Raw genomic sequence first — 123540 nt, forward strand, 5'->3', positions numbered from 1 at the left:
CTTTTGATCCAAACTACTCTAATGAAATGAGATTTTGAATGTTTCTGTGAAGTTTCATTTTCCTAGGTCTTGTCCACATAAATTAACTATGTCCCTGCTTATAGCTCTCATAGAGAAGTTTCTATTTTTTAAGGTAGTAAATAAAGAAATTTTCCATTTGTAATATTAATCCATTTTATTATTTGATAAAAGCTTCTAAATTAGTCAGCAGAAATAATTTTGTTGTTTTTGATCTGAACTTGCCATTTTCATTGCATAGGTAAGTATTCAGATGTGTTAAATATTTAAAATTCATTATGTTTATGAGGTTAAAGTTAAGGAAACCTCTATAGTGTTTGCTGTTGTTCTAAGAAGTAAGATTTGAGAATGAAAATATTATCTTGAATGAACTTCATATATCACTCCATGTACTTGGAAATCTGATTGTTCTTATGATCCTTGTTACATTTGAAATTAGTAACACATGTTGAACTTTTTAAAGTCATGTAAGATATTCTCGGTTTCTATAAATAAAAATTTTAAATCAGATCACGGATCATCCTTCTTCTGATATACTTAATTGACTAACATACCTTTCCTTAAAACAGAACTTGAGGGGTGGCTAGGTGATGCAGTGGATAGAGCACAGGCCCTGGAGTCAGAAAGTCCTGAGTTCAAATGCCACCTCAGACACTTAATAATTGCCTAGCTGGGTGGTCTTGGGCAAGCCACTTAACCCCAATTTCCTTGGAAAAAACCTTAAAAAAATATTCTAATTGTTTAAAAAGGATTCAAAAAGCAAAGGTGGGTGTTTATGTGTATTTTAAGCAAGGCTAATAACTGAATATACTCTACCATAAACATTTTTGTTTTTATAAAAGCTGGCTTTAGATGCAATTTGGGATTATTGTATTTTTTTTTACATCCCAGGTTTTCTTTATTTTGTTCTTAAGCACAGTCTTTATATGCAACAATTGATAGAATGAGTTGTGAATTCTTCAGTGAGAATAGATTATTGCTGCCACTACAAGATTATAGTCACCCTATGTAATAGTCTTCTTGATTTTGATCTTTTAGAGCTAAATTTCTGTTTGATTGTAGAAACTTGCTATTAAAGACTCATTGAGACTGAAAATAGCCTTCTGAGTCTGAGTCTAGGTATTGAAATTTAGGTTGGTCTAATGCATATGAAGCTCATGGCATTCAGACTTGGATTGGGAAAGCAGCTGTGCAACACATTCTGAGGTTGGACTTTCCTAACTCGCTTTTCCAAACCATGACATTTGAAAAGTCTTACCTGGCAGATTTGAAGTCTGACCCAAACCTGGTCACCCACATAGCCTCTGCTTGGAAACTGACATCTAAATAAATAAGGGAAATTTTCCCTGTGTGTTTTTTTTAACAAGGTTCTGTAATCATGTCAGAGGAAATTTTTTTGCCATTTTTGCTTACAATTATCTAATTCTAGGCTAGTGTGTTGCCTTGGCGGGTTGTCGTTACATATTCCTATGAGATTTAAGATCTTTGAAGCATTTCAAATTGCAAAGGGCATATTTAAGTAAATATGATGAACATTTTGTGACATCTCAAATTGTTTTTTTTTAAGGTGTTTTTTTTTTTTTTGCAAGGCAGTGGGGTTAAGTGGCTTGCCCAAGGCCACACAGCTAGGTCATTATGAAGTGTCTGAGGCTGCATTTGAACTCAGGTACTCCTGACTCCAAAGCAAGTGCTCTATCCACTGCGCCACCTAGCCACCCCTCAAGTTCTGTTTTAAGGAAAGGTATGTTAGTCAATTAAGTATATCATAAGGAGGATGACCTGTGATCTGTTTTAAAATTTTTATTTATAGAAATCTATTTTAAACTAAGAGCTTTTGATTCTTTTTAAACATTTGGAAAAGGTTAAAACTATTTGATTTATAAATCACCTACTAGGTACACGCTATTCTAAAATGATTATCAAGTGTATATGTTACAAACTCAAGTTGATTTGGAAAAATCTTTAATGAATTCATTTTTGTATTAGAATCCTTATTCATAAACTATGGAAATATTTCTGTGAGTGGAAAAGTATTGTCCAAATGGGAGAAATAAATGAATCATGCCAAGTATAAAATTGGTCTACTTTTCAGCTTTTCTATTTCTAAGTTCTCTGTGTAGTAATTGGAACTGAAATTTCTATGATCTCAGAAGTTCAAAATTTCATTTTTTTAATAGAAAAATAAGATTTGATCTGATAAAATTAGTGTTGAGCTATTTCTTATAGCAAAAAGGAAGATATCCACAAGCAAACTGAATTGTATGTGGAATAGCTTGGAATTTGGAAATACAGAAGTATATCGGATATCTTCAGAAGAAAAATGGACCAGAACTTGTTTATCTTGTCCCTTTTGAACTTCTTATTTGTATGGGTTAGTTAATCAAAGGGAACTGCCCCCTTTTAATTTCTGTAACTTGCCCCTTTGACTCTAAATGCATCATCCTTTGTCCCTCAAAGATCTTATCTTGCCTGCCCATATAGTAGTAGCCCTAAGTTTCCAAGATATACTATTATTTCCCCCTTCAAGATGCCCCTCTTTTCTCCTTAGTTGATCTATAGATGATGCAATGACATCATCTTTGATCAAAATGGGGGGATGTCAAAGTATAATTTCTTTGAAATTATATTCCTGGTCAAAGGTTGATTTCTTAATTATGAGAAATGCATTGTGTCCTCCTTTAGACTTTAAAAGGAATACTTGTCCTGTTGTCTTTATATTTTAATCCAGGAAAGAATGTGTCTTCTCTAAGACAAGAAAGCATTGGATAAAGATGATACTCTTTGATGTGATTTTGTTCAACCTAATAGAATGGTCTTCAGGGAGGCTTAATGCTTTATCTATTGTTTATGTATATAAATATCCTGCTCCCATATGCCCTCCCCTTGATCCTGTATAAATATGCTGTCTTCCTCTATCGCCCAAGATAGTTCTAGTGTGTGTCTGGACATTGACTCCAGAGTCAGGTCGAATAGAGACATACACACAAAGTCGTGATACAACTCTACTGGTTTATTCTTGGATGCTCTGACTTTTATAACAAAAACTTATGTCAAGAATGACAGGTTAAAAAAGACCCAGCTACACAATTTCCTGGGTAAATTTATATTATTTATCCTTAGAAATCTGCAAACTTCCTCATCAGAAAAGCCTCCTAAAAGTAACTCTGGACACCCCAGAATGTCTCAGGTCAGAATTCACTGGAGAGCCAACAAATCCTATTTAATGAGCAAGAATACAAACATCTCTCTGGTGGCAAAGGTCACCAAAAATATCCGTAAATCACTCTCAGGAGCCGGCCCTCGACATTCCTCGACTCCAGTGGTCATTTTGGATAGATGGTCTCCCCCCTATCGATTTAGGATTCATCTTCAACAGATGGCTCCATCTAAGGGTTTACAGTAGATCCTAAAGAATAAAACTCCATGTCTAACCTCTGTTTTCTGTCATTTTATTTTAACCCCGTATTTTTAAGGTTTACACCAGTCTTAACTCTCTTCCTGAATCACTGAAGTCCAGAGGCAGGACAAAAGCAAGTGAATGCTTGACAGTGGTCCAGGATGCAGGGGGTGACCTTGTCTTCCATGTCTTCACAGCACCTGCTTCAGCTGCCCCAATGGCCATTGATTTAAATTCTTCTCATTGACCCATTCTACTAGAAGTCTCCCTTTCCTTGGGGTAGACACCCCCTTAACTCACCACCAGGTTTGAGAGTAGTTGACCCTCAATCTGGTTTGCCTGGCCTTCTAAATGGTTTCCTGGGATGTGGCTCCTGCACATATTCCAGCTTCCTGGAGCCAGGTGAGAGTTGGATGGCAGATGGACACCAGAGGTGGATGGGCAGTCCACCTGCTAATCCTTCCTGAATTTACCTACTCATTCAGAAGAAAGGCAATAACATTAATGGGAATGAGGAAGAGCTCTCTTGGAAGGTAAAATTTAAGTTGACAGTTGAAGGAAGCCAGAAACCAGGAGCCAGAGAGGAGTTGGGCCAGAACCTCAGGCATGTGGGACAACTGGAGAAAATGTCAGACTATGGGGAAGGAAAGTCTCACTAAGAGACAGTAAAGGGGCCCGATGTCACTACACTGCAGAGTGAGGGAGTGGGGAGCTGGGAATGGCAACCTAAAATGTACGAAGTCAGAATGGTAGGAGGGGCCAGACTATGGAGGGTTGGTGAACCAGATAGAGAATGTTATATTTGATCTTGGAGGCAATAAGGTGCCCTTGCGATTGGCGGGGAGGGGAAGAAGAGTCAAGTCGGGGATTTAGGAAGAGCACAGCTGAGTCAGGGATGAACTGAAGAGGAGAGACTCAAAGCAGTGAGATGGAGTAGAATGCAGGAAAGGCCAGGGGAGGGGGCAATGCCAGAGGAAAGTGGAGAGCAGAGCCACCAGGGCCTGAGGAGGGACTGACTGGTCCTGCGGGTGATCCTGAGGACTGGAGGATGACATCCTGAGTGAGAGCCTGGGGCAGGCAGGATGGGGGTGATAGAAAAGGTAGGAAGGGACACTTGGAAGTGAGATGAAGATCATGAGTTCCACTTTGAATATTTGAGTGTGAATGTCGAGAGTATACATTGTCAAAAGCTTTTTAAAATATGTATTTCATTTATTTTTCCAATTATATACAAAGAGAGTTTTCCACCATCATTTTTTTGTAAGGTTTTGAGTTTCACATTTTTCTCCCTGCCTCCCTCCCCTTCATGGAAAGCAATCTGACATAGGTTATACATGTTAAACATATATTCATATTAATCAAGCAGTGAAAGAAAAATCAAATCAAAAAGGAAAAAAACCATGAGAGAAAAAAAATCCCGTAAGACATTTTAAAACTTTAAATTTTAATTTTAAAACTGCATTCGGAGGACGAGGATGGTATTTTCCATCACGAGTCCTTTAGAATTGTCTGTGATTGTTGTCCTGCTGAGATGAGCAAGGCCATCATAGTGAATCATCACCCAATGTCAAAAATGCTTTATTAAGCATCATTATGTGACAATCAGTGTGCTCAGGGGATCCTGGGGAGCCACAAAGAAACAAGGCAGGTGCTCCCTAGGAGTAGGGCAGACAGCCCAGGAAAGACAGCTGAGCTGCAGGGCAGAGGGCAAAGCCCAAAGGTCCTTGGGTTACTCATGGAATTAAGATGAATGTACCAGAGGATGGAAGGGTGGGGAGTCAGGCAGATGGGGTGAGGCCTGATGCTCAAAGAAACAGACTTGTAGGGTTCCATCCCACACCAATCCTGTGAGCAGCCCAGGCAAGAGAGGCCGGTGGATGGGGTACCCCAGGGGTAGTGGCTCTCCTGGCCATCTGGTCATCCCTAGTTGGATGCTGGAGACCAATGCCCTCTACCTGCTCTACCGCACCCCATAAGATTCCTGGAAACTTCCATTTCCTTCTGGCACACTTCCTTTCCAGAAGCAGCTACCTAGGTAGCTTTCCAGCCCCCAGGAAGACCTGAGTTCAAATATAACCCAATACATTTTAGCATGGGATTCTGGGCAAAACACGGAACTTCTGCCTGCCTCAATTTCCTCCACTGTAAAATGGAGATCATGCTGGTGCCTACCTGGCATGGCGACTGGCACACAGTAAGGCTCGATGTGCTTATTCCCACTTCTTTGCCTCCACTTCTCTATCAATGTCTGTTCCTGCATTACTCATCAATTATGGAGCTACCTCCTCCTCCCCTCCCCCCTTCATCCTGAAGCCGCTCCCCGCTTCCCCCTTCACCCCCCAAGAATATTGAGGGCCAGAGAAGGAAAGCAGCTTCTTAGACTCCACCTCATTTTCTTTGCTCAGGCCCCGACCCCTCGGCAACCCAGGTGCTCTGACACCCAGCTCCAGTGAAGAGCCCTTAACTTTGATTGCTGCAGTTGACTCTTCCCACCTCCTGGCCTCCTCTTTGTCCCCATAATTGGCACTTCCCTGGCCTTTCTCCCCAACGCCACGGTCCCATCTCTGAATCCCAGGCAGAGTTATGTGCTAATTGGCCTGGAGGCTGCAGAAGGGAAGTGCTCCCCCCGCCTAACTCTATATAACACCCCCACCCACCCCAGTCAGCCCCAGCCTTGGGTCCGGAGGCCAATTCTCCAGAAGACAGGAAGGTATGGGTAGGAGTGTTGGACCCCTGGCTGCTTCCCTCTCTCCTGCCCTAGCTCGCCCCGTTCCTAGGTTTTGACCTCCCTCTCCATCTCTCTCCTCCCTCCCCTTGTCCAGTCCCTTTCTCTTTCCCCCGGGTCTCTTTTTTCATTCCTGTCATCCCCTTCTCTCTCCCCATCTCCGTTTTCCCTCTACCCTCTTCCCTCACCCCCTTCTCCCTCCCCATTCCCTTCTTTCCCCCAGTCTCCTTTCTACTCCTCCCACCCCCTTTTCTCCCAGTGCCACTAACTCATCCCTTTCTCTCAGTCCCATTTTTGCTCTCCCTTTTCTCCCCCATCCCATTCTCCCCCCCATCCCATTCTCCCCCAATCCCATTCTCCCCCCATCCCATTCTCCCCCCATCCCATTCTCCCCCCATCCCATTCTCCCCCCATCCCTTTCTCCCCCATCCCATTCTCCCCCCCCAGCCCATTCTCTCCCCCCATCCCATTCTCCCCCCATCCCTTTCTCCCCCCATCCCATTCTCCCCCCATCCCATTCTCCCCCCATCCCATTCCCCCCCAGCCCCACCTTTCCGCTCCCTCCTTACACCCCCTCCTCTTCTCTCTGCCCTGCCCCATGTGCACTCCTCCCACCCCCCTACTCCATCTGCATCCTTTTCTCGCAGGCCCACTTTATTTACCTCCCCCCCCTTCTCTCTTCTCCCTCCGTGTCACACCACCAGGGACCATCGAACGCCCCCCCCCCCCCTTCCCACTACCTGGCTTCTGGAGGGAAAAGCTAAAGCCTCGGACAGGGAGCCCTGGGAGAGGTCCCTGGAGGCCGAGTCCTCGGCCTACCCCCAGGGGCCTGCGGCTGGGTGGCCACGGTCTGTTTCCCCCATCCCTCTTTCCTCCCTCCCTCCACTAGTTCCTGAGAGCAGGGTGATGCACCCCGGGATCCCAGCCACCACAGGGCTCCCTGAGCCTGCCCCCCAGGAGCTGTGTGCCTTCGTGAGTGGGGTGGCTGCCCGAATCCTGAGGACCCTGCAGCCCCGGAAAACGCGGCCCCCCCGGAGGAAACCCAACCATCGGAGGTTCCTCTACAATCAGTTGTGCAGGTGAGAAAGAGAAGCAACACAGAAAAATCAGACAAATAGGAATGGGGGGGGCTGACAGTGAAACATGGGGACAGAAATAAAGAGAACAAATGGAGAGACTGAGGCAGAGAGAGAGAGAGAGAGAGAGACCGGGGGAGAAACGTAGAGAGCAGTATGGGAGCAGAAAAACTGGCAGTGGGGAGCAACGAGGGGCGAGATGGAGGGGGCAGGGAGGTCAGAGGCCACTCAGAGCACACTCCCCCCACCCCCATCTGCGCAGGAGCTTTGCGGACATCGAGGAAGCCACCCACCACTTGGCCCTGACCATCCTGTCCCAGGAGGGCCCAGGCCCCCAGCCCAAGGCCCAGTGCCCACGGCCTCCCTCACCCTTCCTTGGGGTGGCCCAGGCCCTGGCTGCCCCAGAGAGTCCTGGCCCTGGGTTGGCCCTGAGTCCTAGCGCCCTCCAAAACCCGACCCAGGAGCTTTTGGAGATCATCCCTTTGAGCCCCAGGCCCCCAACCCCTGGCCCTTCCCTTCTGCCTCAAGTCACTGAAGAGCCCTCCCTGCATTCCCAGGTACTCCCAGAACCGTCTGAACTTCCCCTACGGACCCCTGAGATCTCTGCCTTTCCTCTGACCCCTGCTTCTTCCCTCTTTGTCCAGGCTCCCCAGCTCCCCCCGATGACCTTTGGCCCCAGGCCCCCCCCCAACAACACTGTAGAGATCCCGTACCAGGCCCCAGGGCAATGCCTTCCCTACCCACCCATGCCCCGGGCCTGCTTGTCCCCCCGTGCCCTGGGGGGCATGGAAGGGCCCTGGCCTGCGGAGGACCCTGAAGCCGGGTTTGTGCTGGGCCACTGAGAGACCCAGCCCAGGCCTGAGAGACGCCGGGGCTGCTGACCTTCTGACCACAGGCCTGCTCTGGCCGTGTGTCTCTGACCTTGTCTCTGACCCTCTCTGCCCCTCTCTGCCCCTGTCTCTGCCCTTCTCTGCCCTTCTCTGCCCATCTACCCTTCTCCGCCCCTCTCTGCCCCTGTCTCTGCCCCTCTCTGCCCTTCTCTGCCCCTGTCTCTGCCCCTGTCTCTGCCCTTCTCTGCCCCTCTCTGCCCTTCTCTGCCCATCTACCCTTCTCCACCCTTCTCTGCCCCTGACTCTGCCCCTGTCTGCCCCTGTCTCTGCCCTTCTCTGCCCCTGTCTCTGCCCCTCTCTGCCCTTCTCTGCCCCTGTCTCTGCCCCTGTCTGCCCTTCTCTGCCCCTGTCTCTGCCCCTGTCTGCCCTTCTCTGCCCCTGACTCTGCCCCTGTCTCTGCCCCTCTCTGCCCTTCTCTGCCCCTGTCTCTGCCCCTGTCTCTGCCCCTCTCTGCCCTTCTCTGCCCCTGTCTCTGCCCTTCTCTGCCCCTGTCTCTGCCCCTGTCTCTGCCCCTCTCTGCCCTTCTCTGCCCCTCTCTGCCCTTCTCTGCCCCTGTCTCTGCCCCTGTCTCTGCCCCTCTCTGCCCTTCTCTGCCCCTCTCTGCCCTTCTCTGCCCCTGTCTGCCCCTGTCTCTGCCCCTGTCTCTCACATTGTCTCTCTGTCTCCCCAATAGTCTGTAATAATCGCCCCCCCCGCGCATGCCCAGCAGGCCCCTAGCCCGCAGCCCGGGATTCAGCAGGTGCTTAATAAATGCTCGCTGTGGAAACCGAGTGGCTCTTTCCTCCAGGCGCCTCTCTCCGCCCCCGCCCCCCTCCCCGCGCATGCCCAGAGAGGCTCCAGGCGCTACGGAAGATGATTCCCCTAGGAGACGAGTGACGTCACCACCGTTTGGGCCTCCTCATTGGTCCACAGGGCAGCGGCCCGGCTGGAAGCGGGTCCCGTCCCGAGCCCTGGCTTCGGCCTAACAGTAACCCCTGGTGACCTCCGGGAGACTCCTCCCCCCCGAAGCGCTTGGGCACTTTGGAAGCCCCCCCCGGTGTCCCCGGGGGCTCCCTGTGCCCCCGTAATTGCCGCGCCCACTCTGACACGGTGCGGTCCTCTTCGGGGGCCAAGGACAGCAGGCCTTGCCGTCCTAGGGCCGGGGCGGAGGTCAGAGGGCAGCCCCCCCCCGCCTCTCTTCTTCTCCCAACTTTTCTCCTTGACCCCGCCTCTCTCGGGAGTTCAGGTTTCTGAGTGGAGGAGCGGGGCCGGCAGCGAGCCAATGGGAGCGCAGGGGCGGGACCCCAGCGGGGCCTCCGGCCCGGATTGGCTCCCCGGACCCCGCCCACACCCCGATTGGCCGCCGGGGGCAGAGGCGGGTCGTCTCGGGTTTCTGAGGCTACGGCCAAGGTCGCCGAGGCAGTGAGTAGCGGGGCGCGGGAGGGGGCGCGGGCGGCGGGGGACCCCGGGCGGGGGGCGGGGGCGGGGTCCCCGGCTCCCCGGCTCCCGCCTCCGGCCCGCGGAGTCCCGAGCGGTCCGGGCCGTGTCTCCCTCCGCAGCGATGGCGGCCGCCCCGCGGGCCCTGGGCCGCGTGCTCCCCGGCTCCTCCAGCCTCTTCCTTTGCGACATGCAGGAGAAATTCCGAAGCAGCATCTCCTTCTTCCCCCAGATCGTGGCCGTGGCGGCCCGCATGCTCCAGGTGCGGGTGCCGCCCAAGGGGGGAGGGGAGGACCTCCCGGTGTGGTCTGCCCCGGACCGGCCTCCAGCTGTTATGCACACCCATTCCTGGTCCCCCCCCCGTTCAAGCACACCTAAGCCCCTGGATGCTTTGTCCCCCTCCGGAACACCTTGAACACCTGCTCACACCCGACACCCCAGGCGGCTTGTGCCCAGCTGATGCCCCGTCCAGCTCTCTTATTTATGCCTGGCCCCCCATGGCCAGGTGTCTAATTCACCCTGACCCTCCCTGCCGTCCTGTGGCCGCTTCACCCCCCGTCAGCCGCACTTGGCCTGCCCTCCTCTTAGGTGGCCCGGGTGCTGGACATCCCAGTGGTGCTGACGGAACAGAACCCCAAGCGCCTGGGTCCCACAGTCCCGGAGCTGGGGGCCCAGGGCATCCCCGCGGTGCCCAAGACCTGCTTCAGCATGGTGGTGCCAGAAGTGGAGAATATGATGAGGGCCAGGCCTGGCCTGAAGTCGGTGCTACTGTGCGGCATTGAGGCCCAAGCCTGCATTATGGTAGGGCTCCCCACCCCCCCATGAGCCCCCGGGGCCTTAACCTGCACGCACCCCTGACCTCTGACCCACCTCCCCAGAGCACAGCCCTGGACCTTCTGGAGAGAGGCCTGGACGTACACGTGGTGGCCGATGCCTGCTCTTCCCGCAGGTCAGTGGACAGACTGGGGGGGGAACCTTGGGGGACACCTGTAGCACTGAATGAATGAGGGAGTGGACTGTACCATGCTAAAGCACCGGGACCCTTGGGGGAAGGGTGGATCCATCCATAGAGGTTTGGGGGAGCCCACTCACAGACACCCCTCCATTTGGGCTGAACCATGCGGCAGTGAGCCCCCCCTGTAAGTAAACGACTTTGTTCGCAGAGGACCCGGTTCCCCTCCTGGGGGGGGCTGTCTCCCCCACCTTTTCGACATCCCAGGAGTCTAGAGCACCCAGCCTGGCCGCCCCCCCTTCCTCCCCGAACCCAAAGGGGCTCACCGCCCCCAGGCCACCCACTTCTCGGCGCCTGGGGCCACCCGATCCCGCACGGTGGGAAGCCCCAAGCAGGCTCCCCCCCCCCCAACAGACACCCCCTCTTCCAGTCAGGTGGACCGCTTACTGGCTCTGTCCAGGATGCGCCAGAGCGGGGTCTTCCTCACCACCAGCGAGTGCCTCATCCTGCAGCTGCTGGCCGATTTCGCCCACCCACGTTTCAAGGAGGTAGTGGCCCCTCCCCCCGGCCCCCCTCCGCTCCCCCCTTCTCTTGGGCGCCCCAACCGCAGCGCTCCCCTTCTCCCCCGTCTCCCTCAGGTGCAGAAGGTCATCAAGGATCCGGCCCCGGACAGTGGACTCCTGGCGCTGTTCCAGGCCCAGAACCCCATCCTCAGCTGAACCCCCGAACCCCCTGACACTCACGCAGACCCGTCGCTCAGCCACTCCCATAGACACGCACGCAAGCCCGGGACCCCTCCTCACGCCGCCTGGCCCCCCTCTCCTGGGGGCGAAGGGCTCAGTCCGGGGAGAGGGGAGGCCCCCCCCCCAGACGGAGCCCCCTCCCTCTCCCTCCGGGCCCATGGGCCGACCACCTCCCGCTATGCAAATGACCCCCCCAGGAGGGAGAGGATTGGCTGAGCCCGGAGGGGGCGGGCCGGGGGCGGCGGCCCTCGGAGCCGGCTTCGGGGAATAAAGCTCGGCTCTCCTGTGGACGAAACCATTCTTGATTGCGGGGGGGGCGCGCGGGGGAGGAAGGGGCCATCGGGAACTGGCGGGGGGGTCCTCAGAGACTTCGAGATGCTCAGAGACGAGAGACGCGTGGCGGCCGTCCCGAGCCACTCGGAGCCAGGGAGGGGCAGGCGGGGGGCCGGCTGGGGCAGGAGGGGGCGCGGAGCCTAAGCGGGCTGCCTCGAGATCCGTAAAGCCAGGTGAGCTGCGGGGGGGGCACAGCGCGTCAGCTCCGTTGTCGGGGCGCCCCCTCCCCACACAGCAGGCGTCCTTCCTCCGCAGTCACCGGCCCCTCCGAAATTCGGGGTGCGGAGCCCCCTCTTTCAGGGCTTCTCCATCCTCGGGAGCGCGGGGTCCCCGATGGCCGCGCGGGGCTGCAGGTGGGGGGATCCCCAGCCCGCGGCATCCCGCCCCCTGGGCCTCGGCCTCCCCAGGGGACCCCCGGCAAGCCTCGGCTCCCCGGCCGCCCCCTCCCCTCCCGCCAGGACCCCGGCCTCCTCCGGCTCCTACCTCTACCGGAGCCCGCTGCCCTCCCCGAGGCCAAGCTCCCGTCGCCATGGCAACAGGAGCCTGCTCTGCGCCGGGAACATCCCGCTCCTGCCGCAGCCGCGGTCCTCCCCCCACACCCCCCCGCCGCCGCCTTGAGCCCCCGAAGGGAAGGAGAGGGAAGGGGCGCTTGGAGACCCTTGCCCGAAGTCGCCCCCCGCCCAGGCAGAGACCCCCGAGGCGGGGCGGGGAGCGTGAGAGGGGACAGGCAGAGGCTTAGATTGAAACAAAGAAAGGCGTCACCCCGAAAGAAGGGGCCGGGGCCGGGCCGAGCCCCCCAGGCCCAGGGGATCTCCCCGACCTGCGGGGCTCAGACAGCATCGGCTGTGGCTGCTGTCTCGGGGTCTCCCCCCAGTCCACAAGCCCCCTCCTTTCCTCGACCCGCCTCAGCCCCCAGCTCCCCTTCTCCAGCCTCTGACATCCCCGCAGCCCAAATCCTCCCCCGGAGCCCCTGGAATCCGCACAAAGGAAGAGACTCGCACACACACACACTCAAGTGCCCCGGCTCCCACCTACCCACCCACACACAGACACACACAGGGTCCCCCCCACCCGCCGAAGCTACAGACACAGGACCAAGCACACGCCGACAGCAGCACCACAGCCTGGAAGACTCCGGTCCATTGCTCTCTCTCTCTCTCTCTCTCTCTCTCTCTCTCTCTCTCTCTCTCTCTCACACACACACACACACACACACACACACACACACACACACACACACACACACACACACCAGGTTGAAGCTGTGAGCATTTGACAAAGCTGGGTAAGGAGAAAGGAGGTGGGGGGAGTGGAGCCCCAAACATCATGATCCCCTCTCTGGATCTGTGTCCTGGTGCCCAGCTGGGAGGTGGGTGGCTGGGGGCGCTGAATCTCCTGCTTTGGAAGAGAGAGAGAGAGAGAGAGCTATAGAGAGCTATAGAGAGCTGGAGACTCCCAAGATTAGAGATTGACTGGACATTGAAACCGAGGAAGGTCCAGGGATTGAGACAGAGATAGGAGACGGGGATGGGGGAGAGGTCCAAGAGGCTTCCAGGAAAAGCTATGTGGGTGACAGAGCGGCTTGTGTCTGACTTTGCCCCTCCCTCCTTCCCTTTCTCTTCCTCTGCTTCCATTGCCTTTTCTCTCTCTCCGTCCCCATCTTTGTTTTCTGCCTATCTCTGTCTCCTGATATCTCCATCTCTGCACGTTGCCTTCTTTGTCTCTCCACCTCCCTCTCCTCTCACCAGCTTCCAGTTTGGACTGGGTCTCTCCAGGGGGCAGGGAAGGCTGGGAGGGGGGAGGGGAGGCCAGTGATGGGCCATGGGGGGGCAGATATGGCCCTACCATTCTCTATATCTTCCCCACCCCCAATTCCAAAAGCACCAGAGGTTAAGGGGGGAGTAGGAGGGAGAAAGGTATTGTCTGGTAGACAGGGTGCCCTTTGTGGGGAAGGGGAATTTTGTGAGTGCGTGTCTGTCGATGCTCCATGACACTCCATTTCTGGGAGAGGGCAGAGGTCCATGGCCATGACCGCAGCTGTGCTCACACTTGCTATTTGGGCATATCTGTAACTGCAGTGTCTGGGGGCTGGGAAGGATGGCATCCTGCCCGTGGGAATGGATTGTGCACCTGTGTATGCGGGTGTGTCTGTCACTGCATGTGAGGTTGTGTGTGTGTGTGTGTGTGTGTGTGTGTGTGTGTGTGTGTGTGTGTGTGTGTGTGTGGTGAAAACTGAGTTCCTGTTTGTGGATGGGAAATGCTAGGTCCACAAGTTGTGTCTAGCCTGCAGCTGGGGCCTCTACGCCATTAGGAGGGGAGCTGCAGATCCCCAGTCATGGAGGAGGGGTGTTGGGCTCAAGTTGCTATCTGTGGGCCCCCAGGTTGGGTCTCTATCATGTGGCAGCCTCTGTTGTGTGTTGCCAGGGAAGTGGGGTTGATACCTCAGTGGGTGGCTACCATGGGAACAGTGGAGTTAGACTGGGGAAGAACATTCTGAGTCCAGTGTCCAGGGGGAGGCCCCAGCTCCTCTGGGGTCCCCCCCCCAAAAAAATTCCTCCTTCCAGAGGGGGCTCAGCCACAGACTCAGCCATCTCTCTCACTTTCTAAGCCTTTGCTTGGGTTTTCTTTAGGTTTTTGCAAGGCAAATGGGGTTAAGTAGCTTGCCCAAGGCCACACAGCTAGGTCATCATTGTCGGAGATCAGATTTGAACCCAGGTCCTCCAGACTCCAGGGCCAGTGCTTTATCCACTGCGCCACCTAGCCGCCCCTTTCTAAGCCTTTGTCTCTCTTTCCTTTCTCCCGCACTTTCTCTGCTATCTCTCCCCCACAGTGTGCATTCCTCTATCTCTGTCTCAGTCTCTGAGGAGAGCTTGAGTGGAGCATTTGGCAGAGGAGACCGAGTCCTGGTCCTTCCTCCCTGCCTGGCCTCCTCAGCCTCTCTGGGGCCTGCCCAGGTCCCCTGGCTGTCTAGCTCCCCGCTGCCTGGTCGGCTGCCCGTCTGGCCAGGCGGACATGGCTCTCCCTGCTTCGATGGTCCCCTTCCCAGACAAGTGGCTCTCCTTAGGAAGTCCTCCATCCTTCTCTCCTCTTCCCGTGTGCCCTCCCTCCCTCCCCTGCCAGGCCCCTCCCTGTCTGGTCCTCTCTGTCCATTCCTGTCTATGCCTCATCTCTCTCCTCTTCTCTCCCACAGTGCCAAGACTTCCTGCAGCCATGCCTCCCTCCCTGTTCCTGTGCCCCCTCTTCCTGGCCTCTGCCCTGGGCCCAGCCCTGGCCTTGGCCCACCTATCCAACAGCAGCAGCATGGCAGCCACAGGCCCCCTCCCAGCCCTGCTGGCCCACCTGCGTCGGCTGACCGGGGCCGTGACGGGGAGCGGCGGAGGGAGCGGTGGTGGGCTGACCAACGGGACCTCGGGGGGCGGGAGTGGAGGGCAGGCCGCTCGGGCCCCCCTGCCCGCAGAGCTGTGCCACGGCTACTACGACGTCATGGGCCAATACGACGCCACCTTCAACTGTAGCACCGGCTCCTTCCGCTTCTGCTGTGGCACATGTTACTACCGCTTCTGCTGTGAACATCGCCATATGCGCCTGGCCCAGGCCTCCTGCTCCAACTATGATACCCCAGTCTGGGCCTACACACCCCAGCCCTCTGATGCTGGGGGGCCCGGGGCAGGCGGGAATGGAGGAGGGCCAGGACCGGGACAGCCCGGATGGCTCGATGGGAGCCGGGCGGGGGCTGGAGCCGGTGGGGCCGGGGGCAGGGGTGGCGAGGGCCCCGGCGGCAGCACAGCCTATGTGGTGTGTGGGGTCATCAGCTTCGCCCTGGCTGTGGGTGTGGGCGCCAAGGTGGCCTTCAGCAAAGCCTCCCGGGCGCCCCGGGCCCACCGAGAGATCAACGTGCCCAGGTATCCCAGATGGGACTGTGGCTGGGGCTGGGCTTGGGGGGGGGATGCTGAGGGTGCAGAGGAGGGGCCCCAGGATGGAGGGATCCCAGCTAGAGGGACTTCCATGTGATGCCCAGTCCTCAAGGCATAGCATGCAGGATAGCTGAGAGGGGGGGAAAGAGAGATCTGGGGTGGGGTTCTGCTGAAGTTGGCAGCCTTAGACCTGGCCCAAGGAAGGGGCTCTAGGGGAACAGATTGGCCGGGGAGTGGCAGGGGGATGCGTGTGTAAGGACCTAGGGCCTCTGGGGATCTGTTGGGGGGGGGTTACAGTAGGGACCCAAGTCACTCCTTGAGATGAGCTCCAGGATTGGGGGGTGTCCACGTGGATTTGTCTGGTCCCTGAAGACCAAGTAGCTGGGGAGGCTACGACCCTTTGGAGGGCTCTGCCCCAGCTCTAGCCATTGCTCAATCCTGGGTCCTTGGGGAAAACCCCAGGAGACCAGGGGTAAAAAAGACAAGGTCAGGATGACACAGGGTAAGGAGGAACCTGTGGCTGAGCCATGTGGGTCAGACTGAGAGGGAAACCGAGGCCCCCATGGGGAAGAGAAGAGGGATCTCAGCCTTGAGGAGGCAAAAGCCGATCTAAGTGAGTATTTGGGGTCTCAGGGCCGACTCCTCTCCATCCCCTGCATCCAGGGCCCTGGTGGACATTCTGAGGCACCAAGCAGGGCCAACTACCCGTCCTGACAGGGCCAGGAGCAGTTCCTTGACCCCAGGTCTGGGAGGGCCTGACAGCATCCCACCCCGACCCCCCAAAAACCTCTATAATCCTGTCAAGACATCCAACCACGGTGAGTCTTGGACATCCACAGGAGTTGGACCCCCTCCACCCCTCTGTCTCCTTCCACCATCCTTTCTCATCTCCCTCTGTCTCCTCCCGCCATTTTTCCCTGTCTCCCTTCTGGGCGCCTGACTCTGCCTCTTCTCTCCATCACATACCCCAACCTCTCTCTGAGGCCTCCCCCCCCCCCCAGTGCTGATCCTCCTTTCCGCCTCCTCACTCATTTCTGAGGCCCTTCCCCTTCCTTTCTTCTGCCTCCCTTTCTCCTCTCCTCCCCCTCCTTCCCTGCCGTCCCCTCCTCCTTTTCTCGATTTCCCCCCAGACCCATTCTACCTTGTGGCAGACCCAACACCCACCTAGGGACCTCATGGGACTCCAAAGCCCTGACTCTATCTAGCCGGGCTCGTTATAACTTCTTTTCTGTAAAGTGGGCCAGCTGTTATCTCTGCCTTCCTGGGGTGGGGGGGGGGTTGGCTGTGGAAAGTGCCATCAGCCCAGGGGATGAGGGGGGCCCTTGGTGCTTTGGGGTGCTCTCCAAAGAGTGAGAGAGATCATTCAGAGCTTAAGGCTTCTTCGCCTTCTCCTCCCTCCTCACAGATACCCTTCATCACAATTACATCCATCTCAACGTCAACAGTCCCAAACATCACGCTGCTACCCTTGGTATGGATGGGTGCCGGAGCGGGGGAGGGAGTGGGGGGAGGCTCCCCAGCCGGTGCTGGCTCCAACCTGCCTCCTTCTGCTGTCTCTCCCTTTCATGCCAGACTGGCGGGCCCAGCCTCCCCCCAGCCCAGCCCTCCACTACTCTACCCTCTCCTGCTCCCGATCCTTCCACAACCTCTCCCACCTGCCTCCATCCTACGAGGCCGCAGTCAAGTCAGAGTTGAGCCGATACTCTTCCCTCAAGAGACTTGGTGAGGCCAGCCAGGGACTGGGGCCGGGAATAATTGGGTGGCGGTGGGGGAGGCTGACTCCAGGATCAAGTGGGTGGGTGGGTGGAGGCAGCTAGCTGTCTGGGAGGACCCTCGCCTACGGCCTTCTTGGCTGGGGAGCACAGAAAATTGGGCATGATTTTGACGATCTCCAAGGTGGCCGATGCTCCGCCCCATGACTGACGGTTTCCCTTCAGGTCTCCAAGGCCATGAGGTTCAATGGCCTTGCCCCCCTCAACCCAGTTTTCCTGCCTAATCTTGAGCTCCCCCCTTTGTGTCTTCTGGGTGTCTAGCTGAGAAGGACTTGGACGAAGCCTACATGAAGAGGAGACACATGGCGGAGCTGCCCCGCGGGACACTGCCCCTTCATGCCATGCGCCGGCCAGGCACAGGGGGTGGGGGGTACGGCGGGCCGGGAGAAGGCTGGGGCAGTCCAGAGGAGCAGGTGCCCATGGCCAACCCCCGGCGCGTCATGTCTCAGGAGCACCTGCTGGCGGACAGTGGCCGGGGCTCCCATTACGAGTTCACCCTGCCCCGGGCCCGCCTGGTCTCCCAGGAGCGCCTTCTGCTCTCCTCTCCTGAGGCCCTCCAGAGTCAGGAGCGGCTCCTCTCCCCACCCCGGAGCCCCGCGCCACCCCCAGACCCACCTCGAGGGGGACTGGCGGCCTCCCACACCAACCTGCTCCTGGGGCCCGGTCCCCCAACCCCCCTGCATGGCCTGCCCCCTCCCCTTCACACTCACCATGCCCACCACACCCACCACCTGCGCCATGGCCTATCCCCCACAGCCTGGGGGGGCATGGGGCCTGAGTCAGGGGGTGCTGGGGGCACACTTGCCCGACGCCCACCCTTCCAACATCAGGGAGGCCTGGAGACCCTCCAGTTCATCCCCGGCCACCACCATCCACAGCACCTACGTACAGCCAGCAAGAATGAGGTGACAGTCTGAGAGTCCAAAGCCTTCCCCTTCCGGAGGCTCCCACCCTCACAAGGCTCTGGTCAGGCCACCTGGTCGATGGGGAGCCTCAAGGGCATCATTTCTGGGGCTCTTCCCCTGGCTGAACCGTCATCTCCCGAGCCCCCCACCCACCCCCTTCTGGGTTATGCTCTCCAGAGGCCCCATCTCTCTTGCGGCATCACCTCCAGAGGCTCTGGTCCTTCCAATGACATCACCTCCAGATGATGCCTCGTCCTGTGACATCACCTCCCGATGCTACCTGCCCCTTCCTACAACATTGTCTCCAGAGACTCTTCCTTCCCATGACATCCTCCCTGGTGGATCGACTCCTTAGGACATCACTGCCAAAGTCTTCACTCCTTTCCTCTGACATCACCTCCAAATGTTCCCTCTTCCTGTGACATCATCACTAGTGGATTCACCCCTTCCTGTGACCTCATCTCTGTAGCCTCTGTCCCTTCCCGTGACATCATGCCCAGAGATTTCTGTGTATCCTGAGGTGCTAGAGGCTTTAACCTGCTGCTAGGCCACCTTCTCCATAGGCGCCACACCTTCCTTCAGCTTCATCCCCAGTGGGTGCCCTTCTTCCTATGATGTCATCTTCAAAATCTCCACTCCCTCCTGCAACAAAACTTCCAAAGAGTCTTCCCGTTTTTAAGACATCAGCTCCAGAGGCTCTTTCCCTTTCTGTGCCATCATTCCTAGAGACATCACCCCTTCTTGTCACTTGTCATTCACATGACATCATCCACCACAGGCTCCATCTTTTCCCGGGACATTCTATCTGGTGGTCCCCCCGCCCTTTTTGTAAAATGTCCAGTGAGGGCCAGGGCCCATGCCAGGATACCATCCCTCTGGAAGGATCTCTGCATCCCTTTCCTTTTCCCATGATGTCATCTTTCACCTCTCTTTGGGCAGAGGCTCCTCAGCTCTCTTTCTGGGATATCAGTCCTGAAGACCCCCCTCCCCCTGGGTGATCTCCTTCCCTGAGAGAGCGAAGACTCCAGTTCTCATCAGATGGAGGCACTGGTGGAGCCTGGCCAGGAGATAGCCCTCTGGCCTCCAAGGTCATGCCTTCCCTCCTTGACTATCCAATGAAGCCAAGTCCTCTACAGGACCATCACCTCCCTTGACCTCCTGCAAAGGAACCAGGAAAGAATGGCAGCGGGAATGCCCCCCAACAGACACCATCTTGTCCAGCCCTTACTTTGACCTCATAACCCACAAGTGATCTTGCGACCTTTGCGTGAAGGCCTCCAGTGAGGGGCAGCCCATTGCATTTGGGGTCAGCTCTCATCATCTGAGTCCAAGTTTCCTTCATCACTCCGAGGTTTGACCTCTGAGAAAACAGAAGAAATCTTATTCATTCTCACATGACAACCCTTGAAATACTTGAAGACAACTCTCATATGCCCCACCCCCCCAGATCTCCAAGCTAAACATACCCTGCTCCTTCAACTGCTCCTCCCTGGACGGGACCCCAGGCCCTTCCGTCAGATCCTGGCTGCCCTCCTGTGGATACTCTGGCTGATCAATGTCCTTCTTAAACTGTGGTCCAGTGTTCTGGCCTCACTCTGACCAGGGCGGTGCAGGGGAACTCTTGCCTCCCTGGGTCCTGGTGACCCCCGTCTGCCCCTGTTGTTTGAAGTGTTCCCTTCCCAGGCTGATCCTAGCCTGAAGGATCGATCTTCATCGAGCCTTGGAGTTTGCCTTGAGCTTCTGGGTCCCAGAGGTGGCCTAATGGAACCAAGGACATCATTTCTTTCTCTACTTTGGGGCCCCCCAATGTTGTAATGTTGTCACGGTTTTTCCCTCTGGAAATGTCCCTCATGACATCACTGCACCTGGAGGTTAGCCACATGATGACATCACTGCTTCCTTCCAGTGAGTCTCCAATGACGATGTCACTGCCTCCTGTGAATGAGACTCCATGAATGATGTCACCCCTGCTGTCTAGACAGCTGTCTCGATGATGTCATCACCTCATTCTAGGATATTCTGCTGTGTTGATGCCATTATCTCCTTCCAGGGCAGCCCCCAAAGATGTCATGGCTGCCGCATCATAATAGATGATACTGCTTTCCAGCCTGGCCAATAGGCAGGTAGAGGTGGCTTATCTGCCCAAAGCAGTCTCTTTCTCTTGGATTGTCCTTCAATGACATAATTCTCCCGCCTAGGGGCTCCTGCCCACTTATTTGCCATTCCTAGTCAGGGGTTCCCGCCCACTGCCAATGAAGTCACCGGGCCTCCCCTCAGAGACTTCATCCCTGGAGGCCTTGGGAATGGGCCCCTTCTTCATGATATCACTGCCTCTTTGTCCTCACTGCCGTGACCTCTGACCCCTCTGACTGCCTTGACCTCAGACAATCCCATCACAGACTTGGGGTTGTCTCTGGGGATGAGGGGTGGGCAGAGTGAAGCCTGGAGGAGGACGGCAGGGGATGGGGTGAGACCATTCCTAAGGTATCTCCCATTTCTTCTCTCCCGGGGAGTCTTTCTGGTGTTTGGGGGGGTTCCCCCCATTCCCAATGCACAACTCATCCTTCCCCTTTGTACATAGCCATGATTTGGGGGTGACTATACCCCAACACTAAAGGGCTAAAAAAAACCCTCCCCCAGCCTCCAGGGCAAGGAGGGGGGCTCTTCTCCCCAGTCTATTCCCAATCCTTCCCCCCAAATGCCTGCACTTCTGCCCTCAATTTCTGCTGACCTTGATGGTGAAACCAGGCCCTTGACAGGGCAGGGAAAGGAGATGAATGGGACTCCCCAAATGCCTTATGGCAGCACTCCTTTTTCCAAGGGCCCTCTGGCCCCACCCCAGTCTTCTGCTGAGACCCCTACTCCCTCCTTTTACCAGGGCCTTCCTAGCCTTTCTCCAGATCTCCCTCCAGCTTCCAGAAGAGGCCTGGGGATCTCTCTACCATTTTGTCTCCAATCCCGATTTTGGTCCCTCCCCATGTTTCCTCTTCAAGGACCCAGGTGTGATATCACCCTGTCTTCCTGGGCTGCCCATGCCCCCTAGACAAATATATAAGCCATAATGGGTAAAGGGCCAGGGCCAGGGTGGGAGGATTTGGAGAAGGGGTAGACGTTGAGGAGCAGAGCAAAACCCAGGACATCCAGTCTCTCCTACTCCCTGCAATTGCTTTTAACCTTTTCTTTTTTGGAATTGCCGGGGAGCTCTGTGGGAGAGGACCCTCCATCCCTCCCATCTCCCCCTCTCTGCTCTCTGCTTGCGTGAAGCCAGAGGCATTGTATCTTTGGGGGTTTTTTGAATAAACATGTTTTCCTGCTTCCTGTTTTAGGAGGCTCTGTTTTTATTTAGGCAGTGGGAAAATTTGCCAGTCCCTTCTCCCATTGACCAAGTCGCTTTTCCTATGCTCCGTCTCATCTGCTCCATCTGGAAAGTGAGCAGCTTGGACCAGATGATCTCCAAGAGACTTTAGAAATTCTCTCATCCTAAAGCACCCTCAATCTTAGCGAATCCTAAAGTGACCAGTCCTGCTTGTGGTGGAGCATGGGAGATGTCCAGCTCACTAGAGGTCTCATGTCCCTTCCACAGATGATTAACTAGGGTGTGCTGGCACATTTTTAGCTCATGCTTCAAGATGACCAGAGAAGTCTCTAGACACACTGAATCCTAAGTTTGCCAGTTCTTCCAGAGCCCTTGCCCATTTCAATGAGTTACAGATCACCAGGAGCTCCCCGCGACCTGCCCATCATGTTTGTTTGTAGTATGTCCAAGGTTGCCATTACTGATCCCCAGAACACACTCTTGCTGATTTTCATCTTTGTTTATGAACAACCAGGGAGCCTCCTGAGAGTGTTTCCATATTCACCAGCTCACTGGGGCTTACCCCCTCATGTGTTTATAGAGCACGCACTCAATTCATTGAAGCAGCTGTATAGGGTTTGCCAACTACTAGCTAGAGAAATGCAGGGACAGAGGAAGAGTTGGGAGCCCTAGCCCATTTCAGTATCCTCTAATTATGGGTAGAACCCAAGATCCTAACATGAGCCCCCAACTCTTTTTGACTTCATATATAGCATTATCAGGAGCAATTTTACTAGGTGGCACAGTGGATAGAGCACCAGCCCTGGAGTCAGGAGGACCTGAGTTCAAATATGACAACAGATACTTAATAATTGCCTAGGTCTGTGACCTTGGGCAAGTCACTTAACCCCATTGCCATATATATATATATATATATATATATATATATATATATATATATGTATATGTATATATCACTACCCCAGGAAATCTGAGATCATCATTGTGCAAAAGAATTTATATCTCTCAGAGCAGGTAGGTGGTGTAGTGGACAGAGCGCTGGGCCTGCAGTCAGGACAAAACATCTTCCTGAGTTCAAATCTGGCTTTAGTCACCTCCTAGCTATGTGATCTTGGGCAAGCCACTTAATCCAAAAGCCTCAGTTTCTTCATCTGTAAAATGAGCTGGAGAAGGAAATGGCAAACCACTCTGGTATCTTTACCAAGGATACCCCAAATGGGTTCATGAAGAGTCAGACAACTGAATAATGACCACAATAATCTTAATTTCTGGTCCTTTCCTCTGTCTTGGGTGCCAGCTCTGTATCCCCATCTCCACATGCCACTGAACATGTTTCCTGCCCTCAGGGAATTCACAGTTTGGGAGGTGGGATGAGAAATAAACACAGATATTATCATGCATGGGAGTGTGAAGAGGAAAGGCAACTAATGACAACTCAGATAATAGTGTGTTGACAAACACTGAACAAATGGCCAAGCCAAGTGGATTTGTTTGCAGAAACAGTGGGTTAAGAAATAGGAAATTATCTTTATCAAAGTAAATTATATTAGGAAGGAAGAACTCTACCACATTTCCCTTGTTATAAAAATCTCATCCCTACTGAATCCCTGGAAGGACAAGATCAGGTGGCCAGAATTAAGACAATAGACGTTCATTTTCTTCCATAAATTGAGACAACAAATACCCTCTCTGGACTACAGAATATCCTGTAAGAATGCAATTTGAGCATCATTCTGGACAAAACTGATGTCCAAAATGCCCAAGACATAACACTGACCCATCAGAACTTAAGGGCAATGTTGTTGCCATACTGAATATTCATGCCAAATTGTGATTATAGGGTGGGTCTCCTGGTTATGAAAAGGTCTTTGACTCTGTAATCCTTGACCTCTAGATGATGAGCCCCCATTAGTGGGGTCAGCTTTCAGTAGTTAGAATAATAGTAGCTAGCATTTATTTAATATTTTAAGGGGCCTAAGAGTTTTAAACATATCGTCTCATTGGTTCTTCATGATTCTGTAATGTAGGTCCTAGAATTTCCATTTTATCAATGAGGAAACTGAAGCTTTGAGAGATTAAATGACCTACCCAATATAGCACATCTAGTAAGTCTCTGAGGCAGGATGATGATGATGATGATGATGATGAACATAGGTATAGCTCTATTGCGTATCACATTATGTTGTACTCAAAGAGCGAGACGGAGACCAGAATTTGGTAAGGTTGGAGATCTTTATTCCCAGGGACTGTCTGGGGATTGAATACCCAAATCAGACCATACCTAAGTGTTCAAGGAATAGGGTTTTTATAGTGTTTTGGGTGGGGGGAGTATACCGAGAGCAAGCAAAATACAGAGAAGCAAAGACAGCAGTTAGATATATTATCTTGACATATACATATGTAAACATAGGGTTCCATATAGATGGGATGAGAAAGGGTCAGGATCTTTGTGTAATGTTTGAACATGTTTTCTGAGATGGAGTCAGGAATTTACTATCTTATGGTTCCAGCCACATCTGGGGAAGGGGGAAGCAGTCCTGGACTTTAATAGATACAGTAAGATAATTAGGCTAACAAGGGTGCTTTGTAAATCTTTAGACAATTTTATGATATATCCATGACCCCTTGGGTCCTATCAGACTATTTTCAGACCCAAAGGCGCCTAGCCAAAGTTATATTTTTAAGGAATTTCTCAGGGCCCAGAAGGACATCAGGGACCCCTTTTATACAGGAATTTCACAAACATTGCTATTGTACTTAATTGTTAAAGTGTTTTATCAATATTTCATTTGCTCCTCACAACAATCCTGTTAGTATCCCCATTATTTAGATGAGAGAACAGAGGCAAATAGAAGTTAAGTGACTTGTTCAGGTTACACAGCAAATAAGTATCTGAGTCTAGACTGGAACTCAAGTCTTCCTGGAGCTAATTTGCAACCTATTATACTACCTAGCTGCCTTCAAAGTCATAAACAATTCGCTCAAAGATATTTACTAAAATGGCAGAGAAACATCCTCTATAAACCTGAAGTACACTCTCCCACAAATGCAACAAACATTCTTGGGGACAGTGGACACAGATTAGCCCATGACCAGGGTCATGTGGAGGGTTCAGCTATGACCAAGGCCATGCCAGGAAGAAGGCAACATCGATTAAATACTTGCAAGGGTCCAGGTACTGTGATAATTTCTGTGCTGGGATTACAGATAAAAAAGCCAGGAGAAAGGCAATCCCTGACCTCAAGGAGCCAATGACACACAGAAGGCAGCCCTAGTGGGTGGAGCTGGGAGGGGAATGAAAGCTCCAAAAATGGAAGCCTTCTTCACCACTAGTCCTAAACCAGGACTATTCCAGGGTCAGAAGGCCACAAGGATGTTTGGATGGCCTACCAGGAGGAGGCCCTAGGGTGACACTAGAACACAAGCATAGTAGGGAAGTCCAGAGAAGAACTGGGAGCAAGGACCTCTGGAAATGAGCCAGAACTCACAAAGGGGTGGCTGTCTCCAGTATTATTTGATCTCCAAGCAGGAAAGACCTCACTGGAGACAACAATCAGAGGTCAGTGTTAGCCCCTAATGGAGAAGACCTGAGGTGTCCCACATCCAAAGGCTTACTTGCATGAGGTCAGCCAGAAAAAAAGGGAAGCAGTGCTCTTTGGCTAGTTTTCACCCCTTCAGTTCATGCACACAGATCCAGATGAGCAACTTTATCCCCAGAATTAGCAGACCAGGTCCAATCACAAAATGTCTATATAATGTATGCAACTCCAGTACCACGGTCATGAAAATGGGGCTCATTGGCTAATAATGATTACTGATAGAATGCTTTAAAGTTTGCAAATCTCCCAGGAGAAACTCACAATAAATGTGTTTGGTGGGTAATGAAGCTACTGTAACTCTGTTTTACAGAGGAAGTGACTTGGACTCAGAGTATGTTCACTGTGACAACCATAGCTGGAAAGTGCCAGAGTAAAGATAGGAAGCCAAATCTTACTGGCTCTCCCCTTTATACTTTATCTACTGCTAGTGAGCTGCGCCGTCTGGCCCCTGAGCTGGGCCTGGAAGGAAATGGGTGACTTCCACAGAGAGAACCGACAGATGGGAAGAATTCATTGAGAGAGCGGAGGATGATGGAAGCAAAGTCAAAGAGAAAGGGAAACTATTAGGAGAATTGGGAATCCTCCATTCAGGATGGTAGGCAGATTGCATAAAAGGAAGGGACAGGGGACACAGAGAGGATGTATGGCCTGGGCTAGACCGCGCAGTGTTGACGGGGCTGAAGAGCAGACTTTGGCCCCTGGGCAGGGGCCCAAGGATCTTGCTCATCTCTGCCATACTTCTCAGAGAACGTCTGGGATCTGGAAATGGCAAAAGCCAAAGGCAATTGTAGAGTATCTAAAATCCTGGAGTCCCTGACTGCTGGAGGAGGAGGAGGAGAAGGAGGAAGAGGAGGAGGGAACCACATCAAGTGGGGATGAGTAGGAGCCAGAGTTGAAAAACCACAAGGAAGAGAACCATGATATAGAGGAATAAGCCCAGTCCTGGTGAAAGTACTTTAAGTCTGTAGGATGATATGAGGAAGTCACTGGGGGACGATGGGGATCTTCAGAGACTGAAGGAGATATCATGTCCTTGGATGTGAGCCCTTTGTATTTTATAGTTTAGATTAAAAAAGAAATTGACCTATATTTAATAATTTTTTAAAAATAAATATTATGCCCAAAGGGCTACAAAACTGTGCATCCCCTTTGACCCAGCAATGTCATTACTAGGTTTGTATCCCAAAGAGATTTTTGTTTTGTTTTTTAAAAGCAATGGGGTTAAATGACTTGCCCAGGATCACACACCTCGGCAATTAAGTATCTGAAGTCAAATTTGAACTCAGGTCCTCCTGACTCTATCCACTGCACCACCTAGCTGCCCCCCTCCCAAAGAGATTTAAAAAGAATGGGAAAGGATCTATATGTACAAAAATATTTCATTGCAGCTCTTTTGGGGGTAAAAAAATAATTGGAAATAGAGAAGATGCCCATCAATTGGGGCATGGCTGAACTAGTTGTGTATGTAATTATGATGGAATACTATTGTGCCAAAAGAAATGAACATTTTTAGAAAATCCTGGAAAAACTTAGATGACCTAATGCTGGGTGAAGTGAGTAGAACCAGGAAAACACTGTACACAGTAACAGCAACGATGCAACAAAGTAACGCAACAATGAGCAACTGTGGATGACGTCGCTATTCTCCGCAACATAATGATCCAAGACAATTCTAAAGGGCCACCTCCAGAGAGATAACTGATGGAGTCTAAATGCATTTTGAAGCCTACTTTTTAAAACTATTTTTCCTTGGATTGTTGTTGGGTTTGGTTTGTTTTTTCTTGGTGGGGGGTTGGGTCTATGTCTTCTTTCACAACATGACTCATATGGAAATATGTTCTGCATGACTGCACTTGTATAACCTCTATCAAATTGCTTGCCTTCTCATGGGGGGGGGGGAAAGGAGGGAGGCATCAAAATGTTTTTTGAAACACATGAAGCTGAAAAAAATATTTTGGAAAAATGCTGTTTATTTGGTTATTATTTTACCTAAAAATGTCTTTCCCCTTCCTCTTCCTAGGGGAATACTCCTTAGAACAAAGGATTTTTAAAACTAGATCTACATTGGTGTCTTCAGTTTTCATATCAGCTGAATCATTCCCCCCCCACATCTCCCAGAGTATCATCCCATAGAACAAAGAATTTTTAAATTAAGAAAAAAAGGGGAAAAAAAGAGAGGGGAAATTGTAAAAACTCAGTGAATACATCAAAAATGTCTGCAAAGGAGTAATGGCAAGTGTCTTTCCCTGTCTCTTCTTCAGGGCCAAGCATGTTTTTCATAATTTTAAAACATTCCTTTTTTTTCTTGTAAATAATATTTTTTCTCATTATACATGTTTTTAAAAATTCTTTATTATTTTTATTCATTTTTAGTTTTTTTGCAGGGCAATGGGGTTAAGTGGCTTGCCCAAGGCCACACAGCTAGGTAATCTAGGTAATTAAGTGTCTGAGGCTGGATTCCAACTCAGGTCCTCCTGAATCTAGGGCGGGTGCTCTATCCACTGCACCACCTAACCACCCCTTTAAGCATTCTCTTAAATAAAATTTTGAGTACCAAATTTTTCTCCCCTCCTCTTTGCTCTTCCTCCAAGACAGCAAGCGATATACGTGCACAATAATATATTTGTCATGTCATGAAAGAATTATCAGAACAAGAGAAAAACCATGAGAAAGAAAAAACTAAAAACAAAAAAAAAGTAAAAATCATATGCTTAGGTCTGCATTCAGACTCTGGATATGATGACATTTTCCTTCAAGGGTCTTTTAGAATTGTCCTTGATCACTGTATTGCTGAGAAAAGCTAAGTCTCTCATAGTTGATCAAGACACAATATTGGGGGCGGCTGGGTCGCAGTGGAGTCAGGAGTACCTGAGTTCAAATCTGGCCTCAGACACTTAATAATTACCTAGCTGTGTGGCCTTGGGCAAGTCACTTAACCCCATTTGCCTTGCAAAAACCTAAAATAAAATAAAATAAAAAAACACAATATTACTATTACTATATATACTGTTCTCCTAGTTCTACTTACTTCATTGAGCATCAGTTCATGTAAGTCTTTCCAGGTTTTTCTGAAATCAGCCTGCTCATCATTTTTTGTAGCACAAAAGTATCCCATCCTAACCATATACTACAACTCCTTCAAGCCATTCCCCAATTGCCTGAGACAACCACCCATTCACAGATTAAGACTAGGTAAGAAATGAGGCTATGAAAGGCCTCATTTAACCTAGTCAAAAAAACAAAAACAATCAATCTGAGAGAGGAAGATTCTCAGAGTTTCTGGCCAAAACAGAAACAATTGCTGTTTACCCTCACTCTGAACCATCTGAGTCCAAACAATGGTACCACAAAAAGGGATGCTAGAAATATTTCTGTACATATGGGTTTTTCCCCTTTTTTTTAATGATTTCTTCAGGATACATACCTAATAGTGACATTGCTGGATCACAAGGTATGTACAGTTCTATAGTCCTTTAGACAATTCCAAATTGCTCTCCAGAACGACATTCCTTCTTAATGGTTTTTATGGCTGTTCTTTCCATTGATATGGTTGTATTCCTTGCATATCTTTTTTTTTTTTGCTCAATTCCATTCATTTTACATTAGGTCATCTTTTTGATATTTGGTAGATTGCTATACTGAATGCTTGAATGGGAGCTGAGGGCCCTTTAATCTTTTCTGTAGCACCCTAATGCCCCTAGGTGGCACCAGAGTGCTGACAGTGCCAGGCTGGGAGTTCTGACTTCAAATCCAGTCTCAGATCCTAGCTATGTGACCCTGGGCAAGTCACTTCACCTTGTTTGCCTCAGTTTCCTCAAATGTAAGATAAGGGTAATGACTACCTATCTCAAAGTGTTGTGTGGATTAAATGAACTATTTTTAAGGAGTTTAGCACAGTGCCTAACTCAGAGTAGGCACAATATAAATGCTTATTTCCTTTCCTTTCCATTAAAAGATGTATAAGAGGGGAGGCTAGGTGGTGCAGTGGAGTTAGGAGTACCTGGGTTCAAATCCGGTCTCAGACACTTAATAATGACCCAGCTGTATGGCCTTGGGCAAGCCACTTAATCCAGGTTGCCTTGCAAAAACCTAAAAAAAAAAAAAAAAGATGCATAAGAAGAATGACAATTAGGAAGCTTTTAAGATGGTTGGAAAGGGATGACAAAGGGGAGCCAAGGACAAAGCACTGGAAAGAAGGGGGAAAGACAAAACATATGTGTCTATATGTATGAATAAATACATATATATATTACATGAGTCTCAACATAAAGGAAAAACTTCCTAAGAGTTTAAGCTATTGGGGCATCTAGGTGGCATAGTAGATAGAGCACTGTGGAGTCAGGAGTACCTGGGTTCAAATCCGACCTCAGACATTTAATAATTACCTAGCCATGTGGCCTTGGGCAAGCCACTTAACCCCACTGCCTTGCAAAAACTTAAAAAAAGAGTTTAAATTGTCCATGATGTGAAAAAGTTGATGCATAAATCGGTGGAGTCCCTTCTTCCTGGAGATCTTAAAGTGAAGGATGGAGGGTTTGGGAATTCTGCTCAGGTACTCGGAGATCCTGTTCAACATGTTGAGGTTCAAGGCTTTTGGCTAGACCTTGGTGGTACCTGATTGGATGGAAGAATTTGGGGGGTAGGGGTGCAAGAGAGAGAACAGACAGACACTCTGGTCCCCTAGAGATGATGGTAATTCCAATAATAGTAATAATTCATATACACAAGGGTGTGGAAAGAAAACACTAAAAATTTAAAGTGCTATTAAAATGTACATTATCCGGCAGTTGAAGGTCAAATGAAAAGCTTTCCCCTTGAACGATTTGCTTTGAGGTGAGGGGGGAAGAAAGTTGATGGGATGGTCCATGGTCAGCAACTCCCCCATTTGTAGTATCCCAAGGAAAGTGATGAGGAGCGACCCCCAACAGGTCCATTGTGGCTCCACTGATCCCCAGCCTGTGGGATTTTGAGTTTTGAGGAAGGTTTTGAGGAGGCCTGTGAATACCAGACTCAGACCGTCTGGGCCAAAAGGGGCCTCAACCCTTAGCAGGATTGTTTGGCAGAGTAGGACCCTGAGGTCCAGCTACTGGAGGGGGGCGGAGGGGCGTGTATGGGGAGAGGAACCCCGCTTGGGAGTCGGAGCTGGGCAGTTTCTGTGAAGCTCAGCCGCTGGGGAGAAAGACAGGAGCCGGCGGCGCTTCCCGCTAGTTCTCCCAGCCCCTTTACCCTCTGTCCGTGACAGGATCTTGGGTGGGGTGAGGCGCCCTACGGGACACCGAGTTAGTGCCCCTGCCGCTGCCGGGGTCTCCAGCTCATCACTTCTTATGCCCGAAGGAACATCCCGGCCTGGGTTCAATTCACCCCCTCATCAGGGCGGGTTTCTCGCCTCCCCAGGGATTTGAAAATCTCTGTCCAGCTGTGGGCCGGGGGGGGGGGGGGGGCAGGGATGAGTGCACGGGTGGGAGACCGTGCCAGGAGTGCCAGGCGGTGGTTAGTCCAATGCCACCTGGTGGGCACAGCGCCACCGGTCCTGGCTGCTGAGGGAGGAGCCCAAGGGCCTGGGGGATGGCGCCCGGGGGACACGGAGGCCTCCTGTTGCATTGCCTCCGGCGCGCCGTGGCCCCAGCACCCGGGCCCGCAGGTGCCCCCCGTCCCGCAGGGTGCCATCGGGGGCCCCCTCGCTCCGCACGGCCCTCGGTACACAGCAGGTGCCTAATGCGTGTGTGTGGCCTCGGGCCCTGCAGCCCTGGGTGCACAAGGGGTAAACTGAGGCCCGGGCGACCTCTGACCCGCAGTGCATTTCGCCCCCCCCCCCAGCCCGGACCCAAGATGGCGGCTCCGTGCCGCGGGGGCCCCCAGCCCGCCAAGGGCCCGGGGCCCGGGGCCCGGGGCAGCGCCGCCCGCCCGGATAGGCTCCGCCTCTGGGGGGGCTCTCCCGCTGCCCATTGGCCCGGCTGCCCGTCCTTCAGAGGTTTCAAAACGCCGCCCCGCCCCTCGCCGCGACCGTTACTCGCGTAAACAACCCCTCCCTCGCGCGCGCACGCCCCCGCGTTCCCGAGCGCGCGCCCGCGAAGCGCCGCCCCTCCCCCCCCCGCCTCCCGCGGGGGCCGCGTGACGGGCCGGGTTCAAACCGCCCAATCGCCGGCGCCGGCTCCCCGCTCCCCTCTCCGGCGCCCCGGCCCCCGCCCGCCTCGGCGTGGGGCCGGCTCCGCTCGGCGCGCGCGCCGCCCGCCGCGCCCCCATTGGCCTCGGCCCTCCCGGGGCCCGCCTCCTCGGCCCCCCGGGCGCCGGCTCCCATTGGCCGGCCCCGGCGCCGGGCCCGGCGGCCGCGTCCCCAACGGGCGTCGGGCGCGCGGGCGCGCGGCCGCGGCGGGGGCGCGGCCGGGCGCGGGCCCGCACGCCGTGGAACGGCCGTGCCCACGTCGCCGGGGCGCGGGGGGCGTGTCCGCGCGCCTATAAAGCGGCGTCGCTGCGCGCGCGGCGGGCTCAGTGCGGCGGGGCGGCCGAGGGGGGCGGCCGGGTGGGCGCGGGCGCGGCGGCGGCGGACAGCGGGGCAGGAGCGGCCCCCGGGCCCGGGCCCAGGCGGCGGCGGAGCGGCCGGAGCCCGGAGCGCCGGGCGCGCGGGGGAGGCGGCCCCGGGGAGGGGCCTTGGGGGGCGCCGTCCCCGGGCCCCGGCGACATGGTGAGTTGGCCGCGGGGCGGGGGGCACACGGGCCGCCCCGGGGTCCGGGCGCAGGGGGCCGCGGACGGCCGCCCCCCCAGCCCTGTGCCTCCCGCCCCCCAGAACTCCAACGTGGAGAACCTGCCCCCCCACATCATCCGCCTGGTGTACAAGGAAGTGACGACGCTCACCTCCGACCCCCCCGACGGCATCAAGGTGTTCCCCAACGAGGAGGACCTCACGGACCTGCAGGTCACCATCGAAGGCCCAGGTCAGCCCCGCCCCCACCCCCGGCCCCCCCCCGCCGCGCCCGCGCTGACCCTGTCCCTCCTCTCCGGGCAGAGGGCACCCCCTACGCCGGCGGCCTGTTCCGGATGAAGCTGCTGCTGGGCAAGGACTTCCCGGCCGCGCCCCCCAAGGGCTTCTTCCTCACCAAGATCTTCCACCCCAACGTGGGGGCCAACGGGGAGATCTGTGTCAACGTGCTCAAGAGAGACTGGACGGCCGAGCTGGGCATCCGCCATGTGCTGCTGGTGAGTGGGGGCGGGGGCCGGCCCGGGGGGCCCCTCCCGTGCGCGGAGGACCCCCGCAATGACAGCTCCGGGGCGCGCCTGGGCCGCGGCCCTCCCGGGGTGCATGCCGGGATGCGTGGCCCGGGAGGGGGAGCGGGCGCCCCGGGCCGGCCTTGGGGCGGGGGGCCGGCGGCGCACCCCCACCCCGCCCCGTCCCACCCCCCTCCGGGCCCTCTCTCCCCCCCAGACTATCAAGTGCCTTCTGATCCACCCGAACCCCGAGTCGGCGCTGAACGAGGAGGCAGGCCGCTTGCTTCTGGAGGACTATGAGGAGTACGCGGCCCGGGCCCGGCTGCTGACTGAGATCCACGGCGGGGCGGGGGGCCCCGGGGCCGCGAGGGCGGCCCGAGGCGGGCCCGGGGGTACCGAGGCGGGCCCGGCAGAGGCGGGCGCCTCCTCCTCTTCCCCGCCGGGCCCTGGGGCCGAGGGCCCCATGGCCAAGAAGCATGCCGGGGAGCGGGATAAGAAGCAGGCCGCCAAGAAGAAGACGGACAAGAAGCGGGCGCTGCGCAGGCTGTAGGAGGGTCCCCCGCACCCCGAAAGGGCATGGGGAGGAGGGGACGGCTTTTGTATCTCACTAAGTTATTTAAATTATGGTGGGGAGGAGGGTCGGGGCAAGGGAGGGCTGGGATTTTTTCTAAAATAAAGTTGAAAAAGCAGCACCTGGAGGTTCACCTGATGGCTGAGGTCGGCCGGCCCTTAGTCTGTTGATTGCAATAAAATCAGTGGCTGGGTCCCTCACATCACAGCGGGCCGTGTTTGAAGTCCCTGTGACTTGGCTTCTGTTAAAGGCCGGTTGAACCCCAGGTGGAAGGGTCCCTTCACGCCAGCCGCTGACTCTGCAGCCGCCTGGCCATGGGGTTGGGGCCCGCCTTGTCCCCAGACACAGCTTCTGGTCCATCCCAGTTAGGACTTCTCCGACTCATTCTGGCCTCCGTCTTGACTGGGCGCTGCTGGGCTGGGGCGACCCCCCCCTTGGGCACCAGTTGCCTTTGGGCATTACTCCAGAGGATCAACAGAAATGGGGGGGGGGGCTGAAGTACATTGAGAGACTGAACAAGCAGTATGGTGGGACGATGGCAGCCCTGAAGAGGGAGGTAGGGGACTGTCATGGGCCTCCCTTGAGCTCCCTGAGGGGCACAGTGTGTGCATGAAGTGGCTAGAACCTTCACTGTGACAGCCTCGGGCTTCATGTCAATCTGTAGCCAAGGCCTTGAAGGGGAGGGGGAGGCAGGACCTCGAGCTGTCTTGAGAGCTGGCTAGAAGCAAGGTATGGGCAACCGGGTAGGCCGAGGCCCTGCCTACAGGTCTGCAGGTGCAAAGCCCCTCAGAGCTGAGCACCAGGTGCCAGGGTGGGTGGTGAGAGGGCAGATCTTCCACAGCCTTGATGTTTGGAGATGCTCATCTGTGAAGACATCTCCCTTGGTCTCCACCTCCAAGTGAAAGGGGAGCAGAGGGGCCCCTGGGGCTGGGATGGCCAGGTGGATCCCCTGCCTTCTGACCCTCCAGTGGGCTACCTGGCCAAGTAGATGGAGCAATCCGTAGGTCAGCTCTCCCAGATAGGGGAGAAGAAATTTGAGGACTTTTTCCTGGGATTCCCCCATAGCCCAAGTGCTAGTGGATGTCGCCCACCAAGATTCACACACAGGAGGCATTCAAAGCCCTTCATGCCCGCCCTCCCATCCACCAGGAGCCCTTCCCTGCATCCCCAAAGATGTCTTCTCTCCATCTACAATTCATTCTGCACCTATTTTGTTTATATGCTTTTTAGATGGAGAATCCCCAGCCCTCAGCAGTGCCTAGCGCCCAACAGGCCCCCTCCCCATAGCCGGGTTCTTCCCGCACCCCCAGGGCTTCACCCTCCTCCTGTCCGGGGTCAGGCGCTCCCCAAACAGCCATACTCGAAGGAGAAAGGTGGGGAGCTGGGACCTTCTGATGGCCCGCCCCCTTCCCCATCCCAACTACCAATCACTGGCTGGAGAGCTAGGGGCCCTCCACTAGCTTCCCCCTAGCAACAGGGGTCATTCTAGACCAATCCCCTAGCAACAGAATCCAGTCCATAGCAACCCAGACAAAAGGTACCTCTCCTTTTTCGGGCAGCAGAAGCTCCCTTCTGGGGGACCCCCTTGAACCCCACAACTATCATTTTACCGAACACTACACTCTGTGGATGGGAAACCAAAATGTGGGGGACAGATGGTTTTCCCAAGACCATAAGTGAAGCAGAACTGGAGACCCAACCCTCAAAGCTGGGCCTTGGCTCCTTCCCGCCCCCCCCCCAAGATTGTAGAGGGGGTGGACAGGTCCTTCTTTGGTTGGGTCCAAGAATAATCCCCGGATTGGCCAACCCCAGCACCAGAACAGGAGGGGGTGGGGCAGGATGGCTTAGCCTTAGCAACTGAGTCTCCTTAGCAACGGGAGACAGGTGTTCCCTAGCAACCAGCAGCAGAGCTCTCTCAACATTCCCCCATCCTTCCTGGAGCCCCAAGCTCAGGAAGACCGCAAGAGGATTACCTCCTAAACTGTGAGAGAAGTAGGGGTGGGGGTAGGGGGTTCTCTCCTAAAGCAGACCTTGTCACAGAACAGCTTCAAGGGAGCAGCTGTTCAAGCAGGGGTCTGACTGGAACCTCTCCCATCAGGTAACTTGTTCAGTCACTACATCAAGGGCCAGAAACCTCAGGTTCCAGGGAATCCTTCCCCAGGGCCCAGATTCCCAAGTGACAAAACCAAGGAGGTAGCATTTATTTGCCTAAGGTCACAGGAGGCCACCAACCCAGATAACCTGGGGCAGGGACACTCAAGCTCCCATTTTCTCACTTGTTTTCAAAAAGTAATCTAGATTTTAGTCACCCATCTAGAGAGTGAGACAGGATTTGATAATAACTCATTTTTGAGGGTCAAGAGCCTTCCCACCCATCTCACACCCTCATTTCAGAGATGGACCTGAACCCCATCCTCCATGACTAAGACCAAAGAAAACCCCTTTTCCCTGGCCCGAGAGGAGCCAGTGATTGGATGTTGGGACTCTGGACAAATTAAGGCCTGGATGGAAAGCCCTCCTTCCTGAAGTATGGACAATCATCCAAAAAAAGGGGGGGGAACCCTTCCCTTGGGGAGAAGAGGGAAAGCAAGAGGCAGCAGAGTGGTTAGGCAGTTTAACTTTATTAACCAAAGGCAGGCCTGGCACCTTAGGTGCTCTTGGGTGGGCGGGTTCGCTTCTTCTTCACCACCACAGGCTTCTGACTCCGCAGGATGGCACTGGCCCGTCGAAGAGCGGCCTAAGGAGGAAGGGGGAGGGCAGAGTTGGAGGGAGGTATCCAGATGAGACTGGGCCTTGCCACCCAGCTGATCTCAACTGCAGCACTGAGGCCCTGGCTACTGACTGTTCTCAACTTTGCCCCTTGGACCCATGCTCTCACCATGCGGAGATCTTTGCGGTATTTATTCTTGCGGATAATATGTCGGACACTGCTGAGGGTAGCCCGAGCATTTTTGTTGATTGTGGTCCTCACGTAGGAAGTGGCAGGCTTCCTCTGACCTGCAAGGGGGAAGAACGACACTCCGGGTTACCTTGATGAAGGGATGGGGGGGGGGGGTCAGACAGCCTGCTTCTATGGAATGGGTCTTACTGAGAGGGCCTCAGCACTGCCCCCCACCTCCCAGCCTCAAAAGAGGAGGCAGTTTGGTTCACATTGCAGTGGTGAAATCAGAGGCTGGGCTGGACGGAACCAGGTGCACCTGGACTGAGCCCAAGGTCAAAAACAAAGCTGCCCTTCCTCATCTGTCACCTTTGGTGTGTGGCTCACATTCATACAGATGGAAAATAAATTAGCCCTGGGTCTCAGAGGTAGGCACAAAGCTGGAGGCCCTGGCCAAGGAGGTGTGGAGCAAGTCAGACCCCGCAGGCACCTGGCTTAGAATCCCCCCTCCAACCCAGGACAGGACTCTGCTGTGGGGGAGAGCTGCAAGGGCCTCCCCGTGGCGCCCCCCATCCCCTCCCAGCACTCTCCTTTCCCAGGTCCCATTGCCTCCCCAAAGGGCCGTCCCCAGCACTAAGAGCTTCGACCAACTTGCTCAGCTGCCAGGCCCCTCCCGAGGCGGAGCCCGCGGGGCCTCCTGCACCAGGGGTCTTGGCCTCATTTTTGCGCCCCCAGACCCACCTGCCCTGCGCTTCAGCACCACCACGATGCCCTTGCCGTCGGCGGCCGGCTCGATGCCCACCGTCTTCCGGTGGATCAGCCCGTTGTAGCGGAACGAGTTCCGGGCCTTGAGGTTGTTGGGCTCCTGCGGGGGAAGGGAAGTTGGGGGTGAGGGGGCGTGGGGGCGCGGCCCGGCCCCCCCAGCGGCCCCCCGACTTACGGTGCTGTAGGTCTGCTTGTTGCGCTTGATGAGGAAGCTGGAGCAGTTCCGCAGGACCATCCACTGCAGGTGGGCGGACATGGCGGCGGCGGGGCTGGGGGGGACGCGGGGGTCAGAGTCGGGGCCCTGAGCTCGGGGAGAAACGGGGGTGAGAGTCGGGAACCCCGAGAGGCGGAAGGGTCAGAGTCGGGGCCGCGGCGGGGGGAGACTCGGGGGTCAGAGTCGGGGCCGCGGGGGGGGGATGGGGGGACGCGGGGGGCAGAGTCGGGGCCGCGGGGGGGGGGCAGAGTCGGAGCCGCGAGCGGGGGGGGCCAGAGTCGGGGCCCTGAGCTCGGGGAGAACCGGGGGTCAGAGTCGGGGCCCCTGCGCGGGGCTGCGGCGGGGCGCGGACACCGGGGGCCACGCGGGGACGGCGGCGCCCGCCATTACCTGCTCTCGCGGCGGCTCCCGGAGACGGAAAGGGAAGTGCAGGGGGCGGGGCGGAGCCTTTCATAGCCCTGCGCGTTTCCGCTTCCGCTCGGCCGCGGGCTCCGGCCCCGCCCCGCCCCGCCCCGCCCCGCCGCGCGGCGGGGACGAGCGCGGCCCCTAGGGGGCGCTGAGCCGCGGGAGCGCGGCCTCCCGGGCCTTCGCTTCCCCACTTGCAAAGTGAGGCCCGAAGGAGCCGGACTGGCGGCGGGCACCGCGCCGCCCCCGCGCGGCCCTCCCACGGCCTCTCCCCGCCCCGGGTGTCCGCGGGGCCGGGAGACGCCCAACAAATGCCCGCCGAGGGCTCTTTCCAAGCAGCCCGCACTTGTTGGGCGCCTGCTGTGTGCCAAGTGCCGGGCAGCCCCGGGACTGCCCACGCGGACAGCGGCCCCCACAGCCAGCGGAGCCTGGATAAGGGCCTCCCTGCCCGGCCCGTCCGCGCACTTATTCAGCCCGCAGCTCCGCGGCTCTGTGCCTCGGGGGAAGCAGGGCAGGGGGCCGGGCCGGGGCCGCGGGCCGGGGCCCCATCCGTGGGACGAGGGGGCAGACCCCGCGGTCTGGAGCCAGCCCCGTCCTGCGGCAGGTGGGTGCCCGCCCCGCGCCCAGGAGGCGCGCCACGCAGAGCCCTGGGCTTGGAGTCGGGGGGACTCACACACTTGGCACCGCACCCGCTAGCTGGGTGACCCTGGGCAAGTCACTGCACCCTGATGCCCTCGCACCCGGGCCATCTCCACTCAGCCTGATTCCTATCCGACCCAGACGGTCCTGGAGGAGAAAGAGAGGCTGGGGCTTGGCACAGCCCCCTCCCCCCAAAGCCACTCCACATGCTGGTCACGACATCACCTCCCCGAGGTCAGGAAGGGAGGACAGAGCCGAGGCTCTCCCAGGGCCTCTTGGGCCCTGACGTTCCTTGGCTTGAACCCTGCCCGGGCCCACGGCTTGGAGGCCAGGAGCACCAGGAGCCCAAGATGACCAGTGGGGGGGGCCTGGCCCACGCCTGTCCAGCCCCTCCAGGATGGGTGACCTCTGGAAAGGCACCGAACCTCTCGGGCCTCTGGCCTCCTCGTGGCCACCCTGGCTCCCAGAGTCCGGGACTCATCTGCTTCCCGTTTTATTAGGCCCCAGTATCTTCCTGGGCACAGTCCTTCCTCACATTCCCTCCCCCCCTCCCCCAGGCTCCCTACTTCTGCCAGCACCCTGTCCTTTGCCCTCCAGAAGCTGGGGGCCCCCTTCTCCCTCTCATCCTCGGCCTCCACCCAATCCTCAGGAAGACAAGAGGCCCGGGACTCCTGTCTCCCTCCTCCCCTAACCCCGCCCCTCGGGGCTCTCACCCCGGAACCTGTCTGACCAGTTTCCCGGGGCTCCCCCCCCAACAAGCCCTGGCCATGGCTGCCTCCTCCTCTTCCACCTCCCCAGGCCCGGGGCCCGAGGCAGCGGCTCCGGGCCCTGCGGCTCCCGCTAGCCGGCCGTCTCCAGCCTCCTCGGGCCTGGGCCGCTGCCGGGCGGCCCTGCTGCTGGCCGTGGGCCTGGACGTGGCCGGGATGGTGGCCTTGCTGACTGGAGTCTTTGCCCACCTCCAGGTCCAGGGCCGGGACTTCGGGGACCTGCTCATCTACTCGGGGGCCCTCATGGTCTTCCTCAGCCTGCTGGGCTGGATCTTCTGGTACACGGGCAACATCGAGATCTCCCGCCAGGAGCTGGAGAGGGACTATGGCCGCAGGCCGGGCACCCTGGCCCGGCTGGCCCACAAGCTGTCCAGGCGCTGGTCTGCCCAGCCCGGCCCGGGCGGAGGGGCCGGGGCCCGAGGGAGGGGCCGGGGCACCCCCAAGCACCAGGCCCAGACATCCCGCCGGGTGCGCCTACAGCTGACCCCACTGGAGGCCTCTGCAGCAGGAACGGGAATGGAGTGAGAGAGGCCCAGGTGAGATGGCCTGCACCCCCTTCTGCTGGCCTGCCACCTCTCTTCCAGCGACACCCCCTTTCTCCCACTCCTAGGCCCCCCTTTGCTTCTCCCCCAGCCCTGTTGTGGGCATTGTGGCCTGCTATGGGCAGTGTGACTCTGAGACCACCTCGTGTCCTTGGGCCCATTCTGTGACAAGAGAACGAAGAGGTTGAATTAATTACCCAGATGTCCCTTACCCTGCAACCCTGTCCTGCACTCACCTCCTCAGCAAAGGGCCCCAAGCCTCAGTGGAGCCTGAGGGCTGGGGTCCGTGGGCTCTACCAGCTCCAGCTAAACACATAACCCTTTCTCCATCCCTTCTCCCACCACCCTCTTCCACCTTCCTCTCCCCATGCCCTTTTAGGCTCCATCCTCTTCTCTCCTTCCTATCCTCCATCCTTTTCAGAATTATAGGGTTTTAGAATTGGAAGGTCATGTGCTCAGATGGGTCAAAAAAGATCCCTTACAACAATCCCCCCAATGAGGAACTGCCTCACCTTTGCTTGCATACCTCTGTTACTGGGAGCCTCACTACCCCCAAGGCAGTCCATGCCCTCTTGGGTAACACAGAAAGACTCCATTCAGTGGAGATCTTCCTCAGAAATTCTCTGCACTCCCCCCCAGCCATTACTCCTTCATTACTCCTTCTTCTTCCCTTTGGGGCCAAACAAGGCAAGCCTAATCCCTTTGCCTCACATCTGACCTTCAAAGACTCAAAGGCAGCTCTCAAGGTCTCCGTCTTCTCTTTACCAGGGTCAGCATCTCCTATTCTTTCATGGGATCCAGCCCTTCCCTAAATGGAGGAGGTCTGACAACCAAGAGTACAGCAGGCCTGCTCTCTCCTTACTCCTAGGCAATGTTACCCACTGTCTCCATAGTTGGTTGGTTGTTTTAATACTGCATCATATGGACTATATTGCACTTGCAGTCCACTAAGGCCCTCAGATCTCCACCTTATTCCTGGACAGTGTCACCCACTGTCTCTATGGTTGGTTGGTTAACACCTGTGTCACACCCATATTGCAGTTGCAGTCCACTAAGGCCCTCAGATCTCCACCATACTCCTAGACATGTCACCCACAGTCTCTATGGTTGGTTGTTTTAATACTGTATCACAAGTGGCCCATATTGCACTTGGAGTCCACTAAGGCCCTCAGATCTCATCCAAATAACTGTCTATACTAAAGAGAGAAATGAAATTTGTCTTGGAAGGTGTCAGTGACCCAACTTCAGGTATCGCAGCATAGGCTGAAAGACCGTTGGGTCGTTGTGAGGAGGATTTGGCTGTGAGTTGGAATATGTACAATATATATATATATATATATATATATATATATATATACACACACATATATATATGTATGTGTGTATATGTGTATATATATATATATATATATATATATATATATATATGTCTCCCCTTCAACCTGCACTGTTCCTAAGCATATCTTCTAGCCCCCTTTCTCCATCCTTCTATCCCCTTTTCTTTCACCCACCTCTCTTCTCTCCCCATTCTCATTCTGGATCTCCATTCTTTTCTTTCCCATCTCCCTTTTCCCCTCCAGGACCCAGAATAGAGAAGGTTTCTTGATTTATCTTAATATTTCTTGATCTATCCCCCTCTCCCCCATTTTCTCTTCCTCCATTCCATTTTTTCCCTCTCAATCACCACCTTCTTGGGAGGTTGGGGTGGGAGGGAAGGATACCAGAGGTGACATATGTGTACACATTCCTGTTCCTTGAGAGCTATGGGGCTATGACTGGTACACTCACAATGTTCTCTCTCCAGCAGGTGGCCCTACTCAAATCTGGATGGAATGGCAGAGACTGAAATGGCCCCAGTGCCAGAGAAGAACCCCCTTCCCCTCAGAGTCATGATTTCCTGTTCCTATCTCTTCCCGCCCTCTCCTCCCTCCTTCTCCATCAGCTGGTTCTGGATAAACTCTCCCATCTTGACCTGGACTCCCATGTCCTATGTTTGTACCTTTGGGCACCTTTAGGAACCCTGGGTGTGGGGGACCTCTCTCCAACTTTCAGCCCCAGGGTGACTTGGTCTTCCCTGAAACCCCAAAGACTGGGAGGTGGGGTTCCCCTAACCACTGGGCCTGGAGAGATGGAGGTACATCCAGGCCCCTTCTCTACATCTCCCTCATTCCTCTCCAGTTGGTAGACAGGAGCAGCATAGCCTATTATGGCCTGTTTTCCTTTCATCCCTTCCTCATACCCTTATTTGACTCCAAATCTTTTAAGGCCAGTCATGGCAGAGTGAAGAGATGATCAGATTTGTGTCACATGACCCAAGTCCAAATCGTGGCTCTACTATGCTGTATGTGACTAAAGACAGATCTATTTCTTTTCCTGGGTTCCCCATAGATGAAAAGAGGTCACTCCATGAGGCACCCTTGAGTGTCTTTGCATCTCCTGTCATTACTCATCAGTCTTCCTAGTGGGGTTGGTGGATGCTAGTTCAAGACCCAGAGATTCTGACATTGTGGATTGAAAATTGGAGAAAGATGATGCATGAGGAGGGTTACAAGGGACTTTGGTCCCAGATAGGATGCAAAATTCTCAAGCATGAAATTTTGAGGACAAAGAAGTGATTTCTATAAGGAAAGAAGTGCCACCTACAGAGAGATGTGGATGCTCCAGAAGCCCTTGGAAGAACAGAAAACTCTAAGAAGACATGCAAATAAGGGCATGTAACTGAAGACGGATGTCAAAAATGGGCCATGGCCCTATAAGAATGACATCAGAAGAGCAAAAGTGTCTAATGATCTGGGCTTGGAACACTACAGGCTATCTGTTCAATCGTGTCTGACTCCTCATGATTCTATTTGGGGTTTTCTGGGCAAAGATACTGGAGTGGTTCACCATTTCCCACTCCAGCCCATTTTACAGATGAGGAAATTGAGGCAAATGGGGTTAAGTGGCTTGCTCAGGGCCACACAGATAGTAAATAGATGAGGTTAGATTTGAACTCGGAAAGATGAGTCTTCCTGATTCCAGGCTCTAACCACTGTGTCACCTAGCTACTTATCCTAAAGGGGAAAAAGAAAACAAGAGACCCTGTTCAGTGTATCTAGGATGGGACTTGCCTGAGTGTATGGGTAAGAGAACGATGGACCCCTGTTTGGTTTTTTTCTTCTCTATTTTCATGAAGGAAAGCTTAAATAGTGTCAGAAGGGGGGGGAGATCCCTGAGCACTGTGGCTCAATTCCCCTCACCCAGATGAGTGACCTCTTTGGGTCATATTGCTTAGTGTCTGTCCATGATCAAAGAAGTTATCAGAGACCCAGAAAGGTGGCCCAAGTCTAGAGATGGGCAGATGCTCCCAGGTTCCCCCAAAAGAGAGGAATTCTTCAGATTCTAGGTCAGGGAGCTGAGATCTCCAGGTAAAAATTCAACTAAGTGGTGGGTTGTGAGTAACCAGCCAATTCTCAAGTCTTTCTGGTTCTGGTTCAGGTCCTTGGAAGCAGTTTGGGACTTTGGAAGCCATTCCTTGGGGGTTGGTGATGGTGATCTTCCTGTGCTACTGACCTGTCAAAAATACTGGGCCCATTTCCATGACTTGAAGAGACATTTGAGTAAGATGTCAGTTAAGTTTCATCCCCTGAAAAATGACTTGGACTCGATGATCTCCAAGGTCCTCTCCAACTCCAGATCTAGTGTTCATGGAAGGTAGTGAAATTAAATTAAATTAAATTCAAGAAGTATGTCCAAAGGAGAGCTCAAGTGAAAAGAACTTGGGAGAACATGGTGGTGTAGAGGATAAAGAGCTGTCCTTAGAGAAGACCCACCTGCTGGTGGCATGCACGGGGTTTGTGGTTCCTCTGAAACCTCTAAGTTAGAGAGCAGTCCCCCCATCTGCATCAGAGGAGGAAGTTTCCTCAGTCTCGATTTCTTTACACTAAGGAAACCACAAATCTAGTGAGGGTTGGGGCTGGAGAAGGGCAGAGAAGAAAGAAAAAGATTCAGGGTTTTAGTGGACAGCAAACACAGCAATAGAATGATATGGAAGCCATAGAAACTAGAGTAAGCTTAAGTCACATGGAGAGAGGGGCTTGGTGTCCAGACCTAGGGAGGTGAACGTCTTGTTTGTGTTTGGCCCTGGTTGGACCAGATCTGTACTATGTTCTTCCCAAGGAGTGATGACCAGAACCCCTGACTCAGTAGACTAGAGAAGGACCTGGAAATGTTTAACCCAGAGTAAAGGAGGCTAAGTTCAAGTATTTGAAGGAATAGGAATTCTCCCAATTCTCCCAAAAGGGAGAACCCAAGCAGTGGATGAAAGTCCCAGAAAAAAAGATTTCCACTTCTAAGAGTGGGGTTGCACCAGAGAAATTGAGTTCCATCGGGACAACGTGAGATCTTTTTCCCAAGGAGGTTCCAGGCAAGATCTAGATGTCCATATGGAGGGTAAGTTGTAAAAATTATTCTTGTTTAGATCAGGGATGGGTTGGACTAGACCCCTAGGAGGTCTCAGGGAGTCCTCAGCCAGTGCTCTTGGCATTCCCTCTCACCCATTTGCCCCAATCCTGGGGATGCCCAATTACTGAGGAGACCATTCCCCAGAACAGTGGGGTCTAGGGAGGGCCAAGGAGCATCTTCTACTGCCTCCATGTCCTTTCCTGCATCATTTCCAGTCTACAAGACCCTTCCATAGCTCTGGAGCTAACTGAGATCAAGGGAGGTCATCTCCTTCAAGTCCCATGCGATACCGACAAGCCTAGCCTCACAAGGTTCAGACCAAAAATGAAGGCAAGGGTGGCTTTGCCCAAGGCGATATTTTTTCAGGGGTAGGGTGCCTCTATTTTCCATCCTCCTCCTCTTCTTCATCCTCTTCCTCTGTTTCCTTGGGGACTCCCATGGCTATGGTGGCATCTCTGCCACACTGCTGAGGGCAACCTCCATCTTCTTTTAGAAGAGGAGAGTTCTCTTGATTCTTGAAGGAAAAGTAATTAGAGCTGAAAATGAATCTCCTGCAGATACTCTTGATATTTCTGAGGCTGCTTGGGATCTTCAAATTCTTGCCTAGGCCCCGATGTCGGACCCACCTGGATGAGATGATTGGATACTCAATCAATCAATCAGCTAGCCAGATGGATCCCATTGCTACTGTCCTTGCTAATTTACAAAATGAATTCATTACTATTCCCATTTCACAGAGGGAAGGATTGAGATCAGAAAGGGATCATAGGGTGGTAGTATCGCAGATGGAGAGCCAGAAGAGAATTCCAAGGCCATTGAGAAGGACAGAATCAGAGTCTGGCCAAAGTGAAGGCAGCCTTAGAGTCCATGCACCCCTCTTTTTATGAGGAGCAAAGCTGAGGTGCCCAGAGGAAAAGAAGGGGCTTGTCCAAAGTGAAGAAAGGAGTTGGAATTGTTCCCCAGGTCACCTGGCTGCAAACCCACTCCCTTTGCACTCAAGCCCCAAATCTGGCCCCTCACCAGAAGGCACAGATGAGAATGATGAGCACGACCAGGCCAAAACACGTTACACTTAAGGTCCAGAGGTGCCTTTTTCGCATGTTCTCTGGAAAAGACAAGGCAGGTGGAGAGAGGTGCCAGACCCAGCTGTCTGGGACCCCTCAACCACTTCTGCATCTGGGGACCCAACCACAGATGCCTAGGGGACCCAGCCCTGCTAAGTCTGGGGATGTCAGCCCCCCACCCCTGGTTCCTTTGGAAGATACCAGTCTGTTTACCTGAGGGTCTCAGGCCTCCAGATTCCCTTGGGGGTCGGAATGACTCAATTTCTTTAGCCTGGGAGACTCAGACCTCCAGGTCCCCCTGGGGGTTCTCAAGTCCCCTTGGCTACCAGTGAAGACCCAACTCATCTAGCCTGGGGAGGGATGGTCTCAAGTCTCAAGATTCTCCTCTCCTTTCCCTTGGCTTCCTAGCCACCTGCATACTTGAGGAGCTCCACACCTAACCCTTTTCTCCTCTCCACGTGGGGAACTCAGAAATCTAGGCTTCCCAGTATGAAAAGATTCAGACCCCCCATTGCCCAGACTACAGCAAGCCTGAGAACAAGTTCCCTTACCATCTGGTCTCTGGTGGTAACACAACCCTTCCTTATAACAGCATCGAAGTCGAAGGCAGAAGGTAGGGTCCTCTATGGCCGCCTGGCCCCCACATGCTTCCCTGAACCACACTTCTCCTTTGCAGCCTAGGAGAGAGGATGGGAACCAAATCCCTAGATCCCTCCTCCCATTGGGAGTCAGGGGTCCTGAGCCCCAGCACCCTCTGCATCAGGAATCATGGCCAGAGTCATTCTTGGGGGCCCTCCAGCCCACTGGGGACCCCCAACCCTCCCCCCCTCAAGGACCTGATAGATATACATTCCACACAGCCTGCTCTTCCCTCAGGATTCAACTCACTCCACGGGTAGAAAAAGCGTTGGATTCCATTCCCATCTGGAAGAAAAGAGGGGAACTTTTGGGGGGAGGCAGAGCTAGGAACCCCCAAGCCTCTAACCTCCCCTTCTCGCTCCCTGTCCTCACCAGTTCTGCCCAACTCCAGCAGCAGGAAGCTGAGGGTGAGGATGACAGCAGCCAACATGATGCCCCCAGAATCCCTCAGCTCAGACTCTACCTCCTCTGACCTCTGGGGGTCTCTGGGGATCCTTCCCTGTGGTAACCTCAGCAACTAGCCCTACCCCACCCCAGGTCCCAAGAGTCTAGAATCCTATTGATAGGGTGGGTCTCTCCATGGCTACCAGTGTCACTGGATAGGGGGAGGCTTTGGGGGCTCAGTCCCCCAACCTCACCTAATTAGAGGCTGTGCTTCATCCTAAGTTCCATGGCCTCCTGGGCTGTGCCCCAGCTCTGGAACATACTCCATCCTGGCCACCAGCTCTTGGAATGGCAAGCTTCTTCCAAATTCTGCCCCTCCCTGAAGCCTTTCCTCCCTGGGAGCCCCCAGTGGGGGGGGGGGAATGACCTTGTCTTTAGGAACAGAGGTTTGAGATTAGCACTGTCCAGATGAGGAGACTGAAGCTAAGAGAAGGGATTTGGCCAGGGCCTCAGAACCAATAGTATGTGGCAGAAGCTGGATTTGAACTTGGGCCTCTTGCCTTTGTCCCCTGATGCATCTCTCCTTAACCATAGGTCTCCAGCTTTCTGAGGGCAGTGACTGTTGAATTTTCCCCTTCCACCCCCACCCCCACAGTGGTGATTGAGAAGCACTCCTTACCCAAATGGAGTTTGGAGAATGACCCAGGTGTGGGGCAACCTCAATGGCAGCAGGGAGCCAGGAGCCTTTAGGGAAGAGGGCACTAGACATGTGGGATGCCTGGGTGGGTCTCTGAGACAGAGGGTTGAGGGATTAGAGACCCCGATTCCTTGAGGAAAGGGGATAAGGGTCCAGATTAGGTCCTTGAGGATGCTGGGATCCGCAAGAGAGAAGGAGACTCAGGAAATAAGAGTTAAGCATCCTTGAGGGAGGGGCAGGCTGGGGGCTCAGGATGCCTGGGTCCCTGAGAAAGGAAAGGATTTGGGGAATCAGAATGCCTGTGTCTTTGAGGGAGTGTGTGTGTGGGGGAGACTGGAACATCAGCATGGCTTGATCCCCAAATCTAGGAATTGGGACTCTTGGGTTCCAAGGGAGAAGAGGGTCGGGGGTTCCAGATCCTTGGGCATTTTGAGGGACTGGACACAGAGGGGAGGGCTGGGGACTCAGGATGCCTGGGTTCCTGAGAAAGGAAAGGACTTGGAAATCAGAATGCCTGGGTCTTTGAGGGAGTGGGGGGGGGGCTGGAACATCAGCATGGCTTGATCCCCAAATCTAGGAATTGGGACTCTTGGGTTCCCAAGGGAGAAGAGGGTCAGGGGTTCCAGATCCTTGGGCATTTTGAGGGACTGGATGCCTGGGCTTCCAGATTGCCCATCCCAGAAAAGATGAGGAATCCGGAAGACACCTGGGCTGGTTGAGTGTGAATGGGGAGGTGAGACTGTGGGGATAAACATGTGGGCTGAGGGGCCAGAATCTCCGTCAGAGATGACACAGGTCAGGTGGGAGGGGGCTGGGGGGGGTCATTGGTCAGGCTGGGAAGGAGCTAGGAGCTGGCCTCAGCCCTGGCCGCTGCGCTTCCTGTGTCAACATCCTAGCGGGCCAACTTCCCATTCCTCGCATTCTTTTCAGATCAATGAGGGGGTGGGGGGCTGGGGGCGGGCTCCCTGTGGGGCTGGGCCCTCCGTCACTGACCCACACCACTAATGACAGGCTGCAACTGCTCCTGCGGCTGCCGGCCCGTCACCCTCTCCTTGGGCCAGACGGCCCCCCGCAGCCTGGGCCGGGCAGACACCACCACACCATGGGGCCGCCTGTGAGCTGAGCTCACAGACCACCCCACCTAGGGAGCCCCCCAGACCACCCCGCCACCCGCCCGCCTTCCTGTCTCCCTGGGGCTCTGCCCCACTCCCTGGCTGCTCATTCGTTCCCTTTGTCCCTGACTGAGCTTTCTCCCTTCCCTTGAGCCCTTGATCTGGTCCATCCTTCCCATTTCCTGAAAATGGTACCCAGGCCATTCCCTCTCCAGCCCTAGGCTTCGGGTCAGGAGCTTTGGCTTCCACTTGGTGATCCTACAGGAGCCCCTCCACCCACCCTCAGGAAAGTGAAGTCTTTGAGTGGCATCTCAGTCCCCCCCCATCCCCCCCCCCCCCACCCCCCCGTCAAATGGTCCCATGGGATTCATTGATGTGTAAGCATTGTCCTGTCTCTGTCTGAGATCTCCCCTTACCCTTCCTCCAGGGAATGGTGCCAAGTCTCTGATCACTGATCCTCCCCCTCCCCAGACCTTGCCGGCTTCCCCTTTCCCAGTCTTATGAATACCAGTGCCATGTGGTCCCCAAGTGTTGGGGTTTAGGGTTCAGAAACCTAGGTCCCTCAACAACTGAGGATTCTGTTCTTCCCCTCCCCCTTGTTGGTGAATCCCCCTGCCCCTGGGCCTGAGTCACTTTGCCTACTGACCTGGGGTGGAGGTGGGGGGGATGATATCTATGTCAGAGCTGATGCAGCCTCTGGCCCCCCACACTGAGTCACCCACCGGAAACTACCCCCAAGGGTTGGAGACCAGGAGGCTGGTGGTCAGCACCGGGGGTTCTCCCCGTCTGCCTCGGTTTCCCTTTGTAGTTGGCAAGGTAGGGAGGACTTGATCACCTGACCTATGAGATCATGTCCCATGCTGGGGTTCCCTGATGTCATCTTCCTCAGGACCCCCCACAAGGGACATTGCCAGTCAATCCCTCCCCCTCCCCCATGCTCTCCACCAGATGACCCATCAGAGGTTAGGTAGGACTGGACAACGGGGGGGGGGGACACACAAACAACTCCATCCAGCCCCCTCCCCAGTTCTGGCAAACAGACTCCCTTTCTTTTTCCTTGACTCTCTGGGTTGGTCTCTCCATCACCCTTCCAGTGCTTCTGTCTCCCTGACTTCTTTTGGCCACCTGGTCTCTCTGGGTTGGACTCAGACTGTTTGCTGTCTTGGGTCCTCCAAGACAGTGCCATCTCTCTGGGACTTCAAATCCACCAGTCTCCCTTCAGCCACCTCTGAAGCCCTCATCTTTCCTTTCTTGGCTTCTCTTCATCAGTCTCAGGATTCCCAGGCTCTCTGTCTCTCTTCATTTCTCTCAGCCACTCCATCTATAGTTCCCAGTTTCTCTTTTTTGTCTCCATCTCACTGTCCCTGCCCTTTCTTGGAGGGATTGTCTTAGGCCCCCACTGACTAGGTGGTGTTTATCTCTTGGTCCCCATCTCATTTCTCATTTTCCATCTCTGAGGGGTTTCTCTTCTGTTATTTCTCTTCCATAGTGTCTCTGACTCTGTCTCTTGGTCTCTCTGTGTCTCTGTCTCCGTCTCCGTCTCTCTCTCTCTCTCTCTCTCTCTCTCTCTCTCTCTCTCTCTCTCTCTCTCCCTGTTTCTATTTCTGTTTCTGTCTCTCTCTGCCTTCGACTGTTTTGGTTCTACTGTTTGCCTCTCATTTAGTCTGTCCATCTCTGAACATCTCCAAGTATACCAAGGTCTTTCTATCTCCTCACTGTTTCCAGGCCTCTAAGTCTTCCCCATCCCTTCTCCAGCTCAGTGTCTTCACACCCCCGTGCGTCTCCTGGTCTCTGGTCCCGACCCTATGTCTCCACTTGGGCTGGCTCTACCTCCTCTCTGTCTCTGCCAGTCCTGGGCACCTGTGGATTCTGGCCTCAGTTTCCAAGTCTGCCTCTTCTTCTCTCTTCACTTCAGTCTCAGCCCTGCTATCTCTGTCTCACCTTTGCTGGCAATGACTCCTAGACTCTGTGTCTTTCTCAGTGTCTGTCTCTTTCCTTCCCATTCCCCTCCTGCCTCAGTCTTCTCGGGTCTGTTCTTTCCAATGTGTCTGGGCAGCTCCCTCCCTCCCATTTCCAGCTCCATATCATGTCTCAGTGTGTCTTTGCCTCTAGTCTCCTCACTGTCTCTGGCTTGGGGGTGGGAGGGAGGGAATGAGGATGAGCTCAGTGGGTCCCCTTTGGGCCCCCCATGTATCACAGCTCAGCCTCCCCCCTTCCCCCTCCTTCCCCTGCTCCTGCTCAGGCCGGGCCGGGGCTGGGGCTGGGGAGAGTGAGTCAGGATGTGTCAGGCTCCCCTCCCTCCCCCCCCTTCCCTCCCCTCCCGGGCGGGCGGTGGCTGGGCCCTGGCCCCTGCCCCAGCCCCTACCCGGCTCAGCCTGGTCCCAGCCCCCTATATAACCCCCCGGCCTCACTCACATACTCCTTTACTCCCCAACTCTCTCTCTTTCCCTCTCTCACACTCCTCTCTCTTTCTCTTTCTCTCACAAACACACACTCTCTCTCTCTCTCTCTCTCTCTCTCTCTCTCTCTCTCTCTCTCTCTCTCTCTCTCTCTCTCTCTCTCTCTCTCTCCCTCTCTCCCTCTCCCCCTCTCTCTGTCTCTGTCTCTCTCTGTCTGTCTGTCTCTCTCTCTCTCTCTCTCTCTCTCTCACACACACACACACACACACACACACACACACACAGAGGCAATCCAACCCAACACGCTGCCACATGTCTCCCCCCACCTCGATCTGGCCTGCCTGACCCCAGGGTCCCCTGATCCCAAAGTGAGGCTCACTGGGCTGACCTGGCCTGGGAGGGGTTAAGACCAAGATACCCCCTCCCCAGCCGTCCCTGGGGACGGAGCCCGGAGCCCAAGCCCAGCCTGAGTGTGGGGATATGGACAGTAAGTTCCCTCAAGTTCATAGGGAGTGGGGCAGGGGGGAGAGGGAGGGACCCTGGGCAGAGGGTGGGAAGCATCAAAGGGAGGGAGTCAGAGAGGGGTGGAGAGAGACAGGCTCAAGGGAACTGAATGAACGAGAGAAGAGTGAGACTAGAGGCAGGGAGACGACCACAGAAAGGTGAGAAAAGTAGAGAGGGAGAGAGAAACTGAGACCCAGAGAGACAGAGAGGAGCCTGGGGGACAGGGAGACAGCTAGAGAAAGGTCAAAGAAGTGGAAGGTTGGATGGGAGTCAGAGAGGGAGAGACAGAAACAGAGAGGAGGGACACCGAGGAACCTGGGGGACAGGGAGGCAGCTAGAGAAAGGTGAAAGAGTGGGAGCAGGCCAGGGAGAGAGACTGAGACACAGGAACCTGGGGGACAGGGAGGCAGCTAGAGAAAGGTGAAAGAAGTGGAAGGCTGGAAGGGAGCAGAGAGACAGGCAAGTGGGGGACAGAAGATGGAGAGAGGGAGTGAAAATGAGGTGAGGAGACCCCGAGAGAGAGCAGAGGCCAGAAGAGGCGGGCAAGGGGTCAGTGAGGGAGCAGAGTCAGAGAGGGACAAAGAGAGACTCAAGGAGGCCCAGCCAGAAGGACCCAAAGATAAAGCACAGACTCTGGGTGACAGGGAAAGGGGAGGAGATGGGAGGAGAAGGAGGCTGGGCTGTGGGGGAGCCTCTGATTGGCTGCATTGGGCAGGAGGAGGTGGGGGCTCCCCCGGGGCTGAGCCTAGGGCTAGGGAAGGGGATGGGGGGCAGCGGCCCAGGCTCTGTTTGGGTCCCAGCCTCTCCGGCGCTCTGTCTCCCGCAGCCTCTGGGGGACCCCGGCCCCTGGCTCCCCGGGTGTGTCCCAGTGGCTTCTCCCTCGGTGTGACCCTGGCCCCCCCCCAGCAGCTGGGCCTGGTGCCCCCGTGCCCTGTCCCTGGGGCGGGGGTCCGTCCCGCCGGGTCGGACGGTGCCCGCTGCCTCCGCTCTCCCTCCCTCCGCAGCCCTCTCTCTGTCCCCACGTCCCCGCCTCTGGGCACCTCTCCCAGCTCCGTCTGCTCACGGTCCTGCTCTCGGGGGGCGGGGGGTTGGGGAGGGGGCGGGGGGGGCCGGCGGGCCCCGGCAGACCTGGCCCCCGGCGGGCGCTCCCCGCTGCTCCGGGCTTCTGGGGGGGCAGGGGGCGTGGGTGTCTGCAGATGGGGGGGCGGGGGGCAGGTCGTGGCCTGCGCCTCCCCCCCCACTAGGGCCGGGATTCCGGCGTCCGGGGGCGGAGGGAGACGCCCGGCCCGTCTGCTCGCCCCGGGCCGCGTCTGCTCGGCTGGGCGGGGCCCCTGCCTTCCCGGGAGGAGGGGGGGCAGCCGGCTCCCCGGGCCGCCCCCTCGGGGCCCCAGCTCCCCGCTCCCCGCAGGCCCCGGCCCGGGCCCCGCTCTGCCTCCCCCCGTCTCTTCCCGCTCCCCCCAGGGCTGTGCCGCCTGGTCCTGGCCGTGCTGAGCCTGTGGCCCCCCCGCGCTGGGGCCTCGGCGCCCCCGCTGCCCCCCGGGCCGCCCCGCGCCGCCCCGCTCCCGGGCCCCGGGGAGTCCCGAGCCGAGCTGGACAGCGCCGTGCTCCTGACCCGGGGGCTGCTGCGAGACACCCGGCAGCTGGCCGCCCAGCTGGTGAGCCCCCCACCCACCCCCACCCCAGGAGGGAGAGATGGGGGGAGAGGGGAGACAGGGAGAGACGGAGAGACAGACAGAGGGACACGGAGACAGACAGAGAGACAGAGAGAGGCAGAGAGAGAGACAGAGACAAGAGACAGAGAGAGACAGAGAGAGAGACAGAGAGAAGAGACAGAGAGGAAGAGAGAGAGACAGAGACAGAGAGAGGCAGAGAGAGAGACAGAGAGAAGAGACAGAGAGAGACAGAGACAAGAGACAGAGAGAGAGACAGAGACAAGAGACAGAGAGAGAGACAGAGAGAGGCAGAGAGAGAGACAGAGACAAGAGACAGAGAGAGACAGAGACAGAGAGAGGCAGAGAGAGAGACAGAGACAAGAGACAGAGAGAGAGACAGAGAGAGGCAGAGAGAGAGACAGAGAGAGACAGAGACAGAGAGAGGAAGAGAGAGAGACAGAGACAGAGAGAGGCAGAGAGAGAGACAGAAGAGACAGAGAGAGACAGAGACAAGAGACAGAGAGAGACAGAGACAGAGAGAGGAAGAGAGAGAGACAGAGACAGAGAGAGGCAGAGAGAGAGACAGAGACAAGAGACAGAGAGAGACAGAGACAGAGAGAGGCAGAGAGAGAGACAGAGACAAGAGACAGAGAGAGACAGAGACAAGAGACAGAGAGAGAGACAGAGAGAGGCAGAGAGAGAGACAGAGAGAAGAGACAGAGAGAGGAAGAGAGAGAGACAGAGACAGAGAGAGGCAGAGAGAGAGACAGAGAGAAGAGACAGAGAGAGACAGAGACAAGAGACAGAGAGAGACAGAGACAAGAGACAGAGAGAGGCAGAGAGAGAGACAGAGACAAGAGACAGAGAGAGACAGAGACAAGAGACAGAGAGAGAGACAGAGAGAGGCAGAGAGAGAGAGAAGAGACAGAGAGAGACAGAGAGAGACGAGAGAGGAAGAGAGAAGAGACAGAGAGAGACAGAGACAAGAGACAGAGAGAGAGACAGAGAGAGGAAGAGAGAAGAAAGAGACAGAGACAGAGAGAGACAGACAGAGGGAGACAGAGACAGAGACAGAGAGAGAGAGAGGAAGAGAGAAGAGACAGAGACAGAGGGAGAGAGACAGAGACAGAGGGAGAGACAAGAGAGAGAGAGAGAAACAGAGACAGACAGGAAGAGAGGAGAGAGAGAGGCAGAGAGGGAGAGAGAAACAGAGACAGGGAAGCAGGGACAGAGGGACAGAGAGAGACAGAGACAGAGACAGAGAAACAGAGAGATACAGAAACAGAAACAGAGACAAAGAGATAGACATGGAGCGAGGAGAGAGAGTGAGGGGGAAACATAAAGAGACAAACAGACAGACACAGAGATAGACAAACAGAAACAGACAGACAAGGCAGAGAAAGAGACAGACAGTGAGAGGGAGAGAAGAGGGAGGAGAGAGAAAAAGAGGGAAGGAGGGAGGGAGCAAGGGGAAAGAGCAAGAGAAGAGAATCGGAAGGGAGAGAGGAGAGCAGATAGACACAGAGAAAGAGGGAGGGGGAGAGGAAGGGGGAGGGGGAGAGAGTGGTATCCCAGGGACAAGAGTTAGACAGAAACAGGTTGCCAGGGAAACACTCAAGGACAAGAGGCAGACCGAGGTGGAGAGAGAGAGAGAGAGAGAGAGAGAGAGAGAGAGAGAGAGACAAGAGACAGAGAGAGAAGAGGACGATGGGAAGCCAGTGAGCTACGCAGGTGGGTGAGGAACTGCTGAGGGTCCCGGCTGAAGACCCCAAGGTGGCTGGCTGGTGGCTGGTGGCTGGCAGAGGACAGAGACAAGCGAGGAGAGCTTCAAAAGCAGGGAGAGACAGAGAAGATGAGTGGGGGGGGGGAGTGGACAAAAAGATGGGGGTTGGGGGAAGAGCCGGGAGAATTCAGAGCCAGAGCCAGAGCCAGACTGAAACCAGGGGAGGGCAGAGAGATGGAGGAAAAGAAGAGATTCAAGATTCAATGGGGGGGGGGGGGGGGGGCAGGGGAGGAAGAGAGCCATCCGTTCCAAACCAGCGGGAGGCAGAGACTGACACTGAAAGGCAGGAGGCCGGGGGGTCCTGAATCCTGGATGAGGAGGGAGTGGGTCTGGAAGGATCCCCTCCTTATTTCCTTCCTCCCCCCCAGAAAGCCAAGTTCCCAGCAGAGGGAGATCACAGCTTGGATTCCTTGCCGACCCCTGGGATGAGCTTTGGGGCAATGGGTGCCCTTCAGGTGAGTGGGTTCAAATGGAGGGGAGGGTGGTTGGGGCCAGGGTAAGGGGGGCTGACGGTGTGTCCCCTCTGCCAGCTCCCCAGTGTGCTGACCCGCCTGCGAACCGACCTCCTCTGCTACCTCTGGCATGTACACTGGCTCCGCCGCGCGGGGGGCCCGGCCCTTCGGAGCCTGGACCCAGAACTGGGAGCTCTCCAAGTGAGGTTGGACCGGCTGCTCAAGAGACTGCAAGTCCTGGTAGGACCCAGGGAACTCCCAAGGCAGTCAGTCCCCTTGGTACCTAGAGGCAGAGACAGAGGCCCCAGGAACCTGGCTCAGGTTCAAAGAGCCCCCCAGTCCCGGCCCAAAGCCCCTGAAGCCACAGGACCTGAGACCATGCCCCTCCCCCGCCCCAGGGACCCTCATCTCAGGCCTGAGACCATTGGCCCTAGAACTGCTAGCAAGGACCCGAGATGGCTGACCCTGGAGACCCTCATTCCAGAGTCCACTGGCTCACCCTTAGTCCCAAGAATCTTCTCAGTCCCTGAGAAAATACCCCCTGGAGAGCATGAATCCCGGGATGCCCACCTTGAGCCCCCAAACCATGGACCTGTGGATCTCTGGACCCTGACTAAGGGACCAAAGAAAGTGACCTCAGGGTCTGAGACCCTCTGCTGGGAAGGTGGGAACCTCTAGGCCAGGATAGGAAGGCATAAACCTAGAACCCTGTTCCCCCTCCCCCACCTTTCTGGATCTTGAAACCATAGCCCCCGGGACTCTCATCCTTGAAAGTATCATTACCCCTACCCCAGGAGACTGAGAGTACATCCTGTCATTCCTCACCCAGAACCCAGGAAATGTGTCCTGAGGTTCCTTCCATCCCAGGGCCCCACCCCAAACCTATCCCTGGCTGCTGGCTCACTGACCCCTGTCCATTCTTCTTCACAGATGGCTCGTTTCTCTCTGCCCAAGCCTCCACCGGAGGCCCCAGCCCCACCTCTGGCCCCACCAGGGTCAACCTGGGGTGGGATCCAGGCAGCCCATGCTGTGCTGGGGGGGCTGCACCTCACCCTGGACTGGGCCGTGAGGGGTTTGCTGCTGCTGAAGGCTCGGCTCTGACCTCCCCCAAAGGACCAGAAGTTTGGGCCCTGAGGTGGAGGCCTGGGTCCTTGGCCTGCCTCCTTTCATACCCTTTTTAATTTATTTATTTATTGGGGGTTCAGAGAGTGGGATCCCAAGGAAGCCTGAGGCTAGTCAGCTAGGCCCATATGCACTGGGCCCCTCAGAGTAGCCCCACCTCCCCTTTCTGCCCCTTCCCACCCCAACTACAGTACCTTGGACAGCAACGTCTTCTATTTATAGCTATTTATTGGGGGGGGTGCTGGTCTGGATGCTGGAGCCCCTGAGTGGGCAGAGCTCCCATGTCTCCGTGGCTGAGAGAAGACAGCCTCCCCTCTCTGGTCTCCTGTTCCTTGCCCACCTCTAAGTTATTTAAATTATCATTTTAATGTGGGCCCATGATGGCACCTCCGACCAGCCCTGGCCCGAACTTTGGTACCTATTTATTGTAGTTATTTCTCTTTGTGTTTTGTACAAAAGAAATGTAAGAGATAAAAGTTGGATCAATAAAAATTGGCATCTTCTCTCCAGGTTGAGGAATTGGGTGGGATGCCATCCATCGGGGCCAAGGGTGCTTGGGGCGGGGGTCAACACAGTGGGAAGGGGGAGAAGACAAAGCAGATTGGGGAGGGGGTAGAACAGCAGATGCAAAGAGGGTGAAGCAGACATGGGGGCCCCTTTCTCTGACATCATTCTCCAGGCCTGGCCCAAATGCTCCTCAGGGACTAAGCCAAAAGGCCCTCAGGTCAATGGGCCTGGGTATGGCTTCAAGGACTCTGAGGGAGATGCTGGGTGGGCAGGAATGAGTTCTTACTCCAATGGTGGGTGGGAGAGGAGGGCTTGCCTGGGAAGGGTCCCACTGTTGGGCCATCTGCAGAGAATAGAGGCAAAATGTGAATCGATGTCTCCAAATCCAGGACCCTTGGCCTAATACTGGCAGTTGTTGGGGGGGGGGGGATGGAGAATTGGGAGCTGACCACCAGGGACAAGTACCAGAGTCCCCAAGAGGATGAGGAGGGAAGAGAGCCCAGGGGGGATTTGGCACTGAAGAGCCAAAGATTTGGAGGCTCTTCCCAGAGGCCTCCCCTGGAATGCTCACCCCAGAACCACTGATCTGCAGGGTTCAGCTCTAACTCTCTCACTTTGCAGGGCAAAGGTCCTCGAGGCTAGGTGACTTGCCCAGGGATACTTAGTTAAAATCTAAGGTCAGATCTGAACTCAGGGCTTCCTGACTCTGGGACTGGTGCCCTGTCCTCCATACCACCTAGCCGGCCCTAAGCCTCATTTTTGTTTTGTTTCGTTTCGTTTTGTTTTTTGCAAGGCAAATGGGGTTAAGGGACTTGCCCAGGGCCACACAACTAGGTAATTATTAAGTGTTATGGAAAGCTGGAGACAGCCTAAGGCTCACACTTCTTCTCCCTGGGGAGACTTTCTAGGATAGACAGGGCTGGGCCAAAGGCACCTCTGGGTGAGGAGCCACCTGCAGCCTGGGTCTTCGGAGACCATTTTTAGGGAATACCATCATCTCTTGGGAGACAAGGGACCTTGACCGGAGGCCAGGCTCTTTTGAGGCCTTCCCAGGATCACAATAACCAATCAAGTTTCAGCTACATTCTATCCCTCGCTCAAAAGCCTCAGAGGTTCCCCAGAGCCCTGGGGTTCAGCTTCTCAGGCAGCCTGCCAGCCCCCCGTGATCTGTGCCCATCCATCCTCTCCTGTTCCAGCCACAGCTAGAATGGACAATGGGGCTCAGCATGGCTCCCTCCCTTGTCTTCTTCAGTCCCCCTTTGTCCTTGCCTGGCACAGGGCCCCAGACGGGTGGGAAGGCAACTTTGACCCCAAGCTGTCCCGTGGCTGTTCACCTACCCCATCCTGAGTCAGTTCAGGAATTTCTCCTCTCAAGCCTACACACCCCCAGAACTTGGGTCTGCCCCTCCTAAACCTGGGATGCTCCCTCCTCCCGGCTGCCCCACCCTTAGCCGCCTCCTCTCCAGGTCAAGCATCCTTGACCCGCCCCCCCTTGGATGGGTCTCTCAGCTCCCTGCTTAGGGCTGGGGTTCCATAAAGTTCCTTGACCCTTCTGACCTGTGAGGTCACAATGGTGGACTCCCACTTCTCAGCTCTGGATCCAAGTTCCAGAGGGAACCTAAGCATGCTGACCAGATGACCGTCCCAAGATGCCCTGGCCAGCCTCCCCCCCCCCTCACAGGGAGTCTCCTGGTACTCTCCCAACAGATGCCCCAGTTCCAGGGGCCCTGATGCTCCTTAGAGATACCCAGACCCCCTGGCACCAATGATGCCCCCGGTCACCTCGGCAGGTGGGGCCAAGAGCTGGGGGCCAAGGGGGGCTCGAGACACCCCTGGAGCTGGCTAGGAGGGATGGGGGAGCCTGAACTCAACCCAGCTCCCACCTCTCCCCTGCTTCCTCTTGGATCTCAGCTCTTCGGCACAAAAGCCTCTTCCTGAATGATGTGGAGCAATCCTTTCAGCCATGGGTCCCACTGTTGGGCCCTCTCCAGAGAATGGTGATGGAGGGCGAGTACCTCCCCCTGGGGCCGCTGCTGCCCATGTTTGAGAGCGACTTTCTGCAGGTGCCCCCTGGGAGGGAGGGGCCTGACTCTTGACAGGGGATGGGGAGGGCTTTCCCTGGAGGGTGTTTCCCAGCCTCCCTGCCCCACCCTGTCCAGGTGACAAACCGAGGGGAGGTGATTTTTCTGCACAAGAAGGAGAACCCAGTGACGATGGGGGTGGCATCATCCATCCCTGGTCTCCTGCTGCCAGACTTCATCCTGCTTGCCCAGCCGGTGGGAGACAAGAGCCAGCAGCGACTTGAGCTCACCAGGTGACCCAACATGGCCCCCCACCTTGCCCCTCAGGCCCCTGCCCCCCAGGCCCCTGCCCCCCAGGTCCCTGCCCCTTAGGTCCCTGCCCTTCTAGACCCCTGCCCCTCAGGCCCCAGGTCACCTCCCCCTCTGACTCCAACTCCATCACCCTGTGGTCCCTGCAGGCTGCTGCCTCTGCGCCTGGTCCACCTGTTGGTCCACAATGTAGCCAGCTGGAGGCTGAAGCTCTGCTTGGCCTCTGGCCGCAGCTTTTACCTGCGGCTCCATGCAGATCCCAGGGAGGGTTGCCTCCTCTTCAACCGCTGGAGATACTTGGTCTACCTGCTGCAAGGGCCTGCACCAGCTTGGGCCCCTGAAGCCTCCCAGGCCCCTGAGACCCCTGAGGCCCCTGAGGTCTGCGAGGCCCCTGAGGCCCCAGAGGACTCTGAGGCTCCCAAGGGCCCCAAAGCCCCCAAAGACCCTGAGGAACAGATCCACTGTGAGCTCGAGCTCGAGGTGAGAAGTGGAGAGAAGCCTTGGACCCTAACCACTGGGAGCCCCAGTCAGCCTTCTCAGTCCTGCTCCCACCCCAGCCCAAGTCCCTGAATGGTGAGGGGGCTAGGGCCCTGAATCCTACCCCCACCCCACCCTGGAATCCATTAGAGAGGAGGAGGCTGGGGAATGGGGACTCCTTGAGGGAGGAGGGCCAGATGGTCTTTCCTCTGTGACCTTTGCTCTTCCTTTGCCCCCCCCCCCCCAGGACCAGAAGTTGTTCCAAGCTGGTAAGGGAATCCCTGAGATCTACTTTGCTCCCCCATTTTCCCCTATTGGCCATGCCACACTGGTCCCTGTCTCCAGCTCTTGTCCCTCCCTGGTTGTTTCCACCTGGGCCTCAGTGTCTTTCTCTATCTTGAGCTTCTGTGTTCCTGCCTCTCCCCAGATTCCACAACAATGAAGGCCAAGGTAGCAGGCCGGGGGAGGCTGGGTGGGACCTGGGACATAGCAGCGATGTATCTGTCCCGGACAGCTTGCCCTCCTCCCTCCAGCTGTCCAGAGCCATCAGTGACTCCAACGCCTTCATGACCCTTCAATTGGAGCGTGAAGAGGAGAAAAAGTGGGCCTGTACCCTAGGGTGCATCAGGGAAGAGGGAATGGTGGTGGGATGGGGTAGATCTGGGTTTCTGGTAGGGCTGGGGAGGGAGGCAATAGGTTGGGGGGAAAGTCACTGGATCCCTGTGTGGTGGGGACAAGAGCAGAGGTTCAGGACACCAGACTCCCATAGAACTGCTTCCATAGAATGGATTATAAATATCACAAGAAGAAGAAGACTCCTGGGATCTGCATGAAAGAGGAAGGTGAGGGGTTGGCCTCAATTCCCAACTCTGGGACGCTCCACCCAGGACTTTCAAGCATCCTGATCTGCCCCTGCTTCCCCTCCTCAGGGCAGTCCTCCATGATCATCTGGACCCTCTTCAGCACTGTCTCCAACACCCTGAACCGACTCAAGGTAATGGGGGCCCTTGGGCTCACAGTCAGGAGGCCAAGGTAATGGGGGGCCTTGACTCACAGTCAGTGTATTAGGTGGTCAATGTATTAGTGTCCTTGTGCTCACAGGTGGCCAGTCTTTAGGCCCCCAAGAACCTCAGCCCCTTCTCCCTCTGGTCTCCCCAGGCCTCCAAAGCCTCCACTCCAATGATGCTCAGATCAGATCTCTCCAGATTTGAGCCTTGTACAGTTCACCCCCAGATGTCATCCTCGTGGCTGGGGTCCAGCCATCCATCTGAGGAAAGCTTTAACTACACGGACTCCTCAAGCACACAGTTCTCCTCGAGCAGCCAGGTTTCCACGACTTGGGAGAGCGACCTGCCATCATCAAATTTAGCCCAGTTCAAAAGTCCAAGGATCTCTTCCAACGTTAGGGGGTCGACCTGCTCTCAGTCGACAGATATTCAGCACAAGGACAAAAGCAAGACCTCCATTTCTAAGTCGCTAGTGAGGGAATTTTCCAAGTATGTGGTGATCTCCCCGTCACTAGAGGTATTCAAAGGGAGACCCAGAAGAGGGGCTTGTTGAGGACCCTCTCAGCTCCAGTATGACTGGAACAGGTAGTGAGACCTTGAGACAAGGGAACCTTTAGTAATCTCCCCATCACTTTTGGATTGGGTGATCTCAAAGATTCTCTCTAGTTCTGAGATTCTATGAGTCTAGGTCATTTAGAAGAGGGGGGGCCCCCCAAAGAACAAGAAGCAAGGGGTATGCTTCCTAGAGGGACTCCGTCAATGGGATGCAATATGTATGGTCTTGTGGTTCCAGGTTTCCCTTAAAGCAGACCATGGACATCAGAAAGTCCAAGGATGCAACAGAGTTACCTCATTTATGGTTCTCACAGCAAGGGGATGAGTCCTTGCTGACCCCGAAACAGTCTAGTCCCCAGCCCTCATCCTACCCTCAAAAGTCTCTAGATTCCACCAAAATGTCCCACTTTTCCACCAAGGTCTCGTTCTACCCACTGCCTGAGGCCTCACCTGACCATTTCATTAAGGCTCCAGAGTCTTCCCTCAAAGCCCCAGAGCCATTTCCTTCCACCAAGACTCATGGGCCCTCCCCCTCTACCAAGATCCCAGAACCCCTCCCCTCCATGAAGCTCCCAAAGCCCTCCCTCTCCACCAACACTCCAGAGCTCTCTTCCTCCACCAAGACTGTTTTTTCCCCTTCCTTCATGACCCCTGAGTACTCCCCATCCACCAAGAGTCCTGAACCTTCCCCCTCCACCAAGACTCATAAGACTGCCCTTTCCACCAAGGCCACAAAGATCTCCCCCTCCACCAAGACCCCTAAGCCTTCCCCATCCAGTAAGGCTGCAGAGATCTACCCCTCCACCAAGATTTTTAAGCCTTCCTCTTCCACCAAGGCCCCAGAGATCTCTCCCTTCATCAAGACCTTTAAGCCTTCCCCTTCCACCAAGGCCCCAGAGATCTCCCCCTTTATCAAGACCTTTAAGCCTTTCCTTTCCACCAAGGCCCCAGAGATCTCCCCCACCACCAGGACCTTTAAGCCTTTCCCTTCTACCAAGAACCCAGAGCCACACCTGCACACCTCCATCAAGGCCATACCTGCACAACCTACTGAAATGTTACCCTACCAGTCCACCAAGTCTTCATCCAAATTCTCCAAGAGGAGTCCACTCCACTGGCTCTCCAAATTCTCCAAGAAGTCTCTACTCTCCAAGACCCCACACAAGCACTCCAGGAGGCCCTGACTTCACCCAAGTCTCAAGGTCACAGCTGACTCTTTTACCAAGGACTCAAAAGCACAAACCATTAAGGCCTCAGATGATTAAGCCATCAAGTCCTCTGACAGCTCACCCTCCAGGCATTCCCATCCATCCACTGCCATCTCATTCATACTGTATGCTCCAGACTCTGCCAGCTGCTCAAAGGAAGCCCCAAACTACCTGTCTACCAAGGCTTTGTCTGGTCAGTCCAACAAGTTCCATCTAACACAGCCTCTCCTGGAGTCTTGAACTAACCATTGTGCAGAACTTCATTCCATCAATCCAGAATGACTTCATCCTTTCCATTTCTAAAGGCTTCATGCCATCCTGGCCAGGTCTATGTGCCAGAGGAGACTCTTCCCCCTTTTGGTGACTTCTCTACCCATCAGCTCTAGGACTCACCAGTGGACATTCTGGAATTAGATTCTGACTTCCACGTAAGAAACCCCAAGTTCCAAGCCTTCCGACCCTTGCTTTCTCAAGGTCCCTAGTATCCCACCCCCAAATTTTCCCTGAGAGCTAGGCATGCCTCCCCTTCAAAATTCACTTGTCTCTAAGACAAATCATCCCTTCCCAAATTCCAACTGCCCTCAGAGAATAGGGTATCCTTGTTCCCAATGGCATCCTCTTTGAGGACTCAAAGCTCTCCTCTTTCTCTTAGTCTTTCCAGTCTACCTTAGCTCATGCCCAGCACTCACAACCTCCGACAAAAACTTCATGGTAGGATCCTGAGTTAAAATAATGAGTGTCATAACCATGAACCCAGGAGTCCACTTTCCAACCCCTTTACCCTTTCAGACTCAGACATTCAGTCTTTAAATCCCCTTTACTCCCTCCCAATATCCAGGCCAATATCCGTGTTTTCCTTGAAGGATCTAGGCAACCAGATCCCTTCACTTTCACCTTCCTCTCCATGTAGGTTCCTTGGAGTTGGGGTAGGGGTAGACCCCATCAGAAGAAGAGACCCAAAGATGCTCTTGGTCTGACATGTATTTGGGACTCATGAGGGGCTAATGGCCCCAGATTGACCTATTAAAAGTCTGAATAAGAGAAAACTGGATGCCCATGTGTGTCTCTCTTTCCCTCTGCTCTCACCCCAACATTACATATATATAAATATATATATATTCCCCTTCCTTCATGACCCCTGAGTACTCCCCATCCACCAAGAGGCCCTGAACCTTCCTGCTCCACCAAGACCATAAGACTGCCCTTTCCACCAAGGCCGCAGGGATCTCCCCCTTCCTCTATTGTGTGTGTGTGTGTGGGGGGGTGTATATAAAAAAGCTACATTTTCCATAAGCACAAAGGGCAGCTCCATCTTTGCCAGGTCTTGACTAGTCATGTAGAATAGCAGAAACAACTGTGAGAAATGCTTCTTTCTCATATTAATAACTAATTATTGAATCAGAGCCAAGGTTTACCCCCTTTCTACTTCCTCATCTAGAAAACCAGTAGCAGAAATCTTAGGTAGGGGTTAGGTTAAGATCTAATCAGATAATAAAAGAAATTTTTAGTTTAGGCTAATGAATGCTTTCCTGTTCATTGTTTTAACTCAGGCAGGTTTGTAGAACATGTGAATTTTCCCTTTTGTCTGGCAAGTGACATCAAACTTAATAAATCTTTTTGACCAAGATTTAGATGATCCAAATCAGGTATTTCAAGACCCTCATTGTAATATAATCAACCCTCCTTATATTAATTTTCTCATTAATTGCTAACTAATCAGAGTTGATTGTCAGCCTCAGGAACACCCCCTCTTGCAAGGGCATATAAATTATGAACCCACCATCTTGAGGGAGTCTTTGTTCTAAGAAAGAAGACCAAATGACCATCCTTTTATTAATGTGTTATTAATAATGTGATCAAATTATTCAGAAATTTCAAACTTTTTGAAACAGCACAGAACAGTGAACCTGTAGTCTTGGGTTTATGACTTCCATCTTAGTGATTTAGGCATAAAAGTATAATATTAAAAGCAAATTAGGGGAGCAGAAAAGTTTTTGCCTGTCCTAGTTATGGGTAAAGGAAGAATTTATGACCAAACAAGATATAGAGAGCATCACAGGATTTAAAATGGATAATTTTGATTAAATTTATGTTTTTTACACAAAACCAAAGCAACCAATATTAAAAGGAAAGCAGGAAACCAAAGAGAACAATTTACAACACTTCTCTGATCAAAGTCTCATTTCTCAAATAGAGAACTAAGTCAAATTTATAAGAATATGAGTCATTTCACAATTGATAAATGGTCGAAGGATATGAACAGGCAGCTTTCAGAAGAAAAAATCTAAAGTATCTATAGCTATATGAAAAATGCTCTACATTATTATTGATTTGAGAAAGGCAAATTAAAACAACTCTGTGGTACCATTCCAACCTATCAGAAATGTCAAATGTTGGAGGGGATGAGGGAAAAAATAGGTACCCTAGTGAAATGCTGGTGGAATATAAACTGGTCCAACCATTCTGGAAAATAATTTGGAACTCTGCCAAAGGGATATAAACCTCTACATACCTTCTGACTCAGTAATTCTACTAGGTCTATATACCTAAGAGATCAAAGAAAAAAGAAAAAGACCAATATATACAAAAATATTTATAGTAGCTCTTTTTGTGGTGATAAAGAATTGGAAATCAAGAGAATGAACCATCAATTAAGAAATAGTTGAACAAGTTGTGATAAGATTGGTTGGTTGGTTGGTTGGTTGGTTGTTGTCCTTCATGCTCAAAAGGGACCAAAATAATTTCACTGTCAGAGTCAAGGTACAGTAGATCCCATTGTGGCTAATCAGATCAATATAAGTCTGGAAGACTCTACAAGTCGGTCATAAACAGTCCATATGAACATTTGGAGCAGAGCTGTCTCTAAACTGGTGCAACTCAATTCTGCTTTGCTTATAGTGCAAAATGCCTTCTTTGATGTGGCATGCCATGCTGGATGGTCTTATGCCAATGTCTCCCATGTCTCACAATTCATGCCAAAGTTCTTCAGAGAGACCTTGAATCAATCCATGTGACTGCTCATCTTGTTTGAATTCCCCATAAAATAGTCTTTTAGGTAAATGTGTGTTTGGCATTCCAACAACATGGCCGACCCATTGCAGTTGCACTCTCTGCAGAAGAGTTTGAATGCTTGGCAGTTCGGCTTCAGAACCTGCTTCTGGCACCTTATCTCTCTCCGGGTGGTCTTCATAATCTTCTTTAGACAATTCTATCGAGGCTTCATAGGCATACAGCAACGAAGTCAGCACAATGACCCCGTAGACCTTCCATTGGGTAGGCAGTCTAATATCTCTTCTTTCCCACACTTTCCTTTGGAGCCTCCAAAATACTGAATCACCTTTATTAAAGCGTGCATCAACTTCATCATCTATATGTTCATCTCTGGAAAGTATACTGACAAGGTAATTAAACTTATCCACAGTAATCACAATTTTTCCATTTGCAATAACTAATGGTTCCACATATAGTGTGGTGTTGGCTGGTGGAGTACTGCTATTTTCTTTCTTTTTTTTTTTTTTTTTTTTTTTTAGGATTTTTTTTTTGCTAGGCAATGGGGTTAAGTGGCTTGTCCAAGGCCACACAGCTAGGCAATTACTAAATGTCTGAGGCTGGATTTGAACTCAGGTATTCCTGACTCCAGGGCCGGTGCTCTATGCACTGTGCTACCTTAGCTGCCCAAAACTTCTCTTTTCTTGATGTTACTTATCAGGCCAAAATTAGCACAAACAAGCAAGTTATATCTCAGCCTTAAAGGCTTAATTGAGTTCATGATTTTGAACCACCACCACAACAAGAATCATGCACCATCATTCCTTCCATTTTGGTTTTGGCTTGTAGCTTTTTCAAGTTAAATAATTTACCATCAATAATGGTAGCTGACCTCGATGACATGTTCATCCTCAATGAAGGCATCCAGAAACATTGCTGAAAATGTCATACTAAAAACATGGGACACAGCCTTGTTTCACTCCACTGGTGACTGGGAAATCCTGAGCACAGGATCCATTATCCAGAACCTGGGCAAGCATGAAATTGAGGTACAATACTGATTGAACTTCTCCAGACATCCAAATTTTGACATAGTTTTCCTCAAGTCCTCATGACTGATGACATCAAAGGCCTTGGTTAGATCCTTGAATGTTGGGCCATTCTGGTAGTCATTTTACTTTGGGGCCACCCCTTCAGGTGAATACAAATATTTAGCTTGGAGAGGTTAAGTCTAGGATCAGTCCAGCACTCTGCACCACACATTGCCTTTGTCACTCTCACATCCTCTTGGTCTCCTTTTCTTGTAATGACATAGTTTTTGATGCCAATGTTTGCTGCGAGGGTGCATCCAGGAAGTTCTATTGCATTCAGGTAAAATAGAAAACAAGGTTGGGTTGGGGCAGCTAGGTGGTGTAGTGGATAAAGCACCAGCCCTGGAGTCAGGAGTACCTGGGTTCAAATCTGGTCTCAGACACATAATAATTACCTAGCTGTGTGGCCTTGGGCAAGCCACTTAACCCGTTTGCCTTGCAAAAACCTAAAAAACAAAACAAAACAAACAACAAGAAAACAAGGTTGGTGATAAGGTCATGAGATGCACAAGTTTTCAGCTGACCATGTTGCTGTTATTTCCAACTCTACCTATTGTTCAACCCAACTCTAGCATTAAAGTGATCCAGAATTATAAGTTTATTCTCTGGTACATTAAGGATACCAGGGTCTCCAGGTCTTCATAAAATTGCACTGATGATGGCGCCATGGTGTTTTCTGCTAAGTGGCAATCACATTGTAATGACTCTGTTGCTTACTTCTTTTTGGGGGTACCCAAGCTTGTTGACTGGATTAGATGTGATTGAGAAACCCACTCCATCATCACAGCAATCCCTGTCACTGCGGCCACTTCAGAAAAACCATGTATCCAGCTTTGACTTCTGTAAGTCGGCCTTCCTTTACCAGTCTTGTTTCACTCAGTGCTGCTATTTGGATGTGATATCTGCTGAATTCTCTTGCAAGAAGAGCTGTTTGTCCTTCAGGTCTATTGGTTCTTGTGCTGTCTGTGATTGTGTGCACCTTTTTCTATACCCATGGTGAGTGGAGTGATGTTTGCAGAAGTTTTCATTCATTTTTGTATGCTTTGAGCACAGGGTGGATTCCCCATCTGTTCTGGTAATCAGGTCAAAGGTTAAGCAGACAATTTTTAGGGCACCTCTTCTAGTCCCTTCCTTATACCAGGAGGTGAGCAGTGCTGCTCAGACATCCAGGGGGCTGTAGAATCCCACTGATGCTTCCAGTGAGGAGATGACCCTGTGGCCTGGGCCAGCTATGTGCAGGGTTGTGACACTCATTTCCATTGTATCCATACCTACTGCTTCATCAGTTGTCTGTCACCACACTTTGAGATGGGTAAAAATGGTAAAATAGTGTGAGTGAGGTCTTGTTTCGTGCCTACATTGGATTTAAGTGGAGCAGAGTTGCACCAAGTCATCAGCTTCCTTCTCTCTTCCATAGATATCACAGTCCAGTGCTAAGGCAACAGTTGAGATGACCCGCAATAGTTTAGGATTCAGTGAATGTCCTTGGCATCTTTAATATCTAACCAGTCTCCACATGCTCCACAGCACTTGCTTCAGCTGCCTTCATGGCCTTTGGAATGAATTTTGCTCCTATTCCCATTCTACCAGAGGAAGTCTTCATGTGCTTGGGCTAGAAATCCCCCTAACTCACCAACCGGTTTGAGACTCCTCAGTTATCTTCAACCAGATGTAACCTGTCTGCCAGAACAGTTTATGGGGGATAGCCACTGCACAGGTTGCAGCTTCTTTTGGCCATAGGTGAGAATTGGTGGATCAAAAGTGAACCCCAAAAGTGGAAAGCAGATACCAGAGGTACTAGTTTTCTCTAAACCCCTTTATACCCCACAAGTTATGGTACATGGGGACAGCTAGGTGGCACAGTGGATAAAGCACCGGCTCTGGAGTCAGGAGTACCTGGGTTCAAATCCGGTCTCAGACATTTAATAATGACCTAGCTGTGTGGCCTTGGGCAAGCCACTTAACCCCCACTGCCTAGCAAAAACTTAAAAAAAAAGTTATGGTACATGATTGTCATGGAATACTATTGTTCCATAAGAAGTTATAAATGGAATGCTTTCAGAAAAAAACCTTTCCAATACCTGGGAAGACTTCAATGAACTGATGCAAAATGAAGTGAGCAGGACCCTGAGAACCCCAGTACACAGAAATAGCAGCATTGTATGATGATCTACTGTGAATAACTTAGCTATCCCAGCAATACAATGATAAAAGATCATTCTGAAGAGCTTATGATGAAAAATACTCTTCTCCTCCAGAGAAAGAGCAAGTGAAATAAGAATACAAATTGCCATCTTTTTTCAAAACTTTATTTTTCTTGGGGGTTTTTGTCTATGTATTCTTTTGTAATATCATTAATATGGAATTGTTTTGCATGACTGTTCATGTATAGTATATATCACTTTGCTTGTATTCTCAAGGAGAGGGTGGGTAAGGAAGGGAGGGAAAGAATTTGGAATCCAACATTTTAAAAAATGAAAGTTTAAAAATTACATATAGTTGATGTAAGTAAATTCATATGGAGAAAGAAAAAGTCAAGAATTTCCAGGGATTTAATGAAAAAAAGTGCAAAAGAAGGGGGCTTAACCCTATCCAATCTAAAATTATATTATAAAGCATCAGTCATCAAAATTGTCTGGTATTGGCTAAGAAATAGAGTGGTGGAATAGACTAGGTGCAATAGCAGGAAATGATTATAGTAATCTGTTGTTTCATAAACCCAAAGTGTCCAGCTTTAGGGATTAAAAACTCTTCAATAAAAACTGTTGGGAAATTTGGAAGTTAGTATGGCAGAAACTTGGATTAGACCAACATCTCACACCCTATACCAAGACAAGATCCAAATGGATACAGGGTTTAGACATAAAAGACAATATTATAAGCAAACTAGGAGATCAAGGAGTAGTTTACTTGTCAGATCTATGGAAAGGGGAGCAGTTTATGACCAAGGAAGAGATGGAGAACAACATTAAAAACAAACTAGATAATTTTGATTATATTAAATTAAAAAGCTTTTGCACAGACAAAACCACTGTAACCAAGATGAAAACAAATGTAGTATATATTGGGAAACAATTTTTACAACTAATGTTTCTGACAATACTCATTTCTAAAATATATAGAGAACTGAAATTTATAAAAAAAAAAACCCAAACCATTCCCCAATTGAAAAATGATCAAAGGATATGAGTAGGCAATTTACAGATGAGGAAATCAAAGAGATCCATAGTCATATGAAAAAATTGCTCTAAATCATTACTTATTAGAGAAATGTAAATGAAAGATCTCTGAAGTACCACCTCACACCTCCCAGATTGGCCAATATGCCCAGAAAGGACAATGATCAATGTTGAAAGGGATGTGGGAAATCTGGGACACTAATGCATTGTTGGGGATCCAACCTTTCTGGAGAGCAATTGGGATTACACCCAAAGGGCAATAAGAATGTGCATACCCTTTGATCCAGTAATACCACTATTGGGTCTATATCCTGAAGAGATCACAAAAAACATTACTTGCACAAAAATATTCATAGCAGCTCAGTTTGTGATGGCAAAGAATTGGAAATTGAGTGAATGTCCATCAATTGGGGAATGGCTGAACAAATTGTGATATATATGTATATATGTATACATATATTATATATATGTATATGTGATGGAACACTATTGTTCTATTAAAAACCAGGAGGGATGGGATTTCAGGGAAGCCTGGAGGGATTTGCATGAACTGATGCTGAGCAAGATGAACAGAGCCAGAAGAACAGAACCCCAACAGCAGCATGGAGGTGATGATCAACCTTGATGGACTTACTCATTCCATCAGTACAACAAATAGAGACAATTTGGGGGCATCTTTGATGGAGAATACCATCTGTATCCAGAGAAAGAATTGTGGAGTTTGAACAAAGATCAAAGACTGTTACTTTCTTTTTTTTTAATAACAAACTTTATTTATTTTTGACATTGTAGGCAATGGGGTTAAGTGACTTGCCCAAGGTCACACAGCTAGGTGATTATGAAGGACCTCAGCTAGGATTTGAACTGAAGTATGAAGTGATGGCCTGACTTCAGAGGCTGGTGCTCTGTTACTTTCAAATTAGGAAAAAAAAAAACCCGTTATCTTATTATGTAATTTTACTATCTCATACTTTAGTTTTCTTCCTTAAGGATATGATTTCTCTCTCATCACATTCAACTTAGATCAGCTTATAGCAGGGAAACAACATAAAGACTAACACACTGCCTTCTGTGGGGGGGGATCAAGATTGGGGGAAAATTTTAAAATTCAAAAATAAATATTTTTTAAAATTATATGTAATTGAGAAAAGTAAAATAGGGCAGAAAAAAGTCATTTATACAATTTTAAGGGGGGAAAAAAGAATAGTGTGTTGAAACAAGACTACAAATCTCCATCAATTTGGAGAATAAGGAAACTGTGTAGTGGAATGACATTCAGAATGAGATTTTTCATCTTCTGTCACAGCTGAATGACTAAAGAATGATCTAAGTGTAAGTGACTAAGTTCTGATTCTAGGCCGATGATTTCCTTCCTGGAGGAGAATGTGAAGGCACTCAAGGAACGCCTCTTACTATTCCAGATCACTGGAGGCAATGGAAGATTCCCATAGCAAATTGTTGGGGAGAAAAAAATTGTTATCTGAGGTAGAAAAGCTGCGAATTGAGTCCTAGGAGGGTGAACAGCAGGAATGTTCTAAGGAACGTACAATTGTTCAGTCAGAACTCAGTAAAGGGAATTGAGGTTCTTCCTAGAGTGGGGGAACTGGAGTGCTCGGAGCAGGAGACAAACTTTCCCCCCAAGAATACTGGCAGAGCCCCAGTGCTGCCTGTGAAGCGTCTTTCAGAAAGGGGAAGAAGAAGAGAAGCCATTAGTGGGGCCGGCCTAAAGCAGGAATACAAAGTCACTCTTGTCATTCTGATACCAAGGTTGTCTTCCCAAGGTATAGAGTCTAGACATAACAGAGAACTTCCCAAAACAGATGCCAAAATCTAGCCCCTTCTGGGCATTTCCATGGCTACCAATGGTATCATCAGAAGGAAGCCAAAACGTTGTGACAAAGCTTGGGGCAAGCAACTCCGAACCAGATTGGGGGGCAAAAGGGGGGGTCTTCACTCTATTGCCCGTTGAAAGCCTGGAACTCAAGAGAAAACTTGATTGCAGACCTGAGAGGTTGGCTAAGAAGAGAGCCATGATGAACTGCTCCCTCTTGTGCATGCAACCCAGGCTTGTCGTGGTTTCTCAAACAGCACAAAGTCAGCATGTAATAACGCTTGTGGATGACTTGCTTCACTGAGGTGGATTTAGATTTCTAAATCACAGCTTAGAATAGAGGGATGACCAGTATCTTGTCAGAGAATGTGGGCACCTCATCGGAGCTAGCAAGAGTGTGTTTGCCAAGTGGCTTGCAAATCTAATTCAAAAAAGTTTACACTTAAAAGGATTGGACTCCTTACAGCTCGCGCCGACCTTGGGGAATCACCCGGGACAGCTGGCACAAGCGCCGCAAGACCGGGGGCAAGCGCAAGCCCTACCACAAGAAGCGCAAGTACGAGCCGGGCCGGCCGCCCGCCAAGGCCAAGATCGGCCCCCGCCAAGGCCAAGAGCGGCCCCGCCGCATCCACACCGTGCGAGTCCGCGGAGGCAACAAGAAGTACCGGGCGCTGCGGCTGGACGTGGGCAACTTCTCCTGGGGCTCCGAGTGCTGTCCCCGAAAAACAAGGATTATCGATGTAGTCTACAATGTGTCCAGCAATGAGCTGGGCCGGACCAAGACGCTGGTGCAGAATTGCCTTGTGCTCATCGACAGCACCTCGCACCGCCCGTGGCATGAGGCCCACTGTGCCCTGCCACTGGGCCGGAAGAAGGGAGCAAAGCGGACTCCTGAGAAGGAGATTTTAAATAAAAAGGGCTCAGAGAAGATCCAGAAGAAATACGAGGAGAGGAAGCAGAAGGCCAAGAGCAGCTCACTTCTAGAGGAACAGTTCCAGCAGGGCAAGCTCCTGGCCTGCATCGCATGGAGGCCAGGCCAGTGTGGCCCAGCAGCCGGCTACGTGCTCGAGGGCAGAGAGCTTGAATTCTACCTAAGGAAGACCAAAGCCAGAAAGGGCAAATAAACTCTTGGACATTTCACTAAACAAAGCCCCCGATTATTTGATTGTTAAAAAAAAAAAAGATTGGAGGAGAGGTTAGGTGGCTTAGTGGATAAAGCACAGGCCCTGGAGTCAGGAGGACCTGGGTTCAAATCCAGTCTCAGACACTTAAGTAATGACCTAGCCATTCGGCCTTGGGCTAGCCGCTTAACCCCATTGCCTTGCAAAAAAAAAAAAGAGAGAGAGAATGCAGAAATTAGAAGTTATCCTTGAGAGAACTGGGGAAAACATTTCAAGAGAACTGATTTTTGACTCATTCTTTCAGAGAAAACTGAGAAGAGAATTTGTGAAATAAATTGAGTTATCTGGACTGTGATTCCTGTGTTTTGGAGAACATGGCAATGCCTGGAGATGACTGGAGATGACTCTGAGTGTAGTCTTTCTCATAACTGATCCATTGGTCAAATGGTCACAAATGTATTGATATCTTTACGCATAGAATTTGGCATTCACTGTTGTTATCAAGTCTTCTAGCTGGTTTTATTGATATTGCCTGAGATACTAGGGTTTGCTACTAAAAAAAAAGAAAGATTATGAGAAAATAGGGTTGTTTCTCTGGTTTTTCTAACCTGGGAGTAGGGATTATTTATTAAATTAATGAAAGAGGTTTTACATTTTTTATTTGTTTTTTTTAGTTTTTTTTGTTTTGGTTTTTTTTTTTTTGCAAGGCAATGGTGTTAAGCTGCTCGCCCAAGGCCGCACGGCAAGGTAATTATTAAGTGTCTGAGGCTGGATTTGAACTCAGGTACTCCTGACTCTATCCACTGCACCACCTAGCCACCCCTCTACATTTTTTATTTGTGAGGTAATATCAGTTAGTTAAGCACAGACCACAAGTTAAGGTCTGGAAATCCAAAGGAAGGCACTTATTGGATTCCGATCCCAAAGAACTTACATTTTAAGGGGAAAAACATGAAATAACTAAGTGCATACAACATATATATGAGTAAATGAAGGAAGTTTGAAAGTAGAAGGCATTAGCAATTGAGGGAGACCAGGAAAGGCCTCCAGAAAGAGGGATTTGAACTGGGGCTTGAAGGAAGTCAGAGACAAGTGTGGCTAAGGAACAGCCTGGTTGCTGCAAAGGCTAACTCAGAGATGGAGTAAAATGTTCAAAGAATTGTATCTCAGCAGGCCAGTGGCGCTGGATCCCAGGGAGAATGAGATCTAAGAGAAGATGCGAATAACAAAAGAAGGCTAGAAAAGTTGGAAGAAGTCAAAGTATACACAAAGGACTTAATTTTTAATATATATTTCTATTTTTCTTTAAAAATTGTTCAAATACATGCAAAACATTTTAACATTCATTTGTAAAAAAAATTTGAATTCCAAATTCTTTTTCTCCTTCCACTCCTTGAGAAAGCAATTTGATATTTGTTGTACATGTGAAGTCATACAAAACATTTCTGTATCAGCCATGTTGCAAAAGAATATATACACACATATACATAAAGAAAAATAAAATGAAAAAAGTGAGCTTCACTCTACAATTTTCCGAAGTTTATCAGTCCTCTGGAGGTGGATTGCATTCTGCATGAGTCCTTTGAAATTGTTTTGGCTCCTTCATTGGCTTGATCTGTCTAGCCAAATCTTTCACAGTTGGTTATTGGTACAATGTTGTTGTTTCATATACAGTGTTGTCCTGGTTCTCCACATCAGTCCTAGAAGTCTCCCCACTTTCTTTTAGGGTTTTTTTTTGCAAGGCAAATGGGGTTAAGTGGCTCTCCCAAGGCCACACAGCTAGGTCATTATGAAGTGTCTGAGATCGGATTTGAAGCCAGGTCCTCCTGACTCCAGGGCCCGTGCTTTATCCACTACGCCACCTAGCCACCTGTCTCCCCGCTTTCAAATTAGTCATTTCTTCTAGCACCACGGTATTCCATTACAATCATACACTACAACTTGTTCAGTCATTCCCCAATTAATGAGCCTCCTCTCAATTTCCCATTCTTTGCCACCACAAAATGATCTGCTATAATATTTTTGCATAAATAGGATTTATTTTTTTATCACAAGGATAATTAGTAGTGAGATGAATAAAAACCCCAAGAGACAGAGTTTCTGGATAATTAATAATCAATTTATTAATTAGTCTAGGCTGCAATCAATAAATTGATGGTCAGTGTTTTTTCTCAGTAACCAAAGAAACCAAAGGCAATTCTGAAATGTTTTCAATTCCTTCTGATAGGGAAGTCTCCTGAGAAGTAAAACTCAACCCCGAACTTAAGGAGGAAGTAGGCTAGAAGGCTTCCACTCCCCCTACTGAGAACTTACTTGATCATGAGACTCAGCAGCCTCAAAGTATCTGGGCCACGGGAAGCCATTCCCCATCTGACCATGTCTGGCTGATTTTTTTGTCCTTCATGAGCTGAGGTGCCCTAAACTCTAATGGAAGGGACCAAAGACAGGGGGTTCCTCCTCCTGGCAAAGGTTCAGACAAAACATGCCAAGGCAATTTACAGATGAGGAGATCAAAGCAATCCATAGTTATATGAAAAATTGCTCTAAATCATTACTTATTAGAGACATGCAAATTAAAGCTTCTCTGAGATACCACCTCACACCTCTCAGACTGGCCAATATGACCAGAAAGGATAATGATCATTGTTGGAAGGACTGTGGGAAATCTGGGACACTAATACATTGTTGGTGGAACTGTGACCTCATCCAACCTTTCTGGAGAGTAATTTGGAATTACAACCAAAGGGCAACAAAAATGTGCATACTCTTTGAACCAGCAATAGCACTACTGGGTCTATACCCTGAAGAGATAATGAAAAAGGGTAAAAATATCACTTATACAAAAATATTCCTAGCAGCCCTGTTTGTGGTGGCAAAGAATTGGAAATCAAGTAAATGTCCTTCAATTGGGGAATGGCTTAGCAAACTGTGGTCTATGTATGTCAAGGAGCACTACTGTTCTATTAGAAACCAGGAGGGAGGGGATTTCAGGGAAGCCTGGAGGGATTTGCATGAACTGATGCTGCGTGAGACGAGCAGAACCAGAGAAACACTGTATACACCCTAACAGCAACATGGGATTGATGTTCAACTTTGATGGACTCGCTCATTTCATCAGTGCAACAATCAGGAACAATTTGGGGCTGTCTGCAATGGAGACTAGCATCTGTATCCAGAGAAAGAACTGAGGAGTTTGAACAAAGACCAAGGCCTATTAATTTTAATTTAGGAAAAAAAAAACCTGATCTCTTATTGTCTGATCTTGCTCTCTCTTATACTTTGTTTCTTCCTTAAGATATGGTTTCTCTCTCATCACATTCAATTTGGATCAATGTATACAATGGAAACAATGTAAAGGCTAAAAGACTGCCTTCTGTGGAAGGTGGGGGGAAGAAAGTAAGATTAAAGGAAAAAATTATAAAACTCAAAATAAATAAAATCTTTAAGTACAAAAAAAAGTTCAGACAAAACCCGGACTGGATTCTGATTATACTTTAAACAGAAATTAGTTGTCCCAGTTGGATGGGGTCCTGCCCCAAACTGTGATTTTTTTTTTTTTAGCTTTTGTAAGGCAATGGGGTTAAGTGGCTTGCCCAAGGCCACACAGCTCAGTAATTATTAAGTGTCCGAGGTCAGATTTGAACTCAGGTACTTCTGACTCCAGGACTTGTGCTCTATCCACTGCACCACCTAGCCACCCCTCCTGCCCCAAATTGTAAGGGTAAGAAGCAATCCCACCAGTCAACCATGCCCTTCAGAGACTGGTTGACCTTTTCAGGAATTGGGACTTAACAGAATCAAGAGAAAAAAAGGGTGGGTCAAAAATTAATGATTAGTTATTAATATAGTAACATAACATTAATTTTTCTCACTAGACAATGGAGCTCACTCAGGAAGGGAGAGAAGGTGGGACATGATCAAGTGTCTCCTTTAGAAGAATCACCTTGGTATTTGGGTGGAGAATAGAGTGGAATGGGGAAAGTCTTAAAGATGAGGAACTAGCTCTTCAGTAGTCCAGGAGAGAGGCAATAAAGACCTTGAACTAGGCTGTGGTCACATGAGTAGAGGGAATATATGTAAATAAGAGATTTTTATAAGGTAGCAATGAATTAGATACAGAGGGTGAGGGATAGAAGTAGGAGAGCTCTAACTTAGGATCTACCACTTGATTTCCTTTAGATTTCCTTTGAACCCAGTGACTGAATTGAAAAGGTAACCAGTTCACTGTCAGGTTAAAAGGTGGGATTTTGGGTTGTTTGTCCCTGAGAGCTCTGGAGAAGCATTGGTTTCACCTCGAAAAGCACACCCACACCCCAATTTGTAGGACTACAATTTAACACAAAGTAAGATGCAATGGAGGCTTACCAATAAAATCTATTCATTACTTATTGAAGATTATGGTGTACCCCTCTAAAAGTGGGGTCAGGAGCCTTAAAATTCAAGAGCCAAGGACAACAGTAAGCTAAAATTTAGAAGCTTAAAACAATTAAAATGTAGGTTGTGGGGAGTTCTTCTTCTTCTTTAGCTGTAACAAAAAAAAAAAAGAAAAGATTCAAAGAAAGGACCTTGGCTTGGGGAGGATGAGAGAGTGACAACTGACCACAGAGATGCCGACTGACACCAGAAGGTAGAGATGACCAGTACTTTCCTTGCTTCTGTTTTTGGTGCCAAGGAGAATGACCTTTGCACTGGAAATAGTGGAACTCATAGAGAATTGATAACCAAAATAATAAATAAGAGAGTACCTGCTTGGTTTTTTTTAAGGTTTTTACAAGGCAATGGGATAAACTAGCTCTTGCCCAAAGTCACACAGCTAGGTAATTATTAAGTGTCTGAGACCGCATTGGAACTCAGGTCTTCCTGACTCCAGGGCTGGTGCTCTATCCACTGCTATTTAGACCCCCCCCCACCTACTTGCTTTTGCTGAATTGAAGTCACCTGGCTCAAATGAATGACATTCTTTGGTATTGAAACAATTGCAAATGTGTTTGGCAAGTCACTATTGTGAAACTTGGCAATGTGAAACTTAAACCAAACTAGACTAGATAATGAGAATTTATTCTCAAATTAATATAAAAACCTATAGATTGGAAATCATTTGAGAAAGTGAAACCAATGTGGGAAGTTAGGAGAGCATTTTTTATAGAAAACAATGAGTTACAAAATTTTTGCTGGCAATCAATGAATGCCCATAGTCTATCTTAAAGCTATTCTACACTATGATCTTCTTCTCTGAGTCATGATGTCTGCTTCATATCAGGACAGACAGGGATTCTGTTAGCAGAAGGAAGAACACCCCCTCCTGACTCAGGATAATTTAGGTTTTATCAGATATGTAACAGACTTACATAAAACAGGGAACTCCTCCCTTTCCAAGGATGTCTGTGCCAACTGTTGATTCAACACAATCATTTTTTTTTTTGTTGTTTTTGGGTTTGTTTGGTTTTTTTTTTTTTGCTTTTTCAAGGCAATGAGATTAAGTGACTTGGCCAAGGTTGCAGAAGCTGAGTAAGTATTGTCTAAGGCTGGATTTGAACTCAGGTTCTCCTGATTCCAGGGGTGGTGCTCTATCCACTGTGCCGCCTAGCTGTCCCTGATACGATACAATTATTGGTGTTCTTATAGAAATTACCAGACAAGTTTCCTGCTTTCTCAGGAGGAGGCGCATGCAAAGTTGACATCCTTACATTGAAATTTATAATCCTTATCAGAAAGAAAAGCAGACCTTTTGAGAAATTTTTTACATTTTATTAGTGTCAGTAAAATATGAAAGATTATGGAAAACAGGAGGGGGACCCCAAGATTGGATGAAGAAAGATGACCCCATTCAAACTTTAAAAAGGGGAAATAATGGAGCCTGAAAACTCTAGGCCACTGAGCCTTACTCTAAATCCTGGGAACATTCTAGAATAGAACATTAAAGAGGTGCTTAGCGAATGTCTAGAAAGAGAAACAATGCTTTCAAGGAACCTTTAGAAAAAAGAGCTCATTCCAGACTAACCTCATTTCCTTTTTGGACCAGGGTGAGCAAGCTGGCAGATAAAACCACCAGATTCTAGCAAGGTTTCTAAAAAGATATGTTATTCTTGTGGCGATGTGGATCAGATGGTAATGTCACGAAATGGCAGGACTCAAAAGATTCCTCTTGAATGGTTCAATGCTCCTTTGAGGAGGGGTCTTCCGTGGAAGTATCCCAAATGACCATGCTCAACTCTGGGCAGCTGAATCTTCGAGTTTTTGCTTTTTAATCAAAGGCTTAGATAAAAGTTCAATTGGTGGGTTTATCAAACTGGCTAACTCAGAGGAGGGGGATGGCTACCGGACTGGATGATGGTGGGCATCTAGAAAGATCTTGATAGCGTTTGGCTGACTCCAATCAGATGAAATCAGATAAGGATCAATATCAAATCCTGCTGGTGGGTACCAAGGATCAGTTTTGCAATGATGCTGGCTGCTCGCTCTAAGTGCCCAGAAGACAGGCACAAGTGATCCTCTTCTTTCCCATCTGCTTCAGCCGATTGCCCCCTCCACCCTTCTCATCCCATCCCATTGAGTCCTCCAGAGTTGTCTCTCCGTATCCGCAGAGCTGTGATGGGAAGTCAGCCTTGCGTTGCTCCATCTGCTACGCCGGGAAAGACGGGGTGGGGGGCGTTTGGGGAGGGGGCATTGGGGGGAAAGTCAGATCTGGGTTTGATTCTTCCTCCTCGTGGTGGCCCTCCGGCCAGGCCAGGGAGGCCGTGAAGGAGCCCGAGTGCCTCCAGGTCGCACGAGCCCTTGTCCAAGGTGGAAGGCTTGGCTGGCTGGCCATGGGCTGCGGCTCCCCAAGGCCTGCCCTTCCCCATTAGCTTCCTTGGCGTCTGCGCCTGGGAAATGGGGTCAAGGCAAGAGTACGGGGAGGCCAGAGTTCCAAGGGACCCCTGTGCGCGTGGGGGGAGCCGATTGGCTGAGCTGCCACCGGCAGGGCCAATCAGGGTTGGCGACGGGCCCCCAGGGCCGCCGGTGACCTCACTTGTTCGTTGGGCACGAAGGCGGTTGGTGGCCGGTGCAGGTTCGAGGCTGGCAGGCGAGGGTGGGGGGCTGCCCGTGGGGAGCGGGGCTGCCCCTGTGGGGTCGGGCTTCCAAAGGCTCTCTGGCCTCTTCCCCAGGTCCCCCCAGCGCCAGGTGGAGGACCAGGATGCTGGATAAGCCAATAACCCCGCCCTTCGACCCCCGATTTCCCAACCAGAACCAGACCCGCAACTGCTATCAGAACTTCCTGGGTTCGTGGTGGAGTGGAGCCAGAGGGCGGGGGTGATCTCCCAAGCTGGGGGGGGGCTCCCAGCCGGCGGGGGAGGGGGGCAGGGCAGTGCTGGGTTGGCCCCCCCCACCCGAGGTGGGCTGCAGGGGGATGTCGGCTTGACTCACGCCCCCCCAGATTTTCACCGATGTACCAAAACCATGAAGAGGAGGGGGAAGGACACGGCCTCCTGCGACTATTACCGCAAGGTCTACCGCTCCCTGTGCCCGCTGAGCTGGGTGAGCCGGGGCACAGGGGGAGGGGGAGGGGAGCGGGGGGGGGGGCGGCCGCTGCATGGTTGCCTCTTCTCCTCGCAGGTGCAGCGCTGGAACGACCAGATCCACGAGGGGACCTTCCCTGGCAAGATCTGAAGGCCATTCTCCCTGCTCCGGCCCCCTGGCCACCCCTGGGGCACGCCCCCCTTGGGACCCCGACAATGAAATAATGTTGTACCACCGCCAGAGCCGGCTCCGTTCTTTAGCAGCCCGGGCAGGGGAGAAAACAAAAGAAGGGGTCTCCCCGCCCCCCCCCCACTGAGCTTGGCTCAGGTCTTGCTCTCTCCCCCCGGATTGGGGGGGCTCGTCCAGTTCCGCCGGCCCTCACCGGGCAAAAGAGCAGGGCCTAGAAGGGCCTGGCTCGGGTCCCAGGGCTGCGAAGAGGCAGCAGGCCAGGCCCCTTACTCCCCATCCCCAAAGAAATCCTCTGAGACAGCAGACTTAACAAGAAGGACTTTTATCAAAACAAAAAGTTGCAAACTGCCCATCACCCAGTGTCCCCAATCCCTGGGGCGGGGGTGGTGAGGCCAAGGGCCCCAGGCTGTGCTGGCCCCCTCTTCCCCTCACTCCCCAGGAGGCACCAGAGCTATAGCACCATGAGAAAGATGAGGTGGGGTGGCCTCCCTGAGCCAGAGGGGTGTGTATGGGGGGAGGGAAAGACAGTGCCATCTGCAAAAGACTCCCTCCCCCCTCCATCCCCCCCTTTCTTTATGGCTTTCCTCCCTGGAGAAGGGGGAGGGGGGCGGTGTGCCACTGAGGCGGGAGGTAAAGTCAAGAACCATCCTGAGGCTGGGGGGTGGGAGGGGGAAGGGATCCTTGCCTGTCCCTCCCTGCTGGGTTTGGGAGTGGGGGGGGGGGTACCCCCACACATAAGCCTGCCACTGAGGCAGATAGGAGCTGCTAGGGTCAAGGGGTTGGACCCTTGCTAAAGTTAGACCTGCTGGATCAAAAAAGGGTAGGGTCCTGGCCATCTGGACTCTGCCCTCCCCCATCTCAGGGTCTCCAGGGCTGAGCCTGGGGCCTGCTGAAGTCAGCAAAGACAGGAGGTGGCCCCCAGAAGGCCAGCTCCTTGCCCCTGGGGAAGGGTCTTCTTGCTAGGGTTAGTCCTGTTAAATTGGAGGAGCTGGCTCCTAATGAAAGGTAAGGGGGAGCAAAAAAAGGCACCCCAAGCCCCTGAAGGGTGACCCCAGCAGGGTCTAAGGGGCCATTCCTGGCCTGGGAGAGGCAGCACCTTGAAATATCTATTCCCTCCCACCCCAATTCCCTGGGGAAAGCTGGCAGCTGCTCAAGCCTCGGGGAACTAGCTGGGAGAGAAGGGAAAAGGAACCTGGGGAGGTCAGCAAGGCCCCCACCTAGGGTCCCCTTGCCCTCTGGCCTGAGGGAGAAATAGAAGGTCTGGCTCTCTGGCAGAAGCCCCAGGGGCCCCTCCAACCCAGGAGAGGAGGCCCCTGCTCTAGCCTCATCAACCCTCTGGGTGGGAAGGGGGGGAAGGAAGAAGTTGCCTCTGAACCCCGGAGCCCAGAGGGGAGCCCCTGCTAGGTTGTGGCTGGAGGGACAATGGGAAAGAAACTGGACATCCACAACCCCTGCCTCCTATGAACTCGAGCCCGCTGGAGGCATGCCCTCAGTGCCCCCCGTTAAAATCTAGGGCAATGGAGCCATGGCTGACCACGAGGCGCAGACGCTTGGAGGGAGAGAAGGGGCCAAAAGCCAGGGTTCGTTTGGGGGGCTCAGGGCCAGCAGGAGCGTTGTGGAGTGAGGTGGCCCCACTCAGGTCGACCCGGACCACACAGGGCAGCCCGTACCGTCTAGCCCAATGCCAATCCTGCAGAGGGGCAGGCTGAGCTGGGGCAGAGGCCGAGGCTGGCTTCAAGGCCACGGCGACCTCCCCCCGAAGGTGGCACTGTGGACCACAGCCGCCCCACTGATGCAGGGAAACTCGGGGCACCCGAGGATGCGGGATGGGCCGGGCGGTCCGGCGACGGGGAGGACGGCGGCGGCGGCGGCGATGGCGTCGGGGAAGGTGGGGCTGTGGCAGCCACTGCACCCACAAGGCAGATGGGTCCAAATGGGTACCAAAGGGCTGCAGACGCAGGGGCTGGCAGAGTGCTGTGGGGGAAAAAAGATGACTGGTGAAGCTGGGAGAGTCTGGAGGAAGAAAATGAGATACTGGGCCCAGCTGGTGAAGGGAAGGCCGAGGGGGATGGGGGGGGGGGCCCTGAAGCTCACCACACAGGAGGTCTAGGCGATGCAAGGTGTGCAGATGGGAGCAGCGCTGCGCTCCCAGAGGTCCATGACCTGGCCGCACCCCTCGGGCCTCCCAGTAGCGCTGCAGGCGTCTCTCGGTCTCCCGGAGATCGTACTTCTCGCAAGTCCTGGGAGTGGTGGCGGCGGCAGCGGCTGCTTCCTGGGGACGCAGGCGAAAAGCACCTTCTCCCTTCCTGAGGGGGAGAGAAAGAAGCCGGGCTGTCTTGGAAGCCCCGGGTGGCCAGCCCTCTCCCACCCCAGAAGGAGGTCCCTTGTGACTCACCTCTCACAGGTACAACATTCACACAGCTCATTGCGCTCCCCAAAGAAGCCATCCCCATAGAAGCAGGTCACTTCGTCCCCAGGCTCAATGTCTCGGAGCACCTTCACGCAGGCTGCGTTCCCGTCTGCGGGCACAAACTGGGGCCCCCTCCTCCTCAGCTCTCAGCCCCTGGGGTGCACCCCAGACGGGGCCGGAGGGGACAGATCCAGAAGTGGCCCTCCCGGCAGGCAGAGGCCTCGTGCTCTCTTCTCCTGCCCTGTCCCCCACAGCTAGGCCTCAGTCCTTCTGGTTCAGAAGCTGCAGAATCGGGAGATCCGTCCTGCTCCCTGGGAAGCTGAGAGCCATGAACCACCCCTCTCTGCCCCCCAAATCTCTCCTCCAGCCTACCTTGCAATTGGGTCTGCAGTCTGGGACCAATTGGGAAACAGAAAAGAAGAAACGGGCAAGTGAGGCTGCCGGTCCTTCCCGACGGCCCCCGACAGCTCCCCCGGCCCCTTCCTTCCTCGCTCTTGCCCACCTGCCCACCCAGCCTCACCGTGGTTGATGAAGGCTGCGGGGCCCAACCACAGCTGGGCGCTGCGTTTCCTCGTGGAGTACATGATGCTGAAGTCATTCTCGCCAGCCCGGAGCAAGCCCTCGTCGGCCTCCCGCAGCTCGGCGATGCAGCCCACCAGCAGCTCCAGTTTCTCGTTCTTCTTCCTGGCTCCAAGGGCACGGGCAGCCTTGAGCTAGTCCACTGGGGGGAGGGGGGCCAGGGTGAGCCACCGCCTCCCCCCAGACTCAGCGGGTCAGCCCTTGCTTACCAGGAGCGTGTGGACACAACCTTGGCCCCGTTGGTCTCCAGGGAATACCGGGTACAGGGAAGGATGGCAAAGCCACTCTCAGGCAGGAAGGCTCGAAGGTAGCGGTAGATCTGAGGATGAGAGAGTAAGGGAGTAAGGGGGGACCTCCAGGGGCCCGGGGGGAGGGGGTGAGTTGGAGCGTGGGTGCGTGGAGGAAGGGTGACCGTGGACGAGGCCTCGACTCGGGGTCAGGGCGTTGCAGGAGGGGGCCTCCCACTAGACCCCACTTCTCTGGGGCTGCTCCTCACGTGGGTCTTGAGTGCGGCCTCCTGCTGCGGGCCCCGGCTCTGGAAGTAGTGGGCCATCCAGCTGCCCAGCGTCAGGGCCCGGTAGGCAGCCTCCAAGTCCCGCTGCTTGCGGAAGGTCTCCAGCGCGGAGCGGAGGTGGTGCTGGCGCCTCAGAGGGGGCACCGGGCTACAAGGAAGGCACGGATGGAAAGGGAGCTCAGGGCCACCCCGAGGCTGCCCCCGTCCGAGCCCCAGCGCCCGCCGGCCGGGGTCACAGGGCAGGGCGGCCCCCCAAAGGGGCGCCGCGGGGGGCCTCACCTGACGTTCATCTTGTGGGTGCGGAAGCCCAGGTAGGGGTCGAGGACCAGGCTGGTGGCGAGGTCATCGTTCTCGCACAGCTCCCTGGCCGTCACCCTCTCTGGTCCCATGGTGCGGCCTGGACCATGCTGCTGCCAGCCCTGGGGGGCACAGCCGCGTGGGGGAGGGGATCAGGGCCGCACCTGCTGCCCCCTCCCCCCGGCCGGGGCTGAGAGAGGACAAAGGAGTGGGGGCAGAGGCCTCCCACCCCCCACTGCCCCGCGGGGGGAGCCTGGGGGGTAGGAAGGTGGGGGGCCCCGACCCCCCACCGGAGGAGGAGGCAGGAGGGAGGGCGGAGCCGAGGAACAAAGCCCAGGGCGCGGGGGGCGCCCCGAGGCGGGTAGGACACGCGTGTGCGCGCACGGGGGGCACTGGGGGGCCGGGGGGGCCCAGCCCAGCGGAGGGGGACAACGCGAGCACCAGGGTGGGCACAGAAGCCCGGCTGGGGGAGGGGCGCCCGAGAAGGGGGAGGGGCGGGTGGGGGAGGGGCCGGCCCGCTGGGGCACGCGGGTCGGAGGTCAGGCCCCGCCCTCCCCGGGCTCTCACCTCCCCCTCCCCCTCCTCCTCTTCCGGCTCCCGCCGCCGCCGTCGCCGCCGCCGTCGCCGCCGCCGCCGCCGCCGCCGCCGCCGCCGCCGCCGCCTCCTCCCGCTCCCGCTCCCGCCGCCCCGGCCCCGCGACTCCCGCCCCGGCCCGCCCCGCGCCGGCCCTCTCCGCCCGGCTTTGCCGCCACAGCGCCGCCTCCCATTGGTCCGTCTGGCTGTCACTCCATCGTCGCCATGGTGCCCGTGCACCGCCGTCACGCGCCCGCCCTCCGACGGTCCTAACGGCCGCCTACGTTGCCAGGGAGACTAGGCCCGCCTCCCTGAGCCCGAAAGTCTCCATTGGCCTAAATTCCTTGTTCTTCTGCTCTCTGCTGCGGCGGCCCGAAGACTGGGAGGCGGGTCATTCTACGCTCTCCATCGATTGGTTCTCTGAGAAATACCCTTCCTGCCATTGGTCTGCGTTCCCGTCCGTCAGCGCATCCCTCGAGATCGCTGAGCATTTGGGTGAAAGACGAGGCAGCCTCCGGGGCTTCAGAGTCCCAAAGCCATTGGCTCGGCGATAGACGTAGCCTCACGCCATTGGTGCGGGCGTCCCGTCCCTCAGCTCCGGGGAGAATAGGGAGCGCTGTGGATTGGGAGCTGGCGCGGCCTCGCCCCAAACCTCTGCGTCTCCCGCCATTGGCCTGGGGCGGCTGTCAGTCACGTCCGGGCTGAGGCAGCCTCGGCAATGGAAGACTGGCCCCTCCCGCGCTTCTGGGCGGTGCACTCCACCATTGGCCGGCGTGGCCGTCCGTCTGCGCGTCCCGGGCCTCCGAGCTGCGCGCGCAGCTTCCCCCTCCCGGGCCCTGGGCTTGAAGACGCCATGGCAACCGAAACTTGGAGAGCCCCGCCTCGCCCCGGGACTGCGCCGGGGAGGGGGGCAGGGGGCGGGCCCCCGAGTACGACCCAAGGGGAGCGCACCCCCGAGGGGTCTGGGGGGGCGCCAGAAGGAGCCCCGAGTCGGAGGCGCGGCCTGCTGGGGCCCCCCGCGGGAGGCCCCGCGGGGCAGAACTGGACGTGCCGCCCCCTCGCGGGGGGCCCCCACGTGGAGGAGGGGTGGGGGAGGGGCGGCTCGGGAGAACGGGGGTGACCCTGAGGGTGTCACCGCGGGGCCGAGCTGAAATGTGGGGGGGCCGGCCCCAAAGCAGAAGAAACGCGGGCCGAGGAGAGAGCCGGGACCGAAGCCGGGGGCGGGGAGGTCCCGGGGACGGTGGGCCAGGCCGGAGGGGTCCCGGACCGCGGAGCCGCCGCCGAGGGGGTCCTGGGGCGGCACAGCCCGGGCCGGCTCCGGGCAGCCGGAACCCGGACTCCTCAGACGTTCCATCCTGCTGCATCTGGGTTTTAAAGACTTTTTTTTTTATTTTGGGGCGGCTAGGGGGCCCAGTGGCTAGCGCCCCGGCCCTGGAGTCAGGAGGACCTGAGTTCAAATGCGGCCTCAGACACTGAGTAATGACCTCGCTGTGCGGCCTTGGGCGAGCCGCTTAACCCCACTGCTTGCCAAAAAAAAAAAAGAGATCTTATTTTGAATTTTACAATTTGGGAGCAGTTTGTCAGTCTTTACATTGTTTCCGTGGTATACGCTGATCCAGATTGCATGCGACAAGAGAGAAAAATCAAGGAAGAAACAAAGTATAAAAGGTAGCAAGATCAGACAAAAGCTGTTTTCTGAATTGAAGGTGACTGTCCTCGGTCTTTGTTCCAACGCCACACTTCTTTCTCTGCATACAGATGGGATTCTCCATCACAGACAACCCCAAACTGTCCCTGATTGTTGCCCTGATGGAACGAGCAAGTCCATCAAGGCGGATCATCACCCCCAGGGTGCTGTTGGGGTGCACAGCATCACCTACTAGATCTTTCAAAGGGCATCTTGGGCAACTGTGGCAAAGGTTTGGTAAGGGTTCTTGCACCTAGACATAGACAAACCTCATGAGTTTTTTTGTTTTTTGTTTTTTTAGTTTTTGCAAGGCAATGGAGTTAAGCGGCTCACCCAGGGCCGCACAGCGAGGTCATTACTCAGTGTCTGAGGCCGCATTTGAACTCAGGTCCTCCTGACTCCAGGGCCGGGCCGGTGCTCTATCCACTGTGCCACCTAGCCACCCCTAAACCTCATGAGTTTTGATCCTAATAATTAAACTACCTGTGTTAACTTCGAGTTTGCCCTAAATATTAAATAATTATTAAATTCTTATTGAATAATTCTTCTTATGGCCAAACAAACATGCAGGGACACAGTATGACATGGAACTGGGCCCCCAGAATGAGATCTTAAGATAAAATACCATAGAATGATTAGCAGTTGTCAATGAAGTCACAGGAGGTTCTAGTTCCCTTAATCCAATTTCGGGATATCTGCCTCTTGTCACATCATCAAGGGGGGGGGGCAGGAGATATGCTTTTATCTTAACTCAGGATGTCTGGGCCTTAGCAGTCACAGTTGTCGACAAACCATGAGATTCTTTCTCCCCTTCCCAGTATGTTTGTGCCACCCTGTGACTGCTGATCCAGTGGGGATTAATTAGAAAGATAATCAGACAAGCTTTTTGTTTTCCAGGGAGACCTTTGTCAAAACACAGTGGAGAGACCAGGATTAGGGGGGGATGAGATGAGTGATTTGGAAGGCCCAGTGGGTCTGGGGGAGTTGGGTTCCAGAATTAGAGGGAGGTCCAATCTCCCTCTTTGTGGAGGTATCTAAAGTATAGACTTCATGTACCTTTGAGATGAGGCAAGGAGATGAATAAAATTTGGGCCCTGCTGGTGATGACAGTGAGATTAGACATGGACACATTCATCACATTTAATACAGCGTCTGGTTTAACAAGATGGGAAGGGGACAGGGGAGAAATAAAACCCAGTCAGTCCTTAGAATCTCCCAGACATTAATAGTGGGCTTGTCATTCAGAACTTATGAATCTACAGTGTTTGACACCCTGAACAGAATACTGAGGACAATAAGAGACGGGCTCAGTGCCTTCGGGTGCCAGGCTAAAAGAGCAATAGGACAGATCTTCTCAAATATCCATTTCCCTTCTAAACTCATCCTCCATTTACCTCCCTTTCTTACTTGCTCTCCCTTCACTCTCCTTCCTCCTTACTTCCCCTCTCTTCTTTCCATATTATTAATAAGTGATCAGAGCTGAGTAGAAGGCAGGATTAAACAGTCTTCCTCTTTTAAAACAGGACACTGGAAATCATATCTCTAAAATTCCTGGCCAGCTCTGTGAAAGGATTACTAAGGATATAGTTTGTGCTTTGGTCTTGAAAAACATGACATGAGGGAGGTGATGCCATGACAAGCAAGTGAATTAGACTTGGCTTGCCGATAGATGTAGCTAAGTCACCAGTTTCACTTTCTCTCTCAGAGCTCTCTGGGTCCAGTGAGCAGTTCTGAAACAAGATGAGTGGAGATGGCCCTGGATGTGAGGCAATCAGGGTGAAGGGATTCTCTCAAGATCACACCACTCATGTGGTGTCTGAGGCTGGATTTTAACTCAGATCCTCCTGACTCTAGGACTGGTGCTCTATCTACTGCACCACCTGTCTTTTTTTAGTTGATTGATTGGTTGGTTCTTGTCCTTCCTTTTTGAAGAAGGTGTCTCCTTTTTTTGGTATTTAAAAGAGGGAGGAACAAAGTCTGGAGAGGTGTGAGAGCCAACGAGATGTCTTCTGGGAGGGGATAGTTGAATGGAGCCTTAAAGGATTGGGACAGATGATGTTGTGGAGTTGGAGAAGAGGCTGAGAAATTCTAGGACAAAATATTTTCTGATTCTCCCTAACAGCACTTTTGTGCCCTCCTCTTTGGAGAGGGGAGTTCTGTGAGGCAATGGGATTAAGTAACTTGCCTAAGGGTCACCCAGCTAGTAAGTATCCAGTTGTCTAAGGCTGAATTTGAACTCAGGTCCTCCTGACTTCAGGGCTGGTGCTCAATCCACCTAGTGTCTTATGTCCATCATCATATGTCTCTCCAAAGTGGTCCCCAAATCCGTTCCACCTGGCTCTTGGATGAGTGCTCCTGGATAGGAACTCATATTCTGAACATAAACATACATACATATATATATATATATATATATATATATATATATATATGCAGGACAAAATGAATAATCACAAAGGGAAGATGCTAAGAATCAGCAGAACTGAGACAGGCTTCTTACAAAAGGTGGGATTTTAGTTAGGACTTAAAGAAGATGGAAGCAAAGAGGCAGAGATTAGGAGGGAGAACATTCTTGGGACACTGGGTAGTCATGGAGTCTGATTGAAAAAGGAGATGGAGAATATTTGTACAAATATAGAGCAACTTTTTTGGTGGCTAAGAATTGGACATGAAGGGGGGGGTGGATGATGAATGACTGAACAAGTGCTATACGACTAGGAATATTCCACAATAATGTTGTGGAATATTACTGTACCGTAAGAAACAAGCAGGGGCGGCTAGATTGCACAGTGGATAGAGCACTGGCCCTGGAGTCAGGAGTACCCAAGTTCAAATCTGGCCTCAGACACTTAATAATTACCTAGTGTGTGGCCTTAGGCAAGCCACTTAACCCCATTTGCTTTGCAAAAAAAAGAAAGAAAGAAATGAGCAGATGGATTTCAGAAAAACCTGGAAAGACTTACAGGAATTTACACAAAGTGAAGTGAGCAGAACCAGGAGAACACTGTGCACAGAATCAGCAACATTGTATTTATAAGAAATGTAATTTAGCTCTTCTCGGCAATCCGATGATTCAAAATAATCCCAAAGGATTTGTGATGAAACATGCTTTCTAAGTCCTGAGAACTGATAGAGGAAGCTTGCTATTTTTCACTTTCAGTCTTGCACAAAATGACTAATTTGGAGGGGGAGGGGAGGAAAGGAGTGGACAGAATCTGGCACTCAAATCTGTAAAAAATTTTAACCTAAATGGGGGAAAATAAAAAAATACAGGGAGTCTAGATTGGGAAACTGATGGCATCAAAAGGGAAAGTGTAGGGAGGGAGAAGAAAATGTGGATTTTAGGTTTCTTAGGGTCAGGAAATGAATTGGCTTTTTGTCATGTCTAGTGTTTAGCAATCCTGTATATGAGTCCTGGAAGGCTTCCTGTCTTTTGCCTCTCTGTATTCCCAGAATTTAGCCCCTCATAAAGAATGCCCCTAATATGAAGGAGGCTGTGCTATAAGAAATGATGAGCCGACTGATTTCAGAAAAACCTAGACAAAATGAAATGAGCAAAACTAGAACATTCTCTACAGTAACAACATTGCACTATGATCATGTGTGAATGACTTAGCTATTCTCAGTAGCACAAGGATCCAAGACAATTCCTAGAGGACTTGGGATAAAAATGTTATCCACCACCTCCCAAGAAAGAACTGATGTGATCCGAATGCAGATCGAAGCATACTATTTTTCACATTTTCGTGTGTTTTTTTTCCCTTTGACTCTCCTCTTTCACAACAGGATTCACATGGTAATGTGTTCTGTATGGTTGAACATGATGTATAACCTTTATCAGATTACTTACCATCTCAGGGAGAGTGGGGACGTGAGAGAAAATTTAGAAATCAAAATTTTTTTTAATATTTAAAATTATCTTTACATATAATTTGGGGAAAATATTAAAATTTCATTGAGTAGGAAAAAATTGTTAATACTCTCCCTTGTGTTTAGGACCAGTTCTGCCAGAAAGTTTATTTTATCATTAATCTATATCCCAGACATATCTAGCTTAGATATGTCCAGACTGACAGTCTCTCATGCCCTGTGCCATGACCGCTGGGTCCTAGATATATTCAGGTAACTTTTAGAAATCCTGAACAAGGAAAAGCTCTGTTAAATATAATTCCAAGGTAACATTCTGACCTATTCTCTTGGACCACTAATCAGGAGGAATCCATGGGGCTCCTCCCAGAGATTTTATGAATTCAAACTGCAGAGGGATCAGAAAGGTCACTTTCCTTTACAAAGAGAGAAACCCTAGAGGGAGTCCAGGGTGGGAAAGGCAGAATGAGAAGCCTGGTGATTACTCTCAATCCATTTCCTTAAAAGAGGTTCTATGCCACTTTAGACTTTCTCCTATTTTCCAGGTTTCTCTTAGCCCTGGCTCCCTCCCTTTGACCCAGCCTCCCTGGCCACCCTTTCCAGCATGGGCTGTCCTTTCCCAGCCCCCATGCCCCTCCCTCAATCTTGTCAGGATTCCCCTTGGGTCTGGAGCCAATTGACAAATCCAAAGGTCTTTTCTCAATCTTCTTTCTCTGGACTCTGTCAGAAGCCTTGGGTGCTGTCCATCAACCCATCACTGCATCGATGCTCCCTTCTCTCTAGGTTTCTGTGACCTTGACCTCTTCTGCTTTGCCTCCTGACCTCTGTTCTTTCTCTTTTCCCTTTGCTGGATCTTCATCTATGTTATGCCCACTCACTTTGGTCCCCCTGAAGGTCTCTCTCCTGGATGTCTTCAAGTCTCACCTTTTACAAAAAACTTCATTTCCCTCTCCTTTATTCTTGAGCTTCCCCTAGGAGACCACCCACATGTTATCTTTTTTTTAATGTTTTATTTTTTCCAATTATATAGTTTTCAACATTTATCTTTTTTTTACTAATTTATTTTTACAACTACATGCAAAGATAGTTTCCAACAATCATTTTTTGTAAGATTTGGAGTTTCATGTTTTTCTCCCTCCTCCTGACAGCAATCTAACATAGGTTATACATTTATGATTCTGTAAAACATATTTCCTTATTGATCATGCTGTGGGAAAAAAAGGATCAGAACAAAAAGAAGAGGGAAAAAAACATGAGAAGGGGAAAAAAATGTCAAACAAATTGAAAATAGTAAGCTTTGGTCTGCATTCAGACTCCATAGTTCTTTGGTTGTGGATGGTATTTTTCATCACAAGTCCTTTTGAATTGTTTTTGATTATTGTCCATCATAGTTGCTCATCATCTGATGTGGCTGTTAATGTGTACAGTGTTCTGGTTCTTCTGCTCACTCCCCTCAGCATCAGTTCATGGAGGTCTTTCCAGGTTTTTCTAGAAGTCCAGTTGCTCATTATTTCATTCTTTTTTCTTTTTCTTTTAGTTTTTTTTTTTTGCAAGGCAGTGGGGTTAAGTGGCTTGCCCAAGGCCACACAGCTAGCTAATTATTAAGTGTCTGAGGCCAGATTTGAACTCAGGTCCTCCTGACTCCAGGGTTGGTGCTTTATCCACTGTTCCACCTAGCCGCCCCCACTCATGATTTCTTACAGAACAGTAGTATTCCATCACATTCATAAAACGCAGTTTATTCAATCATTCCCCAACTGGGAAAAATATTAAAATTTTATTGAGTAGGAAAAAATTAATACCGTCCCTTGTGTTTAGGACCAGTTCTGCCTGAAAGTTTATTTTATCATTAATCCCTTCAGTTTTCAATTCTTTTCCTCTATAAATATTTTGTATAGATGGGTTTTTTTACCCTTTCTTGAGATCTCTTTAGGATTGGAATATGACTGGTATTGGATCAAGGGTATGCATAATTTGATTGCCCTTTGACCCCACATTATCTTGGCTTTATTTTGTCTTTGCGAGGTCCTTTCCCTGTTGTCTTCTCCAGTTCCTTGAGAACTAGAGAACACTTTTCTTTTTTTTTTTTTTTTTTTGGCTGTCTTTGTATCCTCAGTACTAAGCTGGCAAATACTAGGGCCTAAAGTGTTTGTTGATTTGATTGTAGGTATATTCTAAAAGGGGGAAACAATGTACAAATAGACATAGATACAAGGTACAAATGGAAGAGAAACAAGGTAATCTTAGGGGGACCAGCTGGGACCACAGGGGAGGAAGGCCTCCTATACAAAAAAGTCATCTTGTGTGTTTGTGTGTGTGTCTCCGTGTATTTGTGTGTCAGTATTTGTGTGTGTGCCTGTGTTTCTATGTGTTTGTGTGGATATGCCTGTATCTGTCTGTGTTTGTATGTATCTGTGTCTGTGTGTGTCTGTATTTGTGTGTTGGTGTGTATGTATGTGTGTGGGTGTCTGGGCCTGCGTGTGTGTGTGTGTGTGTGTGTGTGTGTGTGTGTGTTATTGTCAAAATATTCAATTATCAGAACTAAAATCCTGGTTAAAAAGATTGATTTCTTTATAGAATCCTCAGACTTCATATGGGTCACCTTGCCAACCTAGTGAGAAGTTAAGACTCTGGGGTGGCTAGGTGGCACAGTGGATAAAGCACCAACCCTGGAGTCCGGAGGACCTGAGTTCAAATTCTGCCTCAGACACTTAATTGCTTAGCTATGTGGCCTTGGGCAAGTCACTTAACCCCATTGCCTTAAAGAAAATTTTTTTAAAAAGAGAAGTTAAGATTTGTGGGTCTCTGCCCCTATGTTCATTCCAAACCCAGGAGAACAATGACCAGGATGCCAGGAGGCTTGTCCTGCCAAGAAGAGACAAGATAGTATTGGACAAGGCCGATGGGCTTTGAGGAGCAATTTTGGGTAGAGATACCAGCCTTCCTTGGAGGCCACCCAAAGGTGGTTAATAATTTTGTTGTTGGGGTAGCTAGGTGGCAGTGGATAGAACTCCAGCCCTAGAGTCAGGAGGACCTGAGCTCAAATGTGATCTCAAACACCTAATAATTACCTAGCTGTGTGACCCTGGGCAAGTCACTTAACTCCATTGCCTTAAAAAAATTAATTTTTTAATTCTGTTTTCACATAAAAGATCAACTCTTTCCCAATTGAAATGTGATCTTTTTCTGAAATGGTGTCCACCTTAAGGTTTTGAGGCAAAATTTTTGGTTCTTATTCCTTCCTGCTAGGGTGTGTGTGTGTGTGTCTGTGTGTCTGTGTGTGTGTCTGTCTCTGTGTGTGTCTATGTGTGTGTCCTGTCTCCCTCTGGGCAGATCTCATCTCCTGGCAGCAGTCCCACCTCCTGCACCTCCAGCTCAGCCTGTATCTGTTTCCCTCCTGATCTGGCTCTCTTCTTGTCTTTTCTCTCAGGCCTGGGTCTCTGGCTTCAGTCCTCTAGCCAGGCCTCCCCTACTGCCCAGAAGCCTCCTTCCTGATGGGCGGCCCACTCATTGCCTCTTCCAGTGAGCCAGACCCACACCCTGACTCGTCCTTGGGGCCCTTAAGGGCAGAGGGCTCCTAGATCTGGTGCCCACAACTAATGTGGATACAGGCCTGGATCCCAGATCTTCAGATCTCAGCCACTGTCTGCTTGCAGCCCTCATTTGACAGCTGAGCAAAGTCAGGCCCAGAGGTGAAGAGACTTGTCTGAGGCTAAACAGTAAGTATAACAGCAGGCCCTGGAGGTGGGATGGCTGCTTCTCTGGTTTGGAAGGAAAGCCCACCTCCACTGACTGTCCATGTCCCATGCCCAGCCCCTAGCAACCTCCCAAGGCCAAAGGGGGTCCAACATCCAGAAGGAAACTGAGGCCCAAAGCAGAGAAGTTCTTTCCCTGAGCTCTCAGAGAAGGAAGTGGCCAAAGGCCTGGGATTCAGCCCCTGGCCTCCACTGGAGACCAGCTGGAGGCAGCCCCTTCAACATGGGCTCTGTTCCCATCTCCTTTCCCCTTCCCCCTTCTTCTGCCAGGCCTGGGCTCACGTTCCTCTTTCTCCGTGACCACGACACCCTCTGACCTGTTCCTCAGGACCTACACCATCAACACCCATCCAGTTCTTTCCCTAGACCATCAGCCGCTTCTCTGTCCTCATTCCTCTCCTGTTCAGGAGCTCATGCTCCTTTCCTTGATGCCTCCCTTCTCTATCCCCCCTTTCTTCCCTCTTCCCTTTCCTTCTCTATCACTAGAGTACTGGCCTTGGAGTCAGGATAGTAGTTCAAATCTGGCCTCAGACACTTGACACTAGCTGTATGACCTGGGATAAGTCACTTAACTCTGCTTCGCATCCAGGGCCATCTCCAGTTGTCCTGATTCACATCTGGCCGCTGGATCCAAAAGGTGGGGCTGGTGACTTAGCATAGCCCCTCCCCCAAATCCAATTCACATGTTTGTCATGGTTTCACCTTCCTCATATCATTGTCTTCTTTGAGGATGAAGGACAAACATCATCATATATCCATTTCCTCCTTCACCCCCCTTCCCTCCTTCCTCCCCATCCCCTCTTTTTCTCCCTCCTTCCTCTCTCTTGGCATCACTATCCTTTCCTCATGCATCCCTCTCTTGCTTTCTCCCTCCTTTATCCCCTCCCCCTCCTCTTCTCCCCCTCCCCCTCCCTCCCTCTCCCCATCCCTGGTTATCTATTCTTTTCCTCATTCATCCAACCCTCTCCTCTCCTCCTTCCCCTCTCCCCTCGCCCATTTCCCTCCCCTTCTCCCTCCCTCTCCTCTCTCTCCATCACTGATTATATCCATTTCTCTATTCATCCTCTCCTCCCTTTTCCCTCCTCCTTCCCCACTCCCCTCTTTTCCTTTGTCCTCCTTTCCATCCCTGGTGGCCTCCAAGTCCTGCACCCCCCCCCCCATGCCTGCCCTTCCCCAGGCCTCTCAGCATGGAGGAGGAGAAAGTGCTTAGGCTGTCAGTCCTTCAGCTGCTTGTCTGTAAAATGTCAGAGCCCTCCCCACCAAGGTCATTGGGAGTGTTCTTGCTTCCCCTGCAGTGTTCAGGCCTCACCACCCCATGCCCCTGAGCCTGACCACCCCGGGCTCCCTTAGGGGAGGTTGGGGAAGGTGGAGAGCTAGGGGTGCCCTCTTTCAGAGGCTTGGGGCTGAATTGAGAAAATGTTGGCTAAGAGGGTTTGAGGGGGAGGAAGCTGCTGAGAAAGGAGGAAGTTTCTTTACCAGCTGGGAAGGATTTTTAGGTTGGGGATGTCAGCCCCAAGGTCCTGCTCCCAGCCACACCCTGAGAGGGGAACTCCAAGTGGAGGAAGGAAAGGGAAGGAGGGAAGCCTAGAGAGGGTCTGATCGCCTGGGACTGCCCTTCTCCCCCCAGCGCCTAAGAGTCACTCCCAGGGAAAGGAGGTGAGCTGGAGGGTCACTTGGCTTTGGGACCCCTGAGGAATATTGGGAAGCCACACCCTGGTAAGGCTTGGGCAATGGCACATTGGAGTCCTTCCCTGAAGGGCAGCAGCTGGCAAGGAAATAAGTTGGGGCTGCTAGAGGAGCCCCCCCATAGGAGCCCTGGAAGCTGGATGCCTGGGCCCCTAAAAAGGAGAAGGGCAGGTCTGGGAGGGCTTCGGGGGGCCAGGGTCTTGGGGAGTGGAGACTCGAGGGTCCTGATGTGTTTCGAGTCTTGTCCATCAAGGGCAGAAGGATCATTGTCAATGGTGTCAGGCCCTTCAGAAAAGACCCCCTCCCTGACTCAGGACCTTGAGGCTCTATCAGATGGGCCAAATGAGCTTCACACAATATGCCCCCCCCCTCCACCAAAGCCGGCAGGTTTCATTGGATCTGGGCCCTTTACAGAGGGTCATTTGTTTAAGTTGATTAAAAAAAGGCTCCAGGTGAAAATTGAATTTCCAACCACCTGTGTTTCAGAAATAGAATTAGGCAAAATGCATGGTTCATGGTGATGATGGGGGACTGAGGGGACCCTGGAATCTGAAATGGGGGCAACCTGGAGGAGACTGGAGGGGAGGTGGGGGGGCAGGGACTTGGCAGGCCCAGCAGCCCTGGGCTGTTTCTGGGAAGAGCCTGGCCTAGGGTTCCCTAGGATGGAGCAGGACCCCCCCAGCCCTACCCCCCTCCCTTCTCCCTGCCCTCTCCCCAATCCCCTGCACCTGGGCCAGGCTGGGCCTCTCCACTCTGCCCCTGATGAGGGGCCCTTTCTTTGCTCCTTCCCCACAGGTGGCCCCCTGGGGATGTGGGGTTACCTGGCCGTGCTCCCAATCTTCCTGGCGGTGTGGGCTATGGTTGGGGTCTGGACAATGTGAGTCACTTGGAGCTGAGTGAGGGTTGAGGCCTGGGGCAGAAGGGCAGGGGGAGGGAGCAGGGACCCCTCGGAAGGGCTGGCCGGATGGATGCATGGATGCATGGATGCATGGAGATTGGAAGCCCCAAGCCTCGGTCTCTGAGTGGTCTTGGGGCCTGAGCTGGCCAGTTCCCCTGCACAGGTCCTTGGTACCCGGATGTATGGGGGAAAGGTGGGAATTCCTGGGGAGGGAGGGACCCGGCTCCAGAGGACCAGGCCCTGCTCTTCCCGCCCCCCCCTCCAGCTTTGCTTTGGCTGTGTCCAACAAATCTGTGAACCTCACAGATGGCTTTCCTTACATCAGGTATGGGGGAGTCTGCTGAAGGGGGAGGGGGGGCAGGGGAGGGGACAGGTCTGACCCCCCTTCTTTCTTTTCCCACCTCTAGCCTCTGTGGGTCTTTTCCTCCTCAGAGCTGTATATTCAGCCAGTTTTTGAATGTGGGGGCCGCCATGGGTAAGTAACCTTGCCCCCCGTGTCTATATACACACAGAGAATTTATATGTGTATGTATGTGAATACATGTATGTCGATATACATGCATGAAGATATACAAAATAGATAATAGGCAAAATGCATGGTTGGTTCACTGTGATGATGGGGGCTTGGGGGACTGAGGGGACCCTGACATCTGAAATGTAGGCAACCTGGAGGAGCCTGGAGGGCAGGGTCTTGGCAGGCCTGGCAGCCCCGGGCTGGGTTTCTGGGAAGCATGCCCCCTGGCTCCTCCTGTCCAGCCAGCCCCAGGATTTTGTGAGCCAGTCCCTGATCCCCTCAGTAACCCAGGGACCCTAGCTCCTGGCTATACCCCCTCTGGGGTCCGTGGACTCTTGGGAGCCCCTGCACCCACACACTCCCCTTCTCCCTCTCAAGTGGCCTGGATCTGCATCCTCCGCTATCTCCAGCTCCGGGAATGGGGAATCCCCAAGTTTCCCAATCAGCTGTGTCTGGGAATGGGGCTCCTCTGTGCGTTGGGGGCCTCTATCGTGGGTAACTTCCAGGTGAGGACCCCACCCCCACCCCCACCCCCGCTAGGGATCTTCAGCCACACATTCTAACCGTCCCTGGAGCTACAGACTTCTGGGATGGAGTCTGAGGTCCAACTTCCCTCTTGGGTGACAGGGAGGAGGGAAGTTCAAGGAAACTTGCCCCCGTCCCTTTTACCAGAAATGGAAACTGAGGACAGAGAAGGCAAGGGCTAGCGTGGAGGACACCAGCCACCCCCCTCCCCCCTGAAGACTTTATTCCCCTCCATAGAGCTGGCCCTCTCCCAGGATCCTAGGGATGCTTAGTCTAACAGTTTCCATTTCTAGAGTCTGTGGAGGCCCACTCCAGGCCCGACCCTTGGACAGGATAGTCTTGGTCACTGACTGGGTCAATGGCTTCATAGCTTCCTGAGTCCTTGGTCATCCTCCTACCCCACCCCCCTCATTTTCAGAGGTACAGAGAGGGCACGGAGGGTCTTCCCCATGTTGCTCCCCTAAGATGGTCCACATCCAAGATGCTAACCCAGGACTGGTTCTGAGCTCGCCCCCGAGGCCCCTAGGCCCCTCTAGTTGGTCTGTCCCTCACTCTCCCACCCCAGCCCCCAGAAGCCAGGCCTCTGACCTGCCAGGTCTCTCCCTCCTCCCCTCAGCAAACCAATGAGCACTCCACACATCTGGTTGGATCCTTCTTGGCCTTTGTGGTGGGGGTGGCCTACTTCTGGAACCAGCTGGTCCTGCTTCACCTGGCCAAGCCCCAGGGCCAGCCAGGGGCCCCCTGGATCGAGCCCCTGCGGCTGCTGCTCTGTGGCCTCTGCACAGTGCTCATGGTGACCAGTATCCTCTGCATGAAGGTGGGGAGGGGCCCCCGGAAGCCAGACCTGGCACCCCTCAACTGCCCATTTCTTTTTTAATTTAATTTCTTTTTTTTTTAGTTTTTTGCAAGGCAAATGGGGTTAAGTGACTTGCCCAAGGTCACATGGCTAGGTAATTATTAAGTGTCTGAGGCCAGATTTGAACCCAGGTACACCTGACTCCAGGGCCCATGCTTTATCCACTGCACCACCTAGCCCCCCCCCTTTAATTTTATTTATTTAAGGCAATGGGGTTAAGTGGCTTGCCCAAGATCACATGGCTAGGCAATTATTAAGCATCTGAGGCCGGATTTGAACTCAAATCCTCCTGACTTCAGGGCCAGTGCTCTATCCTCTGACCCAACCAGTTGTTCTTCACCCGTCCATTTCACGGACAGGGAGACTAGGGCTCAGGAGCCGATGGCAAGTCAGGACTAAGTGATCTCTGACCAGAGGCATTCCCAGCTAAGGAGAGGGTCTGGGTCGGACACCCAGCTGCCTCAGAGGCATTTGGGGCAGGGAAAACCTGAGGTTCCATGGGGGGGGGGCTCTTGTCTGTCTGCTCTGCCCCTCCCTTGTAAAAGCAGGGCAGGCTTGGGCCCTGGCTGTCAGGAGTGAGATGAACATCTCTGTCTCGACCATCTTGCCAACCCAGGTGTTCTGTAGGGAATCTGGGGAGTGGGTGGTGGCTGGCGCATCACCCCAGGCCAGGGAGAGCAGCTGGCACCATGCCTGTCTGTGATCCTTGACCTGAGCACTCAGTGGTAGTCCTGCACCTGTGGCCCCTCCGCTCCGCGGCGGCCGTCTGCGAGTGGTCCATCGCCATGCTTCTCTTCACCCTCTTCGGCCTCCTGGCCGTGGACTTCTCCCACCTGAGCGGCTTCGCCATAAGCCTGAGGAGCAGGCCCACCTCCTGCCCCCCGAGTGCTGCTCACCTGGCCTCCCTCTAGTGCTCCCCCTGCCACGGTTCCCATCCAGGGGGACCGTTGATGCCAGTTCGACCCCGGCTCCTCCTCGGACTCCGGCCCTCAGCTCACTGACCTCTGACCTGAGTCTGGGCCACAGACGACAGGTAGCAGTCACGGCACTTTCTCCTCTCCTAGGGAAGGGCTTGTAACCTCTGACCCTGGCCACATCTGTCTGGCCTGACATGGTTGCCCCTCTGCCCCCCTCCCCCAAACTCTCCAGTTCCCCTGGCTTGGGGGAAGGGAGAAGGGTGGGCATGGCTATCAGGAGATCCCAGGGGAAGGAGCCCTGGGGTACTCAGGAACCCTGGGGAGCCACAGTGCTGGAAGTCTGAAGAAGGCGGCAAGAGACAGAAGACGGAAGGCGCGAAAATTGAACTTTTCATTTCGCGAGAGCAAATCCGTACAGAGCGCAGGGGCGGGGGGGGGGGGGACAGAAGAGGAGAGACAAGGAGAGGGGGGGGCTGGGGAAATAGAGACGAGGGCCCCCCTGCCCCCGTCCCATTGGCTAATCCACCCACATCCCCTCCCCTCCCCCTCCCCATAGATAAATAAATAAATTAATCATAAATAAAATAGAAATGGCTCCCCACCCCACCCCACCCCGCCCAGTCCAGTCACCCCTTCCCTTTGAGGGTCACTGGACCCCCGGGCCCCCCACCCCATGCCCTGGCCGTATTTACAGCTTCACAGTTGTGGGGGTTGGTTGATGGGAAGGTGGGGACGATGGGGTAATCTGTGGCCAGAGTGACCCCCGAGGGGAGGGACTGGGGACCGGGGACTGGGGACCAGGATGTAGGAGGGAAAGGGGGATGGAGATCAGGGCTGGGGACTCCCACTGGCCGCCAGCAGCTTCCTGTCCTTGGGGGGTGGCCCACGCCGAGGGGAGCCGCCCAGCTCGGGGGGCTCGGACCGGCCTGGTGGGGCCTGCAGCCCCCGGGGAGGGGTGCTGGCAGGGGACCTTGGCTGGGTCCCGTTCTTCTCATCTGCCGGCATATTGATGGGAAGAGAGAAGGAGACGGTGAGTGGACCCTCCCACAGTAAAGGGGGTCCCCTCTAGGTCAACCTTTGACCCCACTAGGTAGCTGCTAAGAAGAGCTCTGGGGTGACCGGGATGGCAGACCACACTTTTCCTGGGAGTCCTGCTCCCCGGAGACCCAGAGTGAGATTATGAGCTCCCTGAGGGCAGGGCCTGTTCCTTGTTTCACCTTGGTGCATCAGGATGCTGCCCCCCCCCCCCCCCCCAGGCCCAAGCATCCTTGGAATCACAGCAGGGAGGCTGAGGCTGAACCCTGGCTGAGGGTGAGGTGCTCCCAAAAGGGGCCGCCTCACCTTAGAATGGGGGTTGCTAAGCGGCTGGTATTGCCTAGCAACAGTCTCTAGGGAGGTTCCCCCCCAACACCGGCCCATAGAGGCATTACCCACTTCTGTTACGGTTGCTAAGGCACTGTCATCGCCTAGCGACAGTTTCTAGGGAGTTCTGGTCCTCCCAAGAGGGGCTGCCCTGGTAGCTAAGACAGCTGGGCAGGCCTCTGGGGACACCCCCTAAGCCCTTGGTTGCTATGGAAGCCTAAGACCTAGCCAGCATCTCTAGGGAGACTTCCCTGGGACCCTAGCCCCTTGGAGGCAACAGGTCCTGATGAATCTGGGAAGGGGGGCTCCACTGCCTTCCGCCACTCTCCCACATCCCAGACCTTGGGTGCCATATGGTAGGGAAGGGTGTGCTCTAGAATGTTCTGCCCTTTGGAAGTCAAACTGCCTACCAGCGCCAGAATATGGCAGGGCCCTACTTCCTCTAGCCCACCTCAATAGGACCAAAGCCTGTTCATGCCCCCAATCCCCTCCACACCAAGGGGCAAGCCCTGTTGGCCAAGGCAGCACTGCCACCATGCTCTCCCCCACTTCCTCCAGAGCCTCGGCCTGGGCTCCCTCACCTGCCAGGGCTTGTACCGACGGCTGGTCGTGGGTACTCAGAAGCTGGGCCTGGATCGTCTCCACCACACGTTTGAACCGACGGCTGGGACCTACAAGGGGCGGCAGAGGCCTTCGACGTGAGCCAGGCAAGAGCCAAAAGGGAAGTGTGGCCTCCTCCCACTAGTCTGCTTGGGTCAGGGCACTGGGCAGCCCTCTGTCACCCCCGGGTATGCCACAAGCCCAGAGGCTTAGAAGGATGAGCCTCTCTGTGCCACCAAGGGCCCAGCGGGTCAAGGTACCCACCAGCAATGAGTGTAAAGGTGACTGAGTAGACCCCACTGCCGTCCCGTTCCCGCCGCCTGGGAGGGGGCTCGGGGCCTTCAGATGAGCTGATGTCAACCTGGAAGCGGACAGGTTTTTGGAAGACAGAGGGGCCGCCGCTGGTCTTATATTCGGCCCGGAAGCTGGTCTGGGACAGCACACTGTGGCTCAGGCTGGGGATCTGAATTGGGAGGGAGGGAGGGAACATTTATGAACCACCCCATCATTGGAGAGGATGGGCCCCAGTGGCCCTAGAACCCAGCAGACTATGGCGCTAGTGCTAAGGCCAGTGGGCAGGACACACTAGAGGCTGTGGCACTTACCCCCTTGGACCCTAGACACCATCCAGACCTTGTAGGCCACTGAATTAGGGCCTCCCACTCCCTGAGTTCCCATCACCCCCCCACAGCCCCGTGGCCATTTCTGGCTCAGCAGACCACAAACCCTCCCGAAGCAGATACAGAGCTGCAGGACTGGCCAATGAGCTGGAGCATTTGGGGGTCCCCCTGGAGTCTGGGTCCACAGTCATTCCACCCCCCTGGGAGGGACCAAGAATCCCAAGGCAGTCTAGGAATTAGCAGGAAGCCCTGGGGTGAAGGCGCCCAGCATCCTATAGCCCCAGCCCAGGCTTCCCAACAGCCCCCACCACCAAATGGCCTAGCTCTCCCTGGGGAAGACCAGTGACCACCCTCTTGTGGCTGTTCAGTAGTGACCCACTCTCCAAGACCCCATTTTGGAAAGGAGGGGTACTTCATGTGCTTCTCCAGCTCACTTTACAGGTGAAGAAACTGAGACCAACAGGGTGAAGTGACTTGTCCAGGGTCACCCAGTGAGTGGCCGAGGCCAGATTTGAACTCAAGACGGGGGAGTCTTCGGACCCCAGGATGGACGCTGCACTGTGGCGCCACCTGGCGGTCCTACAGGGACCTTACCCTTGTCCTCCACTCCACAGCCCTCCCCATTCCTTCCTCCCATAGTAGAGTTTTTGGAAGTAGCGTAATTTCTGGCTTAAATCCTACAACTCCCATCAGGCGTTTGGGCCAGAGACTCAGCTAGTGAGAAGGCAGGTGGCCCTGGTGTAGAATGGGAGTTATAGTTCCCCCTGCCAATACTCCCCCACCCACCCCCTGGCCCAGAATATGGGATGAGGGAGCTTTCCTAAGGGGTAGGATCTCTCCTTCGGGGGCAGCTAGATGGCGCAGTGGATGGACACTGGCCCTGGAGTCAGGAGGACCTGAGTTCAAATCCAGCCTCAGACACTTAATGATTACCTAATTGTGTGACCTTGGGCAAGTCACTTAACCCCATTGCCTTAAATAAAAATTTAAAAATAAATTTCCTTAGGTGTGTGGGAAGTAGGAAGGCATTTATGACCCAAGGGTATGTTGTGAGGTGGAGGGCAGTCTGGGGGCCTCAGCTTTTTGGGGGTCTAAGGAGGGGACCATCTTCTCGTTCCTCAGTTTCCTCATCCGTAGAAGGGGGCAGCTGGCCTACCAGCTTCCGGGGCAACTTCCAGCCCTGAGCCCCAGCGATCTAGCTAGATGGGAATGGGCCTAAGGGAGAGAGGAGCTGGGCGCCCCAAGCCCAGGAGCACACACCGACAGGAAGGCGTGGACAATGTCGGCCTTGATACTGCTGAGCGCTTTGTTCTTCAGCACCAGGAAGATCTGCTCATCTTTGTCCAGGGAGATGAAGTTTCCGAACCAGGACCGTTTGGCCAGCCTAGGGTGGGAGGGAGAGGCGCTCAGCCCATTCCGCGGATGGGGAAAAGTGAGGCCACAGGCCCACGGGGCCAACCAGGGCACAGCATCACGGGCTTCAGAGCAGCAAGGGGGAGCTCATGGGGCTTCATTCGGCAAGAGGAAAAGGGGGGGGTCTGGGGGGTGTTGAAGGAGTACAGTCCCCACCCTGAAGAGAAGAAAGTGAGGCCCAGGGTGGGGAGTGGGGCCATTCTGGGACAGAGCCGGCCATCTCTGACTGGTTAGGAGATTAGGTAATCACTGCTTTGGTGTGGTGGGCCAGAGGGGAGGAGCCTTAGCTCATCCTACAGGGTAGGAGCCAGAAAGAATTTCAGAGATTCCCAAGCCCCCCCCCTTTACAGAGGGGAAACTGAGGCCCCAAGCTGGAAGGAGTCTTGCTTCACATCACACAACAATCACAGGATCTTATCTTGTAGCAGGAGAAGCTGAGACCCATCCCCCCTCCCCTTAAGAACAAGGTCAAAGCCAGGTCAGAGTCTTGGGGGGCCCAGAGTGCGATGCCCCACCTTCCTTCCCACATCAGAGCATGACTCACTCTGGGGATGACTCTGGTGTCAAGCTGGACATCTCCTCTGCTGTGGGAACTATGGAGAGAAGGGGGGGGGGGACAGAGACAGAGAGAGAGAGAGAGAGAGAGAGAGAGACAGACAGACAGACAGACAGACAGACAGACACAGACAGAGACACAGAGACAGAAGAGAGAAAGGGAGAGGAAGGGAGAGGAAGAGAAGAAGAGAGACAAAGAAAAAAGAGGGAGAGAGAGGGGTACAGCTCAGTCCAAGGTCCTGTGTCCTGGGGACCATGTTCTCCTGACTCCCATCTGACTCCACCTCAGTGCATTCAATGTGTCGAGGCCCCTACCCACCCTGGGGGGCCCCAGGCTACTCACCCTGCATCTTGCGCCGGTGGAATCGGGGGGAGCCAAGGAAGCTGTTACGGATGGAGTTGAGGCGACTCCTCCAAGCAGCACCCCCCACACCCCCACCAGCCCCAGGACTAGGAGGTGGGGTGGCCCCCGGTGTGCCAGTGGGGCTGGCCCGTGGAGAACAGGGAGGGGGTGTCGCAGCTCCTGGAGATGTGCGAGGGGATCCAGGCAGGGGTGTGGAGCGAGCGCTAGGGGGTGGCGGCTGCTCCCCTGTACCCCCTCCCCGGGGACCCCGAGATGGCAGCGTCTGGGTCTTGGACGTTGGTGAGGTGCAGCTTCCGGCCCGGGCCTCTTCCCCAGGACTGGCCCCAGGCTCTGGAGAGAAGGAGAAGACTGGACTCTGCCAGGAAGGGAGACACAAGACTGGCTAGAGGGAGGCGGGCAGGCAGGCAGTCACCATGCTCTTACTGGGGTCTGGGTGCCAGGGACAGCAAGCAACCACCACCCGATGAGCAGCCTGCGGCCCTGAGTCCCCAGGGCCCGGATTCCGGGCCACAAGGATTCTGGGACTTCTGGTCCCATGGTTGACCTTCCCTCCCCTGCCCCCTGTGAGCCCCAGGTCCCACGAGGCCCGGAGTACCAGCCCAGTGAAAACAAAAAGGGCCTTGTCCAGAGCGGTGCACTCCCCACCCCGTGAGGGTCTCCCGGCCTCACCCTGGGGCTGCTCAGTGGACTGGAAGAGAGTCCGGTGGAGGCACCGCTGACGCTTCGGGATCTGTATTTCAGGGAGGAACGGGGAAAGAGCAGGAGCAAGGGGGTCAGGGAAGGAAACTGGGGAAGGGTGCTTAGAGAGCAAGGGCCATGAGCCAGCGCCCAGGCCGGTCTTCCCGGCCTAGCCCGGGCTGACCGCAGGGAGCCCAGGAGGGGCCGGGCTAAGGCCCGGGAGTGGGGGCGGGGGCTGGGGGCGGGGAGCGTGCCCCACCTCTGGCTGTGCTGGGCCATCTCCAGGGCTCTGCGTGTGGGCACAGGGGAGCCCCCGCCGCCACCGCCCGCATCGGTGATGCTCAGGACTTCCATAGACTTGCGTTCGGGCCGCCTCTTCCCGTGGCGGCTCAGCATGGGGGAGTCCACCCGCTTTCTCGGAGGGTCTGCAGGGGAGGCAGAGGGAGCAGCCCAGCTGCTGATGGACCCTGGCGCCCGCCGGCCTCCCCGGGCGCTGGGCGGGGACCCCGAGGCCCGCCCCCGCCCCGCGCCGCTCCCTCACCCGCATCGTTCCTGGGCGGCAGGTCCTCGTCCTCACAGCTTGGGTATCTCTCCTTGCGGTCCAGAAGCAGGTAGTAGATCATCTTCTCCTGGTTCTCCCTGAGGCCGGGCAGAGGGGCTGAGGGTTACCAGCGGGGAGGGGGCTCCAGCCGGCCCGCCCCCCCCCGCCCCTGCCCGCCAGGCCCCCCGGGGCTGGCTGGGTCTGCCGCCCTCCCGGCTCCGCCCGCCCGCCCGCCCGCGGGTCCTCGACACCCCTCAGGGGCTCGGGGCTGGGGCGGGGCGGCCCGGGGCGGGCCTGCGCTCACTCCTCGCTGCGCAGCTCCCGGTGCAGCCGCTCCAGGTCGCGGAAGCAGCCCAGGGAGGCCATGCTCTCCAGGACGTCGGGGTCCAGCTCCCCGCCCGACGGCAGGCTGCGCATGGCCACGCGGCGCCCCGGGGCCGGCTCCAGGCGGGGCTCGGGCTCCGGCTTGCCGCCCCTGGGGGGGGATGGGGGGGTCAGGAGTCCTCCCCCCGCGCCCCCCCCGCCCCCCCCCAGTCCTGCCCTCTCCCAGCCCAGACTCACAGGTACCAGGGGTGTTTCTGAATCTGCTCCAGCTGCGGGGAGGAAGGGAAGCCGGTGAGGGGGGGGACAAGGGGCTCCTCCCACTACGACCCCTCCCCCCGCGGTGGTGGGGGCCGCGGACTCACGCTGAGCCTCTTCTCGGGCTCCACCTCGATCATGCCCCGCAGCAGGCTCTGGCAGTCCGGGGGGATGAAGTGGGGCATGTGGAACACGCCGCGCTTCACCTTCTCCAGCAGCTGCCGCAGGTTGTCGTCGTCGAAGGGCAGCGCCCCCTGGCGGGGAGCAGAGCCGCGTCGGGGAGGGGGACGGGGCCCCCAGTCGCAGGGGGCTCCCGGTGGCCACCCTCCCGGGCCTTCGAGTCACGCGGGCAGACCTCATCCTGGGGAGGGGGGACCTGAACCCCGCACGCGGTAGCTAGCAATCAGTGAGCAAAGTCATAGGGTCGGGGGTGGGGCTGAGCCCAGAGATCACCACCGAGCTCACCAATCAAGATCACCAACCGAGATCATCGACCAAGATCACCAACCGAGATCATCGACCAAGATCACCAACCGAGATCATCGACCAAGTCAACCCTTCATGAAGAAACTGACAGGGCACCAGCCTGGCACCCATGTGTCCCCACCCTCTTCAGCTCCATGGTTTCAGTTCTTATCTCGATGCAGATGATTCCCATACCTAGATGTCCTGGCCCGGTCACTCTCCTGAGCTCAAGCCCCAGTTCTCCACCAGCCTGCAGGACATTTCCACTTGGATGTTTCACAAGCTTCTCAACCTCAGCATACCCAAAGTGGACCACCTTAACAACTGTCTTAAATTCGTCCCCTTCAGCTTCCCTCTCTTTCTTTCCATAGCTGTGTCATCTTCATGTATGCAGCCAACTCTCCTGGTTCAAGCTTTCATTGCCTTGCCCCTGACTACTGCAAGCCTTTTCATTGGCCTCCCTGCCTCCCTCCAGTGCCTCTCCTCTCCAATCTAGCTACCATGTGACTGCCAAACGAATCTCCTCTGGGCTCCACAGCTGACCATCTCATTCCACTGACCAGAAGCCATCAGTTAACCTTTATTCTCCGGAGACAACATTCAAACACTTCACCCCAACATTCAAGGCTCTCTATCATCTAGCACAAAATTTCATTTTGAGTCTTCTTTCATATTATCATGTCCATGCATTCTGTGTCCCAGTCAAATAGGACTATCAGTCCTTGATCGGGCATGCCATCCACCTCCGCGTATTTAAACAAACCCATGCCAGAAATGTCCCCTGTCCTTGTCTCTGCCTTTAGGAAACCTTATCTTGACTGAACTATGCTTCAGTTCTGTCTCCGCCACTTATAGTCTATGTGAACTTGGACGGGTCACTTCTATAAACCTCAGTTTCCTTATCTGTAAATTGGGGGGAGGAGTTGGACTAAATGGCCCCTGAAGGTCTTCCAACTCCAATTTTATGCTCCCAGGATCTTTGAGTTTTTTCTTACGATTTTTTGGGGGGGTTTCCTAAAATGTAATCTCCCCACTCACTGGTATTCACCCCCTCTTCAGATTAGCTAAGCTACCTATCTGCTACTTGGTGATTTCTTCCCCACCTCCAAGTAATACGACAAACACATTTCAAGTAACTGCCGTGGCAACTCATGATGCTAGGGCCATACCTACAAAAATGAAACAGTCCCTACCCTTCAGAGAGCTTCTACTCTCTGGTAGGAAATTACAACTATCTATTTTCTATTTATTATATATAATTACACATATACACACACATCTGCACCCGGACCCTCCAATTTTTGTCTCCTGTTCTTAGACCCTAGAACAGCAGTAAGGGCTGAATAATATTTTGTTTTATTGAGATTCATCGATGGAAAGGGACTTGACCAAGGTGTCATGGTAAAAGAGTGACCTGAACCAGATCTTAGAATTTCGAAGTGGAAGATCTAGTAGAGTCCCCTAGACCAGTCTTAAGAATAATAGAACGTCGGGGCGGCTGGGTGGTGCAGTGGACAGAACACCAGCCCTGGAGTCAGGAGGACCTGAGTTCACATCCAACCTCAGACACTTAATCTAGCTGTGTGACCTTGGGCAAGTCACTTAACCCCATTGCCTTAGAAACGCCCCCCCCCCAAAAGAATAACACCACAAATATCTAAGACTTAAAAGTCTGCAAAGTATGTTACAGAAATTATCTCATTTTGATTCTCACAACCACTCTGGGAAGTAGGTACTATCATTACCCCCATTTGACAAATAAGGAAACTGAGGTGGGTGGTGGTTAAGTGACATGCCCAGAGCCACACAGCTGGCAAATGTCCAAGGCAAAATTTGAATCCAAAATTTCCAGAATCCAAGCCCCACCTGGTGGCCTTTTTTGTATCACAGACATATGAGAAAATACTTGCAAAATCCTTAACAAGTGACTGACACATAGTAGATGCCAATTCTCTTCCTATTCTCCCTTTGGCAATTTGGCGCAGCCTATGGCCCTGTCTCAGAATGATGCTTTTATATGAATAAAATAAAATATAGGATTACAAAGAATACCAATTATATTGACATACAGTTATCAAAATAGATATTTTTAAAGCTTGGTCGATGATCCTGCAGAAATCTATCCCCAACCGGTTTGAGGAGGAAACAGAGCCCAGGTTGGGCCGGACTTTTCCAAGGTCCCCCCCTAAAGTCAGAACCAGGAGAACTCTGACTCCTCTTGTCCCTACCCTTTCTCAGCCAGTTCTTACCACTAGAAGTGCAAAGAGGATAACCCCACAGCTCCACATGTCGGCTCGTCGCCCATCATACTTCTCCCCCTGGGAAGGACACAGGTTTTTCCTTCATTCCTGAACCCTTCTCCCTCCTCCCTGACCCTCCTCCCTCCCTGGATCCCCAATGCCTCCCAAACACTCACCTTGATAACTTCTGGACATGCGTAATGGGGAGACCTGAGGGGGAGAGAGCATGAGGCTCTCACCAGCCCTAGGCCTTCCCTTCCTCCCACCCTTGGGACTGAGGCAGGGTGCCCCCTGGTTCACACTCACCCACAACTTGTCTCCAAGAGGCTGTCTCCCACCTGCAAGGAGGCCATGCCAAAGTCTGCGATCCGAATGTTGTTCTCCTCATCCAGAAGCAGGTTCTCCGGCTTCAGGTCCCTATGACTGAGGCCAGGAAAGGAGAATGTAAGGACTTTGCTCTGGGTGCTGTACCCCCTCCCCAATTTCTTGGGCACCCAAGTATCTGAGCTGCCAAAGGCATCTGGACCCCAGTCCCCTCACCAGATGGAGTAGCTGTGGCAGAAGTCCAGGGCAGACACTATTTGGCGGAAGAATTTTCGGGCTTCTTTAGGGGTGAGTCGCCCCTTCTTCACTAGATAGTCAAAGAGCTCACCCCCTGACACGTGTTCCAGAACCAAGTACCTGGGAAGAGCAGGGGGAGGGAGGGGGAAGAGCAGGGGGAGGGAGGGGGTGCTCCCACTGTTAGTGTGAAGGGGAGGTTGGAATATTGGCCTCATTCCTCATCTCCCTCTCCCTCACCCACTGAAAACTGAATTCCCTACTTCTGAGGCACAAAGGTTCCAATCACTTTCAAACCCTGGGGAATGTATATAGATGTTCCCATCTCCCATGAGCCCTTTTTTTTTGTTTTTTTTTGTTTTGTTTTAGGGGGTCTTTTGCAAAGCAATGAGGTTAAGTGACTTGCCCAAGGTCACATAGCTAGGTAATCTGAGACCAGATTTGAACTCAGGACCTCCTGAGGCTGGCACTCTATCCACTGCACCACCTAGCTACCCCTTTTGCAAAAAAAAAAAAAGATCCTGATTCGTCTGAGGCTCCCATCAATCCTTGAAGCCCTGGGTATATGGATTTTATTTCTCTGGGATATAAAGGTGGTAGCCTTGGTGGGGTGCATCTCGAGCATCTCTAATCCCTGTGATAACTGTACTGTCTGTGTACATTTGTTTCCATTCCTTAGGTCTAGAAATAGAGTGTGTGTGTGTGTGTGTGTGTGTGTGTGTGTGTGTGTGTGTGTGTGTGTGTGTGTGTTGGAGAGGAAGGTGAGACCTGGATGGAAAATTGTAATTCCCATCCTAGGGGCTTCTGGGAGTTGGAGCAGCTGCTCCAGGAGGAGGTAAACTGGAGGGTAACTTTGAAGCAAGGCCTTTTCCCCTCTCTGTGCCTCAGTTTCCTCAGCTGTAAAAGGGGGAAAAGGGGAGTGAACATCATGCTTTTTAAGGAACTTTCCAATTCTGTGGGCGTCTGACTTTCCACTTCATCTTGGGGGTCAGGTTCCCCTCCCCCTGCTGTTCAGCTGCTCCCTGGGTCACCCTCAGGACTCAGGACAAAGGCCCATTCTCTGGGGCCTGAACATCTGGCCCTCAAGGAAGGGAGTGCAGACCTTCAGGGGTCAGTCCCAGCCTCTGTGGGCCTCATCTTGAAGATCACCTGGACTTGATGGTCCAGGAGCAGCCTCAGGGCCCTGGGGAGGAGGGAGTGTCCCATGGACTGGGTCCCATTCAATGGGACACCTAAGTTGCCTCAGCCTTCAAAAGCTGTGGTGGGATGGGACCAGGGACTAGGAGGGGAAGGGAGAGGAGGGTCAGGGACTGTCTATAAATACCTACAAATATTTCTTGTTCTCGTAGACGTCGTGGAGTTTGAGGACATGAGGATGCTCGATGAGTTTGAGGATGGCAATCTCCCGTTCCACCTTTGGGGAGCACAAGTGGGAGTTTGGAGGTCATCCCAGGTTCCCCAGTCCCAGAATTCACCCCAGCCCAGCCCCTGGCCCTCTCACCTTCATCAGCACCGATTCGGACAGTTTCTCCCGGTTGACGATTTTGATGGCCACTTTCTGGCCAGTGATGCAATGGACGCCCAATTTGACCAGACCTGTGGGAAGGATGAGACCCAGTGAGAGAAGCGAAGAGCAGGGGATTCATTCACCCAACCTTACCACCCTGGCTAGGTCCTGTCCCCTACACTTCCCCTTCCCTAGCCCACCACTCCTGTGATATATTTATCCCTGACCCCAAGGAATCCCCCAACCAAAAGGTATCTCAGAGACTGTCTAGACCAGTTCACACCCAAAATAGATCTCCTCTCTGCCAGTTCACTTTGCTGAGTTTCCTTGATTTTGTTTTCTTGCTTACAAGGGATGACTCCATAGGGAGGTGAGGGGAAGAGAGATATATTGGGGAAATGAAGATGGTGAAGAAACAAAGTAGAACAATGACTATTTTTTTTCTTCAGAATCCCTCAGGAGTGGTTGAAGACTTCCAAGAGAAGGGGGTCAGGGACCCCACAATCTCCCAAGACATCCTATTCCATTTTGGCATAACCAGGTTGTTAGACTTTTTCTCCCATGACATCAATCATCATCATCATCATCATCATCGCAGAATTTACAAAGCATTTTAGAAAGATGATCTCTTTTGATCCTCAAAGCAAACTTAGGGAGGTGGATACTGCTATTAAAACCTTCTTCCAGTTGGGTAAACTGAGGCAGGCAGACACTTGTTCAAGGTCATACAACCAGTAAATGTCTGAGTCTGGGCTTGCTAACTTGAGACCCTGCACTCTGTGAGCATTGTGGGACCACTAGCAACATCAAGACTATATTTGCTTCTTTGCCTAACTTCAGGTAGGTTATTCTAGTTGCATCTGGGCAGGGTGAGGGCAATCCCTCCTAGTACAGTACTGATAAACAGTAGGTGCTTAAGAAATGTTGATTGCCTGCCTGCCTTCAAAGGCTTGAAGACTATGATTGTTGTCTACAATTCTTTCTGGCTCTAAATAGGGGCTTCTATGATCTGGCAAGGCTAACGAAGATCTTCCCTTCCATCTTCTCTTGTTCAGGCTGGACACCTAAGTTCCCTCATCTGATCAATACCAGCATTTTGCCATGCTGGCTGCCCTCCTCCAGATGCCCTCCAGTTTCTCTCTGTCCTTCCAAAAATGGGGCTCTCAGCTCTAAACTCAATGCTCAGGGTGTGGTCTGGCCCAGGGAGGGGAAAGAGGGACCATCCCCCTCCCCCCATCCTGGATACGTTCTGCCTCTGTCCATTCAAGTCAAGGTTGCACTGTCCCCTTTGACCCATGTCATCTGGGGGATGGGGCACCTGAGGCAGCGGGTCTTCCTTTCTCCTACATACCCACACCCACACATACAACATACACATATATCCTCAAGCAAAGATCGGAGAATCACTTATCAGGGATGTCCTAGGGGGGCTCTTTTGGATAGTACAAGTTAGAAGGCCCACCAGACACTATGAGCCACAGCACCAGATTCTGAGAGTCGCGGGGGAACTCCAAGCCCCCCCAGGCTAAGCCATGTTGGAGAATCAGCAAGCACCTTGACAAGTTCTCTCCCTTGGCTATCCTGCCTCCCATGCTCTCTGACCTGTCTGTTCTATCCTATCCCTGCCCCCTCTTGTCTTCTCCTGCCTCTTTCCCTGTTCTGTCTCTTCCTGACCAACCCATGGCCTGACTGTCTCTAAGCAAACCCATCTGTCCTTTGGCACTTCTCTACCAGACTCATGTCTCTCTAACCCCTTTTCTTTCTGGACCACCTCTTCCTTGCCCAGCTCCTGCCAGCCATCTCTGCCCCATCCCTCAGCCCTCCAGATTAATTTCCTCTCTCTCTCTCTCTCAACCAGCTCCAGCCAAATGGGCTCTATCCGGCTCCCATCCCTCCCCATCCCTTCCTCTGCCTGCCCCATGCCTCCCCACCCCTCTCTTTCCCTGCCCCCTTTACCTCTGCCCCTCTGGCGCTCTGCCCCTGGGTCTCCCTGACCCACCTCTCTGAAGATGCCCTGTGTGGGCAGCTCCCCTCTTCCCCAGGCCAGTCAATCCCCTGTTCCCTCATCTTTCCCTCCAACCTCCGCCCTAAGGTCTAAGCAGGTGCAGGAAGGAGTCCCATGGATGGTTGTGGAGGGGGGCCAGGGGCCAGGAACCTAGACTGGGGCTACAGCAGACGTGGGAATCTTTGGGGAGGGGGGAAGGGGCAAACAGATGCTCTGGGTGGGTCCCCTCCTTCAGGTCTGGCTCCGGAGCAGGCAGCGGAGACATGGAAGGGGCTGCCCACCCCCCCCCCTTCAGACTCCGGGCCCCAGCCTTGCGTCAGTGACCTTCGGGGAGCCCAGGCGGTTGGTCCCCCCCAGTCCTCCCCCAGCCCCTGCCCCACCCTGGGCCGGGGGGGGCCTAGGCCGATGGCCAGCCCTAGCGGGCAGCAGATCGGGCCCCAGCCTCTGGCTCATTTGGGGAGCCGGGGCTGCTGGGGCCGTCAGCACCCCACCCCTGTCCAGCCCCAGGGGAGGCCGGCCTCCGGCCCGCTCACCTGTCTGTCCCTTGCCCAGCGTCTTCTCCAGCCGGTAGGGCCCCACATACTGGGCGTGCTGCGGGGGGTGAGGGTGCGGGAGGTGGTAGGATGGCCCCCCGCCTCCGCCGGTCTCCTTGGGCCCCGACATCCCTGCGGCGGCCTTGCTCCCGGCCCCCCGCCCGCCGCCGCCTCCCCCTCGGGACCGGCCTGATGCCCCGTCCCTGTCCCTGCGGCGGGGGCCGGTGGCGGCGGCGGGCGGGGCCCCCCGACCCCCCGCCTGCGCCCCGGGGCTCCCCAGGGGGCCGGGCCCGCGGAGCCGGGGGAGGGGGGGCTGTCCCGGGGGGATCAGGCCCCAGGAGGGGCCATGGGGCCCCCCCCCTCCCCAGCCCGTCCCCGCCCGCCCCCCCCCTTGGGCCTCCCCCGCCTGGGGGGGTCTGAGGTGCCGGGCGACTGATGCTGCAGGCGACGGCCCCCCCCCTCCCCCCCCTGCGCCCTCTCTCCTCCTCCTCCTCCTCCTCCTCCTCCTCCTCCTCCACCTCCTCCTCCTCCTCCTCCTCCTCCTCCTCCTCCTCCTCCTCTCCGCCTCCCCCCGCCACCACCGCGTCCTTTCTCTCTCGCCCGCTGACATCACCATCCGGGGACTCCCGGGCCCTTCCCCAAAGTTAACCCTTTCGGGGGGGGCGGGGGATGGGGGGAGCCGAGGGAGACCACCTTGGAAGCGTTGGGGTGGGGGCGGGGAGGTGGAGGGAGAAAGAGCTGCAGAGGCAGGAATAGAGGGGTAGGAAGGACAGATGGAGAGAGCCAGAAAAGGATGGGCGGAATGGGACAGTGAGGAGAGTGGAGAGAGATGGGGGGTGCAACGAGAGGGGTGGACATAGGGACGTAGAGATGAAGGGCCAGGGCAGCCAGGAGAGACGAATGAAGCGAGAGGGAGAGGAGTCGAGAGCCCCTGGAGAAAGGCCAGAAAAAGCAGAGAGAAGGGCGCCAAGATGGAGACAGGGTTGGAGGAGCTGGGGAAATAGGATGCAGAGAAAGCAGGCAAAGAGGAATGAAGGGAAGGGGATGGAGAGACCCAGAAAGGGGGATGAAAAGAGAGAGCTGAAGGACACAGGCATGGAAAGAGAAAGAGGCAGAGACAGATGCAAAGAAAGCGGTGGGAAACAGAGCAGGAGAGTCGGAGGCTGAAAGGCAGAGATCCTAGAAACTCGGAGTTAGAAGGGACCTCAAAAGTGGGCAAAATAAAAATGCCCACCACCTACAACATACCCAGAAAATGATCCCTTAGCCCTCTCCTGCTTAAAGAACCCTCCCATGCCCCCAAGGCAATGCACGCCACTTCGGGACAATTCTTGCTAGAGAACTTCTTACACTTTCCCTCTAATATCCCCCTCCCCCATTGTGCCTCTCTATAACTGCCACTTACTCTTCCACCTCTAATCCCCCTCCAGCTGGTATGGTGTCGCATACTGGAGGATAGCTGTCATTTCTCCCCAAGTCCTCTCTTCTCCAGGTTAACCATGGGAGAGGAACACAGAGAGCTAATGTAGACAGAGATGAAGAGAGCCAGGGTTGGCCAGAGCCCATGAAAGGGGCATGGAGAGCCAAAGGCTTCAAAGGGATGGAGCTCGAAATGGAGATATGGAGAAAGGGATGGAGAAATACTGAGAGAGCAGCAGAGATGTAGAGAAGAGAAATGAGAATGGAGAGAGAGAGAGAGAGAGAGATGGGGGAAGGAGAAAGGGACCATCAGAGACAGAAAAAGGCAATCCAAGTCATGAAAAGATGCAGAGCTAAAGCTCGGTAAAAGAGGAAGATGAGGAGGTAAAGTGATACATAACGAAAATGGAGAGGTGATGAGATGGAGAAGTATTGGAGAAGATGAGATAGTAGCTCAAGGTATGGTGTGGAGAGATGGAGACAGAGGAAAGAAGACAGACAAGTATAAAGATGAAGCCAGGAAAGCAGAGAAACAGAAAGAGGGATGGGGACAGAAAGGGATAATGAGAAGGGAACAAGGAAGGGATGCAGAGCAGGAGGAGAGATTAAGGGAAGGAGGGACAAAAATAGAGGTAAATAGTGACAGAAAGGGAGGAGGAGGAGGAATGGGGACAGAGTGTCTCCGGTGATCTTCCCAATAACCTTGGGTTTTTATCGACATTTCTCTGTCCATCCTCTCCATGTAGCTCTTTGCCAGTGCTTGTTGTTTCAGTTGCCAGGATACAGCTTGGGGCCCTTGCTGTCCACTCCTACAGTCCCTCCTTAAGTTCTGGCCCTCCTCATTTTTCTGAATAAGCTATTGTAATAGCTGCCTAACTGATTTCCCTGCCTCCAGTCTCCCGATTGCTCCTCCCCAATGATTCTGGGCTAGGTTTCCTTAACATTCCTTTGATCATGTCACTTCTCTAGTCAAAGCCTAGAGTCCTGTTGGTCCTCATCACTTATAAAGAAAAGTGTGAAATCCTAGGATTATCCTGCCATTGAAGGCCCTCCCACAATCTGCCTTCCATCTGCTTTCCCATATTATGTCACACTGCTCCTCCAACATTCTATGTTCTAGCCACACTCTCAGCCACTGTCCTCACTTTGATCCTTCCCACTTACAGATTTTTCTCACTCTGTTCCCCAGCTCGTGAATGGGCTTGGCTCCCCCCCATCTCTATCTGCTGAAATGATGACGTGTCTCCTTTAAACAATCATTAGACATTTTTTAAGGGCCAGATACTATGCTAATCATCTTGCCCTCATGGACCATGGTGATGGGAATGGGAATGGCTGGGTTTTTTCTCGTATAGGGAAATATCAAAAGGCCAGTATGTAAAAAGCTATGTATACAAATATCGATAGCAAGTCATTTGAGGGTGGGATTAGGAAAGGCAACATGTAGCTTTTATTTATTTTTGGTTTTTGCAAAGCAGTGGGGTTAAGTGACTTGCCCAGGTGACTTGCCCACAGTTAGGTAATTATTGTCTGAGGCCACATTTGAACTCATCCTCCCGACTTCAGTGCTCTATCCACTGCACCACCTAAGCTGCCCCATAGCATGTAGCTTTTAAGTTGAGTCTTGAGAGACTCTAAATTCTGAGAGTTGTTGGTAAGAACAGAGAAATCTGGCATCAGTTTCACATGTGCTGAAATCTGAGATGTAAGGGGTTTTCAAAGAGAACCAGCACCTCTAATTTGAGGGCTGCTGAGCCCTTTTCAGGGCTGCTCATCTACTTTTTGGGTCCATCTCTCACCCAACTTTCACCTGTAGCTCCAAGAAGCTGTAGGATGTGCAGTGGTCACCCCCCGGTTAACTGTCTCGGCAGACAGGTTAAACTGGGTTGAGAGTAACCAACAGACTTCAAACCCATCAGTGAGCTAGTTAATGGTGTGTCTACCCCAAACCTTTGAAGATGAGACAAGCAAATGAGAACAATTGCTCAGTGACCATGACTTTGTTCAGGAGGCTGAAGCAAGTACTTAGAGCTTAGTCAGACATGGAAGATGCCAAGGTCATCCCCTGCATCCTGGGTCATTGCCAGCTATCCTGACTTTTGGCTTGCCACTGGACTTTGATGACTCTGAAAGAGAGAGTGAGGTTGACAACTTTGCACAACTCTACCTCACTTAAACCCAACTCAAAGGCAAGTCAAGGCATCATCCTGTGATGTCCTTGGGCCTCATCCAGAATGAAGGACAGACAATAATAGCATGTGCAAAGGTGTAGGGATGGGAGATTGGGGGATGTGCTTAGAGAACAAGAAGCAGGTCAGTGTGTAGAAGGGGGCAAAGGAAACTCAGTTCAAGAAGGCAAATCAAGACTAAACTGAGAGGAGCTAGAAACATTCAAGAGAAGACTCTATGTTTTAACCAAGAGTAGGGGAACTCCAGACTCAGGAAGATGCTTTGGGAAAGGCTGTAGTCCCTCCACAGCTGGAAATGAGTGATTCCTCAGCAATTTTCCAGAGCTAACTCTCTTCTGGGGGACTGTCACGTCCCCTACATACCAATAAACTGACTTTGAGAGAGCACTTGAAGGGTTCCAAAACAACTTACATATATATATATATATATATATATATATATATATATATAAGGGGTAGACACTATGTTGAAATACTAATTAATCTGTTAACAAGAGGCCTTTATCAGGTAGGAGCAGGGAATGTGCAATGGATAATGTACTGAGACTGAAGTCAAGAAGACTCTCTAAAGTCAAATCTGGTTTCAGATACTTCTTAGCTGTGTGACCCTGGGCAAGTCACTTCATCCTCTTTGTCTCAGTTTCTTCATCTGTCAAATGAGCAGAGAAGGAAATGGCCAACTACTCTGATATCTTGGCCAAGAAAACCCTAAGTGGGGGTCATAGTCGGACAAGACTGGAAAAACTACAGAATTGTTATCAGGTAGGAATACATGCCTCCAAAGGGAATTTCATGTAGTCTCTGAAAAGGGAGAAAAAGATTTTCATCCGCCTACTTGTAACTTATACCACTTGCCATCTGTTACCAGAGCTCTCTGATTTCAAATTTCCTTTCCCCTAAAATTTGTATGTATTTGTTAGAGAGTGTACCTTAGACTTGGTGTGGGATGCTGTAGACTAATTGTCCAAATTTCTATGAATTTCTCTACCTCAGTATCTCTCAGATTCCATACTCTTACTCAATCTCTTGATCTCTTTAAAATCTCTTGTTTTAGTTCCTATCTCTGACTCAGTCATTGCTGCCTCTGTCTCCCTTGCTGAGAGATGATTTGAGACTCTTCAGGTTCCTGCTGGAACCTGGTCCTGAGTTGGGTGGACCCTTTCTCATAGTTGAAGCCTTCCCAGAAAGTGAGGGCCACAGGGAACTGCATCCAGTGCTGGGAAGGCTCAGCAGTAGGTCCCAGGATCCTCAAGCTCTGGGATCCCCCTGCCCCTTTGATCACTCCCACTCCAGTCTCTGTACCCCTCACTCCTAGTGGGTCCCCTTCCCATGGACTCTTCTACCTTCTCATGACCTCTAGCAGGTGCAGACCTGAAAAAAATGAAGGTTACAGACAAACAGGAAGATGCTAAGAGCTGGCTCTGGCCTTTTTGTCTCTGTGCTCATCCAGAATCTCAGAGTTGGGAGAGGCCTTAGGGGATATGTATCTGAATAGGAAGCCCCCTATGACAAGCTTTCATAGACTCTGCTGGAAGACTTCCAAGAATGGAGCCCTCAGTACCTCCTCAGATACTCTATTCCACTGTGCAAGTATACAAAAAGGCATTTGTTGTTCATTCATGTACGAGACTCTTCGTGTCTCCATTTGGGGATTTTCTTGGCCAAGGTATTACAGTATTCCCATGTGTGACCTTGGACAAGTAACTTAATCTTGATTGCCTTGCATCCAGGGCCATTTCCAGTCATCCTGATTCATATCTGACCACTGGACTCAGATGGCTCCAGAGGAGAAAGTAAAGTGTGTGACTGAGCACAGCCCCTCCCCCTCACTCAAATCCAACTCATGTGCTTATCATGGCATCACCTCCCTGATGTCATGGCATGTCTCCAACCTCTCCCTATTTCTAATGACAAGGACCAGAGGCAAGGGAGAAACCAATACCAAGACCGTAGTTTGTCCCTCAATTTCCAAGAGGACAGTGACATCACAGGTGAAGTCTTTATGAAGTGGATTTAAGTGAGGCAGAGTTGCACAAAATCATCAGCCTTACTCTCTCCCTGAATCATTGAAGTCCAAAGTCAAGACAACTGTTGATGGCCTTGGATGTAGTGGATGACCTTGGCATCTCTGATATCTGACTGAGTTCTAAATGTTTCACAGTATCTGCTCCAGATGCCTTCATTGCAGTTGGAACAAATTGTTCTAATCTGCTCATTCCACCAGGCAAAGCCTTCACATGGAGTAGACCTTCTTCTAACAGATTTGAAGCCTGAATGTCCTCTATAGTCTGATTTAGCCTGTCTGGTGATACGACTTACCCAGTTGTGGCTGCTGCACCTGCTATAACTTCCTGGTGTTAGTGCTGCCAAAATAATTAGGCTAGGAGCAAAAGTTGGGACGAGGATGAGAAGAGATGTTGTGGATCAGGGTATGGCAGTTGACATAGAACCCAGGAAAGCATGAAGCTAACAGTGGCGGGGGGGGGGGGCAAATTTCTTTCCACACACATACTCTTTGTCTCTGACTTGTCCTTTGTGGACCACAGGTGAAGTCTCAAAAACAAGCATATCCTCTTACTCTTTCTTACTATCTGCTGGTAAGAATATGGTCGAAACAAAAAAAATGTACAAAAACTTCTTCAAAGAAGATTCCACTCACCATCAGTGCACACTCATAGGCAACACAAGATCCAATAGACCTGAAAGACGAACAGCTCTTTTTTGCAAAAGACCTCAGCAAGTATCATATCCAAATAGCAGCCCTGAGTGAAAATGAGGCTGGCAAATGAAGGCCAGGTTACTGAAGTAGGAGTTGTATACACGTTTCTGGAGTAACCACAGTGAAGAGGAGCTCTGTGAAGGGAGTGGACAGCTTTCAGAGATCTGGTGTATATAGCTCTGCATTTGCTCATCTGGTCAGAATGCTCATCAACATCAAGACTGGTCTGATAAAAATGATGGAAAAAATGCAGAAGGTGCTAAATGAAAAATGAGAACTCTATAGAGTTTACTAGCAAGATAGTTCATCCATTTTTAAGGAGGCAACATTAAATTCCACCAAAAATAAAATACAAGTAATGCTTAGAGATGCAAAAAGGCAGTTGAAATTCCATTTTATGCAACTAGCAACAATCCAAAGTGCTTTTGTGATACCTTGAAGGCTATTTATGGTGTTTCTCAACTACTCAGTGAGAATGGAATTAATTAATGATGGATTCATGATCCTGGAGAGATGGACTGATGGAAGATGGTCACCTCCCTGAGAGCCAGCATGGCTTCAGAAAGGGTCGAGGAACAGTCAAGATGGTGTTTCCTGCTCGACAACTCCAAGAAAAATGTCAGGAATAGAACAGAGGTCTGTATACATTTGTAGATCTGACCAAAGCCTTTGATATCATCAGTTGTGAGGGTTTATGGAAAACTATGTCAAAATTGGTTGCCCAAAGAAATTCATCGGTATTGTTCATCAGTTCCATGATACCATGCTTTCCCAGATTCTGGATAGTGGACGATGCTCTCATAATTTCACAGTCACCAATGGAGGCTGTGTCCTTGCTCCCAGGTTTTTTTAGTATAATGTTTCCAGTCATGTTATCAGACACCTTCACTGAAGATGAACACACAACTACACAGATGGAAAATTCTTCAACTTGAAAAGTTCAAGGCCAAAGTAGAAGGAGTGTTGGTACGTGACCTCCTGTTTGCAGATGATGGTGCCCTCAATGCAGTCTCTGAAGCTGAGATGTCACAAAGTATGGATCAATTCTCTGCTGCTTGGGCTCATTTTGACCTAACAATTAATCCCAAGAAAACATTGATGCTCCATCAGCCAGCACCACAGCAACCATATGTGAAATCATGGATTAGACCAAATAGGGAATAAATTCACTTACTTTGGTGGTATCCTTTCCAGAGAAGTACACATTGATAAGAAGGTTGACACATGCATTGCCAGATAATAATGTGTTTGGGAAAGCATGGGAGAGAGGTATTAGGCTGACTACCAGACTGAAGGGTTACAGAGCCATTTGTGCTGACCTCCTTGCCTTATGCCTGGGAAACTTGAACTGTCTACCAGCGCCATGTCAGGAAACTAAATTGCTTCCATTTAAATTGTCTTAGGGGGGCAGCTAGGTGGCATAGTGGATAAAGCACCGGCCCTGGAGTCAGGAGTACCTGGGTTCAAATCCGGTATCAGACACTTAATAATTACCTAGCTGTGTGGCCTTGGGCAAGCCACTTAACCCCGTTTGCCTTGCAAAAACCTAAAAAATAAATAAATTGTCTTAGGAAGATTCCAAAAATCATCTGTTTCTGTTTAGTCTAAAAGGAGCCTGACCTTTACCCTGGAAGTGGCAGAATAACCATGACTAATAGAGATTTTCTCCCCATGATAATAGCATAACAGCATGCATTTACAATGCATTTTAAGACCGACAAAGCACTTCGCAAATATTATCTCATTTGATCCTCATAGAAACCCTGCAAGAAGGTGTTATTATCCCCATTTTGTAAAGAAATAGAGGCAGATAGAGGTTATGTGAATTGTTGAATTTGAATTCAGGTCTTCCCGACTCTAGGCCTAGTTCTCTATCACCTGACTTGCCCATGAGTTCTACTCATCCTGTCCAGATGGATATAGTTCTGGGTCCTGAAAGAATCAGCAAATGTGCTTGCTGACCCATGTCAGTAATATTTGAAAGATGACGCAAAGCAATATTGCCCTGATTTTCAAAAAAGAGAAGAGAGTAGTTTGTAAACTATGAGTCAGAAAGCTTTACTTCAATTCTTGGGAAATTTCTAGAACAGATCAATGAAGCTTGATCTAGAAAGTGAAATGGCAACTTGAAAGAGCCAACCTGTTTTCATCAAGCACAGATTATATCAGACCAACCTCATTTCCCTTTTTGACAAGATTACTAAGCTAGTTGCTGTCCCCGAGTCATTTTTTATTTGTTTCTGATTCTCCATGATCCCATTTGGACTTTTCTTGGCAAAGATACTGGAGCAATTTGCTGTGTCCTTTTCCAACTCATTTCACAGATGAGGAAACTGAGGCAAACAGGAGTAAGTGACTTGTCTGAGGTTACATAGATAGTAAGGGTCCAAGACCAGATTTGAACTCAGAAAGATGAATTCCTGACACAGGGCTCAGTACTCTATCCACTGTGCCACCTAAGGTGAGAGAATACTATGGATAGTTTCCCTAAATTTTTATGAAGCATTTGATAATGTATCCCATATTCTTCTTGTAGAGAAGATGGAACAATTTAGACTAGAGGATAGAAAATATGATTAGATTGATTCAGACAGCTGGACTTAAAAAGATTGGCTATTGGTGATTCAGGGTCAATGTAGCAGGAAGGTCTCTATTGGAGCACCCCAAGGATCTTTAGTTGAGCCTCTGTGGTTGAATATTTTAGGCAATAATTTGAATAAAGGCATAGATGGCATGGTTATCACATTTGCTCATGACACAAAGCTGGCAAGGAAAACTAACATTTGATGAGGGGGCCAGGATTTTAAAAGATTTTGGCTAGAGGACAGAGCTGAATCTAATCAGATGAAATTCAATAGGAATCAGTGTATTGTCTTATACTTGGGTAGGAAAAAAAATCACCTTCCAGTTTGAAAAAGAGGTTAGATAGTAATTTATCTGAAGAAGATCTGGGGGCTTTAGTGGAACACAAGCTTAAATTAAGTCTGCAATGAGTTGTAGCAGGAAAAAAAAATCAAATGTAACTTGGGCTGCAAATAGAAACATGGCTTCTAGAAATAGGCAAGCCAATTGTCCCACTGTCTTCTGTCTTTGGCAGATCCCATCTGCAGAATGGACAACTCCCTTCAGTTCTGGATATTACAGATTAAGAAAGATATTGAAGGGGGGTGGCTAGGCGACTCAGTGGATAGAGCACCATCCCTGGAGTCAGGACTACCTGAGTTCAAATCTGACCTCAGACACTTAATAATTACCCAGCTGTGTGACCTCTTAACCCCAATGCCTTGAAGAAGAAAAAAGAAGGAGGAGGAGGAGGAGGAGGAGGAGGAGGAGGAGGAGGAAGAGGAGGAGGAGGAGGAGGAGGATGAGAAGAAGAAGGAGGAGGAGGAGGAGAAAGAAGAAGAAAAGATATTGAAAAGATAGTGAAGGGCAACCAGCATGGTGAAAACTTGGAGTCCATGTCCCATGGAGGACTGGTTGAAAGAACTGAGAACATTTAATGTGCACAAGAGAAGCCGGCAGGGAGATCTGATGGGGGCTTTGTATATTTGAAGGGCTGTCATGTGGGGAAGTGACTAGGCTTATCTTTGACCCCAGAGGGCAGAGAAGGATCAAAGTCACAAAAGGCAGATTTGGGAAGAACTTTCAAAGAACTGGAATTATCCAAAACTTAAACTTGGAGGGCGTCCTCCCTGGGTTGACTTTAGTAATGGGATTCAGACAATTCGCACCAGTTCAGCAGAACAGATACTTAATTTCATGTTGTTTGGTGAACTGGTTGTTAAAATGACACTTGTAATCAGGGTTCTCTCTAAGGTGGGCACCTGGGTATCCACCCAATGTGAAAAATCACAAATTTACATTCCTTATTTTTTTTTTTTAGTTTTTGCAAGGCAATGGGGTTAAGTGGCTTGCCTAAGACCACACAGCTACATCATTATTAAGTGTCTGAGGCTGGATTTGAACTCAGGTCCTCCTGACTCCAGGGCTGGTGCTCTATCCACTGTGCCACCTAGCCACCCCACTTATTCTTTTTTAACATTCATCTGCACAACAGCATTTCCTAGGTACCATAGTAATGGTCATTCCATCCATACGTGGAAAAAGATTGATAGAACTCTGCTTGTCATATTTATTCATTTCTTAAAACTCATTATACCTTTGATGATATATTACATTTTAATTCTCTCATTTTTGTTATTTCAGTAAACAAACATAGAACATAATGAGGAAAATTGTCAAACAGCCATGGGATGATAAGTTGTCATTTATTTCTGTTTTGTGTTACACCTAAAATCCACCCCCCCCCCCCAGATATTATGAGTGCACTTGTGTTCCATAGGAAACTGGAATATAATGAACCAATAGAAATAAATATAGATTTTAAGGGTTATTTTATTGCCAATTTTGGAAGCCATGGAAGTAGAAGAAAAAAATGAGAACAGGTAGAATGAGTTTTAGTTCTACTGTGATCATGTGGCTGCTTTTGCTCCATAAGGATATGTTTGTTTACTATGAGTAATATAACATAATTTAGTTCTGTGTACCTCTTTTCATTGTTCTTATTTGAGTATTAAAGACATGAAATATTAAAGCACCTTTCAGGACATCTTTTTGTATACTTGAAACAGTCACCAGGGCAGAGAAACAGTTGCTAATTATTTGAATCCCATCACTGGTTGACTTCAAGCAAAGACTGTGTGACCTTGGACAGGTCACTTAACTCCATTGACTTGCAGAAACTAATTAAAAAAAAAACCCAAAAGACTTATCAGTCCACTTGTCAGATGTATTACTGCAGGGATTCCATTCGCTTATGGGTTAGGCAAGACCCCCACTGGAGT

General features: G+C 52.5%; 13 protein-coding genes across 30 annotated transcripts; 9 read left to right on the top strand and 4 right to left on the bottom strand.

Annotated features, from left to right (window-relative positions):
• The first annotated feature begins 9411 nt into the window (after positions 1 to 9411).
• Positions 9412 to 11507, top strand: ISOC2 (isochorismatase domain containing 2). Its single transcript, XM_074220028.1, has 6 exons — positions 9412 to 9507; positions 9645 to 9784; positions 10111 to 10323; positions 10401 to 10471; positions 10905 to 11022; positions 11113 to 11507. Exons 2-6 carry the CDS (start codon positions 9647 to 9649, stop codon positions 11191 to 11193), a joined length of 621 nt encoding a protein of 206 aa, XP_074076129.1. The 5' UTR covers positions 9412 to 9507; positions 9645 to 9646; the 3' UTR covers positions 11194 to 11507.
• A 1612-nt stretch (positions 11508 to 13119) lies between these two features.
• Positions 13120 to 21448, top strand: SHISA7 (shisa family member 7). 2 transcript variants are annotated; one of them, XM_074220025.1, is made up of 5 exons: positions 13120 to 15452; positions 16098 to 16282; positions 16870 to 16935; positions 17037 to 17186; positions 17498 to 21448. In XM_074220025.1, exons 1-5 carry the CDS (start codon positions 14563 to 14565, stop codon positions 18151 to 18153), a joined length of 1947 nt encoding a protein of 648 aa, XP_074076126.1. In that variant the 5' UTR covers positions 13120 to 14562; the 3' UTR covers positions 18154 to 21448. The 2 variants fall into 2 exon arrangements, with proteins under 2 accessions (XP_074076126.1, XP_074076128.1); XM_074220027.1 differs by having other exon boundaries at positions 16128 to 16282.
• A 10167-nt stretch (positions 21449 to 31615) lies between these two features.
• On the top strand, positions 31616 to 32918 carry UBE2S (ubiquitin conjugating enzyme E2 S). Its single transcript, XM_074220029.1, has 4 exons — positions 31616 to 31738; positions 31841 to 31988; positions 32060 to 32250; positions 32477 to 32918. The coding sequence occupies exons 1-4, from the start codon at positions 31736 to 31738 to the stop codon at positions 32807 to 32809; spliced, it is 675 nt and encodes a 224-aa protein (XP_074076130.1). The 5' UTR covers positions 31616 to 31735; the 3' UTR covers positions 32810 to 32918.
• Positions 32919 to 35431: 2513 nt separating this feature from the next.
• RPL28 (ribosomal protein L28) lies at positions 35432 to 37160 on the bottom strand. Of its 2 annotated transcripts, none has more exons than XM_074220034.1 (5): positions 37078 to 37160; positions 36649 to 36774; positions 36450 to 36573; positions 35709 to 35827; positions 35432 to 35567 (listed from the first exon to the last, which is right to left on the bottom strand). In XM_074220034.1, the coding sequence occupies exons 2-5, from the start codon at positions 36727 to 36729 to the stop codon at positions 35478 to 35480; spliced, it is 414 nt and encodes a 137-aa protein (XP_074076135.1). In that variant the 5' UTR covers positions 36730 to 36774; positions 37078 to 37160; the 3' UTR covers positions 35432 to 35477. The 2 variants fall into 2 exon arrangements, with proteins under 2 accessions (XP_074076135.1, XP_074076136.1); XM_074220035.1 differs by having other exon boundaries at positions 36649 to 36742; positions 37078 to 37157.
• Positions 37161 to 38414: 1254 nt separating this feature from the next.
• On the top strand, positions 38415 to 41011 carry TMEM238 (transmembrane protein 238). 2 transcript variants are annotated; one of them, XM_074220033.1, is made up of 2 exons: positions 38415 to 39034; positions 40845 to 41011. In XM_074220033.1, exon 1 carries the CDS (start codon positions 38499 to 38501, stop codon positions 39021 to 39023), a length of 525 nt encoding a protein of 174 aa, XP_074076134.1. In that variant the 5' UTR covers positions 38415 to 38498; the 3' UTR covers positions 39024 to 39034; positions 40845 to 41011. The 2 variants fall into 2 exon arrangements, with proteins under 2 accessions (XP_074076134.1, XP_074076133.1); XM_074220032.1 differs by having other exon boundaries at positions 40848 to 41011.
• On the bottom strand, positions 39095 to 45818 carry TMEM190 (transmembrane protein 190). 2 transcript variants are annotated; one of them, XM_074220031.1, is made up of 5 exons: positions 45559 to 45818; positions 45436 to 45471; positions 45099 to 45224; positions 44504 to 44588; positions 39095 to 44109 (listed from the first exon to the last, which is right to left on the bottom strand). In XM_074220031.1, exons 1-5 carry the CDS (start codon positions 45614 to 45616, stop codon positions 43863 to 43865), a joined length of 552 nt encoding a protein of 183 aa, XP_074076132.1. In that variant the 5' UTR covers positions 45617 to 45818; the 3' UTR covers positions 39095 to 43862. The 2 variants fall into 2 exon arrangements, with proteins under 2 accessions (XP_074076132.1, XP_074076131.1); XM_074220030.1 differs by having other exon boundaries at positions 45397 to 45471.
• A 5716-nt stretch (positions 45819 to 51534) lies between these two features.
• IL11 (interleukin 11) lies at positions 51535 to 55827 on the top strand. Of its 2 annotated transcripts, XM_074220037.1 has the most exons (4): positions 51877 to 51937; positions 54086 to 54172; positions 54248 to 54409; positions 55100 to 55827. In XM_074220037.1, exons 2-4 carry the CDS (start codon positions 54143 to 54145, stop codon positions 55268 to 55270), a joined length of 363 nt encoding a protein of 120 aa, XP_074076138.1. In that variant the 5' UTR covers positions 51877 to 51937; positions 54086 to 54142; the 3' UTR covers positions 55271 to 55827. The 2 variants fall into 2 exon arrangements, with proteins under 2 accessions (XP_074076137.1, XP_074076138.1); XM_074220036.1 differs by having other exon boundaries at positions 51535 to 51937; positions 54248 to 55183.
• Positions 55828 to 57402: 1575 nt separating this feature from the next.
• On the top strand, positions 57403 to 62404 carry GARIN5B (golgi associated RAB2 interactor family member 5B). Of its 6 annotated transcripts, XM_074193623.1 has the most exons (13): positions 57403 to 57490; positions 57710 to 57861; positions 57958 to 58112; positions 58278 to 58608; positions 58853 to 58874; positions 59033 to 59055; positions 59139 to 59206; positions 59389 to 59447; positions 59535 to 59599; positions 59764 to 60101; positions 60406 to 61568; positions 61681 to 61803; positions 62286 to 62404. In XM_074193623.1, the coding sequence occupies exons 1-11, from the start codon at positions 57448 to 57450 to the stop codon at positions 61349 to 61351; spliced, it is 2202 nt and encodes a 733-aa protein (XP_074049724.1). In that variant the 5' UTR covers positions 57403 to 57447; the 3' UTR covers positions 61352 to 61568; positions 61681 to 61803; positions 62286 to 62404. The 6 variants fall into 6 exon arrangements, with proteins under 6 accessions (XP_074049724.1, XP_074049716.1, XP_074049743.1 ...); XM_074193615.1 differs by having other exon boundaries at positions 60406 to 61803; XM_074193642.1 differs by having other exon boundaries at positions 58362 to 58608; positions 60406 to 61803.
• Positions 62405 to 64458: 2054 nt separating this feature from the next.
• On the top strand, positions 64459 to 71588 carry LOC141509975 (small ribosomal subunit protein eS8-like). Its single transcript, XM_074219903.1, has 4 exons — positions 64459 to 64648; positions 65679 to 65734; positions 66335 to 66450; positions 70931 to 71588. The coding sequence occupies exons 1-4, from the start codon at positions 64459 to 64461 to the stop codon at positions 71586 to 71588; spliced, it is 1020 nt and encodes a 339-aa protein (XP_074076004.1).
• A 6885-nt stretch (positions 71589 to 78473) lies between these two features.
• Positions 78474 to 79322, top strand: COX6B2 (cytochrome c oxidase subunit 6B2). Its single transcript, XM_074220040.1, has 4 exons — positions 78474 to 78633; positions 78731 to 78844; positions 79000 to 79100; positions 79179 to 79322. The coding sequence occupies exons 2-4, from the start codon at positions 78760 to 78762 to the stop codon at positions 79230 to 79232; spliced, it is 240 nt and encodes a 79-aa protein (XP_074076141.1). The 5' UTR covers positions 78474 to 78633; positions 78731 to 78759; the 3' UTR covers positions 79233 to 79322.
• Positions 79323 to 79583: 261 nt separating this feature from the next.
• Positions 79584 to 83717, bottom strand: KMT5C (lysine methyltransferase 5C). Its single transcript, XM_074220038.1, has 9 exons — positions 83639 to 83717; positions 83054 to 83193; positions 82757 to 82922; positions 82470 to 82579; positions 82202 to 82365; positions 82054 to 82073; positions 81667 to 81803; positions 81366 to 81577; positions 79584 to 81245 (listed from the first exon to the last, which is right to left on the bottom strand). Exons 2-9 carry the CDS (start codon positions 83161 to 83163, stop codon positions 80761 to 80763), a joined length of 1404 nt encoding a protein of 467 aa, XP_074076139.1. The 5' UTR covers positions 83164 to 83193; positions 83639 to 83717; the 3' UTR covers positions 79584 to 80760.
• Positions 83718 to 94247: 10530 nt separating this feature from the next.
• Positions 94248 to 98776, top strand: TMEM150B (transmembrane protein 150B). 5 transcript variants are annotated; one of them, XM_074220049.1, is made up of 7 exons: positions 94248 to 94669; positions 95435 to 95516; positions 95701 to 95862; positions 95945 to 96012; positions 96430 to 96557; positions 97193 to 97376; positions 98156 to 98776. In XM_074220049.1, the coding sequence occupies exons 2-7, from the start codon at positions 95449 to 95451 to the stop codon at positions 98341 to 98343; spliced, it is 798 nt and encodes a 265-aa protein (XP_074076150.1). In that variant the 5' UTR covers positions 94248 to 94669; positions 95435 to 95448; the 3' UTR covers positions 98344 to 98776. The 5 variants fall into 5 exon arrangements, with proteins under 5 accessions (XP_074076150.1, XP_074076149.1, XP_074076146.1 ...); XM_074220048.1 differs by having other exon boundaries at positions 94248 to 94609; XM_074220045.1 differs by having other exon boundaries at positions 94248 to 95516.
• A 206-nt stretch (positions 98777 to 98982) lies between these two features.
• Positions 98983 to 114851, bottom strand: BRSK1 (BR serine/threonine kinase 1). 4 transcript variants are annotated; one of them, XM_074220043.1, is made up of 21 exons: positions 114491 to 114851; positions 113775 to 113889; positions 112370 to 112427; positions 109826 to 109920; positions 109653 to 109738; positions 108307 to 108447; positions 108073 to 108189; positions 107943 to 107976; positions 107776 to 107844; positions 105169 to 105315; positions 105044 to 105075; positions 104787 to 104957; positions 104483 to 104580; positions 104201 to 104366; positions 103933 to 103993; positions 103243 to 103618; positions 102889 to 102937; positions 102192 to 102315; positions 100576 to 100774; positions 100293 to 100382; positions 98983 to 99344 (listed from the first exon to the last, which is right to left on the bottom strand). In XM_074220043.1, the coding sequence occupies exons 2-21, from the start codon at positions 113814 to 113816 to the stop codon at positions 99178 to 99180; spliced, it is 2322 nt and encodes a 773-aa protein (XP_074076144.1). In that variant the 5' UTR covers positions 113817 to 113889; positions 114491 to 114851; the 3' UTR covers positions 98983 to 99177. The 4 variants fall into 4 exon arrangements, with proteins under 4 accessions (XP_074076144.1, XP_074076143.1, XP_074076142.1 ...); XM_074220042.1 differs by lacking the exon at positions 114491 to 114851 and having other exon boundaries at positions 113775 to 114483; XM_074220041.1 differs by lacking the exons at positions 113775 to 113889; positions 114491 to 114851 and having other exon boundaries at positions 112370 to 112747.
• Positions 114852 to 123540: the final 8689 nt, after the last annotated feature.

Source organism: Macrotis lagotis, chromosome 1, assembly GCF_037893015.1.
Source record: "Macrotis lagotis isolate mMagLag1 chromosome 1, bilby.v1.9.chrom.fasta, whole genome shotgun sequence".
Classification (NCBI taxonomy): Eukaryota; Metazoa; Chordata; class Mammalia; order Peramelemorphia; family Peramelidae; genus Macrotis; species Macrotis lagotis.

Excerpts from the sequence above, each read along its gene's own strand:
- ISOC2 (XM_074220028.1), top strand. The coding sequence starts at position 9,647 with ATGGCGGCCGCCCCGCGGGCCCTGGGCCGCGTGCTCCCCGGCTCCTCC. Across the intron at positions 10,324-10,400 it reads AGGCCCAAGCCTGCATTATG|AGCACAGCCCTGGACCTTCT; the intron begins GTAGGGCTCCCC and ends CCACCTCCCCAG. Across the intron at positions 11,023-11,112 it reads CCCACCCACGTTTCAAGGAG|GTGCAGAAGGTCATCAAGGA; the intron begins GTAGTGGCCCCT and ends CGTCTCCCTCAG.
- SHISA7 (XM_074220025.1), top strand. The coding sequence starts at position 14,563 with ATGGCTCTCCCTGCTTCGATGGTCCCCTTCCCAGACAAGTGGCTCTCC. Across the intron at positions 16,283-16,869 it reads TGTCAAGACATCCAACCACG|ATACCCTTCATCACAATTAC; the intron begins GTGAGTCTTGGA and ends CCCTCCTCACAG. Across the intron at positions 16,936-17,036 it reads ACATCACGCTGCTACCCTTG|ACTGGCGGGCCCAGCCTCCC; the intron begins GTATGGATGGGT and ends CTTTCATGCCAG.
- UBE2S (XM_074220029.1), top strand. Across the intron at positions 31,989-32,059 it reads GGTCACCATCGAAGGCCCAG|AGGGCACCCCCTACGCCGGC; the intron begins GTCAGCCCCGCC and ends CTCTCCGGGCAG. Across the intron at positions 32,251-32,476 it reads GCATCCGCCATGTGCTGCTG|ACTATCAAGTGCCTTCTGAT; the intron begins GTGAGTGGGGGC and ends TCTCCCCCCCAG.
- RPL28 (XM_074220034.1), bottom strand. The coding sequence starts at position 36,729 with ATGTCCGCCCACCTGCAGTGGATGGTCCTGCGGAACTGCTCCAGCTTC. Across the intron at positions 36,574-36,648 it reads ACAAGCAGACCTACAGCACC|GAGCCCAACAACCTCAAGGC; the intron begins GTAAGTCGGGGG and ends CTTCCCCCGCAG. Across the intron at positions 35,828-36,449 it reads GGTGCTGAAGCGCAGGGCAG|GTCAGAGGAAGCCTGCCACT; the intron begins GTGGGTCTGGGG and ends TCCCCCTTGCAG.
- TMEM238 (XM_074220033.1), top strand. The coding sequence starts at position 38,499 with ATGGCTGCCTCCTCCTCTTCCACCTCCCCAGGCCCGGGGCCCGAGGCA.
- TMEM190 (XM_074220030.1), bottom strand. The coding sequence starts at position 45,616 with ATGTTGGCTGCTGTCATCCTCACCCTCAGCTTCCTGCTGCTGGAGTTG. Across the intron at positions 45,225-45,396 it reads AAGAGCAGGCTGTGTGGAAT|GCTGCAAAGGAGAAGTGTGG; the intron begins GTATATCTATCA and ends CCTCTCTCCTAG. Across the intron at positions 44,110-44,503 it reads ATTCTCATCTGTGCCTTCTG|GTGGGTCCGACATCGGGGCC; the intron begins GTGAGGGGCCAG and ends CATCTCATCCAG.
- IL11 (XM_074220036.1), top strand. The coding sequence starts at position 54,143 with ATGAGCTTTGGGGCAATGGGTGCCCTTCAG. Across the intron at positions 54,173-54,247 it reads GGGCAATGGGTGCCCTTCAG|CTCCCCAGTGTGCTGACCCG; the intron begins GTGAGTGGGTTC and ends CCCCTCTGCCAG.
- GARIN5B (XM_074193615.1), top strand. The coding sequence starts at position 57,448 with ATGCCCTGGCCAGCCTCCCCCCCCCCTCACAGGGAGTCTCCTG. Across the intron at positions 57,491-57,709 it reads CCCTCACAGGGAGTCTCCTG|CTCTTCGGCACAAAAGCCTC; the intron begins GTACTCTCCCAA and ends CTTGGATCTCAG. Across the intron at positions 57,862-57,957 it reads TTGAGAGCGACTTTCTGCAG|GTGACAAACCGAGGGGAGGT; the intron begins GTGCCCCCTGGG and ends CACCCTGTCCAG.
- LOC141509975 (XM_074219903.1), top strand. The coding sequence starts at position 64,459 with ATGGCCGACCCATTGCAGTTGCACTCTCTGCAGAAGAGTTTGAATGCT. Across the intron at positions 64,649-65,678 it reads CCCCGTAGACCTTCCATTGG|TTTTTGATGCCAATGTTTGC; the intron begins GTAGGCAGTCTA and ends GTAATGACATAG. Across the intron at positions 65,735-66,334 it reads GGAAGTTCTATTGCATTCAG|TGCTGCTATTTGGATGTGAT; the intron begins GTAAAATAGAAA and ends TGTTTCACTCAG.
- COX6B2 (XM_074220040.1), top strand. The coding sequence starts at position 78,760 with ATGCTGGATAAGCCAATAACCCCGCCCTTCGACCCCCGATTTCCCAAC. Across the intron at positions 78,845-78,999 it reads CTGCTATCAGAACTTCCTGG|ATTTTCACCGATGTACCAAA; the intron begins GTTCGTGGTGGA and ends ACGCCCCCCCAG. Across the intron at positions 79,101-79,178 it reads CCCTGTGCCCGCTGAGCTGG|GTGCAGCGCTGGAACGACCA; the intron begins GTGAGCCGGGGC and ends TTCTCCTCGCAG.
- KMT5C (XM_074220038.1), bottom strand. The coding sequence starts at position 83,163 with ATGGGACCAGAGAGGGTGACGGCCAGGGAGCTGTGCGAGAACGATGAC. Across the intron at positions 82,923-83,053 it reads ACCCACAAGATGAACGTCAG|CCCGGTGCCCCCTCTGAGGC; the intron begins GTGAGGCCCCCC and ends CCTTCCTTGTAG. Across the intron at positions 82,580-82,756 it reads AGGCCGCACTCAAGACCCAC|ATCTACCGCTACCTTCGAGC; the intron begins GTGAGGAGCAGC and ends TCTCATCCTCAG.
- TMEM150B (XM_074220045.1), top strand. The coding sequence starts at position 95,194 with ATGGGGGCAACCTGGAGGAGACTGGAGGGGAGGTGGGGGGGCAGGGAC. Across the intron at positions 95,517-95,700 it reads ATGGTTGGGGTCTGGACAAT|GTCCTTGGTACCCGGATGTA; the intron begins GTGAGTCACTTG and ends TCCCCTGCACAG. Across the intron at positions 97,377-98,155 it reads CACAGTGCTCATGGTGACCA|TGGTAGTCCTGCACCTGTGG; the intron begins GTATCCTCTGCA and ends CTGAGCACTCAG.
- BRSK1 (XM_074220041.1), bottom strand. The coding sequence starts at position 112,499 with ATGTCGGGGCCCAAGGAGACCGGCGGAGGCGGGGGGCCATCCTACCAC. Across the intron at positions 105,316-107,775 it reads TCCTCTTTGCACTTCTAGTG|GGGGCGCTGCCCTTCGACGA; the intron begins GTAAGAACTGGC and ends GCTCCCCGCCAG. Across the intron at positions 103,994-104,200 it reads ATGGCCCAGCACAGCCAGAG|ATCCCGAAGCGTCAGCGGTG; the intron begins GTGGGGCACGCT and ends CCTGAAATACAG.